Raw genomic sequence first — 139,620 nt, forward strand, 5'->3', positions numbered from 1 at the left:
GGAATTAATTTATTGACCACTAAAGTCATAAAATAATTTAACAGGTTTGACCAAGAACTACAAAAACGCTCGATATAAATAAATCTGTATTAATAAGACAACGCACGTTTTAATTAATGACATAAGTATTTTTTAAATGTCTCAGAAGTGCCCGCCTTAATTTTGTTATTGCAAATATAGCTTAGATAACTGTTATTGTTCGGTAAATGTCGAGTGCGCAATAAAGTATATTATATTTAGTATGGTTTAATTGCACATAGAATAAGTTAAACAAGTCAGACGTTGTTGGAAGTGTGCGAGATTTGGTGTGAAGTGGTATTTACAACGAAAAAATGACACAATCACAGATACGTGAAAACAAATCTCCGATCAGCAGGACGAGAGTTGTCGGCTCACAGGTGTGTATATTAATTTTAAATGATTTATTTTATTAATAATTCCTTTATTTAATTGCGTAGGTTAACGTAACACGATCTCGTGTATACAACGCTTTGCTTTTTAGGGTTCCGTAGCCAAATGGCAAAAAACGGAACCCTTATAGATTCGTCATGTCCGTCTGTCTGTCCGTTTATGTCACAGCCACTTTTTTTTTGTACATGTACCTAATATGAATGGATGGAAAATTAAATAATAATCTACCAAGTACGTATCACACAATGTATTATGGTTCCGTATCTGTCTTCTTCCTAGCGTTTTGTCCCGGCATATTGTCACGGCTCATGGGAGCCTGGGGTCCGCTCGACAACTAATCCCAAGATTTGGCATAGGCAGTGGTTTTTACAAAAGCGACTGCCATCTGACCTTCCAACCCAGAGGGTAAAATTTGGCCTTGTTGAGATTAGTCCGGTTTCCTCACAATTTTTTCCTTCACCGAAAAGCGACTGGCAAACATATCATGTTGATATTAGTGTTTTGTAAACATTCCTTACAATTGTTGCTATGGAAAAATATGTATTTAATTTATCGACCAAGTTATGTTAAATTATTTACACAGACTTTAAATATATATGTATGTATAATGTTTCTTTCTTAGTTTATATATATATATTAGTTAAGTTTTATTAAAACCAAAAACACACTTAAAAATTAACAAACTTAAAATAAAATGTAACCTAAAATTAAAACTACCTACAAAACTAAAATTAAAACCTACAATAAACAAAAACATAATAAATAAACTAGTACATTATGATACAAGTGTGCTAAGTTGGTCATTACACACGAGGCGATATTGTGCGCGCGAGCTGTAGGTAAGCGAGCGCGCAATAAGAAAGCCGAAGTGGGAACACACTTACGAGGAAAAAACAAAACTTATAAATTAGATTTACTTTTGTCAAAACAGTAAAAGTACAATTCTCAACATGGTGGCTTACACTTTTAACATCGAATAATTGCACCAAAGCGTGCTGGGCTTTGTAGGCACTTATTCGCCAGTTCATTGAAGTAAGCCACCAACACGTTTTCCAAGAAAGACTGGAAGTTTTTGCTGATTTTCCATTGAATAAAAGTTTCATATGCCGCCAATTATTTTTCACTCGATTTTGATGGTAAAAGGCTATCGTTCTCGGCTCTTGCTTCTATTAGTATTACTGGCAGCGTCAATTTTCTGTTCTTCATTTTCAATGCTTGAAAATGTCATTTTATTCAATATATAAATTATAAACATGCAAAACTATTCCAATTTTATGACAAATATGGATACCCTGACCTATAATTGTTGAACTTATTTTTGTGTTTTTACTAATATTGATGTAAAGAACAAGATTCCTCAGCTTTATAGCTCTGAGTTTATTTATAACTTGATTTATGCTGTAAATTTTTGATGGTTATTGAATATTTAAACATTATAAACTTATCAATAGGCCCTTACTACAAGAAATATAAATATTATTGTTAGTTCCAAACTAGTTTTATTCCAATACGCAGCAGGTAAAATTCCAAATCCAATTTAGCTTCTGTAAGAATCATTTAGATAAAGATGGTTTGCTACGTTACCATAAACTGAAATATATATATTTATTTATTACTTAATTCGTTAATTAGATTCTGAAACGTGATTTTACTATAATTTATTTCTATAAACGTAAATCAGGCATTTTTTTTCCATTTATACACGACTATTTAATTTATTAAAAACGTTTAAGTCAAATTAGGTAGCCCTTCCTCTTCCTCGCGTTGTCCCGGCATTTTGCCACGGCTCATGGAGGCCTGGGGTTCGCTTGACAACTAATCCAAAGATTTGGCGCAGGCACTAGTTTTTACGGAAGCGACTGCCATCTGACCTTCCAACCTAGAGGGTAAACTAGGCCTTGATGGGATTAGTCCGATTTCCTCACGATGTTTTCCTTCACCGAAAAGCGACTGGTAAATATCAAATGATATTTCGTACATAAGTTCCGAAAAACTCATTGGTACGAGCCGGGGTTTGAACCCGCGACCTCCGGATTGCAAGTCACGCGCTCTTTTACCGCTAGGTCAAATTAGGTAGCCAAAGAACATCATTTTGGAAAGGTATACCTTAAGACACAATAAAACCTGGAGTACTGGATAATCAAGATAATAATTATTATTAGATAACAAGACAATTATGGTAAATTGTATCCATCCGAAAGCTGTTCTATGTGTGTATTTACGGCGTTTCCTCCACTTACCTTTATTTGTCTGATGGGCATAAATAGGTTAATAGTACAATCTACAATGGCCATTTATAGATGTGAAATGGTAGAAGGTCCAGAGGTCAATGCTCCATCAATTCCGTTCAATTTAGCAGCGTATTGACAGATGATGCCTACCACTCTTGCCTAATGTTTAAAATGTTAGTTTTACCTTCAAATCGTCTTAAATTGCGTGCTGTAGCATATTTAAAACAAACCAGACTTCTACTATCAGGAACAAAAACCATGGATCCTGCGTCTCCCTATAGGTAAGTAATCTAATTTCGATATCGGATATAAAAATATTACAAGAAAGTTAAACTATGGCATAAATATTAAAGTTAATTTATAAAAAGTAAACGTCATTTTTAAAAAGTTGTAAATGTTGTCAACCTAACTAGTTTCAAAACCGGTAATTGAATAATAAAAACTTGCATACTTAACGTTAGTCATTAAATCTGTGTTGTACATTGAAAACATCAATTACAAAAGAGTCCATCAAATCAACCGCTTCCCCGTAACTTTCATTTACAAGGGCTATCAGTAAATATCATGCAATGCACAATGTACATCACTTATATCACAACTACCTTCGCAGCGCTTTGCACGTGTTTTCACTAAGAAGGAAAGATTTTTTGCAATAGCTCAAAAACGGTTTAACTGGTCATATTCACTATAGTTTTCATTGGAGGGTGGGAATGGACACATTTTTCTTTTCACAGCTATTATTTACATAAATATTAACTTGATAGAAAATCAGTATTTGAAGACGTTTATTTTGTATCCAACGAAAACCCACACTAGAGAATTGAAGTAAAAAAAATCTTCGCTTTACATGTACCTTAACCTAACCTAAAAAAAGTTTGTCACAGAGCAAAGCCTCAGATGGACAGACAGACGGACATGCCGAGACTATAAGGGTTCCTAATTGACTACAGAACTCTAAACAGTGGAGTTAAATGCAGTACACTTATCTAAATTTAAAATTCTGTGCTTAATGTATACATTTTATTGCTGTTCACCCTTCAAGTTATTTCATTACTTAGGTATCTATGTATTAAATTTATTCATAGTAGTATCTAGTCAAAAAAGGTACCTACACATTATTCCTTAGAAAAATAATATAAAGCGATGCGTGTAAAATACGCAAAACTACAAGAATAATTATTTTTAGATTGCCACCCGTGCTTCCGTAAACAAATAAAAAAATAAGTAATTAAAAATAAATAATTCATTTATTTAAGTAAGTTTTCCTTTACCTATTAAATTGTTGGTTTATGTATTTGTAACTTCCCTAAGCAGGGCAAAGAAGCCCTTGATCTGACAACCAGTTGACGAACCGGTCGTGAGTCTGTCCTTTACCTTGGCTCTATCAATTGACCTCTAATAGATATTAATCGGTTTTCTGTTTGATGCATACCAATTGTTCAGTAATTTAATTACAATCGAACAACAGTCATTGTTAATAGGTTTATCAGAGCCGAAAAGAAAGTTTAATATTACCTTATTGAACTCATCGTCCTTATAACTCGTAGATGAAAACTTATATTAATAGGTTAATCACCGATCAATCGGTCATCGAACTTTAAACTCTTTTAATTACGCTTCAAAAAACTATGAACGCTGCATTTTGTAGGATTCCGTAGTCAACTAGGAACCCTTATAGTTTTGCCATGGCCGTTTCTGTCCGTCTCTCCGGTCGAGGTTTTGCTCCGTGGTTGTAAGTGCAAAGCTGCAATTTGGCATGGATATATAAATCAATGCCGATAAAGTGGTAAAGTTGAGACGCTTTTCATACAGATTTTCGTACATTGACCTGCCTGTTGCTATCTCAATTGCACGTGCATAATTATAGTGCTGTCCCGCCCATGATGGCGCTTGCTTGTCAATGTCACAGTGCGTGTGCGAGCTTCACAGCAATACAATTATACGCGTGAAAACGCGTCGTCACTAGATAGTACTAGATTTCGAAACGTCTTAGTGATCTCTAGTTTTAAGTCTTTAAGTGGATTTTTTTGTCAAAACTAGCTTTTGCAAAGTGTTTTGGTGAAAACTATTTTTCACTAATTATTATTACAATTTTAGTTACAATTACTTTCAACTAGGGAAAACGCGTTTATTTATTTATTTAATCTTTATTGCACAAAAGAAAAAATACAGGTAGAAAAAAGAAGTGGAGATAAGATACCACCTTGAGGCACGCCAGTCGCCAGATCACACCAGTCAGACAAAGGCCGGTCAACTCGGACTGCTGGCGGCCTCACAAGTAGGCAGCAAACCAGTTAAGGGCTATTTCAGACATACTCATATGTATGAGCAAAGCAAGTAGAATGCCATGGTCAACGGTATTAAACGCGTTAGAAAAGTCAATAAGAATAAGCACCGTGACCATTTGCCTCTCCATGCCTCGCCTGATGTCTTCCGTTACCTTGAGAAGCGCAGTACTGCTTCTTCTTACATATTTTCTTTACGGGTGGGATCAACCTGACCAGTACACGGCCCATTTTTCCTTCAAGGAATTTTTGAATGACAGTGGTTATGCATGGCGGTTGTGCAGTAGGTACATATAAGTTTGTTTTTTTTTTTTTGACGTTTTGAGATTAATACCGAAGGTCGTCTGCTGGTATAGGATTTCTTTGTTACTTTTTTTCATTGAGCACACAAGTGACACAAGTACGATTTTAATTTGTCGCTGTTGAAAGACATCATTCTCGTTTAGCACAATTGGAATAGGACAAACCTCGAAATCTCTGGAACAGTACAGAATTGTTGTATGTATGTAAATTAAATTTGGAATTCATATTTATACAAATTTCCTATTTAGAAAATAGCGCTTAATCGGGGTTCAGCAAGTATTTTTTATAACAAGATGTATTTTTTCCGCAAAGATATCTAGGACTTTTTTTATGTAGAACTGAATAAGCTTTAATGTTACCTTACACCCTATTTTCAAAGAGAACGTAGATTTAGAGGTTCTCGAGCTCCCCAAATGTCAAATGGTGTGAGCTTGAAAAAGGGACGTATAATTTATACCGGCTGTTTCCTCTAACACGAGCAAATAAGTAAAACATGTATTGTACTTCTCAAACGATGACACTTTTGTTCAATAACTATTTAAAAATTTATTAACTCTTTAGATTTCTTATTTTTCATACTAAATAAATATTGTCTTCAACATACAATTTTCAAATCTAAGTTAATAATTTTAAACATTAAACGTTTTCTTTCACTGCGTCATTTCTAAATGAACTTTCATTATTGCCCACTTATTAGGAGCATAGTTGTGAGGCACGGATGTATAGTAGTTTTTTATTGTCATTATATTCCAGGTGTTAGCATGTCTGGCGCTGGACCTGCTACTAGTGGGCCTCGGCATGTCCATAAGCTTCGTGACAATGGTCCTGCCAGAAGTACTGGACGCCAAGGAGGGTCTCTCTATCAACGAGAAACAAGCCTCATGGTTTGGTAAGACACTATTTTATTATGTCAATATATTTTCTTATTCGCCTCTCAGTTCTACTCCTATCTTTTCAAGTCGTTTTTAGCCAAGAGCAAATAATAATATTTAAAAGAGATTTTTGTTGAGATTTCATCTCAAAACTTTTTTGCCAGCTATAACTATAGGCCAACTAATTAAATCCCTTATACTATTTCTAACAAACTACATATTTTTTACGTATATAATTATTCTTTGTAGATTTTTAACTGATAATTTAAAGTGACAATTATGCAACTATAACTCTTGCATCAAAAAGGACCCATTATACCCCGCTGCACCTAAACTTTTTTATACGATTCTTCTTTCTTATCTTTTATGCCACACTGTATCACGAGGTTTTCAATCAATTTAGGTTATATTATGTCATAAAGGATGACTCTCGCTAGACCGGGCCGGGGCCGGGCCGAGGCATCCGAGATCGGTAATCATGACGGCTGATCTGTAATCACGTGGTGCTTTCCATAGAAAACGAAGCGCCGGAACCTCCGACTCGGCCCCGGCCCGGTCTAGCGTGAGTGCTTTACTAGAGATTACCGCAGCAAAATTATAGATAGCATTAGACGACTAGGGAACAAATTAAATTATAGTATTAAATACTCTGATTTGTTTTATTTCTGGAACTAAAGGCAGAAAAATCTGGTTCTAGACGGAAAGCTAGCTCTGGAAAATGGTACTCACATAATAATTAGAGCAGCGAAACTTGACAGTTAGTTTGCTATACTAACCTTATTAATAGATCAGTTCACCTGGCAGCTGTTCATTAGTAGATGTCAAAGAATGAAAGCCACTTGAAGGAAGCAAGTTATAAGAGCTTTGGGTGTGGTGGTCTGGGTATATTGAAGGAAATTATGTATTTAATTCAAATAAAACATTACCAGAGGTTTCTGTTGGGAAATACAAAAGCCGGATCACATCTAATGTTATACATTTTCTTCACCTGCGGTTTTCCTTTCCGCAATAATGCGTAATGTTATTTCTCCAAGTAAGTGTAAGTGTCTCATCATCCTGTAATGTTATTTAGTCTAACGATAAAATAAAAGACTAGCCCTTTAGAAATGAGACAACTTCGGAACCTTCCTCATTCTTTGGCATTCCTATTTTCCAACTAAAAAGTTTTGCTGGCCTATCATTGTGACCGTCACCGGTAAATGGGCTGCCAGGAGCCTGAATCCAATAATAAGAATAACTAGTACCTATAGATACGAACTATCAAATTTCGATGCTCTCATTATCATGTACCATTTTTCGGGGCTAGCTCTTAGTCTATTTGATCCCAGCGTTGGGCATTGGAGGCCTTGGTCACTTCTTTTTGTATATGACGGCTATTTCAGTTTATAGTAACAACTTTTCTATTAGAATTTAAAGTTAGCGATTAAATATATCTCCTAAAGTATTATATATGTGTATACTATGCAAGGGGTCGCAACAGAAATACTATACCAAGTACAATTTAAGCGTAGTAAAAGACGGAACCAATAGCAAAATAATGTAATGTAAATTTTTACATATCCTTGAAACACCAGTGACCGGTTGTTAGATTAAAACTAGTCTTAGGCATATATTTAGCTAATTTATTTTGTAGGTGTTAAGTTGGCATTTATTCAGTTCAGTCCAGTTCAGTTCAGTTCAAATATACTTTATTCCTGTAGGCCTAACAACAAGCACTTATGAATAGTAAGAGAGTATTACATATAATTATCTTAAGCTAATTGTCAGAGCAATTTATTAATATAAATATTATTCCATAATACTATTATTCTTCAGAACATTATACCTACGCACAACACCTATAAATCGATTTCAATAATTCATTTTCATTACTACATATCCAGAAGAAATCTCTCATAAGTATTTTAACAGGTTATACACATACGATTTATACGTATAACCAGGAAGGAAGGCCAGTATTGTTGCGCCTAGATTTTCCATCATGACAAGGCAAAAGTAGAATGCAGTATAACTTTATTGATTGAAGCTGTCAGAATAATTGCAACAATCAACAAAATTATTACCGAACGCAAACGAAAACTGAACCGCAAACTAATCCAGATTATCCATTGATTAGGTAACTTGAGTCCAATATTATGTTTGAGTGCGCAAAGTATTCTTGGGTGTCAGATTGCTTCCGGTGGAGAAGCCATGTCAGTGTCTTCTACGCATGGCCTGGTTCGGACTCAGACCTCGAATATGTAATGAAACCAAACGCCACTGTATACAGAGATGATATGATTTCAAACCATGATAAATATATTTACTTCAAATTACATAATACAATTAGGTATATTTATTTAAAATGATTGGTAATTACTTACTTAGTTGGGTAAGATAGGTAAGTAGATAATTAGGTAATACGAGTATCTTTTCTTACATGTTCCTACAAATTCCCACACTTCCAATAATCAAACAGTATTTAGGGCCAGTCTCACCAAACCGTTACCGTTGAAGCGTTCACATTTTGTTTTCAATAGGAGGTTTCATGATCAGTCTGTCAAGTGCGATTAGTGCAACCAAAGAGAATCTTAAATAGAGGTGCATTGTCAAAGAAAATTTTGTAACGACGTAAATTTACTGCCATCTTTCGACACATAATTAAAACTTTTAGAACACAATATGACTTTGATCCTTATTTTTTCACTGATATGTATTCAATTTTTTAAATATCAAAAAATGACCCCCTCTTACCGGGCACTTCCTAAAGGTTATGGCGCTATCGCTCGAAACGATTCTGCTATACCTTTGGCCTTTGATCTATTATATGGGGCCACATTTTGATATTTAACAAATTCAACACATATCAGTGAAAGAATAAGGATCAAAGTCAAATGGCGTTGTAAAAGTTTTAATTATGTGTCGAAAGATGGCAGTAAATTTACGGCGATACAAAGTATTCTTTGACAATACGCCTGTATTTCAAATTATCTTTGGTGCAACTGGCTGAAATAAATAGCTAAGTTGGAAACATGTATTACGTAGGTATTGTTTTTCTACTTGTTTACATACCTTTTAAGACTCAATGGTGCTCATATTGTGTTTTCTAATAAATTAATTAATTTCTGTATAAACCAGTTTATTAATATTGTTGTCTTACTGATCCAACTTTTGGTCATTGTCACGTAGTTTTTTTTTTTTGCTTTATCAACTCCGTTTTCCATTTAGGTGATAAAGTAAAAAGTATGTAGTATTAAATTAATTAGCGACAGAGTATAACAGTTAAGAAAAAGATAAAGCTACTTTCTGGAGCACTGACTGCCCGTATCCATGACCTACAGGTCAATACTCTTTTAATTGATAACTGAGAGATATTCTTGCTAAATTAGATTTGCACTCTTGGAGTGTGAGTAAAACCTAGTGTATTTTTGGTATTGATGGTACATAATATTAATACTTAATGTAGCTGACTATAATGATAGTGAAAATGGTAAATTTTCTTTTGTGTTCCATTCCGATTCCGACGCATGAACAAAAATGTTAAGTATGAAACCTTAGGAGACAGTAACACCGTATCATAATATGTCTATTTACTTTGGTGCTCCACGTGACGACGGATTATTTTATTACTTGCTAGAGTATTTTTAGATGCCTTATGTAATCTACTCTGGCCTTTCAGTAAAAAAAATATCTTTTTTTTTTTTTTTTTTTATTTATTAAAGTTCTAAACATTAAATTAATCGCAGAGTTTCTTATTTCTTAACTGCTAAGCCAAAGATGGCTTGTTTACAGCCAGAGTTCGGACTAATGCACTAAGAATTTAGTTATGTTATAATATTGTACGCATGTTACATTAATATTATTCTAATGTTATCCTTTATAAAATATGTTCATGGTTATTAGATGATAACAAGTATTTTTTTATATCTTTAGTTGATTCAGGATTGGTTAGGTATAAATCTTGTAAATGTTTCGGAAGTGCTGGGCACAGTGCTGAAGCGAATATCTTAAATATAATTAGTATTCTAAATTTTTCAGGTGGAATGGCGTTCCTCTGCCAGCCGCTCGGAAGTATATTCTCCGGACCGCTCCTGGACCACTTCGGACGAAAAAAGGCCCTGTTCCTGGTTAACATACCTCACCTCATCGCGTGGCTGCTCATGTATTACGCCTGGGATGTGCCCTCGCTGTTTATTGCGAATGCATTGTTGGGCATCGGTACGGGCATCATGGAAGCTCCCTCTATTACGTACGTTGGTGAAGTTAGGTGAGAGACAAATACGCCTTTTTTTATAAAATTTATGTCCCCTTTACTTTTTTCTAAGACGCAATTGTTGTAAATGTTTCTCAACCCGTGTATCAATCGCGTTCGACGTTCGACACGCTCTATAGGTATTGATTAGTTCCTACACCTGTAGACTTGTATTTATAAGCTTTTTTGTCATACAGAATAATATTCCAACAAACATTTCAACATAGACATTTTACATTTACAGCGACTCGTCAGTAAGAGGGATCCTGACAACGCTAACCAACAGTTTCACGTCGACCGGCATGTTCCTGTCGTACCTGCTGGGCACAGTGCTGCCGTGGCGGCAGGCGGCGCTCGTGTCACTCGCTGTACCACTGACTACCATGCTGGTCGTGCTGTTTGTAAGTATACTGTAGAATATGACTCGCCAGTAAAAGGGATCCTGACAACGCCGACTGGCATGTTTCTGTCCTACCCCGCACGATGCTGCCATGGTGGCATGGTAGCACGCTGGTCGTACTTTTAGTAAGTATACTGTAGACGTGACATATCATTAAAGGGATCCTATCAACGATGCCCATTCCATGTTTCTGTATTACCTGCTGTGCACGATGCTGCCGGACTCTGCAGGCGTAAACATGAGGTTGTACGTGAGGCACGTGAATGTAGATGCGGCAAAAAGAAGTGAGTAATAAGTCATGCTACTTGACATTATTTCGATAAATATCCTAATTGGTACTTATTGCTGCAAAGAATTTTCAAATCCTAAAAAACTAAGTATAACTATTAGTATTCATAATATTCATATACAACTTCGTAACATTATACCTACAGTCATAAAACAAAAATACTCTTATTATTATTTTTCCCTATTACTCAAAAACGTAGTTTTATATATTGATGATGCGCGTGATACTAGTGATTAAGAGCAATACGGAATTAAGATTATGAGAATCACCTGACCTCGTCCGATTACCTTGATTTATTAATCAATCACGTAAATAACTCAGTGTCACATTGCATTACGCGATCAGGAATTTAGTAAGTATGATAGTAAAGAAAGTAGTACGGTGCATTGGGGTAACTTCAAAAGCGGGGTCATTTTGAAATCGCTAATTAAACCTAACCAAAAGCACTTCATACCTTGGCAAAACTTACGCAATTGTAACGCTTACCCACGCATCTTGCTTCCTGTTGCTACAGTCGACATTGCATTTAAGCTAAAGCTCGGATAAAACAAAAACCCATTCTTTTTGTAACTTCGTCATTTACCATCTAGCATCTACTTACATTCTATATCTCAAACGTTGTTTATTATTAAAATCGCACTGAAAGCTACTCTCACCTATTAGGTAAGTATTAAGGTTCGGGCCTTTCTTGTTGACATTGCCAAAATGAATGGCATCATTCAGTACTAATATACTTAGTTGTAAGTTCGTGTAATACTAATTCTATTTATGGTATGCCTTACCACATCTCGGGACCATGTGGTCCCGTACCCTTAAGAAGCGTGCAGGGGGCTAAAGCCAATAGTTATAGCATATGTATATCCTTTATTATTAATAGCCAAGCTTTTGGTTTTCTACTTATAATCAGCCTAATTGGCGCCTGCTTTTATACAAATTGGTAAGATAAAACATAAATTGCAAATGGAAAGACATTTTTTTTTGTGTGCTCGTAACTAGGTATAAACAGTAAATACAAAACATAAATAGTTATTAAAATTCGGTTATTGTTGATTTTTAGGTACCCGAGACTCCGATATGGCTGCTTTCTAAAGGGAGGCAGAAAGAGGCCCTGCGGTCGCTCTGCCGGCTCCGAGGATGGTGCGAACCAGAAGACGTCAAGAAAGAATTCGACCAGCTCCTCAAATATAACGACGCTATCCACCAATGTGTTATATGCCTTAAAGAAGACAAAACTGCCCTTCCGTGTGAACACATGACGGCGCCCCTCATTAAGAGGATTGTACTTAAATACAAGCACGTTTTTCTAGTGAAAGAGACTATGAGACCGTTCGCCCTAGTGATGGCATATTTCCTATTCTACCTGTTTAGCGGACTCATGCCAATCAGGCCGAATATGATTAATTTCTGCAAGGCGCTAGGGATGAAGTACGAGACGAAAACTATAGTGGTGAGTCTTACGATATTATTTTCAACTGGGTGCGTAGACAAGAGGCCAATCGTTCAAGCTCCGTAGCGTAGCGTATAGTTATCTCTCTCTATCACTCTTCCATATTAGTGAGTCACAGACAGTCAGCCAGAGTCTGTCTTTCAGCGCTGTACAGCTCCATACATTATGCGGTAACTCTAATTGTCAGAAGTTGACGTTTGACAATTCAGTGACCGCAAAACATGTGGCGCACTACAGCGCCATCTGTCTTTGATGTGAAACTAAAGGGCGCGTGTTTTTCTTAGGCTTTACCTCTCTATTACAATCAACTCTCTGGGGTATTATTGAATGACATTTACTAACATTTTACCATTTTTTATTTACCATTTATTTTCAGGTTCTAGTCGGCGCAGTATTCATTGTCATGAACTTGCTATCAGCAGTAATAGTTAAATTAATTGGCAAACGCAAGTTGGTCATAGGCTCCCTGTCGGCAACAGCTCTTTGCAGTCTCTTCATCAGCATATACGCGGGGACGAACCTGCCGCGAGACCTCTTCTCTTACGAACCTCACACGTTCCCCGAGGCCACGGACACTCTCCCAGTAGTGCTGTTCATGATGCTAGTGTGTTTCACAAGTCTGGGAATACCTTGGGTTGTACTGTCTGAAGTGTTTCCTTTTAGGTATGTATTTCGTACTATTTAGCGCTACGATTTGATCATATTTAAGTATTGTTATTAGATTGTAAGTATGTAGTAGTTGGGATTAAAATCGTATACCATAGTGGTGTTTGGTGTTTGGATCCGGAAAAAAAAATTCTACTTTTATAACTAATAAGAATATCCAACCGACAAAACTTAACACACTTGAGTCGCAAAAATTGGTTTGAAACTAACCCAGAGGGGCTAGCCGAGATGCCAATCGTTTGCGCCGTAGCGAACGAAACGCTAATATCTCCCTGTCACACTTATATGGAAGAGTGATAGAGATACATTATTTAACGTTTCGTTCGCTACGGCGCAAACTATTGGCATCTTGGCTATGCCCTCTGATCATTATAAACACGATTATGAACGATTTTGAAATGAACGTAAATTACAAAATTTACCCTCTACTACGTATATTCGAAGAACATGGTAATAATAAAGGAAATGTAGAAATAATTGTTTATTTATAAGCTTTATTAATTAATTTGTATTTGGTTTCCAGGAGTCGCGGAATGGCGACAGGCATAGCTGCAGCGTTGAGTTATGTCATGCTCTTTGTTGCAACTAAGACCAACTACAACATAGAGTCAACATTTCATCTCAGTGGTGCATTTACAATTTATGCCATATTTGGCTTCCTTGGTAGTTTGTATCTATATTTCTACCTACCTGAAACAGAAAACAAGACATTGGTAGAAATAGAAGCCTTTTACAAGGGAAATCGAAAGATTTTCGCTGATGACTTTTTGATCAATGCTTTCAAAAAGAAGTCGGGTAATGATGCTAATGCTCCTATGCTAGTCAATTGAAAATGTACAAAATATTAGATTAATAATTGAAATTTTAGGATAATTATATATTATGTAACCATATTTTTTAGTTGAAGAAATTGTACGAGGCATAATGTGTAAAATGTCGATATGATAAAATGAAATGTTTTGATTGAGTTATTATATTGTGTGTTGTAAAGTTAATAGGGTTTACCGTGACTAGAGGGAGTGGAGTCTTTTATTTGCACCTTTTTTGTAGTACACGAAACACACTTTTTATCAAACCACTCAATACGCTGTCCCTTATCATCCCGATTAGCCTTACACTATTATGAATGAGGTTATTATTAAGTGTGTATTTTTATACTGGCTATGAGGCCCGTCTTTATGTAATCAAATCTTAGCTAGGTAATTAGATTCCTGAGTTATGAAACGTTGTTTTATTGGCAAAGAGATTAGACTGATCCACTACCAGGCCAAACTCGACATATTTCGATTAACTAAATCTATGACGGCCTAGAGCTGCCGGGGTACCAGCTAATTGAATTAGCTTAAAGTTTTTTAGTACTTTACTCATAAGTTTATTATAAAAATAAGTATATATTTGTTTTTTTAATTTTCGAATAAAAAACCTGCATACTTTTAATTTAATTTATTTATAAAAGAGAAATTACATCGGCTATGATCGCTTATCTGCCAAACTGCATAGCAGACAAAACACACCAACACACACACACACACTAACAAACACACACACACTAACAGACTTACAAATATTAGTTAAATTTATTTACACCGACGAAACATCACTACTCACCTTGTGATGTTTTTTTATAGCTGGTTTTTCTAGGCACATAGCCATAAAAAGCATTTCAAACATAGGTGCGTGTGAATACAATGTGTTGGTTTATTGTTATATCTTAGCCGAAAACCGTTGTATTTTATGGTAACCGTCACAATTATAAGCATATATGATTGAGTGGGCATAAAAATATAATGCAACCGGCAGCCGCAGCATTTTTATTGTATTAAGTTAGATAAAAAAGGCTTAATGAAAAGTACAAAGGATTTGAATGGTTATTATGATACACAGGATAACTCTTAGTAAGTATAGATATTTTAACACATTCATGTTGGTTTGAGCGCAATTACGTATTATAATATATTTTACAGTACATATGGTGCTACTTTACCGCACTAGTGCGAAAATTAGCGTATTACGTAACTATGTGGAACAATTAAAGGGCCATATGTACTGTAAATCGTTGTACGATACATGTGCGAATAGGTAATTCGCAACTCGTATCGATTTAAAACACTCCCTTTCGGTCGTGATTTAATTTATCGCCACTCGTTTCGAATTTCCTATTTTTCGCACTTGTATCGTAATGTACTAATATTATTCAAAACAAACATTATTAAATTTTCAGCTTTAATGATATTTCGCTGGGCTTCGACGCACTTAAAAGTAAATATCATATATTATTAACTCGTACAAAATACATTGAAAAGTAACCCATTTGGCTTTTTAGATAAATAGTAGGTAGATACCTATCTCAGCACAAGAAGTCAACAAATCTAAAATAAATATTTATATAAGAAGTGAGAAGAATATATACGCACCTAATCCAATGAAACACAAAATTCAAAAGGCTTGTGCACACCGGATACTTGTGCGTATACGTGCATGTGCGCGTTGTAATATACAGATCTCTTTGGGAGATGGCACACCGCTTGCGTGATATGCGCGTACACGGCTCCAGCGTTTTTGCGCACGCGCACATGCATATCAATGCACACGAATCCGGGTACTCTGGCCTTAAAAACATTTCTGCTAATAGAATAAACTCACTGACTAACTTGCTTTCTGATAATTGATTGGCTCATTAAACTCATTAAACTTTTGAGTTGCCAAGGACGAACAAGACCACTGCGCACTGGCGGTGTCATGCGCGCACGACGGTGCGCCGGTGTACGGCATCGCGCCGGACAACCGCACCGCACGCCTCTTTCTTGACACTTGCGACGTTCACGAGTATAATTGTGACCACAAAACGAGTAAGAAATGTCTACTTTATGATATGTACCTTATATTGTCAAGATGGTGGTATATGACAAACTCTGGTAAAGTCACAGTACGGCACATCTGTTATATTTAAAATCTTCATTAGTACGAGTACAACATACCACGAGTAAAAAAACGGGTCTCATTGTTCCCCATAAAGTTTTAAGTCATAATGTATTGTTTGTCCGCATTTTCGTTAGCGATAATTTAGTTTTTCTCAGAAACGCGTAACTTTTCAGGATTGCCATAAAACAAACTTAATCTAACCTAACCTATCTAAAGGAAAACCTAAGGAAATACCTGAAAAGTTAACGGTTTCAGAGTACTAATGATAATATGACTATCATTACATTATGACTTTCAATAAATATGCTTAACAAAGGGATCCGGTAAAAAACGTTTTCTTCTCAGACACTGGCCTGATTTTTATTGGTTAAGCTATGTTTTACTTTTATTAAATATTATAAACGGTTAACCACAGTCTGAAGTACACATTTTTTATAACTCAGTGATAAGTATTACTTTTTAACACAGATTATAGGCCATGCATTGAACACCCAGTCACAGAAATAGAAATCTCAACTCGTGCAGTCAGAGATACGGACTTTACGGACACAGAAGAATTGTTGAGCATGAAGTTATCTAAATTCCTCATTGGAATACGGACATCGTCAAAAAGTCCACCCAAAATAGCAAAAAAAAATGCCAAGCATGGACGAAATAAAATAAGACGAAAAAAATTTAAAAAATTAACCACAAAACTTAATAAGAAGATGAAAAGTGGATAAAAGAAGAAACTTCCAGGAAGAACACTATTTTTGGTAAAGCCGAAAGTACGATTGAGGTCTAGTCATGAACAAAACTTATTTAATTACATTTACTCAATTAAATACAATTTTATTTTAGTATGTAATTCATAGGTAATTAGACTAACCTAGGAGAAGATATATAGTTACGAAAGTTTACTTAGATCTTATAGGTATTACGATGAATTTTAATAGTAATCTGTTAATTCAGCAATAAAAATTTGTAATGATTTAATGAACTTGAAGATATTATACTTATTTCAAACTATGTACCTACATACAGTTTAGCGTTTTTACCTACCCATTGTTTAACAGGGATTTTAAATAGTTACCTTCCTGTACTCTTCCTTTATGTTTTCGGATTGCATCCTAACTAATACGAGTTGGTGCCGTACCAAGAAAGCGACTGCCAAGTAAAGTACACTTCACTTCTTGGTTTTGCAGGCGTCCATAGGCTACGGTGACTGCTTACCATCAGGCGGACCATATGTTTGTTTGCCACTGACGTAAAAAAAAAAACTTATAACCCGCAGAGAAAACGAGACATCAGGATTAGTCTGATTTTATCACGATATTTTCCTTAATAAAAAAAATAATAATATGAAAATATTCTCGCATGTGATAAAATAATCCCAACAAAAACATTTTCATGTAAAATGTTGCCAAGACAAAACCATAAGGCTCGCACTGTAAAAATAGTTATCAGATCTCTTGTAGAGCCAAGCTTCTAACTCTACAAGTCCTAACTTCACAAACTCTAAGCCTTAGGTAAAATATATGGCTTGGCCGTTTCGTAAGGTGAAAATTGTATTCACTATTAATTTTTCATGGGCGTAAGGTGAAAATTGTATTCACTATTAATTTTTCATGGGCGTAAGGTGAAAATTGTATTCACTATTAATTTTTCTTATCATACAATAGTTCTTATAGTAACGAAACGGCCAAGCCACATATTTTGACTAAGGTGTAGAGTTTGTTAAGTTAGTTGTAGAGTTAGAAATTTGGCTCTACAAGAGATCTGATAACTTATTTACGAAACCATAAGACTCGCTATGGCAACATTTTAACCTTTAGAAGAATTTCATTGAATAGAGTAATCATTTTCAAGAGTAGTCATTAAGCAGAAAATTAATACACAAATTTACTTTTTGCAGAATGATAGTTTGGTACCCATCACAATTACCCACGAAACCATTTGCCGAGAGACGGTAGATATACAGTGATCATTTGGTATTTGTTAAGTAGAAGTTCTCTCTTATTGATATCAGCTGACCACTGAACCTTAATTATTATTAGTGATACAAGAAAAAATATTTATTATCAACACGAGCACTTGTTTATCCTTATGGATTAGGTATTAGAAAAATTTAACAGTCAATACTTTTTATACGCTTTCTAAAAATAATGCCGGCTTTTAATTGACTGCCGTAGTACTTTTATTTTTGAGCGTAGGTATCTTGGTACCTTTAGATATTTACATGTATAAAAAGGGCCATACCGGATCCGGAGATACGAAAGCATTTCCGCCCTAGCTCAAACGGAGACCTTCTAACGTTCGGTAATGCTGCGAAACGATACGATATTCGGTGACATGTTATCTGCGAATCAATAATCTGCTAAAAATCGGTAAGGGAATCATTAGTTACCCATTTTAAAGACAGGGTTCGAACCCCTGAACTTGGAAGTTGGGCACCACGCTGCTCGCCCACCGAACTCGCTATAGGGACCGTGCGCGTTGGAGGGTCTGCCATCTTGTGGCCTGAATCGGAACCATAAATATGTACATTTACACGTCACGTGTTTTCTTGTGCATAGTAGGTTCTGCCATCTTTTGGGCTACATCGGAATAATAAAAATCACATATACGCCTCGCGCCAAAAATCTGACGGCTCCTGTGCTGCCTCCTATAGTTCATGCACGCTCCCTATAGAATGTCGCCACTCTGAACTTCTGAAGCCACAGCTACACATACACCAAAAGCAAGAAATGCGTGAAGATAGGTTAATATCAAAACATTAATGGAGATAAACAATACGAGTATAAGAGAGAAACCTACCACAAAAAAAACTGTGGTATTGTTCTAAATTTAAATCTATGTTACCTACATACTTTAATTATTTAAAATCTGCTGAAATCGATTCCTGTAGGTATGTATTACACCCACTGCAATAGGAAATAATAATGATAACATTTCCTTTGGCCTAATCTAACCTAAGTTAACCAGAAAAAAAATCTGTGAAAATTTTGATAAGTAGTAAAAAATAATTTTCCTAAAATCAGACATCATGCGTAGAATAATTTTAATTCACACCATGTCATTGTAAAATAGGTAGCAGGCGTATAGGCTGTACCATAAATATTTACGACTTTTTCAAATATTTATTTAAGATTGTATTTTTATTTTATTTCATTTTTATTACCCACTCTGTTGAGAAAATAATTTCACAATGCAAACCAACAATTTTTAGCCCAAAGTAGTGTCGTTTATCAATGAAAACTAATTAGAAATGCTTAATTTATCATTATCTTGTGTTCTTTTACCCATTCCATTTTATTCCGAGATGTATTAGAGAAATGAACGTAATAAGAAAAACATTTGTGGGGCAGAAAATGATACAGACTGTTATTACCAGTAAGTACAGGAAATGAAAATTCTACTATATAAAGTTAGGAATAAAAAAACATTGTTTATTTCAAATAGGTCGTAACTTACAAAATTGCTTCGGATAATCTTGAATTTACGAAATCGTTTACTAACGTATTGTGAAACGTATACTCGTATTTACATACCTACTTTACTTACTCGTATTTTGCAGCTCAACCAACACTACGAGTATAAACTGAATTAAATTCCTTAGGTGTATTAAATTTTCTGATAAAAAATTAGTAATTATCCTGCGTAGAGATGAGTAGACTGAGTATTTACTTTTACTCATTTAGGTGGGTAAAAACGATTGCTATGAAAAAATAAAAAAATGACAGTTAAGAACTAAATTGTTTTTTATTGAAGAGTGTTAACCTATATTAACAATATTTACATTCCATCAAAAACATGACGAAACCACAAGGGTCGCACTGCCAAAAAGGTATCAGATCTCTTGTAGAGCCAAGCCCTAACTTCACAACTCTACCTACATACCTCCTTAACGTCTTGGCATTCAACCATCAAATAATAGTAGGTAGTTTCGTAATTTGTTTTTAGCTACGTAAACCTATGAATAAAACAAATTGATTACAATTTTTGTTATTTGTTTTTTTTTCATTGCAAGTTTGAGAGAAGCTCTATACAAATCTCGGCGAGAAACGTAAACGGGGTTGCCAGCCGCGTACCTCTATCTATATCTACTTAGCCTGCAACTCTTCTTTTCCCAGCCTCTGTGTGTAGTAATATACTCATAATAAGGCTAAGTCAAAGAAACATATAAACATAACATTGAAAGTTGAATCGATTATTTTTTACCACATACGACATTTGGTTCAATACCTACACCAAACTTAATCGTCGTTTTTTTCAGCCCTGACCATTTGGAGTTGGACTCAGGCGCATGTGTTAAACGTAAATATAAATACTTTCGTACATTCAAATATAATGGATGTTACCATCATCGCTATCTAATTCTCATCAAACGTTAATCTCATCTCACTTGACTTAAAAAAAAAATTAGTAAACAATATTGTAATTGCAGCTGTAATTAAAGTAAGGGTGAATGACAAACTGTCTATTCAGAAAAGATAAGGGAATGCTATGTAGCCGCAAATTCGACAGATTAAAGTAGATGCTGTACGAGTATAGCTACATTATACTAAGTTGTCGCTGGTATCAGTAGGTAAACAGGTAATTCACGAGACGTGAGCAGGGTATGCTGGTATGGTATCCCTATACTCGGTAAATGTGATCGTCCAGCATCGTATTTAAGTGAAACAATGACACATTTTTCCTGTTTTTATTTAAGTCCTTTGAAGAAAAGATTTAATGTAACTAATAATGAGATACTGAAAATAAAACATCTTTAAGGTTATAATTTATAACCTTTGGCGGACACTTATTGGTACGGTCACGTCTGAAAATATTGATACGAATAAAGTGCCAAAAATATGTATACACGACTTTATTGTCCATATTATATTAAGGTAGTGTATACATATTTTTGGCACTTTTTTCGTATCGATATTTTCAGACGTGACTGTACATGGAGAATGTATTCCTTACCTCTACCTTCCATAATATCGGTATTTGGTGGAAGTATACTAATTGTAGCGTGCATATATGGTGCATGTGCATGTCAATTTTCTTTGTATTACGAGTAGATATTACTCATCAAAACACAATTTAATTGAATAACATATGCCACACCAGATATTCGTTATTTGTATATTACGAATACATAATTTGACCCATTAAAAAAAAATACAGTTTTGTCCCGTCGACCGCGATCACCGCATTTATTTCTCCCAGGCACTTCTCACATAGCTAATGTAATAATATCGTGTCTTCTAAAGGAAGGGGACCACTGCTCACTGGCACAGTCGTGTCTGCATGACGGCGCCGAGGCTCGCGGCGTCGACGGCGACGGCCGGACCATCCGCCTCTTCCTCGACGCCTGCGATCTGTACGAGTACAACTGCGACCATGGCACTAGTAGGATTCACCACATTATGACATAAATTAACTAATTGTATTGTTCTGTCAAGGTCGAGGACCGCTGTTCGCTAACGCACGACTGTGTGCATGATAGCATCACTGGGCCACAGTGCAATCCAGTCAACTTAACCAAACGAGCGTTTTTGTCTAATTTCCACGAATATTTTCATATACTGTGATTTTATACAACGACGTACTGTGATATTTTATACAGAAATTATGATAAAGCCAATATTCTTATCAGGGTACACATATTTATTGCGATTATGGCGCAACGAGCAATTTGTCACCTATGTATACCAACTTACAGATAAGGTTGCCCTATATTTATTAACCGAGTTTGAGTTGGGAAAGGTTATAAATCTTGGTTTTTTTGGTTATAAAAAGTCTTTTTAGTTAAAAGTTATTTGTTATATTAATAAGAGATTTTTTCACAGATTTCCAATTAATAACCATAACAAGCCCGTGTACAGAAGATGAAATTACGGAGAATACAGAAACTGTTACGGAAAATGCAGAAACGATACATAAACTGGACTCGGATCAGTGGACTCCTGACGCGGATGATTACAACCCTGTGCAACTCGATGATAACAATGTTGATGAAGAGGATCCAGACGATGTTCAAAAATTAGACTTAAAAGCAGGGTATTACAAAGGACTTAAAAATAAGAACGCAATTCAAAACTGATTAAGTGAGCGTTAATCGCAGTCTTTACCTGATAACAGCAAAGCTATAGAGAAGTTTTATGAATGTACAGTCAGCTGCAGAGAGAAGTGACCCCCCCCCCTCTCCCTACAGAGAATGGAAAATATTTAGAAGTGGAAAAACGTTTTCTCTTTTTGTATGGACGATCACGTGGTATACTTCCCTCTTAAGAGGAAAGGGGACAGCCGATTCTCCATACAAACGTGGTCCCCAGTTTCCTCTGTGGATATTACTACGTAATTTGGTCGGGTTATTTGTTGCCCCTCCCCCATTTCATCTCTATATTATTATACCTCTATGGTTCATGTAATCCCTTAGCCTACCAAGCACAACCGGGGAGATTAGGAACTATTATTTAAAGCTGAAAGCTGGTCACTTTTGCAATAGTTCTGCCATAAGAGATTTTCCTCCTTTTGATTCCACACTCCATACTTGCCATCACACTTAAAACAAAAACGCATCTCTAATACAGTGTGTAAATCTAATACGATACATTAAACCAGACATAGAACTCATTAGTGTAATCATTAATTAAGATGTTTTTTAAGTTACACTTAACTGTGACCGCATAATTAATTTTTTAAAAATTTATCAGCAGCAATGTACTGGAAACGTGGTTGCGGTACCAGAATATCTATTCGAAACAATTACTACGCATTTACAAACTTACCTAATATCTGCAGGAACAATCACATGTTAGTATTGCACTACGTTTAATGTTTTATGGTTATTTTGGTAGACAGACTGCTACTAGGCATGTTAAAGCTATTAAATGTTATTAATTTATCATTTTTATCAACAAAGAACTGACTTCATCTACTCCAGACTATTACCATTAAAAAAAATCATACATGATGTGATAAAAAAAATCTATTAACATTTCCTTTAACAGTTTCTTAAATATATCTATAAATGTAGGCCGTGGAAAATAAACAATAACTTCTCGCCATGTTTCATATGCAATATGCATGCCAAGTTTCGTGCTTTCTGCCGGATGGGACCATACCTCCATACTAAATCGAGCTAAGGAGCCGCACTACTAGTTGCTACAGCACCATCTCTCGGTTATATGTTTAATTAATTGTCCAGTTACCTAAACGAATAAGAGGTCGGTATTTGCAGTATCGCTTTACCGCTGAGATAGCGTACCACGTGGCTTGAGAGTTCCAGCAAATGACATCAGATGCCACTATTACGGCTGCGGTTTATTGGCTACGTGCGAAGTGTATCGGCCCGATTCGAAGAATGATTAATACGCGTTCAAGATCTTGGAAAGATCTTTAAAATATCGATAACTAAACGATATGTCAAAATTGACGTTTATTTCGATTCCGCTGTGATCCCAATAAGATCTATCTACAATATTTCTAACGTCAAAGTGACATTGGTTGCCCGAATCGAGCTGCTTCTGTCAATTATACGACATACAAACGATATCTAAATGAGAACTTATCTAAACCAGAACTTATCGTATCTCATTCTTTGAATCGGGCCGTATAGCGTAAAGCTGTCGCAGCGCATGCCGTGGCAAAATTTGGCACTAACAAAGCACTAATTTCGTACAATTTTTTAATTTACGAAAACTCCTAAGATATTAATTTCTATTTATATGGTGTAAGGTACCGTTGTAATTTGTATGAAATGCTTAATATACTGTATTCATGTAAATAGCTTTGCAAATACTTACCACATATTATGTGATCTTATTCTAGTTGTTAAGAATGGGTATAGTAAGTTTCCCTTAAAAGATAGACATATACCATTCGAGGACTTTTTTGTAGACCAAAGAAAGAAAGAAAGAGAGATAACCTTACCGTACATTGTGTTGTTATAGCTTTAACGGATTAGGCAGCGTTTTCGATTAAACCTCCTAGACAGCGTGATTTTATTTTTATGGATTGTCAATGAAAATTTTGTAGCCCCAGTTTTATCCATCTTACCGGGCATCGACTAAAGGATGTGGCGTCATCGCGAAAACGATGCCGCCATACCTTTGCTTTTGATCTTTTAGATGGCGCCACTTTTTGATATTTAACAAATTTTAGACATACGTGTATCAGTGAAAGAATAAGGATCAAAGTCAAATAGCTTAAAGTTTTAATCATGTGTCGAAAGATTGCAGTAAGTTTATTGTGGCTACAAAATTTTCTTTGACAATCCACCTCAGTTTCAAATTCTCTTTATCCATACGTATACAGTTGGCAGTAAAACGTTTTTTTTTTATGTAAAGATAGGCAGGCGTTTGACCACGATCTCACCTGATGGTAAGTGATGATGCAGTCTACGGTGGAGCACGCTTACCTATGAGATACCTATTTACCCTAGCCTTGAAGAGACCAAGATTGTACTCATGCGGAAACACAGACTCGGGCAGGGCATTCCACTCCTTGGCAGTTCGCATAAGGAATGTTGAAGCAAAACGCTTCGTGCGTATTTGTGGAATACCTACCATGAAGCGATGCCGGAGTGCCGATTGTCTGGTAGTCCGATGGTGAAATGGGGACGGAGGAATAAGGTTGTGCAGTTCCTCGGCACACTCACCGAAATGTATCCTGTAAAAGATCGTTAGGCTGGCAACCTTGCGACGATGCTCCAGGCTTTGGAGTCGAGCATTCGTCAGATCGTCATCATTAATGATTCTCTTGGCTTTCCTCTCGACTGACTTGAGCATAAAGCATAAAATAACATTTTACATATGAACTTCTATTCCAACTCTAAATGAGATATGTTCAATTGTTATTTACACCCAAAAAGAGCGCTTGCTTGCATGAAGAAAATCATCACGCACCTAGAATGATTTTAAACTTATTTATTAATTAGTCGGTCAGAAAACAGATCTGAGACTTTTGGTAGAGGGGAAAGAATATGGAAGGCTACTGGCCTACTGTCCTGTTAATTAAGCACATCGCAATCTTGTGATCACAAAGTCTAAGCAAACTTTTAGTCACTTATTAATCACTGTTAAGAATAGTGTGCACATTAAAAAAGGTACAAAAGGAGGTGATAAGGTAGTAAATTAGCCAATCAAACGGTCTTTCGTATCAATAATATAATAACTCAGTTTATAGCTTACGTAGAATATCTAAGGCAATGAGGACCGAGGACGAAGGCGATGCTATAACCACGACAATGACCCTAATTGGCGACCTTTACATAAACTATATCCTTAATATCTAATCTAAGTTGAGTAGGTAGTAATATCTCGTAGATATATGTAGGTATGTAGCGGCAATTGTGGCAACATCATTTACGTAAAATGAGACAAATCGTTGACAAACGAATTCGTGACTAATTTTTGACGATGTCATAAACCACGTACCTATGTAGTAATTACTTTCTTAGTTACATGGTATAATGTAAAACTGTTATTTTTTCAGTACACGTAGGTAAATTGTGTATTGAAAAACATTCTTACAATTCGTCTAATATATAAATATGAAGCGGATACTGTATCCTATAGAAGCGCTGGTGGCCTAGGAGTAAAAGCGTGCGACTTTCAATCCGTAGGTCGTGGGTTCAAACCCCGGCTCGTACCAATGAGTTTTTCGGAATCTATGTACGAAATATCATTTGATATTTACCGATCGCTTTTCGGTGAAGGAAAACATCGTAAGGAAACCGGACTAATCCCAATAAGGCCTAGTTTACCCTCTGGGTTGAAAGGTCAAATGGCACTCGGTTTCGTAAAAACTAGTGCCGACGCCAATTCTGGGGATTAGTTGTCAAGCGGACCTCAGGCTCCCGTGAGCCGTGGCAAAATGCCGGGACAACGCGAGGAAGAAGAAGATACTGTATCCTATGACCATTTGATACACTTCAGAGGTCACGACTGCCGCAGTGAATCATCAGGTGGTCTAGCAACCTTAGGTACTAGCCACGAATATCACAATATTACACGCAATATTTTTACTTTTAATTTGCACTTTTCATAATAGGGCCATGGCTTTAGCGGGTATTAATAGCAGGCTGCATTAAATAGGCTTCACTTAGATTGTATATTTGTCGTTAAATACAGATGACATGAGTAAACTCTAAAATAAGTTTTTGGCAAAAAAAAATACTTTTAGTACAAGCTTTTATTGCTGACTTTACTTTTCTTTCCACAGGCACCTAATACTTATCGACATAATTCTAACAACCCCAAACACAATTAGTTTGTGTTGTTTTATCACAGAGTTCCCATGGCCACCTTCTGTCTCCATCATGTGATCAGCTGTCATCGTAATATTACATTGTGTATGCAAACTTTCTGCTCAATTGGAAATCAGGGAGTGGGTCTCTAGCTTCCATGATTTGACCCACTCTAACTAACAGGGCACGTTAAATAAAAGCTTGTAAAAAAATAACACAAACAACAACGATCTATGCCTTTTTATCCGCAGGAAGCTTCTTCCTTTTTACATTTTTTGCACATACTTGAAACCTTAATTAATCCTTAATTGGATCACAATATATTTGGTCCCTTTTCCTTGAAGGCAGTGTTTAAATTCCTTTAAATTATCAATTCTACTTAATTTATTGTTCTTTACTGAGCTCTACGACTAATACAGTCTGATTGCCCGTCATTCTGTTTATAATCTTAATCACGCAGTGAGTAAGTAACATTTCAAGACATTGTTAACACATTTATTGTTTTAATTGTTTAGTTGTTACTCATCCCACAGCAAATTTACAAAGGAATTTGCTCTCTGTAAATCTGACTAGGTAATCATTCGTTTTGCATCCTCTCATCAAATACCCGCAAAAATTTAAGTAGAGTAGCAAGAGTTTGAAATAATCGCAGGTACCCACTTTCAATATTAATCTGAAGAATGCAGTTTAGTATTATTTTTGCTTGGTTGATCGAACTGTCAAACCGAGAGTTTTGACGTCATCAGAATCTTCAACTTTTCGACGACGTTTCGACTTGGGTCACGTGACGTGTGTTAAAAGATATTTTAAATTCAATATTTACAAAAATATGCTTATTAGAGGTCCACTAAAGGTAGTTTAACGTGGTTTTATAATCCATAAGAATTTATTGGGATACAAATCTGCTCTAAGATTTGTAGATGGAAACAGCCCTATTGGCATATAATGATCTACTGAGCGCTGACAACCTGCATATTACAACAATGTGTGATAATGAAAAGAACAAGCATCCGTGGGTGAAACATCTCGTACATGTGTGATATATTATACCATAACAATTGGGGGAACCCGTTGTACCGACGACAGTTGTTTAATTTGGATGTACCTACCTTAGACATATCCCAGCGTCGTCGCCAAGGAACCAAGGACACCCCATTAAGCCTCTAACATACATTTTATAAAATTAAACATTTATCACTATATAGGCGACAGAACAGCGCACGGCGTGGCTCCTTTAAATTCTCTGTCTGATTCAGCAGTTTACCCCGGAACCTCCGAAACACGGCACGGGGTTCGCCCCCTTCAGTCAGGTGTCGGTGCACTCTATGGTCTCCTGCAGCGGCCGTGGCATGTGCACCAAAATATTTAATAGTAGCATGAGAGGAGGCCTGTGCTCATCAGTGGAACGTGTACAGGCAAAAAAAAAACAAGAACACGATCTTGTTTAGTCCCTTACAATTTTATTGCAAATCCAGTGGCGCGGAAGCGTCTGGGTATTTTCTGAAAAATGTGTAGCTATAACAACGCAGACATGTAAGTGTACAATCTATAAATACATTAAATTAGCTCTTGTGAAAATAAACTCCAACCATTTCTTGTAAAAATTACAATATTACATATTTATCATCCGACATGCTATTGTATAAACAACGCTTTCAGATGAATGGGTAAATTTCCCATCTATAGGTATTTTTCACTAGTTAGGTATAATATCTTGATTGTATACATTTAACACTGACTAACAGTAGTGAAACAACAACATCAACATATTTAATCGTATGGTTCAGCGTAAACCTTCATTCGAACGTCGCCGGGCTACGGTGAACGCTTGTCTTGCTCGCGTTCAATCTAAAATCAATCTTTTCTACCTTCAAATTTTAACAACAATGACAGAGTGTTTCATATTTATTAACACATTTGGGGTGATTCTACTTTGACTCTAATGAATCATTGGATATTAAAAGTATTATTTATCATTTTAAACAGTCAAATATATTGTTAATTGATTGTGAATTACAATGGTGCACAAGTTTAAAATTGAATCTGCGGAAGGACCGGCCATAAGTCGATTGAGATCAGTCACATCGCAGGTATTAGTTGGCTTATTGTTTATTTATGTTGAGTGATACTTATCAAATTTTCTTGTCAAAAACCTAAACAATCGTGTTTTGATTTATGAGTGGTCATGAAGTTATCCATTGTATGAGATAAACTTTAGGAATCATGCCCAATTCACATCTATTCCAATAGCATTCCAGTCCGGTCATAATAGTTTTATTATGAAAGAGAGTATGTTCAGTAGCTCCCTGTGTTAGAGAGAACGGCCTTATCGAGAAAGCAATAAAACTACTATTAAAAATCGTGCAGTCCGTTGTTACGGTTGATTGCGTAACTTTACTGTACTCGTATATTACATTCCATAGGGTTTGCATGCCTAAAACTTAATATGACCTAATGACTCTATAGTACATTGGAAACGAGGGTGTTAATTCCCGACAGTCGCAGCCTGGAGGGAATGAAAGACCCGAGCTTGCAATATTCTTACCGCCGGAGTGAAAAACACAATGTTTACACTTGCGAAAAAAAAAAAACTAAATATTCATCGAAATAATTCTTTAATACGATGACATTTCAAACATTCGTCCGCCACATTGTCATTTTTTGACGGGTTAGGCATCGAGAGCACAGACCCATCTGGCATTCAGCCATGATTGAAAAATGTGTAATAATAATATTTCAAACCGCTTTTAAATTAAATATTTATAAACATACACAAAAAATATAAACGTCAGCATTTTAAAAGTTAAACTCTATATCTACTTGGTTCGTAGGAATTAGTGACATAATTAAAAAAAAGCTGTAGGTCACGAGTGACCTGTAGCTTTTTTTCACATTCCATAACTCCTTTGGGCATAGATACAGGCATAATATAGTTTACTAGTGCGAAAATTAGCATATTACGTTAGCTGGTATCTATATACCGAATGACCGAGTATAGTATACCTATTTAAGGTTGTTTGTTTAAACGACAATACTTTATGGATTTCCCTAGTAATAATTACCTAATATAGTTAATAATAGGCGGGAGATCTAACTCAAAATTTAAGTAATAGATAAACTAAATATATCCTATACTTATAATAACGGGAATCAACTTGAAAACAAAAAAAAATGTTTCACTCGGCCGCAAATTTGTTTATCCCTCGTTGAGACCCTCGCAAGTCTCGAAACTCAACGCCCAAGATTACTCGGTTATCAATATTAGCACTAGGGGTGAAACAAAAATCTTGTGCCCAAAGAGTGAATCTGTATGCGCCATGAATTTTACGGCACTTACGACGTTTTGGTAGCGTGATACAGGTTACGATTCCGACAATTTCATTGTTTGGTATGGCTTCTCCAGAGTAATAATAAGTCAATGATGAACAGTAATAAAATTTATAAAATTGTAATGAGCACATTTCATACGACATACCACTCATTAGATTCAGATAAACTTGCTGGCACACAAGCTGCGGTGGTATTTATTATACTTAGGTACCTATGCTTTTATTTAGTAATTAAGCAATTGTTAAACGTCTTTATACTTAGCTACGCGGTTTCTAGGTTCACGGCGTGACCTACCGTCTTCAGTAAAAGTTGTTTAAAGTACCTAATCCGTTTCTATTCACAATTGAGCAATATACTCGTATGTCACAGTAAAACCCTCTTTTTAGTGAAAAAGCGTTTTTCTTAGTTAAAACCTGTTTTCCGTATCGCCTCAGTGAAAACGCATTTTAACTAGTTAACACAAGTTTTCCGTAAGGCCTCGGTCAAAACTACTTTTAACTGGGAGTTTTAGTCATAACAAATTCTCATGAACTCCCTTGGTAAAACTAGTTTTCACTAATTATTCAAAATTTAGTTAAAACGTAATAACAACATTGTAATGAATTTCCAGGTCGTAGCATGCATGTCTCCAAATCTGCTGCTGCTGGACCTGGGTATGGCTATCAGCTTCTCAACTATCGCAGTGCCTGATCTTCTGAACGCTTCTGAAGGCCTTTCTTTAGATGAACGACAGGCTTCATGGTTCGGTAAGTTTTCGAGGGCACGTTGTTATGCTTCTTATAACAAATTACGGGACTTAGCTGTACCTGTACCCACTTAATTAAATATTGATGGTAACTTTTGGCCTTGCCTTCAAAGTTAAGCTAAATGCTAAGTGCCGGTCAATCATTGAACCATTCCAATAGTGAATTTCAATCAACAACAACAAGGCACCTACCATTTATAACTAGCAATTCTCCCCAAACTGAGATCTCGCATTAAATAACGATTAACTATATTCGTCATAACCAGGTTTATTGATTATTTTTACCGATATCAATAAAACAAAATTTGGTCAAGTACCACATTATCTAATAATTACCCGACAGCCCAACGCAAAGAAGGGTAATATGAAATTATATTATCGAAACTATAGGTCCATGGTGTCCCAGCGCACACAAGTTTTTTTCAGAAATCGCGAGGCGTCTGGTTGTCCTAACTGGTGACCGAAGTGCTGGCGGCTTCCTCGCACAGCGTATTAGTATTGCAATACAACGAGAAAATGCCGCCAGCATTCTTGGTACAATGCCTCAAGGGCCTATTTTAGATTTAAGCTAGTTATAGTTGGTTATAGTAATCCTCTGTATATATCCATTATGAAATTATTAGAGTGAAGTTTTTATGATTTTAATTTTATCAATGCGCTCTTATTCTAGTTAACAAGACTTCCTCAAACGGCAAACAAGCAGATCTTGATCTTTGTTTGAAGAATTATTTAGTGAACTTGGCTAGAACTGGTTTTGCCTCGATCATGGAATCATTAGCCGGAAAGCAAACAGGAACTATTTAGAATTAGAGAAATGTCGACCATGAACTTTACTCGCATGTTATCGGTCAGATAAATAGCTTTCTCCGACACGGTTTATTTCAATAATCTTTAATACCTCAGCGACACTTTATCACCTTCAAGGTTTGTGCAGATTGTTTTCAGCATTGTTTTCCGCGTTTCTAATACAACTTACATTTAACTACGAACAATGTACCTATATTGTATGTACATATTTACTTAGGTTCAGTACTACATACGTATTCGTGATTCTGCAGCTGAATAATTGAGATGAGACAGTCATATATATAAATAATTACATTGTCAGCCCACGTCCTTTGCACAATAAATATAGGTATCTAGTTACTTTTTCTCACGCAATTAGTCATTTATAAATTATGAATAGATAGATAAATTTGATAGAATACTCTTTATTGGCAACACCTCAGTAAAAATTGCAGCTTAAAAAAAACAATTGATAAGACGTAGACAACAGGCGCTTTTATCGCTAAAGAGCGATCTCTTCCAGACAACCTTTGATTATTTTTTTATAACATTTAACTTTTTAATTCTAATTTAATATTAATCCACTGCTGAGGTAAGTTGTATATGCTACACCTCGTGCCTTCTAAGTCTTTTGCTGCGTGCTATATGAATATATCCTTTCTCTTATTCAGGACTTAAAATAATTTTCTCTCTTGTTAACCAAATGACTATTATTCATCAAGTCGGCCTTAAGGGCACTTTCCTTGTCACGAGTTCCAGCAATTAGTATGTACCTAAATGAGACCATAAAGAAACTAAATTGTCAGTAATGTTCGTTCATTAAACATGTAAAACCTAACAAAACAGTTTGGCACCAGTCGTACCTAGTCGTAGTTAGAATGTTTGTAATTTTCGAATTCACCGATAAAGGAACTATCCTACTAAAATTAAGTAATACTCGCAAGTATAGTCGGTATACTGATAGTAATTTACAATAAAAAATAACAAAAATTATTCACCTATAAAGCAATAACGCCGTAATAAATTATATAAATATACCTACTTTATATTTTATCTGTTATTCATGAAGATGGGACGGTGCTGCAGTAAAAAAAGAACATTATTGACAAAAAGATCTTGGTAATGACCTTTAATGTAGGCGGAAACTACAATTATTTGATGATGGCCATTTTAAAGCTAAAGAAACAGTAGGTAATGTTGATATTGCCAGTTTTAATGTAATAGTATGTATACATATATATTTATTGGGTAAATATGGTGATATTCGTAAGTACTCGTACTTGATCATATAGTTTCCAACAGTGTATTCCCTACGGGATCGCTTTAGCTAAATTGCACTAGTAGCACAATCGGAATAGAACAAACATCGAAATTTCTTGGTCAGTCCTGAAATTTGACATGTCTGTAAATTAAAGGCCCCTCATTGATGTCCATACCATTTGACATTTGGGGACCTCGAGGAATCGCAGCCATCTTGGAAAATGTGTAAGATCCTGGAGAAATTCATTTTACTCAAAATCTACGTTATCTAGGAAAATATGGTGTAAGACAACATTAAAGCTTTTTGACACATACAATCTCTGGGATCCATGTTAACGTTACCTACCTATTTTTTGGTGAAGTCGCGGTCAAGCAAAATGTTGATATTGGGGTAGGTCATATACAAATGTATACACAAAAGTGGAATTCGTATCTCTCCGAGTTTCCTATTAAAGAATGTCCTCTGGAAGAGTATAAGGCTTAACCTGGATTCAGCAAGTATTTTCTATAACAAGAGGTATTTTTTTCGCAAAGATATCTAGGACTTTTTGTGTAGAATTTAATAAGCTTTAATGTTGTCTTACGCCATATTTTCCTAGATAACGTAGATTTTGAGTAAATCGCGAATATCTCCAGGATGGTACACATATTCCAAGATGGCTGCGATTCCTCGAGGGCCCCAAAGCTCATATGGTATAGACATGAATAAGAGGCCTTTAATTTACATACATACCCCATATCAGGACTGTCCAAGAAATTTCGAGGTTTGTTCTATTCCGATTGTGCTGTAGTGCTAGTAGGTACACTAGGTACTACCTACTTTTAGATATATAGTTTGGCAAGAGTCATTTGTCAGTAGAACATTCTTATACTAGTATTATAATCCCAAAAAGATAGTTTTTAGGGTTCCATAGGGTACGTCTGTCCGTCCGCGACTTTGCACCATGATCGTTAGTGCTAGAAAGCTGTAATTTGGCATGGATACATAAATCATGCATGCATGCATGGCGACAGAATGGTACAAGACTATTTTTTTTGTAAAATAATGTAAAAAAATATTAAGGTACCTCCATACAGGTTTTTTTCGCGTTATCTCAATGGTGTGGGGATAATTGGATAGGTATTTCAAAACTAATGAAGATCTACAATAACCATTTTTGATAAAATGAATATATTCGGAAATTATGAAAAAAATCGTAAAATTTTAATAAATATTTTCAACGAAAACTATAGCGAACATGATCGATCCAACTGTTTTTGAGTTATTGCAATAAGTCATCTCTTCTTAGTTAAAAGACGTACAAAGCGCTGCGGTACATACAAGTTACTGTACTACCTTATGCTTGTAATGTACATGATGATACTTACCCATAGCCCCCGTTTCGCCTATTCTGACAGAATGGTCGATTTTTTATTGCATGTCACTGAATTTACAGGAAGCGTAGCATTCCTAGCGCAGCCTATCGGAGCACTTCTCTCCGGGCCCATGGTGGACTACTGCGGTCGGAAGAAGGCCAACTTCATCGCCAACCTGCCTCATGTGTGCGCATGGCTCCTCATGTTCTTCTGCTGGAACCTGCCCACGCTTTTCCTGGCTAATATCCTACTTGGATTCGGCACTGGAGTCATGGAAGCGCCAATCAATTCCTATGTCGGTGAAGTAAGGTAAGTCACGTTTAAGGAAATGTGAGTGATTCAACGCTATTTTCAACTTCAACATTTATTCAGAAAATAGGCCAGATGAGTAAAGTACTACGTACACGTCACATGGAATTTATATACAAGCCAAAACAAGCACATCAAAAATTATAAAATACAGTTAACTGGAAATATTAATGCAAACTAAAGTGATAACAAATAATTTATAGTTAGAGATGTATAGGGTCTCCAAGAGTCAAAACTCTGTATAATTAAAACATTCATTAAGATAAATAAACATACGAGGACCGATTTACCTACGTAGGGTATGAAACCCTAAAAAGAACAAAACCTTCTTTACATAAGTGGTACAGTCAGCATCAAAAGTAGCGGATCAAATAACGCTTCATAAGTATCTACCATTCTGTAGCAGCTTAACAAAAAGTGATGTCTTTAATATAGAACAACTAAGACTGTAAAAGATATACTTTTGAATGCGAATTTTAGAAATTTATCTATATTTGTAAAAAATATCCGAAATATCAGATACTTTTGGCGCGTTGTTTCATCCGCTACTTTTGATGCTGACTGTACTTGCACTTGGCCTTATCCTCGACTTTATTATTTTGTACCACACAAAAACCCCCAGTAGTGAGATTTTTCGTACTCGTATGCTAAGTGACATTTTTGACAAATTGTTACTTTAAATTGTAAAACATGTGCCGTCTAATGAATGAAATGACTATTGATATTTGTTAAATATTAGCTATCGTCATCGAGTAGGTAATAAGTAGTTGGTGTGATATTAGTGTATTACCTTAATTGCGTGTCAAATATCCATGATATCTCTATTGTTTTAGGTCAATGTTACTTGATCCATTTGCCTACTATTTCGTAACGTCAAACAAACCATATCTATAGATATCAACAATCATAGACAAACACATGCAATTAAAGATATGAATTTACAAATTTTTATTTAAAAAAAAACTTTTTAAATATGTAGGTACCTAAAAATGTCTTATATCTTTTAGGGTTCCGTAGCCAAATGGCAAAAAACGGAACCCTTATAGATTCGTCATGTCCGTCTGTCTGTCCGATTCTGTCACAGCCACTTTTTTCCGAAACTATAAGAGCTATACTGTTCAAACTTAGTAAATGGATGTATTCTATGAACCGCATTAAGATGTTCACACAAAAATAGAAAAAAAACAATAAATTTTGGGGGTTCCCCATACTTAGAACTGAAACTCAAAAAATCTTTTTTCATCAAACCCATACGTGTGGGGTATCTATGGATAGGTCTTCAAAAATGATATTGAGGTTTCTAATATCATTTTTTTCTAAAGTGAATAGTTTGCGCGAGAGACACTTCCAAAGTGGTAAAATGTGCGCCCCCCCCCCCCCCCCCCCCGTAACTTCTAAAATTACAGAATGAAAAAACTAAAAAAAATATATGATATACATTGTCATGCAAACTTCCACCGAAAATTGGTTTGAACGAGATCTAGTAAGTAGTTTTTTTTTAATACGTCATAAAATTTAAAAAAATTTTTTTTTTCATCAAACCCATACGTGTGGGGTATCTATGGATAGGTCTTCAAAAATGATATTTAGGTTTCTAATATCATTTTTTTCTAAACTGAATAGTTTGCGCGAGAGACACTTCTAAAGTGAAAAAATGTGTGTCCCCCCCACTGTAACTTCTAAAATAACAGAATGAAAAATCTAAAAAAAATATATGATATACATTACCATGCAAACTTCCACCGAAAATTGGTTTGAACGAAAAGTGCTAAAATGTTGAACAAGATCTAGCAAGTAGATTTTTTTTAATACGTCTCAAATGGTACGGAACCCTTCATGCGCGAGTCCAACTCGCACTTGGCCGCTTTTTTTTTCCCTAAGCCAATTAAATTATTGCTGCGAATTTCCGATTGAAATTTTATATTATGAGACGTCAAAATATGTTAATATGAATATTGTAAGTTGTTATTGTTAACTAGTAATGTTCCTAGTTACCTACGTATATACCTCAATTTTGCAATTTTATTATAACAATGCGTCATGCATTTGGGTAATTGGCTGAATTGCAAAAAAAATGTACATAATTAAGGACCTTTATTAGTCTGAAGTTAATTGATTCCATTGTGTTAGGATAATTAAGCCGTTTCTATTTAAGTTATATCTATGAAAGTGTAAAGCGTATATGCTATTAGTATTTTATACAATTGTGATATAATAAATATAAAGAGAGCTTTTCAGTCGAGTGTTTAGGCCTAAGTAAGGTACTATTGCATACAATATTTTTTCTACGAGTCATCTAATTCTTTTTTTATACAATAAAACCTAAATAATTAATGAAAATTTGTAAGTATCTCAGTAAACTAAAGACATAAACGCGCGACTATTTAGTCCCGCCCCGCGCCCGTTTAGTCTTTTCTTTGGGACCGTGGCGGAACATTGTGTGTAACTCCGGGGGTAAGAATATTGCAAACTCAGGTCGTTAATTCCCTCCAGTCTGCGGCTGTCGGGTATTACCACCCTCGTATCCAAAATTTCACTTACTCCCCTCGTTGCACAAAGTACGCCATAAACCCATAAACTCAAGGAAGGAGGTATTTGCTCTTTTAGCTCCCCCAGATTCGAAGATATAAGAAAATTTGCACTCACACAGAAGAAAGCCCCTGGTTCTCCAGAAACTTATGCGCGTTCTCATAAAAGCTGTCATAAGCCGGGTCCACCCCGACCTCCAGGTGGCTCTCGTTATACATGAAAGGTCATGCATAAAAAGTACGCAATTATAAGTAGTTTGGTATACAGAATCTTAATTCAATTGACGAGTAGAAAAACTTTCATAATTTAATTTTGATAGATGAAACTCTCCTATTGTCTACAGCGAGCCAACCATCCGCGGAGCCCTATGCACTCTCTCGCAGCTGTTCACGTCCATCGGTGTCTTCGTGATGTACTTCCTGGGCACCGTCGTGAACTGGCGCAGGGCTGCACTCATCTGCCTCGTCGCACCCGTTCTCTCCATGCTTTTAATTCTATTGGTATGTAGCCAGCTGCTCAAAATAGTGGCCACGCCAGTACATAGAATAAATAATACTAATAACTCAGCCTATATACGTCCCACTGCTAGGCACAGGCCTCCTCTCGTGCGCGAGAAGGCTCGGGTTATAGTCCCCACGCTAGCCCAATGCGGATCGGAAACTTCACATACACCTTTAAACTTCTTCGCAGATGTATGCAGGTTTCCTCACGATGTTTTCCTTCACCGCAAAGCTAGTGGTAAATATCAAATAACATTTCGTACATAAGTTCCGAAAAACTCATTGGTACGAGACATGATTTGAACTCGCGTCCGCCGGATTGAAAGTCGGACGTCATATCCACTCTGCCACCACCGCTTATACATATGTACAATACATAGAATAGAAGTAATTCAGTTATCATTCGGGTGGTTATTGCACTCGTTTGCGGCAATTAAGAAGTTGATTTGATTGATATACCTATACATTACGCATTCATTACCATCCTGACCAATGAACTGAAGGTATGCAGGTATGGTGATTCTAAAGAAATTGAGTTAGTACCTAGTACTTAGATATTTCAATTACAGATGTCTTCTAGTATATAGGGTACCTACTATTTATTTAGTTACTACTATTTTATTTTATAAATTGAATAGTTACTGATGCTTTCTACAAAGCAATAAGGTATCTTCTATGCAGATCATCTTTGATGCAAAATAAAGGACACGATATAACGGCCCAGGTCCGGGCCAAGGCAACCGACACTTCATTTTCTATGACAGGTGATGCTTTCTATAGAAAACGAAGTGTCGGATGACTCGGCCCGGACCCAGGCCGTTCTAACGTGAAACATTCTTTAACTTTTTCAGGTACCCGACACACCAGTCTGGCTGCTGGTCCATAGACGTGAGAAAGAAGCCCTCGAGTCCCTGTGTTATCTCCGTGGATGGACTACACCCGAGAACGTTCGCGAGGAGTTTGATGACCTTGTCATCTACTCTAAGACTTTGCAGCAATGCGTTATCTGCCAACAAACTAACGATAAAATTCCAACTGACTGTGAACATGACAAAATGAATATCATTAAGAGGTCAGTGAAAAAAAAAATTACGAATATTTCGTCTGATTGGTAGATTAACGATTCAGCGAAAGGTCATGCTGTACTCATATTTAAAGTAGCCCAATACGGCTTATCTTCCAGAATAATATGCAAAATATAGCACAGCAAAATAACATATCCTTACTGCTATGTAGTTTTGTATGGCTGTTGACGGTTAACGTCGACAGAGTCAGTTATTCAGTTGTGTTGATTAGCCTTCATTCGACCTTTTACCTATGCATTCAACATATAAATCCTAAAAAGTAGTCATCCTCAACATAAACTTTCGCATCCGCCTCTTTGTCAACATCGTATGATGGCATAAAACATGATGAAAATAATTGCCTCTTTGTTCACAGGTTGATACTGAAATTTAGATACGTAATGTTGTGCAAGGAGACTCTCCGACCACTACTACTCGTCTTGTTATACTTCACATTCCTGGTGATGAGCGGGCTGGTCCCCACGAGACCAAACATGGTCAATGTGTGTGGAGCCCTTGGAATGGCAGACAATGGAAAAAACATTGTGGTATGAATTATTTAAATGATTTACCTCCACCTCTCCGTACTAATATGTCATTACCAACCTTCAAAACTTATTTGAAAAGAAGGCTTTTAATAGAACAAAAACGTGAACGATGATAAATTGATAAATTGCTAAACTAAAACTAAAACGCCAAGGGTCCCATTGCTAGACAAAGATACGTGAACAAGTATTTATACCTATATAAAACTTTAATTTTAATTTAAATGAGCACCTACTTTAATGTGAACGCAGGCTATAAAGGCATGTATTCTCCCTATAGCTAGCAAGTAATTTTAGTTTTTATATAAGCAAAGAGATAGGTACGGGCTGAAAAACAGCGCTGTGCAGTCACCAGACTCGCGGCAAAAGCTGAGTCCCGAGCCCATTGTCGCACTTAAGAGTTTGAATGTAAACAATAGTTCTATATGGTATATTATCATAGTTCTCAAAAGCTGTATACTTATTGCTACTATGCTGTAATTAATGCTTATAGGGTGGTTGATTGTTTAGTCGAATCAAGTTGCTCAGTCAAAACGATTAGTCAATCATGTTTGCTGCTGCTTGCTGTATGTACTATTTATTTATTTTTTTGCGACAATAAATGACTTTTTTTTTTATTTACTCTATGAAATACAATAAGCGTCGAAATTGACATACGAATCTTTTACAAAGGCAATATAAGACTTGAAATATGAAAAAATAGCACGAAGTACATTTTCCACGCTCGCGCCTCATAAAAATGTGTTAAAGCTGTTACGGTAATTTAACCATTATCATAACAATAGCCCATCTTTGAAGGTCGACTAAAATAATGAGAAGGATTCGGGTTAACAACATTCGATACTTTTTGCAACAGTAGCAGTGTAATGGTAATTATAAAGATAGTGTCTAATTTGTTTAACTATTTTTCCTCAGCTTATGGTTGGCATACTCACCCTGGCCACTAGCATCGTGACGATTGGGTTCATCAAAATCTTCGGCAAACGCAAACTGGCACTTTTCGCCATGCTCGGCGCCGCCATCTCCTGCGCAGCACTCAGCGCCTATGCTAGGAACAACATACAAGATTCCGTCTTCTCCTATGACACTGATACGTTTCCTGACACAAAGAGCTATGTGCCACTCGTGTTGTTTTATATGATCACTATCTTTAACGGATTTGGAGTCCCATGGGTGCTGCTTGGAGAAGTCTTTCCATTTAGGTAAGATTACTTTTCGGTAACTTAATAATTAATTTGGATAGTAATATTTAAAATTAAAAAAAGGCTCATGGCCGAGTATTTTATATGGATGCAGACTTGCGGAAGGCATAGCGTGTGGAAGGTATAAATAGGGTAGGTCTGTGGGAGTTATAGCGTGTGACAACAAATCACCAGAACACGTCGATAGGTAACATGTGTTGTTTGTAAATATGAATAAAAATATGTTTATGTCGTTGTTACAGGAGTCGTGCTACCGCTCAAGGCATAGCGGCGGCGTTAAACTACGTAGTAACCTTCATTGCCACTAAAACATTCATCGACTTGGAGACAAGCACACATCTATGGGGGACCTATGCCGTATATGCTGCCTTCAGTTTTCTAGGAACTATATACTTATACTTCTTTTTACCAGAAACAGAGGGAAAGAGTTTGCAGGAGATTGAATCATATTACAATGGCAAACTGAAAACCTTCGCTGATGATCCCGTCATCAACCTGTTTAAGAGATTTAAGAGATAGTCTTTTTGGTGTCAAGTTATTTATTCCATTGCAGAGATCAAGACTTATTATGATCGTTGAACGTAAGAGGCTTTAAGGATTTGTTGGTCATCTCTCTCGAGCTCATGTTGAAGCTTGTGCCAAAATATATTTTTATTATCGAGCAATCTTAATTTTTAAGCACAATATAATGACGTTTCCAGAACTAATTCACTAAAGAAACGAATTAAAATGAATTATTATGAAATATTAATGTTGTATATTACAGATTTTATTTATATGTTTAACTAGTATGGAGTTTAATTTTCTCATAATGTCTGAACTCGATTTCCATGTTATACGCATGTTGACATATAATACCTATTTATAAATATAAATATTTGTAAACTGTTTGTTGTAGTTTGTTTATAAATTTAAACCTATAATATTTGTAATAATTAACGAGTATTTCAGACCGTAAGTAACATTACTACGAGCCAATCTAAGTTAACACATTGTAGACAACTTCAAATTATTCCTTTTTCAGACCTAGAGCACCATCCTAAGAACGAAAATGTAGATTTGTGGATTACCAAGATGTGACTCGTAAAGTAAATTACCTACAACTCAAATTTGTTTAGCCTAATCTTATTAATTACGTTAGAAAAATCGGCAAGATGTAAATTTACAGTGAAGGGTCTTCAATCTTGGTCATGAACAAAGGCACGTTTAGCTGATTATCCCACAGCACAGCTAAAAACGGCCGGTCTGCTCTGAACACAACGGACGGGTTGTCGAATGACAATGCTACAACTGCAACCACTGTAGATGCGGCGGCTGTGGCACCCCGTTCATCTATTGACATCATGGCGGAGTGAACCGCTGAGGAGACTTGGGGCGAATTGGCACGGTACAGGCCGATGTGACTGAGTTCCGATGTTGGAGAAAACATCTTTGTGATTCCCATCTGAAAATAAAATGCCTTTTAAATATTTAAAAATCGCAGTACAGTGGGGTGACACAAGACCTTTCGGTCGCTCTCGGCTCCGTTCGGCTCAGCGCCCACAACGATGTTACGAGCAATGATTAGGGTGGGTAAAACTTGACGTTACTTTGCGTGCGCAACCACAGATAAGAAATTACTTGAAGTTTGACAATCCTAAATAGCCGAAAGGTATAGTGCCATACATTAGAAAGAGACAACATGATTCGTCCCTGAATCGCTGTCAAACTTCGGTTTAGTAGGAAGTGATATTTCTGTACGGCAGTAGTATTATTTATTCTGTGGTAGGAATCTACTTATTGATAAATAGTAATAGATATTGCTAAAGTGGAGTTCAAATAATAAGATCATGATTTTCCTAAAAGGTTACGAAGCCAGTCATCATATTCCTCAGTGTATTAGAGTCCGCGTCTGATGACTGCACAGACTTTACAGTGACAAAATATGAGAGTGCCATTATATCTAATCGTCATATTTTCATAGGAATTTGACGTTTACGGTGGCACGGCCAACAAGTTGGTGCAAAGTTAGCTTGGACCACAAACCGGTACAGTCAAGGTATTAAATATCGACACAGACAACGTGCCAATAAGGTCGTGTATACATAGTTTTGGCGCTTTGTCCGTGTCGATATTTACCTAATACCTCAACGTATGGGTGTAGTAAATTTAATGTTTTCTTCTGACATACAAAGAGTACTCAAGGTTAAATACTTATTTAGCAATTTTAAGCCATTTTACTCAGCAATTTTTAACAGACTTCAAGATTTCAAAAGAAGGAGGTTATCAATTCGGTTGGTATGTTTTTTTTAATGTTTGTTACTTCATAACTCCGTCATTTCTGAACCGATTTTGAAAATTATTTTTTTGATTGTATGTATATATATATATATATATATATATATATATATATATATTATATACAGATTGGTCCCGTTTTTGTCAAAACTTAGTTTTGATGATGGGATCCATGAGGAATCGAGGGAACTCCTCAAATGTTAAAAGCATATATATAGTGATCTTAATATTTTCATCATCAAATCAAGCATTTTGTAGAAATGACATTTGATAAAGCGGAACTGCTGATGATGAACAGAATGGAACTCTTCAACGCCGTATAGTTCACGTTTGGCAATTTGTTCTCTTCGCATGTTTGTGAAGCAGTTAGGTTTTAAAGGCACATTTTTGTCAAGCTTGAGTTCTGATGATGGATTCCATGAGGAATTGAGGGTACTTCTCAACTCTTTTAAGCAAACTTATAGCCATTTTTATTATTATTTCATGCATGTTGTGAAATAATTTATTTTAAATACAGTCGAATACCCTGTTGCGGGTTTTTACCAGTCGACCAGCAAATCTGAAATGTGTCAAGGTGTAGACATAATTAGGCGTAGGACGCTGTATTTTTAATTTCATTGTATGAAATCCAAAATCAATAATAATCTTTCTTTCACCGGTCTCCCTCATTGAAGTCGGTTTTTTTTTTTCTTAAAAATTATAACATAACAAGGCATTACTAGTAGCAACGTAGGTGTTTCAGAAGAACACATTATTGAGAACAAAAGATTGAGTGTCATTTCAATGTTGGCATTACCGTGAAGCAAGATTTTATTGTGTGATTAATACTGAATTTAGTTGTTTCCGCGGGTAGATAGACTTTATACGTTTTCCGTGATATTTAACGAAAACATATCTTAAAACTGAACCGGTTAGTTTTAAGAATAAAATGACTATATGGGATCCATTGCATTGAAGCAATACAAAAGTTAGAAATTACAGTCATTCCATTAGTGCTCTGTGAACAAAGTTTAAAAAAAAACAATGTTCACGTCCTAACGACAAGTGACTGACCTACCTGCCGCGGGTGTCGCACCTGGCCAACATGCCAATTTTTTACGGTCCGTAACGAACAAAACGCAACTGTCACTGTCGCTCGAGCGATAGAGAGACACATTTCGTTGTCGTAGCGCAAGCGATTGTCACCTTCGCTAGGCACCCTGGTTTACTTGATCGACCCACTTTGCAACTTCATACGCTTACAACCAAAAACAGAAATTGTGGCATTCAGTCGTCCGTCGTGGACGGCGTGTGGTGAGCCATACAGGTGTCTTAGTAAAACCAAACAACTCTAAATTAGGTTCAATTAGGCTGACTTACCTTCGCGAAAATCGGTTGCAGATTAGCATTACTACGGACAGTGAATTTCGGTATTTCGAGAAGAACATCCTGGCGCCGTAAATTCTGGTAGTTTGCTAGCGTTTCACCGTCGAGCGACGTCAACACAGCTGATACGTCGGCGCCAGGAACTGGCAGCAACATGACTAGGGAATATTCATTGTTCTGAAAGTACATTAATTATTATTTTATTATTTGCATTCAACAGTTTTACAAAGACCTCCGCGCTGTCCTTAAGCGCTTTGCCGGCTTTTTGGAAGGAATGTCTTAGGAAACCTGGTGTCCGCGAGATAACCTACTCCCAAAAATTTGCGCAAATACTACTAAGTATTACAAAGGCGATTGAGCTCTCACCTTCCAACCCCGATGGGAAATTTGGCTCAGTCCAGTTTCATCGAGCTACTTGTACAGTCTTTAGATTTAATTTGTGATCCATTTGGTACCTTGTCACAGTGACAAACAACATGAAAGTCACCAGAGACCTCATACTATTGTCACTGAGACAATAAGGTACGAAATGGGTCACAAATTAAATCTAAAGAATGTACATATCAAATATATTTTTTCTATTTTCAGATTTAAGAAGTCCAAAGATTTGTCGATGTACAAAGAACTTACACAAATTTAAGTGACTTATTAAGACTTCTTTTTAACATCAGTAACTTAGCAAGCAATCTCAAAGAATGTCCTTACCTCAAAAGGTAAAACGATAACAAGGGCTTTATTAGCCTTGTCTACACCTGCCCTGAAGCCACTCCGCAGCGTCATGAATGGAACAGATTTTTTGCTACCATTGCTTAGATTGAAGTCCTGCAGTGACGTTTCTGACGGTTTGAACATGGTCTCCCATATACCCTTGAAGTATATCGCATTGGCAAGCACGAGTTGAGTATTGACACCGATGGAATCTGAAACATTGAAAGATTATAAATTGAAAGAGACGTCATATACGTAGGAAAAAGTGACCAGTGACCGAAGGCTCCAATGCCCGGGGCTGGGATCGAACCAGACGTTTGCATTTACAGCAGATGCCATAAACACTAGACCACCTGAATCACGGTGGCACTAAGTCGACATTTAAGGATTAAAAAGTTTATGAGGCAATATGTGATGAAAAATAAGCAATAAGCGGCCGAGTAGATATAACGTCCGACTTTCAATCCGGAGGTCGCGGGTTCAAATCCTGGCTCGTACTAATGAGTTTTTCGGAACTTATGTACGAAATATCATTTGATATTTACCACTAGCTTTTCGGTGAAGGAAAACATCGTGAGGAAACCTGCATGCATCTGCGAAGAAATTCAAAGGTGTATGTGAAGTCCCCAATCCGCATTGGGCTAGCGTGGGGACTATAGCCCGAGCCCTCTCGCGCATGAGAGGAGGCCTGTGCCCAGCAGTGGCACGTATATAGGCTGAATTATTATTAATTATTATGTGATGAAAAATATTGAGTTGCCAACTTTATCCCGAAGGGAAACATACCTCCCAATCAACCCTAAAAAGCAAAATGAGGCTATCTACTTTCCAGGCATAAATGGACGGTTTAAAGGTACAGAAGGTGGCTATGATTGCGGCGGATGTTCGGTAAATAGAAAAATAATCACAAAAGTACAAGAACAACATTTAAATCAAACTTAGTGATATAGGTTAACAAATTATACACCTTCCTTAAGAATCACTCTATTGATAGGTCATTGAGTTTGTTACGAACATCATACATACATAGATACAAACAGCGGCGGGAGACTTTGTTTTATAAGGTGTAGTTTTACACTTAATTGCACAAAATACAAAAAAAATACAAATGGTGGATTTAATGCCTAAAGGGACTTATGTTCCTATTTTATTTCTAAATTATAACACTTCCGTTTGCACTTTAGTATACATTTTTCAAAACGGAATTTGCATTAAATATTTCTAAATAAAATATTAATAAATATAATTCCACATTTCGTATGCTTATCGTAGTTTGTCTAATTACGTAGCATGTAGATAAATATATTTTCAACTTATTATTGTAGCTGTAATTAAACTAGCAGTTTATGGAACAGCTACATAATGAAAGGCATTAAAATACGAGTGTGGGTTTATGACACGAATGAAATGAGTTTCATAAAAGGATCACACGAGTAGTTTAATGCCTAATTCAGTACAATTACATACACTGCTTTATCTATATCAATATCATACTCGTAAGCTTCAACAAAACAAAGCAAATTAATGCTTACAATCTAATTAATTGTTATATAGGCCGTTAGCTTACCGTTTCTAAATATATTATAGGGAAGTTATGATATGGATGTAGATAAAAGGATTTATTTGACTGTTTATAGTATTGTTAGGGTACCGTTCCAATAATTAGTCATGAGCCCATGAGACAAAGAGTATACGAGTGTTGTTTTCATGCTAACGTTACTAATGAAAGCAAGCCGCCAAAACCAAACCGCATAATATTTCATACCTGGTGATACCAGCCTGTCGATCTGGTCATTAGTCTTACTAGCAATCCAAGAATTTATCTTCTGGGCAGCAGCATTTGGGTTATCAAAGCTGATTCTTGATACTTCGCTGCCAAAGTTTTGAATGGCAATATTCTTGAAATCACGACTAAGTTCGAATGAATCTGCTGCGAAAATACTGCTCGCCGATCGCAATATGTTTCGTTCGGTACTTCGCTTCTGTAAAAGTAAAATTAGTGTTTGAAACAACACCATACGGCACCATACTTGTAAGGAAGAGGTAAACAATAGGCGGCCTTAACGCTAATGAGCGATCACTTCTAGTTAACCTTAAGGTACTGGAGTAAAGAAAATGTTAAATTAAAAACAAAATTGGAAACAAAACACCCCGTAGTAAAAACGCTACATCAATAAGAACTAATTCCTTAACTAAAAAAACCGGCCAAGAGCATATCGGGCCACGCTCAGTGTAGGGTTCCGTAGTTACTCTTCCGTCACAATAAGCTAAACTGGAGCTTAAAGTATAGTAAATTGTTAACCAAGGGATGAAACGGTACCTTTCACGCGAGTTAAACAAATAGGCGAATTTGCATAATCAGTACCTAATTAAAGTCTTTTTACTATGAAGGGGAAACTTTTTGCGATAACTCAAAAACAGCTAAACTGATCATGTCCGCTATAGTTCTCATTTAATGTCTTTCTTAAGTTCTACTTCCACGATTTTTTTCATATTATTGGGACCTGTGGTTCAAAAGTTAGAGGGGGGGGGACACATTTTTTTTTTCCGGAGCGATTATCTCCGAATATATTCACTTTATCAAAAAATGTTTGTTGAAGACCCCTATTAGTTTTGAAAGACCTTTCCAACGATATGCCACACTGTAGGGTTAAAGCAAAAAAAAATCACCCCCACTTTACGTGTAGGGGAGGTACACTCAAAAAAAAAATTTTAGATTTTATTGTACGACTTTGTCGGCTTTATTGATTTATATATCCATGCCGAATTTCAGCTTTCTAGCACTAACGACCACGGAGTAAAGCCTCAGACAGACAGACAGACGGACATGGCGAAACTATACCCTCAAAAAGTAATATAAAAGTTTACGCCTACTTAGACATGTTTTTTTTTAATTATACAAGGTGTAACAAAAGTAGTCTGGATCCGTTTAAGGGCTTTTTCGGTATCAGAAAAAAAATTTGACGCGAAAAATTGTTGGCCTTTGTTCAAACCCTCCATGTTGGCCGACTTGGACGAATAGGACTTTTCGCGTCAAATTTTTTTAACTATACCGAATATGCCCTTTGTCAGTTTGTTGTTACAGCCTGTAACTATCTGTATTTTACTTTTGTCGTATTCGAAATGAAAATAAATCATCCCTTGGTTAATAAACTACTAATTCCTTACCCGCAACTCGGTATTCATAAGTCGAAATGCTTCTGCTGACTTCTCTGGCGACAATCTCAATGCATTCGAGACCTGTTCTTGAGTCACGCCCGTTGCGCCAGCTTGCAGGAGCGCCAGCATATTCACCACAGACGTTGGGGAAACCACAACGTTTGAATGATTTTCTCTTGCACTCTGAAACAGTGAAATCGAGATATAAACATAATTATCTTTATAAAAAGGCGCTTGATCCCTTTATTACACAATTATTTGTGATTTCTCCAATATGTGTTTTTGTTACGTTCGTTGCTAAAAATTTAATTTTTTAATTGAATTTTTAACTCTCATGCATTATATGAGTATCCGTTGGTTTAACGTTTTTTTTATTGATATTAATGACTACAACTAGTCATTATGGTTGTATCAAACGTCTTAATTATAAATTCATTAACATTGAGTCATGCAATTATTCTCAGGAAAAAATCCAACAAAGCTTACCTTCATCATGAAAATACCAACATGTGAGATAACCGCAGACGCAAGTTTTATATCATTGGTCATATTCAACAGCTGGGAACTCTGAGGCACAGGAACGACGTTGGCTCGAGTTGTATAGCTGTTGTCAATACCACCGATATTTGATTGCTTTAAATTTTGCTTGGAATAATAATCTTGACTTGATTGCAAAGGCGGTGCAAGTTCTATGCTTTGTTGAAACTGGTAGTTTGAATTTTGGTCCAAATTCGGATTAAATTGATTTTGGTTTTGACTCTGTGTATTATCGTTTTGATTAATTGTTTGATACTGATTCTGTAAGTTACCATTTTGAATTACTGCTTTATTTACGATCTTAAATCTTTCATCCTGTTTGTTACCATTTCTTGTGTTTCGTTGTCCTTGGTGATCAGCTCGCAAGTGACTGTCATTAAGGGACTGCGTCTGCGCCTGTTGTAAGCTGGCTTTTGCGTTGTCACTACTCAGATTCACGTTATTTCTATTATAATTCCTGGGCAAGTTATCTTCGAAAAATAACTGTTCAGATCCAGGTTCATATCTATTAGAAGTCCGTGTCGGCTTCAGACTTTGGGAATCTATTCTTAAAGTCAGGCAGACTATTGTCAATAAAACTGAAATAATACAAGTTATAGAAATTGTATATCGGGTATATGAATAAACGCATATTAGAAGAATTCCGTTAGGTACGCTATTTCGTGTAAAAAGTATATTTCTGCACTTTAAATTGATGACCGTGTCGTGAAATGCACCAATGCATTATTGGTCTTGTGTACGCACCCTACCCTACGATCTACTCACAGAGGTAAACAAACGTCGACCTACACCTTACAGTATACTTAAACATAACCTAAACTAGTTTTTAGTAGTTTTTACTTACTCTGAAACCTCATGTTGTTTTACACTGTTTTCCTTATGGTTTCACAGTCTTACTAAACAGGTATTTATATGTTATTTATTACCAATAATTACATTGAGTTTTAATTTGGTGGAATATTTTGTTGGCTTTGTCACTGTGCGCTACATGACCAGTCTCTATGAGATCTCGGGATGGACTATAAACAAGACAATTAATTCTGACGAGTGCGTCATAGTGGTGTAGTTTTTAAAATGGAATTTACTGTAATGTCTGCAAGGTGCTTGTTTCTATGACACAGTAATGCTAATATCGCATTATCAACTTAGCTTCCACTACCAATCAGGTTTCCTTTATGGATTTTCCTCTTAGCCGGTTTTTTGTTTCCTTGTTGTTGCATCCAATTATTTATTATTTTTCGAAATACCAAAAGTCAGTAGGGATTCGAAGTAAAACCGTTTCTCGAGAATAACATCTATAAACTTATTTCTGTATTCTGTATTTTTCGCTGGAGTAAATATGTTTTTTTTACGAGCGCAATAGGTCAATTATGTATAGTATTTTAGAAATACGGTACATGATGTATATATAGGCTATGGTAACCGCTTACCGTACTTAATAAGGCGGGTTATATGCTATTTTCCCATTGTCGTGGTATCTTACCAATATTATAAATGTGAAAGTTTGTATAAGTTTATTCCTCCTTCACGCCTTGGCCAGGCGTGATCCTCAAATATTTCAAAAGTAAAGATAAGCCCGTTTATATAATTCTGACTGAACACTCGTTTGTTGTGCCTGGGTGGAATGCCACAATGCGATTAATTGATGAGTTTGCATCACGCGCGCTATCGGTCGCCACTAGTTGCGTTGGACTGCACGCGTGGCTCGCATTCGTGCACAGCGGTGTCACTGGCACCATTCTTGGTGCCCGTAAGGCCCGGCCCGTCTTTACGAAGTAATATATTTAAGTCAATGGTGGGCCTTCACTTTTATTCCGGAATTCATCCCCCAAGGGTATGCAATGGGGGTTTCATTTTAGTAAGAGAATATTAAGGAGGAGGGGATGGGATCGACGGGGTCAGTGTACCGACTTTTACTCGGATGAAATCTACGGAGTCGCATTCGCACACTAGAGATAGGTACCGTTTTGGCTGTATTGTCAGATTGTCTATGTGTTTGGATAAATACCTATTAATTACCCAGTTAATAAAAGTATACGTTGTCTCCTTAAAGTATTTAATCTCATTAAAATTTTTAAACATACTAGTATTTATTTAAAAAAAATGATTTTATTAATTCACCTTACCCTTTACATATGTTCCTAATTGCAGATTAAAAAGATTTAACTTAGATTGATCAATGACAATACTTCTGGTGTTCTGTTGTAAAAAGGTCAACTATTAACATGATAAGTAAAAAACTTGAAACACCTAAATTAAATTGGGGTTATAGTTGATAAGTCAGATTAAGCGAGTACATATAATTAATATTATTTACAGATAAGCACATTATTTATAATTCGGTGAAACAAACAATGTCTTTCTTGCTCGCCAAGTGTCTTCGCTCTGTAATAAAATTGTATTTAAATTCATAAGCATAACAATAACTAGTGACGTCATATAATTTAATTATTTCTTAAATTTATAATTTCATAAGTCATTAATTAGATGCTAATCAATCAAAGTCAAATTGTACATACTTATACTTAATTACGTCACATTTAAACACCTTATAATAAACATACAATTAAACTAATAATACTACGTGACTGTGCGATACAAACGAGTTTAAGATTTTAAAATGATATTTCTTTAAGTACACAAACTAAAAAAACAAGCCCCACCTGCATATTTTAAAACTTAACCAAACAAGAAATTTACATTATAACATATTTTTACAAAAAGAAAAATGCAATCCCTCTTTTCCAACACAATCTTCTCTCAATGAGGGCTACCGTTTTTGTGCTCACCAGTTGGCGCCACTGTAGATGTGCTGTTTTATGTACGTATTAATTTATTACTAATAGAAGTATACTTTCATTGAGCATAATTTACTGTCCTAAATAATTATGGTTCAGGTGCAGTTTGTTTTCTTCCTACATATTTCAGTTCAAAATATGGCAGCGGTAATCCTAGTGTCCATGACCGCGAGCTCGTTGGCCGCATCCACGAGGGTTTGCGCGATGTACTTCGGCGGCATCCCGTACTGCTCGAGTATAAACTTGTAGCTGTAGTTCTTCGCAGCCACCACGCGCACCGCGTTGCGAAGAATGGCGCACGTGTGCGATATATTTCCGGCCTTTTTTTCAACAGCTACGAATCTAAAATAAAAAGAAGAATAAAACTATAAGGCTGATAGTTAAGACCTATTCCTTCCTATACATGTAAATTAAATACCTAGCTTCAGTTTAATGTTCTATCTAAGTACCCACAACACAAGTCTTATTGCGCTGTCTGTGGGACTTATTCAATTTGTGTAATAATATCGTATTAAATAAATGAATACATATTATAGGGACATACACAAATTGACTGAGTCCCACGGTAAGCCAACAAGTCTTGTGTTGTGGGTACTCAGACAACGATATATATAATATACAAATACTTAAGAAGATACGGGAGCTGAGATTTAAATATTTTAGGTGAATATATCCGTCTCGCTAACGGAAGCGGCTTCTAAAACTAGTGCGATAAGGACAACGCCAGGTTAGGCGAAAGATCCTGCGTAAAAATCTCAAAACCCGATGTTTCGTATTCGACTGTTTCCTCCTCCAAAACTTAACCAAATGTAACGAAAATTTTGAGATCTAAATGGTAATGAAATTATCTGTGTCGAACTGTTTTGTTTTTTAGGCTAATTGATGTCAGTTTTGAATACTATGCTTCTCTTGGGGCCAAGTAAATAGGGCCGTTTTTGCGAATATTTGAAGTGAACTAGCTCCATAAGAAACAAAAAAAGCAAAACAGTCAAAGATATAAATAATAATAATCAGTGTTGAAAAAAACATTGCTCTAGCTTTAAAAACCACGGAGGAAACAGTCGAGTACGTTTGTATGGAATAATGACCACTCCTGTTGCCTCTTAAATAGTTATATAGAAAACATTCATGACTCAGGAACAAATATCTGTGCCCTTACCAGGATTCGAACCCAGGACCATCGGCTTCATAGGCAGGGTTCACTACCCACTAGGCCAGACCGGTTGTCAATATACTCGTATTTATTTACTTATTTATATTTAGACCTATAAATATTCACTTTTTGAATATTTATTTTCTGTTCTACCTGCCTTTAAGGTTAGCATGATAAAAAAATATTACTTGGGGCATTCCAGAAAAGTGTCGGGTATGTGACATATTTTTTTACTTATGATTAAGCTAAGATTATTATATTAAGATTTGATAATATAGCTTTAAATTCATCGCCATTTCATATAGATTTTCGCATGTTATTAGGGCTATACACAAAACTGTGTTCGCGTCTTTCCGCCTCGTTCCAGTAGATATACCCAAAAGTTAAAGATTATAAAGGTTCATTTTCTTATGTAACTCTTATCCACATGAAAAGTTAGTGCTTTTATGTGGATAAGCATGATAAAATCATTAACTACATGCCCACAAGCTGGTAACTATTGCCCACAGGAGAGAAAACTTGTGTGTTCGTCCGAACTATACAGTTTTCTCTCCTCTGGGCAATAGTTAACAGCTTGTGGGTATGCAGGTAATGATTTTATCAATTTTATCATATATACTTATCAAACAAAAAGGGTACCCTTTCATGTAAATAAGGGTTATGGTTATTTAACTTTATAGACCTTAACTTTAGGGAATGTCTATAGGAAAGATGTGAACACAGTTTTGTGTTTGACCCATTAAGGTAGCTGCCATTACGCGTCATGTCCCCGACAGAGTAGAACTTTCTGGGGAATGCCCCAGTTCCCACTTACGCCGGACACCTCTGCAATCGCGGCATCAGCTCCTTTTTCTTCAACAACAACAAAGCATTCCTTATAGACGCCGCGGCGACTACGGACGGGTACTCGGGACAGAGGCTCTTGTAAACCATCATCCCGCAGAGGCAGAGGAACGTAGAGGCTACTTCGATCTCGCCAGGCCGTTCTTTGTTGCACCACCAAGCGAAGTAACAGAGGTAGTCTTGAGGCACTACTGGTTGACGCGGGAATTTCTACAGTAATGATTTCATGTAGTGTTTAAAGAATAAATAACAATACAAACTGATTAAATTCAAGTAAGTTATGTTGGGGGGATAAACATTTTTTTTTCTAGCATATACGTCTGCGAGCAATACTACAAATATTTATATTCACCGCTTCCGGCAATACTCGACCTTGCGACCATTCGGAACACCGGTCCGATCGCTCGTAACCAATTGATTTAATTCCCACTAGTTACCACCAAGTTGTTACCAGAGGTAACTACTGGGAATATTTTCCCACCTTATACCAGTGGTTACTACTGAGATTTTTTCCCCCAGTAGTTACCACTAGTAAAAGGTGGGAATTTTTCCAGTAGTTACCATCAACATTTTGTTTATGTTCAAAACTAAATAAGGTAAGTAAATAAATAATACAAAATAATGAAATTTGATCAAAATTAGTCTGTTTTGGACGATTAATAAGATAAATTTCATCCAAACGTTAATTTATCCTTAAGACGAAAATGGAGGACCCGCGCGAAATCACCTTTTCACACAAACGTAGTCCTCATTTTCCTCTCTGAATATTTACATTATTGAAAATAGCTATGCCTCTACGTTTGATTTTTCGAATTTTTAATTATTATAGGACTTCGAAGCATTTAATTTTTTTGTATGAAATCTGTTTTTCGCTCCTATTCTGCTCCTATATTATAATAATACAAAAATCCAAAAAAGTAAAACGTAGCGACATAGCTATGTTTAATATATATCAAATGATGTAAAAATATTTTCTAAAATGTCAATATCCGGAGAGGAAAATGGGGACTACGTTTGTATTTGTATGGAGAATAGGCCGTCCTCTTTCCTCTTAACTAATTTAGTTTTTGCATTTGTACTGGTAAAACTGTTTTTGTTTTTAATCACTTTTAAGGCAGTTTACTAAAACACTACTGGACTTATAATTATTTATTAAAGTACTTACTCTTTATTTGATTTGGGAAAATCTTTTGTTTAGTTTTTATTAGTTTTAAGTTCTTTTGTTAGCATAAGATTAATTGACTTGCTTTTTATTGTAATAAAATTCTAGTACTTAATTATTCTTAATCAACGGCTACACACTCTACAACTATACAAACTTTAAGTGGTGACTACTAACTACTGGGTTTTTTCCTTTTACCAGTGGTAACTACTGGGAATTATTTTTCCCAACTTATAACAACTTGATTAATTGGCTTGCTTTTTATTGTAATAAAATTCTAGTACTTAATTATTCTTAATAAATGGCTACACACTCTATAACTATACAAACTTTAAGTGGGAACTACTGGTTTTTTTTTCCTTTTACCAGTGGTAACTACTGGGAATAATTTTTCCCAACTTATAACAACTTGGTTGTAACTTGTAGGAATAACCCGAATCTTTCCATTTATTTATTTTTGTTTTTACACGCTTTATACATACGAGTATATCATAGTTATGCATATTAAAGGATGACTCACATTAGAACGACCCGGGTCCGGGCCGATGCATCCGACACTTCGTGCCCTATAGAAAGCATCACGTGATCACCTGTCATCTGTCATAGAAAAAGAAGTGTCGGTTGCCTCGGCCCAGACCCGGGCCATTCTATCGTGAGTCATCCTTAACTTGGAGCCGTTAAAATAGAACATTCTAACGATATCGACTTTGGTCAAATCTAATGTTTGTAATGTCGTGTTTGAATATTAAACTTTCCTAGTTATTTTTATTAACTATATCAAAAAAGTATAAATAGTAGTCACATTCACATACCAATCTAACCAATATGGCTTTCTCCGCCTCCAGCAGCTTCTCCTGCGTGAAGGCGTGATTGGCGTATTTGACAAGCTTGGACGCAGGTATGGGCGGCCCGTGGTGCTTGGACGCGATCCAGTACGCGGCCGCACCCACTAGCTGCATGTTCTCCAGCGTCACGTTGCCTGTAGTCAGCACCGTGTCCAGGTACCACGCCGCGGTCTGAATGGTGGCTGGGTTGCCGTCTATGCCCTAAGTTTAATTCAATTCTCAATAACAAATATCACTATGAAACGTAATTCGTACTATTTTCTCTATAAAACAAATACGGAGATCTATTTTAGAAAACGAAACAGTTATGGTATTCATAGAAATCATAGAGCATCATTCGCTGTGAATAGGAATACAGGAGATTATAGTTAATTTTAATTAACGTAACACACATGATACATACGTTAATTTTCATCAACCAGTTGATAACGCACGCTCTCGTCTCGCTCTTCACCCGTGGAAGTGCCACTGCTTTCGTTTCGACTTGTAAGAGGTATAATAGAATTTCAGCCGTGTATTCTCTTTCCATACTAGCCATGTACGATTTTTGTACTGTAAATTAAATGACACAAAACTTAAATAGTAATCCAACCATTACCATTACTTAACATTTACAAAATACAGAAATAAGAAATAGGTATATAGAAGGCGAATATTCAATCATTTTGTTAGTTATATTCTTACGTACATAAATCAGGTGACTGCATCCTCTCACGAACCGTTTGATTGAAATTAAGTCTCCGTTTTGCTCGGCCATCTACCCTTGCCTGATTTTCCAGTGGTGTTAAACCTTGCAGCTCCCTGCTATGAGGTCTCTTCAAGCTTCGCTTTATATTCTTCACCCTGGCTGGAACCAATTTGTTAAGACCCGGGGTACTTGCTGATAACTGTTTCTTATTAGCAAGACCATCTTTATCCTTTTCGTTTGTGTCATTTTCCTCATCACTGCTAATAGTAATGACGCTCGGCTCTGAAATTCTTCTCTTATCATCTTGGTACGCAACAGAGTTGAAATCTTCACAACCCCGTCGCACTGTTACGAATTTAGTGTCAATTTGAAAAGGACTCTTTGGTCTATTGAGAACGCTTTTATTTTGTGAATTGCTTGGGCCAGCCACGCATAGCAAATTCAAAGAGGACACATGATCATTGAGTCCATTAGGGCCAGCTAATGTATTCAATGGGGGTCTCTCGCTTAATTTTTTCAGCAATCGGTTCGGCAAAGGTGGCAGAGGTGCCAGTGGTATAGGAATCCTTGTTTTCGCTTTTGCATTTTCTTTGTCCATATTCCACAAAAGTCTAAAGCTATAAACACTAATTATTTTACCTTATTCTTGTTCTATTGCACTTAGCTCCCAGGCACGACCAGCGCGACCGTTAATATGTTTAAGATAAATTATGCCAGGTAGGTGCATAAAAATCTCATAGCGGGGTTGGACTACCCACATTATTTTTCTTATGAATTTAACCGTATTATTTTTGGTCACTGACTGGATTGTATTGTAAGCTATTTTATGTCGCTTTATTATAACAAATTCAGTGTTGTTATTGAGTAAAGCATAAACATTAAGAGGGAAGCAAATAGTAGTATAATATACAGGACAAAGAGAGCCCTCTCGTGAAACTTTTTTGTATCCATTTTGAAGCGCCACCTGTAATTCCTAGCAACGCACGCATGTTATGAACTCTCACTTAACACTAATCAATAGGTTAACGAGCCACATCAAGAGTATTTTGCTTTCCACAATGTACTATTTCACTTCTACATATTTTCCATTCTCCATTATTTTTTTGTATGTTATTGACACAATGAAAAACTAAGTTTATAGGTTTTTCTTTTTACATTTGCAACGCTTTAAAAATCTTTTAAAACGAAACCTATGAACCTAGAATATATTATGCTGAAGCGATTGACACCAACATCAAAGCGATTTGTTTAGATTTAGTTAGTGAAAAACGTTTTCTCCCGAAAAGGATTTTCATAGAAAAAGTAGTGTTATTTCGCTAGGGTCGAAAAGCTATTCTTCCCTCTCAAATTTAGTATACCTGAACTATGGAATGACATTTCTATGAAATTGTAGGGAAAAAAGACAGATAATTATGATACCTACCTATCTAGAATATGTGTTCGATGCCATATAAACATTAGTGTTTAGAAGTTTGGTATTTATACAACGTGTTACACCAGCCAATGAAAGTGGGGTGGGTACACGTTGTATAAGTCATACTGAGCAACTTTTACTATGATACCAACCTCGAAATCGCGATAAAAAATTGACTCTCCCATAAAAGATATCAACACCAGTATGACCTATATACAACGTGTACCCACACTACTTTTAGTGGCTGGTGTAACACGTTGTATTAGCAATGAATAAGTTAAAAAAATTATATTTAGGTACAATCTTACACAGATCGATCTAGCCCTAAAGTAAGCAAAACTTGTAGTATGGGTCCTAGGCGACAATGTACATATGTACGTATATAGATAAATACATACTTATTTACATAGAAAACACCCATGACTCAGAAAAAAAATCTGTGTTCATCACACAAATAAATGCCCTTACAGGGACCATCGACTTCATAGGCAGGGTCTTTACCCACTAGGCCAGACCGATCATCAAACAATTGATTATATTCAAGGGGTAGTTAATTCAATAAGGCTTATGTGGAGGATTAAACTTTATTTCAATAAAAATAAATATAATCTTAATCACGATCACAACTGCCACTAAAATAAATAATACCTTAATCTAATTACTTAAACCTACGCTGTGTACTTTCAATTATCAAATGCTTCTGGTTTACTTTCTCATAGATTTAAGATTAAAAACAATTACAGTCAATTAAATTCACAGCAAAACATAATGCTCCAAATTGAAATAAAAAGATTCACAAAAACAAACAGTTGACTAACGGCTTATTGCTCCTGAATTGTACTCAAAAATAGTAATAGAAAATTAAGTCCTTTGTTTCTTAAAATAATTGATTAAATTTCGAACGGCGTCGGTGCTTCTGGGTCTATGACTTTTCCAGCAATAACCACCAAGTTGTCAAGGCGATCAATGATGAAGAACATGAAGGGTCGGTCGACGCTGAAGCGGCGTGGTTCTTTGATGCTGGACAATGGGATGTTCTTAAGAGACTCCTGGACTGCGTTAATTGCTGAAAAATTAAACGTAAGAAAAGGTTATGACGTTATGAGTTCATTAACTATACTTTGTGTGTAATAAAGACTTCAAAATAAGATTTTAAGTAGCTTGAAACTGATTGTATGAGACCAATATAAAGAAAGAAATAAACGAATGATCCGTATCCATGCGTTGATAAGAAAGAATTCGTGCAAGTGAGGAAATTTACGTGCGTTACGTGTCGAACAGACGCCAAAGCTTATAAGGCTTTCAAATATCTATCTATACCTGACAGTTGTGACGCAGAGGTGTCCGCGTTGTCGACGCGAACCGCTACGTGCTGGACCAGCTCCTGCACGAAGAGTCCCTCCGCTGAAGAAACACCCGACAGCTCGGCGTCGCGGCTGAAGATGCTGCTCACTCCGAACTGCAATATCAATTATATATAAAGATACATTTTAACGTTTGCTACAACATAAAAATGTTCGTTCCGGTCAGTAAGATGGAGCCTCACGTATGTTTGTAAATACTTTATTGTCCATAATACAGGTGAAAACACAAGATTAATAAAAACCGGCCAAGAGCATGTCGGGCCACGCTCAGTGTAGGGTTCCGTAGTTACTCTTCGGTCACAATAAGCTAAACTGGAGCTTAAAGTGTAGTTAGTAAATGGTACCTTTCACCCGAGTTAAACAAATAGGCAAATTTGCATAATCAGTACCTAATTAAAGTAAGTCTTTTTACTATGAAGGGAAAACTTTTTGCGATAACTCAAAAACAGCTAAACTGATCATGTCCGCTAGTTTTCATTTAATGTCTTTCTTAAGCTCTACTTCCACGATTTTTTACATATTTTTTGGACCTATGGTTCAAAAGTTAGAGGGGGGGGACACATTTTTTTTTTCTTTCGGAGCGATTATCTCCGAATATACTCACTTTATCAAAAAATGTTTCTTGAAAACCCCTATAGTTTTGAAAGACCTTTCCAACGATACCCCACACTCTAGGGTTGAAGCGAAAAAAAAAGTTCACCCTCACTTTACGTGTAGGGGAGGTACCCTAAACAAAATTAAATTTTTAGATTTTATTGTACGACTTTGTCGGCTTTATTGATTTATATATCCATGCCAAATTTCAGCTTTCTAGCACTAACGACCACGGAGCAAAGCCTCGGACAGACAGACAGACAGACAGACAGACAGACAGACAGACAGACAGACAGACAGACAGACGGACATGGCGAAACTATAAGGGTTCCGTTTTATGCCATTTGGCTACGGAACCCTAAAAATGGTATTTTATACTAGAAGGATATATCTATATATAGAGATATACACTATATACTAGAGAGCTTTTCAGTCGAGTACCGTGCTTACGCAACGAAGCTTGCTGAGTTGCCTAAGTAAGGTACGAGATTGAAAAGCTAGATTATATCACCATTGTTTACAATACTTTTTCCATGCGTCATCTAAAACAATACTTTTATTACTATAAAACCTTAATAATCAATGAGAATTGGTAAGTATCTCAGTAGACATAAATGCGCGACTCCCGCCCCGCACCCTGCGCCCCTTTAGTCTTTTCTATAGGACGTGGGTGGGTGGTGGGTGGACGCGGCGGCACGTGATTAGATAAAATTAATAGTTTTTTTACTACAGCGTATCGAAATGAATTTTATAATTAAGTTGCACATGAAAAGTACGCAATTATAGTTTAGTATACGAAATCTTATTCAACCATTACTGTCGACGAGTAGAAAAATATACTTTTTGAGTGAAATAGGTATGCCATTAAATGCGAAGTTCTTGTTTTAGTGTCTATCAAAGTCTAGAAAATCTGTCGCAAGGATGACATACTTATTAGCCCGCAAATCTCTAAGTATGATCTTGATAAAATATTATTAATTAATTGTTAATTCAATAAAATACCCTGGCGCGTGCTCAACCGTACCAGTATGTTGTAACCACCCTAAACGCTAGGTTAATAAATAATAAAATACCTTGGCTAAGGCTGCAACTGGTTTTGTAGTGGTCTCCACGTAGAATGTGGGCAGCGAAACCTGCAGCTCCTCCTCGCGCAAGCTGTCCTGGATGTCTTCGAGCGGCGCCGCGGGCAGATCAGCCGTCAGCCGCGTCAGACCGTCGCGGGTGCGAGGCAACACGATCAGCAAGGAGTAGCGACCGCCCTAGAAGGTGAATTAATAACTTAGTTTGTTGACTAGAGATCAAATGTAACGATTTCTATTTGTTATTATTTTATAAACACATACTCTGAATAATAGATTTACTGGTTTACACCTACTTTGTATTCTCTCTAATTAATTCTAAAGTAAATTGCAAAAAAAGAACATCAAATCACCATTAGATATTAAAGAATCTTAACTTAACACCACACTCACATCGTAAGGCAGTTCAATAGCTGAACTGTCAAGACCAGGAAGAGAGCCAGTCTTGAAGATGCCCTTCGTACACATCATCTGCACTTGCTTTTTCTCACTGTTGGACGTGTAGAACATAGCTGGCTCGACCTTTAGGAAAGGTTGTTTCCACGCGCCGCGGAAATACATCCCGTTGAAGATAAGCATCAGAGAGTTTGATGGCGAAGCTGGAATGAATAAAGGCACTATTTTATCTAAAAGTAATTTAACGTGTCAAAAATATTTTATTGAGATTATGCATGCTTTTATGTTTCTATATACAGTGTGTATTTTTGATATAACCGCAAACGTAAACTAGACCTAGGTTTTAGTTTTAATGCTTTAAAACGATTTTGGAAGATTTTTTTAATTTATTCTTAGCAGAGCATAATTTATTTTATTTTATTTTTTCAGCTAGCAATGTATTTCGTACATCATAGGCACTTGTGACAGTTGTGACGTCGCGTCATTAAATGCTACGTTTTGAGTAAAAACCTAATGTATTAATTCACATAAAATCGTGCATATATCAGTTTTGATAAGCGCAACGTCGGTTTGCGAACACATTGCTACTTTTTTTCCAAATTTGAAATTTTTCTACTTTTTACTTAATAGTACACTATGATGCTAAGATGGTCATTACACACGAGGCGATATTGTGCGCGCGAGCTGTAAGCGAACGCGCAATAAGAAAGCCGACGCGGGTAATGACCAATGCACACGAGTTTCATACGATGTTCTTCAACACACTTGCGAGGAAAAAACAAAACTTATAAATTGTTTTTTTTTTTTGTCAAAGCAGTAAAAGTACAATTTTCAAAATGTTGGCTTACAGTTTTAATATCGAATAATTGCACCAAAGCGTGCTGGGCTTGTAGGCATTTATTGGCCAGTTAATTGAAGTAAGCTACCAACACGTTTTCCGAATAAAACTGGGCGTTTTTACTGATTTTCCATTTAATAAAAGTTTCATATGCCGCCAATTATTTTTCACCCGATTTTTATGGTAATAGGCTATCGTTCTCGGCTCTTGCCTGTATTAGTATTACTAGCAGCGTCAATATTATGTGTTCTTCATTTTCAATACTTGAAAATGTCATTTTCGTCAATATATGTATAAATTAAAAACATGCAAAACTATTCCAATTTTATGAAAAATACCGAAAATGGCTGGCCCGTTATTTTTTTTTTACAGCACATATGGCGCTACTTTACCGCACTAGTGCGATAATTAACACATTACGTAACTATGTCGAAAATTTAAAAGGCCATATGTACTGTGAAACGTTGTACGATACATGTGCGAATAGGTAATTCGCAACTCGTGTCGATTTAAAACGCTCTTTTCGTTTTAGTTTATCGCCACTTGTTTCGAATTTCCTAATATTCGCACTTGTATCGTAATGTACTATTGCGCACGATTCCAATGCGCGCGCAAGGCAGAGGCACAAACGAAATCGATAAACAGCTAATTAAAAAATTTTAAATAAGCTTTCGTATTTCTATTAGACGGATGGAGATCACATCGATAAAATGTTGTGTTTATTCATTAATGTAATTTATGGGATAATTTAATCTATAAATTATGTTTGGTGTGATAAAACCTCTTTGAACGAACATTTGAAACTTAATAAGTAGTTGGTTAAAAAAAATGTAATACTCGACCAAATTAAGAAGGCTCCGTTTCCTTGCATATTATTAGCAATCAGTTACCTTCTTAACTCAGTCGGATAATATAATGAAAAAGAACGAGTGTTATAATATACTGAAAAAGCACGCGTGTTTAATATCTAGGATTATGAGCCAAAAAATTGGTGGAATGAAAACGTCGTTTTGAGCAAGTGTGTTGAAAAATATATTATGTACCTAATTAAAATCCTTAGACACCAATGTGCATCATTAATGGTGTATTCCCATTTGTGACCGTCTCGGTTTATATACAAATGTCGATTTTGATTTGATAGTTGCTATATTGAACAGTTAAAATTCCAATTTTTGAAATAAAAATCATATAATGTAATTAATGTACCTACTTGTCGCTTGACGCGGTTCGTAGGGAAATGAATCCTTTCCATCTATGCCCAGCGGGGACATAGATGGGAAGACACCAGCATTAGTGACTCGAAACTTTAATATTGTTTTCTTAAACAGAACCCCATATTTTGTATCGAGTTATTCGAGTAAAATTCGATTATCGATCTAAATTATGAAGACGGGTTTGTCAAATAAATAATATTAACAATGTCTGGGTAAAACTACTTACTTTTTTCCGATTTCTTTCCGACAGTATTAACCGATATACTTGACGCAATATCGGATTTTTCCTGCAAAACGTGGTGGTGGCTTCTCGCATGATTTCTAGCCTCGACAGCAACCATAGTCTCTTCTTCTTCTCCGGAATCGTCCTTTTTGGGGTAAGTTTTTACAAGCTTTATCTTTTCTTTAATATTCTTCGCGGGTTTGTACTCAATTTGAGATATGTCTACTTTTTCAGGTTTATCTTCTACAGCAAAGGAAATAAACTTCTCACCAGATTCTTTAGGTGGAACAAGGTCTACAATTTCTTCATTCTTGTTACTTTCTGCAGCTTTCTTGTCGGAAATTTCAATTGTTTCATCATCATCATTAGATTCACCGGGCTTAAAGTGGTCTACGTCATTATACCTTTCTACGGATCTAACATCTGTAAGGTAATAATCTTCTAAGATTTTCTTGTAGTCATCGTTGATTGTGTAATTTTTATAGATGTAGAAATAATTCTTTAATTCAGGTTGGTTGTATTTGTACTCGTGTGTATTCTTCAGTCTTTCCATGATGTATCGATATGTTTTTCTAATAAGGTTCGGATTCTCTGGGAGGTGGAGGGCAGATACGAGTTGTTCCCTCGTCTGACCCGTCGCGCCTTCGGCAAGTATGGCGAGGATAGCAGAGTAACCAAGTGGTGAGAATGCAATATTCTTATTATCGTCGATGTAACCCTGAAATTATAAGAGGTTATTATATGTACAAACAATTTAAAGAACAAGCGTATACCTGGTGTTTAGCTAGCCATACACTTAAAAGATCCAAAGCTAAAAGTTGCCAAAAAAATGTCTACAACTATGACAATAAACAAGTTGAATCTTAATACGCCTTTAACTCATAATATACCCGTACACAATCATAACGATTGATTATTAAATAACAAATTCAGGTTCACTATCAGTAACTATTGATTCGGGATAAGACCAGAGGGTCTACCGCTAACCGCTTCGTTCTTTCGTTCATCTATTGGCATCTCTATTGCTCGAATATGCAAGATTGATAGAGACGCAAATAGAAGGACGAATGAACGAAGTGGTTCGCGGTAGTCCCTCAGGTATATTTCTCTTTGCGACGAAGGAATTTATCGGAACAGCCGACGTTTTATAAACAATATATTGCTAAGGAGATTGAAAATATGCTTTACCTGAAAGATGGCAGTGGATAGTTGGTTGGTGGCTTCCCCGACGAAACCTGTGGTCTTGGGCGGGGCTCGGCCGCGCCGCACCCACCGCGCGCTGCTCAGACCCACCGCGAGGCATAGCACTGTAAATAACAACAAGTGTGACGTTTCAACTAGGGCTGGACATGACTGAAAAATTCTGATGCGTAAGTTAAAATATACTAAACTACCTACGTAAATGTGATCATAGAGCTAGATAAGATGCTCATAATATATGTAGTTTTTAAGATGCCAACCAATCAGTCCTTCATAACTCGCTTGTTCTTCTCGCACTTCACAACGCTTTCTACTAACCTATGTTATAAAATCATTGCTTATATTTTGCTTATATGCACACAAGACGTTTACTTTCGTCCTCAGAAGTGTTAACGTTTTTTAAATCTTTGTATGACCCAAATATGGTTTACCAGTTTGTTCTGGTTGTACTAAATATGCCAGCCCTAGCTGTAAATACCGCTCAAAAGTCGTGCGACGATCGCAGATAAATACGCTACGGTAATAGCGAACTGGAGCATGATATCTATAGTTAACTTAGAATCCCTCACAGTCAAACTAAATGAAAGTCTGCCATTCTTTGGACAGTTTAAACTAGAATTATAGAGATTATTATAAATGTACCTATAAATTAACAGATTTGAGCAACACTGGCTCCCGTGCAAAAGAAAAGAATCTCACAGACATGGTAACTTGTTTTTTGTTTGCCCATTTAAATCAAAACGACAACGAATTCCCCGTTTATTATTTTCATAAAATGGCGCGCTCGTAAATCGCAAAACTATAATACCAGTTGGCATTTACAAGTTCACTAATAGCTAGTTTGATATTTTAATAACACACTTTACATTATAACATAATCTACGGTTTGGGCTCTTAGTAGATTCGTAAAACACCGTTTGTGATTTATATTTGAGATTGAGCGGTTTATGTTATCTTTTCAAAGCAAATTTGCAACAAAATTTTATTAAAATAAACGCACAATACAGGTTCCTTTTTGAGCGCACCAAAAATTTTAAATTATTTTAACGGAGATATATTAAACCAGCTCTCTTCTGCAATTTGTTATGAAGAATTAAAAATTAATCTCCTATTCGCAGTATATTAACCCTACTAAATCCGCCTGATGTCAAAGTGTCTATAAATCTTTGTCTATATACACCTCCCAGAAAACAAGTTTATTAGAGAATTTAATCTCGGCAAATGCCGTTCTATATTCTCAGGTTAACCAATTAGCACATCGTCCGCTAAACCGACACAACACGGCAATAAAGAATTAACGACATCTCGATATAACTGTATCGATCGCGTTGTCGATAGGTACTGGGTCGAGCTAGCGGTACCGATGCGAATGGTGCGGTGCAGCTGCATCGCTTCTTTAACCTCAAAAATATAAAACAATAGGTCACCAAAACACTCAAATAACTAGCACAGCCTCTGTATGTTTTTCATTAAAACTTAGGTATTCAATTTCTAGCCAGGACTTTGTGATATGAATTTTCTCATACAATTTTGACATTTTTGACATTGAGACAGTTTCCCAAATATACTCCTACAACTGCTACATACCTATATTAAATGTAATAATAATGTATATAATTGTGGATATTCATAAAAAGTGCTCGTTACCTATTCAATAAAAAAATATGAGCACACAAATAGTACAAAAATATCTATACCAAAAGGTAGACGCAAATAGTATTTTATACAATCGTGATATAATAGAGAGCTTTTCAGTCGAGCACCGTGTTGCTGAGTTGCCTAAGTAAGGTACGAGATTTAAAAGCTTGATTATATCACTATTTATACATACTTTTTCTACGAGTCATCTAAAATATACTTTTTTTACTATAAAACCTACATACTTATGTAATTAATGAAAATTGATAAGTATCTCACTAGACTAGTACAAAAGACATAAACGCGCGTTGAATGAATATGCTCATGAAATAGTTTCCCATTTGTCTTTTCTATTAGTCTTTTCGAGTAAAAAGATTTAATTTTATTCGTACAGATCGGTTTGCAGGTACAATAAACCTTTTAAGGTGTGAATTTTGTATCACTTAAACGGCCCATTTCTCGGTGTCATCCAAGCCAATTCCATTTCATAGTAATATCGTGAATAAGAAGCATCTTTTAAAAAGCACTGACTGCAGGTAATCCTCTCCCGACCTACACCAACCCAGTACACTAACAATCGAACAAAGCATTAGAAAGCAATACGAAGTTTAATAGCCCACGAGATTGCAGCGGCAACCAGGCACGCACCAGTCACGCTTGCTCAGAGCAACGGTTCATGGATAAGGTATTATGCATGTACTTATCTTAAGCAAGGGAGAGAAAATAATAAGCCATTATCCTAGTAAACTTCGTCGCGAAAAACAGAAAAAATAAATATTGAAATTTCCACTTTGTCTTGTAAAATTAGTAAAAAAAAATGTTGCATAGCTATCTCGTTTCACCTTTAAAATACTAAGTACTAGAAGTAGGAAAGGCAGGGTTTAGTAAAGCACAAGCGCAGGCGGTGAACGCACTTTGCTGACCCTGCGCTATTGTACTCTCACAGATGCAACGGTACCGACAGACCAACAAGTACCGCTTTCTTCACTTAATAACTTGACTACTACAATATATGTACTCGTGGTTGGTGGTTATGTTATTATACGTATTTAATGTTTTGATCCATAAAATAAATATATAAAAAAAAGTATAAAAAGGTTCAACGTATTCCTTTAAGAAAAAGACTTAAAATTTTGTTACTAGCTAAAACTACGGTTTTACCAAATAACGGTTTTTTTCTATGAAATTTCATTTCGGCAGAAGACGGTTTCCACTAACTAAATCTCAACAAATCACTTTGATTTTGATGTCGGTCGCTTCAACATAAAATATCCTAGGTTTATAGGTTTCGCTTTTTTTTTAAATATAAATCTAGTTTTTCATTGTGTCCATTGCTAAGAAAATCTGTCGCGAGTTTAACATTTTTTCCCCATCACAATTAGTGCACAGCGCCGCTAAAGAACTTTTCACTTCAAAAATTCCCGTGTGTATTTTAAAATGTCCTGCAGACCGTACGCGCGATCGAGCGCATACCGCCTGAGAAAGCAATCTCGCGGTCTAGTACGAGTGCTTGCCACCCGCAAGAGCTATCACTCTACGGAACCGTGCCACCGGCCCGTACCGTACCGCGGGGAGGACAAAATAAACTCTGCTCTTAGTTACTATTTTTGCTGTAGTTATGTTTGTAAATGAGTGAGTTTAGTAATCGTTTTATCTCAATTTATTGATATAAATAATAATTTGTTTTCTTTAGTACTTGAACTTGCGTTTGCTACTATTTTTTTTAGGGGACTTTACAGCTGTGTTAAAAACACTTTTGAATGCTGTAGTACCCAAGTAGTGAGGATTTAATACAACCAGCTGTCATAAAATATGTAGATAACATAAGAAAGTGAAATAGATAGTGGATAGTAAAACGTGAGAAAGTAAGAAAACTTTGTGAGCATTTTCACTTAGGTATATTATATGTTTCTACACGAACATTAATACTGGTTATATTATAATGAAACCACGTATTACACTTTAACGATATCCTGTGCAATGCCACGAGGTGCATAAGGGATGTAAGAAACCACTTTCAAATTCAAATCAAGTACAACTTAGTATCGTCTGACGTACATAGGTAGGTAGGCAAGGTAGGTACTTACTTACCGTACAATCTAATACATAAATGTATAGTTATGATATAACTGAAAGTTACGTCTAATTATAACAAATGTGTCATAACTTTAATAATAATAGTACATTATTATAGAAGAGGGGAAAGTAAGGGTTACAGGCCAAGTAGATATAGATGGCCGAGCGTAGCGAAGTCGCGGTCGGCAACCCCATTTCTCGCCGAGATTTGTATAGTTCTTTTCTCAAACTTGCAATGAAATAATAATAATAAAAAATTGGATGATGATGATGATGATTGTTTCATGTCCTAATGTGATAGGTTATTCAGTGCGTTGGTTATTGAAGGGGAACAAAAATGTGATTATTTACGACGCACGCCATGACGCAATTTTTTTTCTTTATTATTATTTCTTTAGAGTTCCTATAAAGATTTCTGCATGACTGATAAAAACCTTTGTAGGGCTGTATCTCCTAAACCGTGCGTCGTAGCGCAAAAATAATCAAATTTTTGTTCCCCTTTAGGAGACCCTAGATATTTAACAGACAAAAAAATACACAAAAAGACAAAAAAAAAAGAAAAAAAAGCATAATGGCAGATGTTTGCTTATAGGTCTTTTATGGTTGAATGCCAAGACGTGCCATAATTTGATGTTTAAAAACAAAAGAAGGTTGCCTTACAGGCATAGTTGTGTAAGGCTGTATAAAATTCCTTTATATATCATCTTCACTCATCGCACCTGATATGTAGTATTTCCGGACCTAATTTGAAGTAAGTCATGTCAACATTTCATTACAAGTTTGAGAAAAAGTATTTAATCAACACAGTGCCGGATTAAGACATTTTGATGCCCTAAGCATTTCTAGACCATGGTGCCCCCTCATCAAGATTACATTGAATTTTCTTGGTAAATTGAGTGACGTTTATTGCCGCATTACTGCTGAGAATAGAATTTTAAATCCAACACATCATTTTATCACGGAAATTGACAGTACTGCAGCAGTAATTTCCAACAGTATGTAAGGTCAAGTGTTCGCAAATTGAAGATCGTGCTTCGCATAAGGCCGGCTGCGAGCCAACCTGCGGTCGCAGGAGGCCAGGCCGACACATCTGGCGTGCAAGAGAGCAAAATTCGCTACAAAATCGGTAATCTACGTCGAGAAAATCGGTTGGCCACAAGCCCGACGGTAAGATATTTTGGCTATGAGCTTATGGCCTCCGCGAAGGGTTGGAGATTTGCTTACGTGTCCTCACTCTATTACGACCCTTCGTTATTAGATGGGTACTTGCACACGTCAAAGTCGACAAAAAGTTTCGTGTACATAAGTACTACGACTGCGATGCAGCCTGCGCGTTTTTTTCCTACGATTTTGGTGCCCGCCTAGACGTGGTGCCCTAAGCAAGTGCTTATTTTGCTTAATGGTTAATCCGGCACTGAATCAACAAAACCTAGTTTAGCCACTTGGCTTCAAAGATATTTACACTTTTGAACCTTCCTCCTTTGTAATAAGGCGAAAAATGTAAGTATATTTTTTACGTAGACTGTACTAGAGGTATGAGGTTTACAAACACTTTTGCTTTCTTTCTCGTGGATAAGACTTAGTATCCTGTTTGTTAGAAGCACGCGTCAGATCGTCTTTTAAATGTTGTGATTTGATAAAATTCTTAACAATCTGACCATGCTTCTCAATATGAGCTCACACGACCTTAGCTTAGGTAACTGCCATAAATAGACTCGTATCGTATTAAGTGCTTCACTACCAGCGAATCAATATGCCTAAGTCCAATAATATAAATAAGGTATTTCATACATATGCGACTAAATACCTTCTCAAAAAGGAGTCAAGCGATAAGTGACTAAAATAGGGTCAATATCAACGACCTCATGTACATATAAATATATGACCTATACTTAATCATATACCTTTAGAAGGTACAGATCAACCGCAATAAAAACATGTATTCTAACATGCAGATCTTATAAGCATTTAAATTCTTGTTTCGAGGTATTTATCCCGTTTAGACGGTTCGACAAGCATTAAATTATAAGTAAATATCATAGTTGGTACTAGATGATATGATGACTTTGTTATGAATATGCGATAATAACGAGCAGCAGTTAGCCAAGTTTGATTAATAATTCTGTACATTCTGTATTCGAACTACAATACTGTGGCTAACCTGTAGTGCCGTTGCGTTGTCGTTACCTAGCCAATCAATCAATTTTTCGTGTTATGGCTCCATCAAGGTGTTCATGATACTACCCGTAACCATCGTAACAATCTTTTAACGTTGACATAAATACTTTGTTCGCTAGGTACTACCTAAATAGTATTCCATTATGATCGTTAAGCAAGTAGATATATTGTGATGATACGTTTTAAGATCTTGAGTAGGAGCACACTTGTATTTTATTTTATCTGCAGTTCACTATACAAATACACGTTACAAAAAATAAAATACAAATATCAAGTTAATGTTATTACCTATACTATACGTAGATATACAGTTTGTTTGATCGATTTGCATTAGTTACTATAAATGATTACAGATTTTTTTTAAAGAAAATTACAGTCAGCGATATAACCTCATAATATAAAAAATAATTTAGACAAAAAAAATCTGCTGTGCGATCACAGAAATATTAAAACTGCATAATTATGGGTGTAATTTGCATACATCGGGGTTTCTGGTGCGGGAATGATTTCGTGTATTTATAGCATTACGCTACTTACTTATTTTATTTAGTATGTGTATCATACTTACTTTAATAAAGTGGGTTGTTTTGTGTCTTTTACTTGGTCTGTATCGGTCGATATGCGTAAAATGGGTGTTTAATATGTGAAAACTCACCAAATAGTATTCGCATTATGAAGAACTGTGATGCGTCCTAGCCCTGAAAAGAAATTAATTTACTGTTATATCATACAAAACACAAAATACAGCTGTAGGTACCTACAGAATTAATTCTTAATTGTAAAACTAAAATATGACACTCTTATTAAGTCAGTGTTTGACATTCGATGCATCACAGATACCTACTTGCTATTGGTACTGGTCAACATAGTACCCACCTATTATCTTTTTTACCGCAAAAACCTGGAGTAGCTTTTTTTATTTAGAAAAAAATAAAGAAGCATCGATTAAGATTCAGACAGGATCCGGTTTGAGAAGGACAAATATTTGAAAACAAGTTCGCTATATAATTTAGCTTTTTTGGTTTTTGTGTTCTTTAACGAATTATCGATAACGATACGTAAATATCTAGTATATCTACTAGGCAGATAATTACTATATCTCTTTTTTTATTAGCTAACACACATGCTATTGTTTTCTGGGAACTGGTTGTTCAACTGTTTTCTACTAACATAAAATGAACCCGTTAATTCGAACAAACCTGACCTACATAATTTAACTCGACGTGATTGGCCATTGGACATTCAAAATACTTACACGACTGACCACTTGGAACACTAACGCACCACTTTATCAGTCCAACAAAAACACAATTTTTTATTTTACTTTTCAAACGTCAAAATGCGCGGGAATCGTGCAGCCGCACCCGGAGCGTGCTCAATCGAGAATGACGTGCACGGAAGCTGCTACACACCGTTTTATATATATAGACATTTAACAGTTATGTTTGTGTTGCCTTTGAAGCCTTTAGAGCCGGCACAGCTATGGAATAGTAAAAAGCTATAATAAAATATTTACCTACCTAATATCATAAAATTTTACTTGAACTTTTGTATTATGTCACTCCTCGCCAGGTGCTCCATCAAAATGGAATGACTCACTACCGACACTAACAATAATACAAATTTAATTAGAAACTTATACAGTAAACTACAAGGTATTGAATTACCGCCTTATCCGCCAGTGTTTTAAATAAACACCTGGCCAGATTATATTTCGCATCATATGGTTACCTCATGGTAGGTAATCATTCCTGTTTAACTGACTATAATTATAAGTTGGATTATTTGGAAAGCGTATTAATCGACGTGTCTAAACTTTTTATGTATATTATATTGCATGCAAAATCGGATAAAATGCAAAACAACGGAGGACTGGCGCCGACAGCCAAAAAAACTGTCCTTGTTGGCACGCAACTAAGTAAAAATGGGTTAAATCTTAATTAAATTAAACAACTAAGCAATCCGTTAGTGATTGTCTTGTCAGTTATCTGTGTTACTGGGAATTAAGTTCAATGGATAAAACAACTACCACTTGACTAAATTTCGGGGACAAAGCAAAATCAAGAAAACAAGTAAAGAAGTATTTGAAAATACTACCTACTTATGTACATTGCATTGATATTAATTAAGAATAAGCAGTTTTTCTTGTGACGAAAAATACAATTAATACCATTATTTACGAGTACTTACCTATATTTTTATAACACCATGTAATGACATATTAAATGAGAAATTTTACTAGCGTTTAGCGTTACTTGTACTGGCAAATTTAACAATGGCTTTCTCTGGATCATGTACGGTATCTCTCCTCAAATGTGGACACGTAATTTGGTTAAGTGACTGTAATTAACGGTTTCAGTTAAGGGAATATAACATTGCCTATTTATGTTCTTAGGGGGCCTTTTCACATCAGTTTTTGGTATGAATAGGGCTCATATATTCCCTTAACTGAAACCGTTAATTACAGTCACTTAACCAAATTACGTGTCCACATTTGCGGAGAGATACCGTACATGATCCAGAGAAAGCCATTTAAAAATGAAATAAAGCATTTCGTGCGACCTCCTTTCTTAACCATAAAAATCGCAAAACAGATACTGCTTTTTTAATTAATCGCAGAAATCCTACGATCAATTTTAAGTGCAGATTTGTAAGTCAAATCTGATAAATAATTATTTATAGAAAGTATTTTGGACATATAGAAAATAAATATTTTTAACCGTTACTTGGACTAAAATAAACCATACGTATGTTGAACTCGTTAGACGGATATACAAGGGTGCACTACATTTTTATAATTAATTTTCATATATTATAATTTGAAATATCGTCATTTTGAATAACATTACGTAGGCATACTACTATATTACCTAATCAACAACATGAACAATAATATTCTGGGTATAATGGTTATAGGGTATACTTACACTTCGTCTAATATACACTGCCATAATTATTACATTCTCAAATATTCATATTTATTAATAATGTACACATACATTACATGTCAAAATTACAATTAGCGAAATGATTATCAAGCGGATTATAATTAATACCAACATCTAAATAATAATATAAAAATTATTCACATAATGTGTTCAATAAAATTACAAATTAAAAATTATAATATTTTACTATGTTCTACATTTCCAATATTTCATCAATATCATAAAAGGCATTGTCAATTAGCCATTTTATTAATTTATTATAAAATGAATTATCATTTGATAGTGGCTATTTGTTCCGGAATAGCATTATAGATTTTTGGGCCCATAGCATAGGTCGTTTTGGTAGATTTGGTTAGTCTGAATGATGTGATGTTTCGAGTATACCTCTGTTCCTATTCCTTAAACATCTTAGGTTACCCGCCCTGTGGGGAAATGTGTCAATATTGGATCGTACGAACTTTACGATGTTGAAAATGTACTGCGATGGTAATGTCATTATTCGTAATGATTTAAATAACTGTCGAGCTGTTGAGCCGGGAGCGGCGTTGGTTATTATTCTTACAGCTCGTTTCTTCAGTACAAAGACGCGACGCCAGTCAGCAGCGACTCCCCAAAATTCGAGACTGTAGTTTAGCACAGAATGGAAATAAGCAAAATAATATAATATACATTTGTTCTTACTAGTAACAATTTAGAATTATATATGTCTCAATAGAAATAAAAGGCTGCAAGAAAAGTGGGAGTCAAGTCCGAGTCCGGACGGCCGCTGGCGAGGATGCGGAAGAGTACTTCGGCGTTCCTGGGACTTCGCCCTATAGCACTGAGGCGGCAACAGAGGGGTTTTAGTGGGTAAACCATGGGTCCCATCAGCCTATATGGGAGTCCCACATAACCATCCCAGACCCGTCCCCGCGCCTAAAAAAATATAATATAACAATATAATATACCAGTTAAAACATTATACAAAAATAGGCATTATATCAACGGCAAAATATTACGGTTTAGATTAAATCATAATATAACAAAATCAACGTATATAATAATTACATGATAACAAGTAATAATATATGAAATGGCATTATAGCAAGTGTCTGATAGTTTGTTTATAATTATGTTAAACATTTCACACCCAAAGCAGGGTGACCCGCTCTCTCCTAAATTGTTCACCAGCTACCTGGAGAACAGACAAGAAGATTGATAGAAGGATTGAAAACGCCTGGAAAATCTTCTGGTCCATGAAGGAACTCATGAAATGTAAACTCCCAATTGCACTGAAAACGCTAGCTCGTCGACATGTGCAGCCCATACATGTCATTAACTGAGGCACAGAAATCACGGCTCAAAGTTTGCCAAAGGGCAATGGAGCGGAGTATCCTGGGTATCCAAAGGTCTGTCAGGGTGAAGAACACAGACAGAACTTCGCTCCAAAACCCGAGTCGTTGATGTTGGGATGACAATCGCCCGGCTAAAGTGGGACTGTTCTGGGCGTGTCTGCCGGATAAATGATGACAGATGGGCCAAATAACCACTAGCTGCCATCCCCAGAGTAGTCGTGGCAGAGGCAGACAGAGAAAGAGATGGCGGGACAACTTGGATGCGTTTAAGCGGAATTGGCGGGAACTTGCTCAGCACAGGGAGGATTGAAAATGGAGAGGGGAGACCTTTGCCAGCAGTAGGACACACAAATAAGCTAATAAAAAAAACTAGGACTAAAAGTCAATACCTATCCGTTCCGTACAAACTTTGAATTATCTAGTGTAACTATAAAGGCGAAAGACTTTTGATCAATCTTGACGAATAAAGAAGGAGGACTCTCCTTGAAAATTTTGAAGTCAATTAAAATTTTAAATTATTAGAAATAAAAAAAATAAAGTCTTAAAAAAATACGGTTATTAATAAGGTTACAGTCTCGACGGAATAACCTGTCCGACGGCTAGTTTTCACTGTGCTCCCATAAATTGCACGCTTCCTGTTTTCTCTATCTGCTGTTAATAAATTTACCTAATGTTATCTAGAGTTATAGTGGCGTATTTATTTTGTAGGACCCAATACCAATATTTTTTCACAATACTAAATCGTAAATGCACTCTTTATTCTTTAAAAACCTAATGAAAAAGTTGCATTTTATCTACAAGAGTGGTAAAGTAATTAGATACAAATTTTGATTTGTATCCTCTTAATGGCTCGGGGAATTATTAACATTTAATGGCGTTCATTTGGATTTGATTTGTTATGTTTGACAGTAAGGGGCATGGCATACTGCGTCCAATTCGCACGTCGCTCCGAAGTATGAGAAAGACAACGACATCCCGCACGCACGTCTAATAACTAGACAAATTTTTCCTGGAAAAAACAGCTCGGTTTATTATAATTTCATTGATTCATAGTTTCCTCTTTTCAAATTCTAAATATCCAATAATTATAAGGGTAGTTAGAGCTAAACCTATTCCATGTTATACTACTTGTACTACTAAACCTATATATTATAGTTTATATCGCTAAGTATATTTTGTGTCAGATATTACCTACATCTAGCCATTGCGAGGTCAACACAGGGTCATGTTATTTCATAGCTTGAACTGAAAAATAACTGGAAACTGAAACCTCGGCCCAATTTAAGCAGAGTACATATACCTACCTATCATTGCGCTAAATGACCTGTCTGGAAACCTATTAATACGTCAAAAACAAAATACAGTGTAAAACTCCATATAACGTCAGGGAGCGTGCATGAACTGTAGGAGGCAGCACAGGAGCTGTCAGATTTTTGGCGCGAAGCGTAAATGTGAGGCGTATTGGTCCAATGTAGCCCACAAGATGACAGAACCTACTATGCACAAGAAAACACTTGACGTGTAAATGTGCATGTTTATGGTTCCGATTCAGACCACAAGATGGCAGACCCTCCAACGCGCACAGTCCCTCGTCAAAAAGCGACCGGTCCCTTGAGATAAGAGTGGCTATTTAGAGTTAAGTTTACACGTACATTGTATTGTATTACCAGCAAACTGTTGTGTCTACATTGGTTAAGCTTTACATTGTCTTCGCTTCGTCGGACTTAAATAGTTTAGAAAAAATAACCAACTGTTAAAACAATGGCCTACATAGCCACGCGGTCAAAGGAAAAGAAAGCAGTCCATTAGAAATACATTGAATACTTTCTGTCTATCGCAGAGCTCACACTCATAGTGACAAAAAGTAAAAATAGTGTGGGGTCTGTAATCTGTCCTATCTGTCAATGACAAATCTAATAAATATAATAATCGCATTATTCCGCTAACAAAATTGAATCACAGTAAATAAATAAATCTTTATTGTTCAAAACATAGATGTTATAACATACATATGTAGTTGGAGCCCTGGAGACTGCGTTAGTTTACACTGTGTTGCAGCCCCAGTGGTTGCCCCTATTAGATTAGTTAGAAGTTGAAAAGTATGTATTTGTTATCCACTACAACCAGGCAATACTCTTCAATGCAGAGCAGCTTACTGCTGATCGTTAGGAGTAGCGACTCCACGTACAGCGAGCTGCAAAAGTACATACCAGCTTTATGAATTCCGTCCATAAAATGGGTATGTACTTTTGGAGCTGTATGTACATAAACGCTTCTAGAGGAGCCCCGTCGTCTATGATGGAACAGGGCCCCTGACTCTGGCTTGTCTTCGCCAGTCATTTGGGTGCTTAGCCAAGTGCCAATCGTTAACGCTCCGTAGCCTAGCGTAGTCATCACTCTCTATCACTCTTCCGTATTAGTGCGATAGTGACAGTTGCGTTTCATTCGCTACGAAGCATTAACGATTGGCACGTTGGCTATGTACCCTGGAGTAGTCGTGAGGCGTCAGTGCCCCGAGTAAGGGGAAGACAAATCCACAACTTTTTACAATTTTATTTAAGGTCTCTCTTTCATTTACTTCTATATGTCAGGTAGTTATTACAGTCGTTCTACGAAAAAAAGGATACAAGTTTGTAGGGACCATAAGCGGATTTCTTTTTTATAAACAAATCACAGCATACAAACTAAAAAAATATTATTTCAGAAGCGAGTCCCAAAACTATTCCGACTGCTTTTAACAAAATTGTTCTCTGAACCCTTTTTCGGTGCCACATATTCATGTGGCTCTTCAATCTTTCCTTCAAAAAGAACCAAACCCAAAGTATTGTCCTTTATAAAGAACGCAAAGGGTTTGTCCACCACAAGTTGCACATTCCCTTCTATTAAAGGCACGACAAGGGCAGCAGAAGCTGCAGCGGCCACTGTTCCGTCTTCGTCAACGGATACGTACACCCTGTGGTATAAGTGGTTGATTTGGGCGGGGCCACCTTCGATGATTCCAGACAGGTTGGATTTTGACGAGAAGAGGGTTGTGATTCGCATCTGTAATTAAAAATAATATCTTAGCAGGCCCCGTGTTATTAAATATCCACAAATATATTTTTGGACTCAAACAGCACTCATTATTATAGAATTATTTTCCGATAAACTTGGGAGTTATTTATCTGATAATTATTAATTTCTGATAATTATTAATTTCTCATAATTAATACATTTTCCATAGACAAGTTCTAACTTTAAACGGAAATATTTCGTTGTCTTGGCGGGCAACAGGGTGCCCCAGATTTATTGCGGCAAAGGTAAAGGCCATGAAGTATAGTATAACTTGATCGGCACGGTGACATTTGATACTGACATTGACGTTTCAGGCAGATCCTTTATACAAAAATACGGCATGAATCCCATAGGGACAGAAAAATACATATTTTCGCAACTTAAAATATTTCATAATAATAGATAAAAATCACCAAAAACTATATTACTATGTTATACAAATAAAATGATTTATTTGAATCTCGTTGAGCTTCATTATGTAAAACGGAACTTAATTGCAATATTTGCACTAGAGTTTGTCTCTAGTTATCGACCGAATCGATTCCGCTCGTGTCGTGTCAAATCATTTCAGTCGCGTCCAATTCTATAAATAACTGTAAATTTATTCGACAGCGAAACGTGACGTACGCGTTTGCGTTAAGTCTCATTTTTATGGGATTTAGAAACAGCGCGCCAAGCGGGACGTTTCGGAAACTCAAAATCCCATACAAAATGAGACTTAACGCAAACGCGTACGTCACGTTTCACTGTCGAATAAATTCACACTAGGGGTACTAAAGTGAAGGTATATATAGATAAAAATATTAATAATCTCCAATAACGTCGATTATATTCCCTTTGCACATTTAATCAAGAATCGTAAAAAATCATTCAAATGTGCACTGTTACAACTACAACCGTATATTTAATTGCCTAACTAATGACATGTGTCAGCGTACCCATCGAGCTTAAAAATACATAAATAATCGAGTGTTCACAATCGTCACTGTTCTGATCGTCGTAAAAGACAAAATTTACTGCTTTACTTGTAAAGAAAATTTTCTAAAATGCCTATTACTATTGCCAGCTAAACCTAACCCCATGCAGATTTACTATCAGTAGCGACAATATTATTTTAGACAATCCGCTACAGCCTTCTTGAAATAGTCGTGACCCAACTTGTACGTATCTCTAAGCTCTTACTTAAGTGCCCAATCTAGTATTTTCAGTTTCATAAGCTTCGGAGCAACCAAACTTAAAAAATTAAAATGAAATATTTTACATGCACAACGCGCCCCCGACCTAAGTTTCGAATGAAGAAGTTCGATCTACTCGTATTATAATTTACTCAATTGACTTACACCCCTAAGTGGTCCGACCATATCCTCGCTATAGTCCACGGTAAACCTCGGCAACGAGAGCTGCACGTGAGACGGTTCCATCATCTTGCATATCTGCGGCAGGCTCATGTACGGCAAGTCCCTTATCAGTCCTGCCAAGCCGTCGTGGTCTTGCGGTACTAATAATACCATAGAATAACGGCCACCCTGGAAATTAAAAATTATATTTACTCTTTGGATGTATATTAAAGTGGTATTTGTATTATACTTAATTATTATAGAATATACCACTAAATCGTTTACTAATTTACATTACTTTTTTGTAGGTACTGACAACAGACAAATAAAACACCGGGTGGGGTGGATCAGTTAATTTACCGGTTAGAGGTTACGGGAAATATCGATTAGGACAAAGAGGTCAACGGAGAGAATAAAATCACATAATTTCTTACAAATCTATTAAGATAATCACTTTACCTCACCTTAAACACCTTACCTATGTATGCCTCATTCCTAGTAATCATCATATTAATTATAGTATTATCCTTTATTATAATCATTTATTGATCACGTCATTAGTTTTTGGTTCCTATAACAATATAGACCAACAAGGAAAACTTGTCGCCTTACGGTCTCACTCAGGACTTTCCCGTGCTAAATAAATGGCATACGTCTTATGACGTATTCGATGGATAAAATAAGTATACAACTATATACATCATTAAAGAAACCAAAATCGATTAAGTATATTATCATCTCAGGGTCTCTTTACACGTCGCTCTATTAAAATTTGGAACTCGCTAGCTACAGCAGACTTAGATCCAAATCATCGAACATTGAGGTATTCTCATTAATTTATATATAGTATATTACCAAAATTGAGATGTCTGATAAAGATTATCACATCATAAGATAATAAATAGCATGAGCCCTGAAGTTGGCAAAGAACGCATTAAGTTCAGCACTGATATCCATCATGCGACTTCTTGCAGGTGGCTTAGACTCGGAAGCAGGCAGCAGAGACGAGCGCCCTTGAAATGTATACAAGCTATCGCGATCTATGCTGGTATTTTCTAGATAACATACCTCATAAGGTAATTCAACGGCATGAGCCCTCAAGTTGTCAACGAACGCGTAGTTGAGCTCAGTACTGATCTCCATCATAGCGACTTGCTTCTTACAAGCGCCCTGGACGCGAAAACAGGCAGACCTTGTTAGGCTGCGATCGAAGGCGTGCTGCCAGGCGCTTTTGAAGTACAGAGCGTTGATGACGAGAACGTCTGATGATGGGGGGATGTGGGCTGGAAACGAGAATTAATAAATTAAAATAACGGTCACGGAATGCTGTACAAATAAGTCGTATTTATTCATACGCGATCGCATTCACGCATGTAAGCGGCCAGTGTATTGATTGTCACGATAATATCCTTAAAACAAGAGCACTTAAGTTCAATTTATTTCACGCCAATTTAAAAATACTTATTGTATTATAATCCAAATAAATAGAGATTTACTTATGATGATAATGACTGCCTCTTTTCCCAAAGGTAACTAAAATAATCTTAAGTTTTTGTTATATTTATTTACAGGCAGGTTCTTGTAATCAAAACAAATAACTATTAACTTTTATTAATTACGTAACTTAAGGTATCTCCTTGGACATACCAGGTTCTATTAGGGATCGTATTAGCCCCCTGGTCTGGTTGCCAACCCAATCGTTTACGATGGCAGCAGACCCTACCGGATCCAGAAAATTCAGACTGACGACTTTTGTAAGGTATACTTTTTCTATGACTCTATCGTACTCTTTCTTCAGTATCAATTTGTTCGACACGAAGACGCCATTAGCATTTTGAAGTTTGGCTGCAGTATTATTGCACTGTAACGTAACACATAGCTGGTTAAATGTTGTTCAAATAAAAATAAAATTAACTAAATTATTTGTAGTTTGATAAAGAACCAAGAATTCCGACGTAGGCTAAGGATCGTTATTTATAGATTGGGTCAGTATTATTAGCTGAAGTTTGTTTCCGTTTAAATATCAATAAGAAACATTTTTTACTTGTAACGCTGATAGATAGATATTCAGTTGTTCTCTGAACTCATTTTTATTCGGTGACAATCGTAAGGAACTTCTTATTTCAACTTCAGTGTTGCCACTTGCTCCTTCAAGGAGCATGGCCAGAGTCGATTTGATGCTCGCCGGGGAGACCACCACATTGCCACTTCGGTCTTCAGTCGTATATTTAAGGAGATCTGTGTCGAAATAGTTTAGACGAGCATTTTCTGGCCTCTTATTATCAATGCACTCTAAACTTTGAAGGTAGGCTAAGAAAACACCTGTAACAGAAATGTTAATCATAAGTTTCTGTAAAATTACACGACGACACAACCAACGGCAACCGTAACAGGTACAAACACTGATATAATAATAAATAAATAAATATTGGACATTCTTACACAAATTGACAAAGCCCCACAATAAGCTCAAGAAGGCTTGTGTTTTGGGTCCTCAGACAAGGATAAATATAATACATATAAATACATAGAAAACACCCATGACTCAGAAACAAATAGCCGTGCTCATCACACGAACAAACTGAACACCTGCACTTAAAATGATCATTACTTGGGTACCAAAATAAATACCTATGTAGTTCAAGATCTGAGCAAAATCTTGCATGGTGAAAGAAGGCAAATTTTGTTTTGATTAGACAGTAGTGATTAGAAAAAGGGGACGGCCGCTTCTCCATACAAACGTAGTCCCCACTGTCCTCTCTGGATATTGACATTATGGAAAACATTTTTACATAATTCGATGTATATTAAATTAACCATAGCTTTGCCCCCTGCGTTTGTAATATTTTTAATAATGTTAATATCCAGTGAGGAAAATGAAAGTGTAAGAAAAGGCGATTTCGCACGGGTTCTCCGCTTTGGAGCCAAAATTGTTGTATAACTCCTTGCGAAAGATTCTAAAAATGAACCCCGAGCGTGCGGTTTAAAAAGTGGAATCTTGAGCGTTGCGAGGCATCAGAGTTAACTACACATTGCTACCTAGTGAAACAATTTTTTTTTTACCACACCATTGAATGCTATAAAATGTTTATCTTACAAAATTTAAACAGCTCAAAATTGGCATCAAATGACTAAGCTACTTGTGTGGATAAAATGCAACATTCTCATCAGTTTTTGAAGGATAATAAGCCGGAGTGGTGAAAAAAAGATTTATACTTCGAAACAAAAGCTCTTAATGCCTTGTAATAGGTAACCGCACAGACTTTATTTTATAGAAACGAGTTATAAATGAGGAAGGTCAGAATGAAAACTAAGTAAGATTATTATCTGCCGGTTGTAGGTACCTACTATAAAATGTTCTTAACATAAAGTTAAAATAAAACTTACCGCACAAAATAACACGATTCATGGTGTATCGGTTCTTCTACTTGCGGAACTAATATTTAACTAAACTGAAAAACCTAATTTTAGCATAAGCTAGACAAGTTAGACTAAATTGAGTCCGTCATCGTTCGTAAAAAAAAAGATGTACCTACACACCCATACACTAACACAAACAGTACTAGACTAGTGTGACAAACAAAACAAATCTGACAATCACATTAAGCTTCGTGATTCATTCGTAACCTGTCGGCGGTTGCTTGAAACCGGTAATATATTTCGTTCTCTTTCAAGCAAGTGATTGATAGGTCAGTAAATTGGCCCCGGGATTGGAAAACCTTTAGGAAGTTTTCACGCAGGCTGCGTCCGGAAAACGCATCAGTGTGATAATGATAATCTCCTTATTTATTCGAAGCGTAGCATACCGGTTCGGCAGATTAAAATAAAATAAAAATAAAATAAAAATCTTTTATTTCGTGTAACAAGAGACACATATCTTCTTAAACTAACTAAAACTAACTAAAAATCTAAATTTCTAAATTTTAAAAATCTTAATTTATTAAAGGGCTTCACCATTTGACACTACTAGTGGGAGAGTGTAATCTTCCACAGTGTGATAAATATACACAATCCACCCTCTCGGCTATCATCTTCAGAATGATGTTGGGACTGCTCCGCACCCGACGCATCAGGGATGCGGTGCGCCCGCGCATTACCGTGTGAAAGCAATTTACGCGCGCCGCAGCGAACATACCTGACGCGCTACAGAAACGGGGCAGTCCCATCAACACCCTGAATGCGTTATTGTATTGTACACGGAGGGCCCCATAAGCCCGTTGCGTATACTGCGCCCACAGGCAGCAGGTATAGAGGGAAGTGCAGAAAGCTCTGAATAATGTTGCTTTCACCTCTATAGAGCATCCTGCAAACCTTCGAGCGATCATATTCGCCCGGACCGACAGGGCCCTTCGCTCTCTCTCCAAGTCCATATCGTCTCTGAGATCGACCGCAACTATATGCCCCAAGTACTTAAAGGAATCAACTCTTTCCAAAAGAGCGTCATTAAGGTATATAGATGGAAGCTCGATTGTATTTTTGCGGTCAGTCTCAAAAACCATATACTGACTCTTGCTCCCATTATATTTGAGGCCGTGGTCAGTTGCATACGCTTCACAAATTTTCAGCATTCGCCTGATCCCACACACTGACGCGCTCAACAACACCATATCGTCTGCATAACTCAAGTTGTTGACACATACCCCATCTATATGACATCCGACATGCGTATTGCTGAGCGTCTCAATTAACCCGTTAATATATAGGTTGAACAGTGTCGGTGAGCTCAAACCCCCCTGTCTCACTCCACACTCCAACCTATATTCGTCAGACATTGCGTTTGCCCATCGAACACTGTTGACCTGGTTCCCATACCAATACTTAAGGATATTTACAGTTTCTGGTGGAAGACCTGTGTCCTCAAGTTTTTTCCACAGTATTTTGTAGGAAACCAGGTCAAAAGCCTTGGACAAGTCCAAAAAACAAGCAATAACAGGTGTCCTCCTGGTAGTATAGTACTTCACAGTGTCCTGGTAGTATAGTGCTTCATTAAAGCCTGACCAGTAATATTATGATCACGCGCCATATTGCGGAATTTCATTGGAACTAAAAGTTTCGTACTAAACTGAACTGTCACTCTATACATTAAAAATAACAGCGCCCTCCTCTTGACAATTATCATATATTTCTAGTCGGGCATTTGGTACCTGCCAGGACCCACAGGTAAGTGTTATGTTTCGATGTAACCACTATATGTAATTCCAAAAAAAACGGCCAAGAGCATGTCGGGTCATGCTCCGTGTAGGGTTTCGTAGTTACCATTCTGTCAAAACAGGCCAAACAATGACTATTAATTAGTAAGTATAATGTACATTATAAGCATAAGGGAGTACCTTCGCAGCGCTTTGTACGTCTTTTTACTTAGAAGAGAAGATTTTGAGACCGATCATGTTCGCTATATTTCATTGAAAGTATTTACTAAGCTTTTGTTTCACGATTTTTTTTTATTTTTTTGGACCCATGGTTCAAAAGTTAGAGGGGGGGGGGGGGGGGTGTTGTGGGGGACACATATTTTTTTCGTTCGGAGAGATTATTTCTTAAAGTAATTAACTTTATCAAAAATAGTTGTTGGAGACCCGTATTCGTTTTAACGCTATCCAACGATACCCCACACTATTGGGAAAAAACATTTTTTTTTTTTACTTTTTTATCGCCATGCGTGATTTATGTATCCATGCCAAATTGCAGCTTTCTAGCACTAATGATCACGAAGCAAAGCAGAGCACGGACGGACAGAACGGACATGGCGAAACTATAAGGGTTTCTAGGTACCTATTCAGTCATCTCACGACGCCTCCAAAGAATTTTCTTCAATGGGTAAAACCGACCAATTTTTAAATGTTATTACTAGCTTTTTTTTCATTAGATACCGGTTACATACAAACCAACCCGCTGTCTGCTGACAGGAACATTCCTGGTGAGTAAATTGATGATCATTTATATTTTTTTAACCTTTTACCCGGTTGAATTGCAACCAATTGAAGTCACTGAAAATAGCTTACTCAATGTTAGCTAAGCTAACGATACGCTTTGCAGTGATTTTGTGAATGGATCACATTATTCCAAAAGGTAATTCAGAATTGGCCTTGGTCCTATAAAATAGACCTTTGTCCTGTATCCAACCAGAGGCCCGTAATATATTAATCCCATAAACAGGAGTCCGTGTATAACAAGTTAGGAAGATTGATGGGGAAATTAGATCCAATCGTATATAATATTTTAGCTTTGTTTTATTTTCCAAAATCATAATAGGTAAAAGTTTTATTTTATCTGAAGTTGAGTAATATAGATGGCACTTATAATCTGTGATAAACCTTAACTTATTCTATACTTCATTTATAATTTAAAAAAAATCTTAATCACTATAACATATTCTGTTATTGTTAAGTAGTTTCTATTGCTTCTATTAAGTAAATGCGTGAATTAAGTTATGGAAACTGCTGTGTCATATCTCATCACATCAACTTTCCTTACAGTCAGTATAACAAAATGATGCATTCTAAGAAGGGACTTAATAAAATCCCCTACCAACATAAGAAGGGACATTTTAAGAAGGAAAAACACCAGATTTATTCTCTTTCTGAACAACGTTAAAATGTTTCCTATAAGTTACGCACTGGGCGTGTGCGCTTTGAACTCCGCGGTGGTCACAAGAGGGTCCGACACCCGCCCGGTGAACAGCAGTTGTCTCGTGGCCTCATCTTCTATGAAGAACAAGAATGGTCGGTTGGCGATCACCTCTCCGGCGCTGTATTCGTCCTCGCCAAACTTATTTACTAGCGACACCTCTGCAATTAAAACATATGTAAGGTAAGTTAAAATAAAATATAAACATAACGTAATTGTACAGTCAAATAAGGCACATACTCTATGATTATTAGACGATTAATGGAAAACCTGATCTAATATACCTAAAATATAATGCTAAACTAACTGAAAACATCAACATAATCGTTATCTAGCCAATGATTAGACAACCCTCCTAAACAAAACAAGGGTAAGCAAAAATGGTTTTAAATTAAAACAAAAAACGAGGCCAGCTAATAGCCAACAAAAGTAGCGAAAGAAAAGACCGAGAAATGTTGTTCAGCTATTTTCTACTGCCAAAATCAGCTGGCAAAGTTTTTGTAGTAGTAATAAAGCACCTATCGATAATTTCGAACCTGTGACAGAGTACGCAACGCTTCCCAGCTCGTTGACTTCGATGCCGGAGCGCTGTAGAACCTTGGAAATCTTCAGTCGGTTCTGTGGAGACTGCCCTCTAGCCAGGCCGGGGAAGGATGCCGTGTCTTCAAACGCTTGCCGAATGCCCAACTGAAACAATGGTAGTCTTTATTGATAAATGTTGTTGAAATAAAAGTGCTCATGATAAATATTTGCAAACGATTTGAAAAGGAGATCGTCGATTTTCTTAAGCGTCCTCCCATCTCCAAGAAACGTCGTCCAGTTTTTTTTTATACCACGACGGTGGCAAACAAGCATACGGCCCGCCTGATGGTAAGCAGTCACCATAGCCTAAGGACGCCTGCAACACTAGAGGTATTAAGTTGAACGTATACATGTAATATATATAGGAAATTAATCGTTATAATTGCTAGATTATGATGGTGAAAACAGAATCACGAAATAAAACGTGAATTTTGAGAAATACTGCAAAAAAAACTTGAACCTGACAAAAAACTTTTATACACAAACGCGTATACTACTCACACTATTATGTTAAGTATTATGGCTTTTTTTAAAGAAAATAGACTAATTCCGACAAGTAAATGAAACTGAACTCGTATCCTCATACAATAAAAAGATATAATTTGATCATGTTTTGACAACTTATTTTAGGCAATTTTATATTCGATTTGTAATTTGAAAGTAGGGATATATGTATAAATAAATAATGAATTACACTACTGATATTTTGAATACTACCGAAACTCACTTATGTCAGCTGTGACCATACAGTTTAGTGTAAAGATAAATTCCTTAGTAAAAAACCTCACGGTTCAGGTGAAGTTAAACCTTATGTCAATGTTATAAAGATGTTGACAACGGCAACGCTGTTGTTGCGGTATCTGTACGAAAATGTATCTTAACCTATATACCCTCCTTACGCATTCAATGAAACGTATTGAATGATGATTGAATGACGGAAAATAACAATCAAATATTTTATTATTATTAGAATATTTCTAATTCCCGTTTCAATTACCCCCAGTATTATGACTATTAAAATGCGTATTGATTAATAGAATAGTATGAACTTTTATACACGCTGGTACCCAGTGGGCCGAAAATCGATGATCCCCTTTTCCAGATACATTTATATGTATTATAAATTATAAACGAACGTATGGATACTATCCATATCTCTACCCTTCCTGCTTTGTCTTGGGAATATCTTTGACAATCCCACCGTCCTAGGTCTAGGTCTAGGAGCGAGTCTTATCTGGCAGTTCCATCGCCAAGCTCGTGTCTAGAAGGTGCGAGTTCTGGCGGCGCGTGCCCGGGTGCTGATATATTTGCTGACAAGTTGAGCAAGTTTATCAAAGCCACCATGTCTGTTTTGAACTTTATCCAGAGTAGTAGGTACTTATAATAGCAATGTTGTTTCAGTATTTTTACTATATTTTTTTATATGTTAGATTTTCATAGTGTGATTTGTATTTGAATTATAGATTTAATGTCTAAATTTACCTATTTTATATTTATCGTGTAAGTGACTTGGTTTTGTATTGTAAACTAATATGCTTGAAATGAATTATATTTAAATTGAAATGTGCTAAAAGCCACATCGACCTACGGCCCGCTTGATATTGCATGGTTTTTGAGGTTACACAAACGCGTAGCCAATCCTTTAAAGTTTTATGGTTACAAATAAAAATAACTTCGGCTACATGGTTTTAACCGGTTTAGAAGTGTAAAAGGTTGCCTTCCAGGCTAATCAGAGCATTGCTTGCCTACAGACGCAAAACCAACATTATGAAAACCAGTCCTTCCATGTTGACGCTGACTATCATAGAGGAAAGGATTTTGAATAATGATAAATAAATGCAATGAATTGTTCTTACGTCTTTCAAGACTCCATCCAATATGGAGGTGAAGTCGAACTTAAATTTCGGCAGCGTGACATCAACCGTGCGCTCGGCGAGGTATAGCATTTCCGTGCGCAGGTCGCTCAGCGAGTCCATTACTCGGGGAAGGCCCTTCAAGGAGTTCGGCACTACTATGTACATGGAGAACTTTTTACCCTGAAACAAATATTTTACTCAAAAAACGAAGCTTAGGGGGCAATACACAGTCATCCGGCAGTTATACAAATTGCAGCTAGAATTTAGTTACAGACAGTAGAAACGCAGCTCAACGGGAGAGACTAACTTAAAAAACAAGAAAAAAATATAGTCTCATTCCAAAATTTCGTAAATAACAATCAATCGTAGATTGTTAAATACTTTTGAAGCGAATGTTTTTATGGTATATTTGAAGTAATAGAAATCATAAATAGGTATTCTAAAGCCTTTTTCAAATGCGAAGGGTAGGGTGACGTTAGATTTTTTTTTATTCCATGGCAGTGACGTTTCAGACCCTTCAGACGAACCCTTTTTAACAATAGTATTTTATACAATCGTGACATAATAGAGAGCTTTTCAGTCGACTACAGTGTTTAGGCAATAAAGCCTGCTGAGCTGCCTAAGTAAGGTACGAGATTGAAAAGCTTGATTATATCACTCTTGTATACAATACTTTTTCTACAAGTCATCTAAAAGAATACTTTCCTTTTCGTCGACTCTAACGGTTGAATTAAGATTTCGTATACCAAACTATAAAAATTGGTAAGTATCTCATAAGACAAAAATGTAGTACAAAAGACATAAACGCGAGAAGGACTTTACTTTAATATCGCTGAGTTTTATAATGTAAAACGGAACTCAATTACAATAGAGTTTGACCGAATTCACCGAATCGATTCCGCTCGTTTCAAATCGTTTCAGTCGCGTCCAATTGTGAAGGTATGTTTAGGTACTAAAAAATATAAATCATCACAATTGAAATCGATTATATGGCCTTTGCAGATTTCACAGCCCTATATTGTTTTTTGACATGTACCCTTCAAGTTAAAAAAAAACTATAACACTTACCAAATATGGCATCCTCAAAATCTTTGCGTCATATTTCGCTGACTCTGCATAATAAAACTTGTCCTTTACATTCATGAAGGGCACTTGTTTTTGTACAGTCGGTGTCACGTAGAAGGCCCTGGTTTTGGTAGTGTTCGGGTTGAACTGGTGCTTCCAGGTGCCCTTGAAGAACAGGGTCGTTAGGACCAGGACTATACTGCCTTTCACCTCGTCTAAAATTAAACATTCGAAACAATAAATGACAAGTCCAAAATACCGCAGTGTATCGTCTTGAAGATTTTCAACCAGTATGTGTTGCCAGTGATAACTTACGGAACAGAGACATGGTCTCATAAAAAACTCAAAGTCATTCATTGATTGAATGATAAATGAGTCCACAATCCGGATAAAACCTAGGTTGTTGACATAGCTCAGAGAGTTGCCAGACTTACGGGGCATATGACAACGTGGACAGCAGGAAAATACCCACGCCCACAGGAAGCCGATATGGAGATCTCTGAGGGAGATCTATGTCCAGCAGAGGACGTCTTTCGGCTGATATGATGAAAAAGTCCGAGCATTTTGGAGCAGATGCAGCGGTATAATCGTAGTAATCATACCCATCATAACATAGTGCACACTGCTCATCGGCAGGCATGGCATGCCCATGCACCCTGCGTACCAACAATTACTCGGAATACCTACAGGTGCACTCTTTGACAAGGACCAAGAACTTCTTAAATTTAGAATATTCAGATTCCATTATATAATGTTTTCGTCATCTTTAGCCTAAAATAAAACATACCTGACTGAACATACCTACTTAAAACTAAATAACGCTCTCAATCTCTCTACGTCCATTCATCTAGCATGGGGTAGGCCACTAAGGTTAAAAGCATTCCAGCGTTCTTCTACAACCCTCAAGCAATATATTTTTTCTCACTTTTTTCGGCTCACTTTATAAAAAAAAAAAACTTTATTCATAGTAATACAATCGAAAATATATAAAAATAATAAAATTCAAGTTACTAGGCAGAAGCCACTTACCTTCATCGATTAGATTAGGTATATTCCCGTGAGTCAAATTGGAGACCCATCCGTTGATTTGGGCCGCAGTTTCCGCGGGGAGGCGGAAGTCCACCTTCTTCAGCTCAGTTTTGTAGAATTCTTCAGCAATCGAAGAGAACCGCTGTCTCTCAGACACTGTGCTATCTACGTAGATTCTACTGCCAACGTTCAGGGTGTAGTTTGGATTTGCTAGCTGGAAAAATATAATGTAATTTTAAACCAATATTTTTTCACTACTGGACATATTTTATTTGAGTAAATATTTTGCTTGAGTACCATAGTTCAAGAATTGTGGCTACAAATTAAACTAGCTACATGGCGCTGTAAACCCACTAACATTATGCGGTAGACTGTTTTTCAAAATCTAGTGTTTGATAATTACGTTAAGTTTTACTTTAGTACGGACGCCATATGACGCCATCTACTATGGCAGTGTCTTACCTGAGCGAATAACTCGTGAACGCGAAGCGAAGCGAGGCGAAGCGGCGCGGCGCGGCGCGTCGCGGGTGAATTCAATCCTTTGATACCTATGGAAGTGTCCTACGTGGGCGATCTCCGAATGCCGTTAGGCCGCCGCGCCGCGCCGCGCCGCGTCGGATTCGCGAGTCATGGCCCACGTAAGCCGCGCTGTTAGGCTTTTAAATTTGCAGCCACAATGGTTTGCACATCTACGCCTCTAAGTATACTTATATGTATCTTACATTACTTTGTTCTTAAGATTTCTCAATAATGAATAGTGATAACACATTGCTTCGCTTCCATACACATAAATAGTTCCAGTAAATAAGAAATAAAATGATTCCACGAACCTGGAGAGAAGATATGATGGACGAGAACTTAGTCCGAACAACGGTTCTATTGACGTCAAAGCCTAGGACCGAGGCCAACTGGGCTTGAGTGGGGCCAGTCGCTGCTTCAGTTAAGATGGCCAGCGCTAGTTTCAAGCCTAAAGGCGAAAGTAGGAAGTTTTCCTCTGAGTATGCCGCTATGCGCTGAAAAAAGAAGGCAGAACGTATAACAAAGGATAACGAATTTAACCATATATTAATGTAAATAATATATATACTTAGGTTTATGTTTAAGTTTAAGTCAACCACTGGGCCAAAAAGAAACAAAAAGGCATTCTCATATCTTATAGTTATGGCATTAACTCCGCCATTTGTACTTGTATGTGCAATAAAGTTTAAATAAATAAAATAAAATAAAAATATTTTTCTGTGTATGACTAAAGTTTCCTTTCCAAAAGAGTATAAGTATATTATTAATAAATGGGCATGATTCAGGACACGTCGGGTAAGTACTATTATCTTTCTGTCATATATACTTATGTTATTATAATATACAGTCAATTAGCCACCACGACAGTACTGCACTGCATCCATAATATTATGTTAGGTATTATATAAATATACATATACGTACAGGGTAACTAGCATGTTTAGGAATATCTGATGCCTAATTTTAGTAAAAAAAGTTAAGTTACCTAGGCAAAAATCGCTTAGGTTTCGAGATTTTATTTATTTTCAAAGGAATCTCTAAGCCTAAGTCCTTGTTCTAATTAACGAATTTCATAAACATGCCAGCCTCTGTCAATCGTTAATTGTTTTGAATATAGCACGATCTAAGGCATTACTTAAACAAAGTTACTGGTCCTTTTTTTTCGTTCCGGGAAATAACCATATAAAATGGCAAAATTACCTATGTTGATATTACAAGACATGTACCGAAATGGAACACTTACATAGTTAAATTGGTTCGGGTTATTCGGATCCACGCTGTATGGGTTTTTGCATTGGATTAAATATTCATAAATGTCTTAAATTGACCTCCTCGTCTTTTCCTGTCCAGTCTGTCTGATTAATGACTGGTCTAAATACCAAGGACTAATGGGTTTTACTTCTAGAAATTAGTCAGACTTGTAACTCAATAATTAAAGGAGTACACGATTATGAGACGACTCGTGGTGAATGGCTTATCGACTAATCCATATAATACCTAGTGGCCGCGCGCCCATAGAACTCGATTCTTACTGGCTTGCCTAATTTTCAGACATTTGAGCACTTTTCCTACAGCCCATGGAGAAAAGGAAGGCCAAATTAACTACAACTTGCCCATACAACTTTATGACACGGTGCTTCTGCCAAATAGTTGCTAAATTTAAATAAGTAGGTAAGTACATGTTCTTAAAACATTATTTATTGGACTCTACGCGGAGTAAGAGGCTGAAAAATATTATGGAACAGCGTTCTTTATCAGAGTTTCAGTTCCAAGATGTTAAGCGTCGTAACAACTCTATTATTTACCTCGGACATTTCGCTTACAACGTTATCGTACCTGTTATCATTATCAGATGTACAAAACTAACCTTAGTAACCGTCCAATCAAACGAGTCGTAGTCGGCCGGCGACTGCACATAATAATCGTCGGAGTCCCAATAATCATGGTCCACCAGGGTCTCATTTGTTCCAAGTGTTGGCTTGCCCGGTTGGGCTGCGGGGAGAGGGCCAGCGTAGCCCGCTGGGGTTCCGAATACACTTTGAAGGATTTGTTGGTCGGGAACCACGTCGCATTGTGACAGTGGAGCTGGAAAAGGAATATATTCAATAACTCACAACGTTCATCAAGCACATTTTCTTAGATATTTAGGTACCCATATGTTTATGAATGTGATCGATAAGTTGTTACTTAGGGCAGCACGTCTAGTTGGGGCACCAAAACCTAATAAAAAATAATATTTATGAAACTGATAAACCTTATGTTTAATTTGTGCAATGAAATAACTTACAATTGTTTTTAGGTAGGTACGCGCCCCATTTCCCAATGACGGCAGGATTGATTATAAAAAATAGTTCTTTTTTTTAAGGAATAAAGGAACTGATGATGGGATCCTGGAGAAATTGAAGGAACTAATATTATGGTACCATCGAGCTGATCTGATGATAGACAGGTGGCCATTAGAAGGAACTCTGTGATAAAACTACGCAACCTACTTGTGTTTGGTTTGTTAGAATTGTCTTGATTGATGAGTAGGACTGTTGAAAGAAAATGACAGTCGGAGATAAAAACTTGTATGGAAAACCAAATTTTTGACAAAAAAAACTTATTTACAGGTTGTACATTTCTCTCAAAAAACTCCATTTGGTGAAGTTAACATATGTACTGATGAAGACCATAACGTAAAAGGATGGCATTTTAATTTTTTTGTTATCGGAGTGTACAATTGTGTTTTACAGTACATATGGTGCTACTTTACCGCCCTAGTGCGGTAACTAGCACTATACGTGCGTATGTAGAAAATTGAAAGGGCCATATGTACTGTAAAACGTTGTACAATACACGTGCGAAAAGGTATTTCGCAACGAGCGGCGATAAATTAAAACACGACCGAAGGGAGTGTTTTAAATCGACACTTACTGTACATATGGTGCTACTTAACCGAAAATGTCGGATATTTTAAGGGTCATATATACTGTAGAACGTTGTACGATACACGCGCGAATAGGTAATTCGCAAGTCGTGTGGATTTAAAACACTCACTTCGGTCGTGTTTTAACTACCTAATATACTATTATTTAAATAAAATCATTTGTAGTGGACATATTTATTATTACGTCTCGCTCGATTAACAAAACGTAAATCGAAGTTCGACCTCTTGGGAGTAATATTATTTTGAAGAAGAAAAATTACGATGACTGCCCTTAAATATATATTATTATTCCTAGGAAGATGACCTCTAAAGTCGGATATTATTTGCAATGGACATGAATAAAACCAGTTTCACGCTAATTACGTCTATAGCTAGCAAAGCGCGGTTTATATCATAGCGTCCAAACGTAACATACAATATATATAATAATTACCTACTGTAAGGAATAGCTCGTATCGTACTTATTTGTGTCAAGCTCTTCAACCTTTCGACCTGATGATGATACTGTTAATCGTGTATTCACTACAAACATTAGTCATATAGGTACATATCTATATTTAAAGATTTAAGCAAATGTAATTATATGGACCCAGTTATTTGCATACAGCGTCTTGCAAGCGTCAAGCAAGAGAACAGCTTATCGCGTTGTTAAACTAGAATTCGTATTTGAACATGTCATGAGGAAAAAAACAACTCAACCAAAACTGAAGATGTGTTTCTACTACTAATTGGAATTATAGTGACTAATGATTCAGTCCATTTGAGCGACATAACTTTGTGTTTGTGTGTACATACCTCTATAGTTTATAATGTAGGTATATATACAACATATATACTCAAGACAACTCAAAAGCAATGAAAACCAGTCAGCGGCTATGAAGGAAAGTTAGCACACAAATTAGCCCATTTTTATCGCAATTAAGTGTATAGGTGTATACAAGTTGGCAGCGATTTTGATAGCCCAGACTGTGCAAGTGTTATTTTATACGTCAAACTTGATGAGACTTGTGTGTTAGGTAGAGAACTTACTTTAATACCGACCCTAGACTGCTTAGAAACAGAAAGGAGATGTTTTGGTGGAAATTTGTAATCATATATCAAGTGACAATCAAGAAACAAGCCTAGTATGTGAGCATATAGGTACAATCATTACGAGAGTACGATAAACAAACTTACCGACAAAAAGTATTAAACACAGCATTAAAGTCATCTCGTCAAACAAGGAAAAACACAAGACAAATAGTTAAGTTCAAGGTAGAGATTTTATATTCAGAAAAATTAAAATTTTATATTCAGAAACACTTCTTCTAAACTTAATAAAAACACTATATCGTCGATTGTTAGGTATAAATGAGCATTTTGTTTTGTTTTATTTTATACGGAACGTGTGGACATGATGAAGTGCAGACCGCGACTGAACTTGATGACCAGGAGGAGCGTGTAATAACGACCGGTTCGTTGGGTTGTTGACGCGAGTTTAACGGACGTTTTCAAGACCCTTTCATAATATCCTTTTAGACCATGTTCACCACCTATTACGGATTTTATAACTAGTACCTCAGGTGTAAAACATTTTCTATTTTATTACAAAGTTTATCTAAGTTATCTCAGTTTTATATTCAAAGATAAGCAGTCTAACGACAATAATAAACTAATTTATCCGATGTGGGTATTTTCTTGTATATATATTTAAATATAAATATGTATGTATGTATATGTAAATATTCAAACCTGCTTGGATTCCAGCCGAGTTCATGCACCTTGACATTCACAGTGCTCTTATATAAAACCACCAAACCAAACGTGATGATTTGATTTAATAACCAGCTCAAACGCATCATAATTATCAGTACTAATTAGAGAGGTTAGTAGACGGTTCTTCGTACCATGGTTCCATGTACCTAAACACAGTCCTCTGTTTCCCCCAATATTTTTATATCAACTCTCTAGTTGACGTGCCCCACCCTCCCGTGTGACTTTTAGATAACTTAATTGTTATAAGAATTAGGTATTTACAAGTTAAGTGCGCCCAAAACACTACGAAAGCATGTACCTACGCAATAAAAGCAATAAGGATCACTCTTACATAAATTAATCAACGAAATAGGAGATCATTACGTGGCATTTGTACTTATGTTAACGGCACCAATCATGAGACATTTAAAAGAAAAATTGGAGTATTTTTGATATTTCGCCGACATCTGTAAAATTTCTACCGCTTTATGCTTTAAAAGTTGAATGTCCAATTCGTCTTCTATGTTTTCTATGTATTTCATGAAAGCTACTGCAATTGGTTTCAATATTATTAACCAATTAAAACTATGTTTTTTTGCTCCAGTCATGGGATGTATGGCGTCGTTAAGTTTCAAACTTACAAATATCAATGAAAAATTAAACTTGAGCAGCTCTTTTGCTCTTGTTTATGGTAAAATGTTGTCAGCGTTTAAAAACCGATGGTAAATACTTGCTTTACAGGATTTGTCTATACCATCCCATTACTGGCCGCGTAGCCAACCTGCATATCGTTCACGCTCCGTGAGGAACGAAACGCAACTGTCAAAGTCGCACTAATATGGAAGAGTGATAGAGAGAGATGACTACGCTACGCTACGGAGCGTCGTAGACAACGCGGCCTGGTACCTGAGGGTCTACCGGGAACCACGTTTAACGTGTTGCCTCCCTGTCACACTTACGTACGAATTTACAAGTGCGATAGAGAGGCAACACGTCGAACGTGGTTCGCGGTAGGCCCTCTGTTCCATTATAGGGGTGTTTACTATAATTGTTGGTTTAAAGTTTAAACCGTTTTCTAAATATCCGACGAGTAAGTATCTATATTATAATGTCCCTATAATCTATCAATAATCAAAAATACTATACATACCTAATATAATAACAAAAACTACCTAGGTACAAAAATCCACCACTATCAATAGGTACTATCATCCACATATCAACCTACTACGCTACTTGGCCTTAAAAAGATGAGGTAAAACCGAGTAGGTACGCTAACTATACGGAACGGTTATAGCTTATAGCCTAAAAGAAGTACCATAAGTACTTCAGGATATAACTAGCGGTTTTTGGTTATTTCTTTCCTCTCGAAATTTACCTATATAATATTCCTAGAAAAATTATAAAATGTTAGTACTTAGATGTAGCCTTAGAATGTTCTTCGAACTCATGAATGCTTGAAACTGTGTGTAGGTACTATGGTACTGTGTAGTACTTACTTAGGTGCCTACATACTTTAACGATAGAGACTTGTGCATGAGCACGTTTGCGGCTTTTAACTTTAATAAGAGTTTGTCTAGTGTAACGGCATAAAGGGGGAAGGGAATCCGAAGGGATCCTAAACACATACCGAGGCAAGCCCTAGACTGGAATCCCCAAGGAAAAAGGAAACGTTGCCGTCCAAAGCAGACCTGGCGCCGGACTATAATTACAGAGGCGAAGGCTATTGGGAAGACTTGGAGCGAACTCAAGCACGAAGCTCAAGACCGATCCAGATGGCGGCGCACTGTGGACGCCCTCTGCCCCATCTAGGGGACATAGGACAATAAGTCAAAGTAAGTCAACGGCATAAACAACGAAGACTGTTCACCGAGGTCTATAGTCGCTCATTTTAATGTCCGCACACTCAAAAACAATGGTAACACTAACTGTTGCCCACGACTTCGTCCGCGTGGATTTAGTTCCCGAAGCACACTTTCAACCCCTTTTTAGCCTTATTAGGGGCTGAATTTTCAAAAGCACTAAAATTATATTTTGTGCTTTCTAATATATTTTAACACCTTTTTAACCCTTTAAGAGTATTAATTTCCAAACACGCTGAAATACTTTTCTCTTATTTTAATATAATACCTCTTCATGATGTTTCATGTTCCTAGCTTAAAAGTTGTTCCCCATTCAAACGTTCATCCCCCTTTTAACCTCATTAGGGGATGAATTTCCAAAATCGCTGAAATACTTTTCTCTTATTTTAATATAATACCTTTTATTTGAAGTTTCAAGTTCCTACCTTAAAAAAAACTTATTCCATATACAAACGTTCATCCCCTTTTTAACCCCTCTAGGGGATGAATTTCCGAAAACGCTGAAATGACTTATCTTCTATTTTAATATACGTACATAATACCTTTTCATGAAGTTTCAAGTTCCTAACTTAAAATAAAACTTGATTTGACATACTTTCAACCCCTCTAGGGAATGAATTTCCAAAAACACGGAAATTATTTTTCCACTATTTTAATAATTTACCTTTTACGAAATTTCAAGTTCCTAGCTCAAAAAAAGCTTGAACCCCATACAAACTTTCATCCCCTTTTAACCCAAGTAATTTTGAAAAAAATCAACCTGGTCTTTCTTTTGCCATTTTTTGTGATCTTTTTTGCCACTTTTGTGTTATTTATAGTCAGGATCGCGAGCTCTTTTCATCCTTATCGGAGAAAAAAAGTGTCCCAATATTTCCATGAACACATTCTTCAAACAAAAAAATCTTTTTTGTTTTCGCCATACAAAGTATCCAGGGAAATGGTAACACAATAGGAAAAAACTCTGGGACATTTTTTTATCCCATTAGGATCGAAAGAGCTCATGATTCTGAGTAGACATAACACAAAATTTATGAAAATATAGATAATGAATGAAAGTGGCATTAAGAAACGCTCAGAAATGAGAAATATTTTACTTCATAAATAATTAGCTCAAAAATATTTGTAAGCACCTTGGTCGCTCCGATATATTAGATGACGACTGTACAAGATATCCCGTACAAATAATCAAAAGAAGAACGTCTAATTCCAAGTATTGTAAATATACTTACGAGTTCCAAGAGAAAAGCGACACGAACGCGGTAACTTCATTATCCTTGTCATGTTTTTGAACTTCAATGTCGCTGGACGGTCACGCTTATATATTAAGCTTGTGGTTTTATAAGCCGCAAACACCATGGTGGCTTAGCCTCCGTAACATAGTGGTAAGAACCACTATAACGAATGGTTTTGTAGACTTATCGAGTAAGTCCTGCATTATAAGATTAGTAATTACTAGTTAGGTAAGTAGGTTAAAGTTGATTTCTTTTGACGAAAATTGAAGGGGGCAAATAGGACAATATTCGGTATTTAGGCAATCTTGCAACCAGGATGTAATTTTAAAATTACACGAAAAATTGATAGCGTTAGAAGTTTTGAGATACCGGCCCAATTGCTTAATTTTACCAGTTTTACGACGTGAGCTATCTATCGAGACCTCAAACCTGTCGATTTTTTTACCAGCGCTGTTTTGATGGGACAACATGTTGACTGGGTTAGGGTCGGCAACGCGCATGTAACACCTCTGCAGTTGCAAGCGTCCAAAGGCTATGGTAACTGCTTACCATCAGGCGGGCTGTATGCTTGTTTGCCACCGCCGTAGTATATAAAAAAAATGTTTTCATATATTTGAATTTCTACGTTATCATAACAGTTAAATAAATTTAAGGCGCGGTGTATAGTAAAATGCGCTATTTTTAAATCGATATTTACAGGCTTGTACAAGGATTTCATCGATTATTTTCTAATATGTATAACTTCAGTCTTTGAACTAGCCGTATGCTTGTCAGAAACACGATGGCTCATCTTTTTCTCGATAGATTTTTGCTTTGAAAATATGCTTAAAACTGTATTTATTTCGATATTTTAGAAGTACTATGATGAATATCAATATGAAATTTACTTCATTCAATAGCTTTTAAGTAACTCTAACATTTTGCTTGTCAGTTTATCGATGCGTTAAATTTTTCATTCATAATTATGAATTCAACATTTTGTCTACTAAACTTTACCCCGCGCGGCAATACCGTCAGTACGCCAGTACGCCCGTGACCACTGTCAGCGTCGGACCTGTGCTAGTTTAGCGGACGTTACATAAAATGGATAATCACACTATAAATACACAAATATGTTATACACACAATGTTTTCATCACTCTTACGAAGAAAAAACTAATTTTTAAGCTAATTGATTCTTAAATACGGTGACATTTCAGACATCCATCCGTCATATTATCTTTTTAGGGTTCCGTAGCCAAATGGCAAAAAACGGAACCCTTATAGATTCGTCATGTCCGTCTGTCTGTCCGATTCTGTCACAGCCACTTTTTTCCGAAACTATAAAAGCTATACTGTTCAAACTTGGTAAGTAGATATATTCTATAAACCGCATTATGATGTTCACACAAAAATAGAAAAAAAACAATAAATTTTGGGGGTTCCCCATACTTAGAACTGAAACTCAAAATATCTTTTTTCATCAAACTCATACGTGTGGGGTATCTATGGATAGGTCTTTAAAAATGATATTGAGGTTTCTAATATCATTTTTTTCTAAACTGAAAAGTTTGCGCGAGAGACACTTCCAAAGTGGTAAAAAGTTCCTCCCCCCCCCGTAACTTCTAAAATAACAGAATGAAAAATCTAAAAAAAATATATGATATACATTGCCATGGAAACTTCCACCGAAAATTGGTTCGAACGAGATCTAGTAAGTAGTTTTTTTTTAATACGTCATAAAAATTTAAAAAAAAATTTTTTTTCATCAAACCCATACGTGTGGGGTATCTAGGGATAGGTCTTCAAAAATGATATTTAGGTTTCTAATATCATTTTTTTCTAAACTGAATAGTTTGCGCGAGAGACTCTTCCAAAGTGAAAAAATGTGTGTCCCCCCCCCTGTAACTTCTAAAATAACAGAACGAAAAATCTAAAAAAAATATATGATATACATTACCATGCAAACTTCCACCGAAAATTGGTTTGAACGAGATCTAGTGAATAGTTTTTTTTTAATACGTCAATAAATTTAAAAAAAAAGTTTTTCATCAAACCCATACGTGTGGGGTATCTATGGATAGGTCTTCAAAAATGATATTTAGGTTCCTAACATCATTTTTTTCTAAACTGAATAGTTTGCGCGAGAGACAGTTCCAAAGTGGTAAAATGTGTGTCCAAAGTGGTAAAATGTTGAACAAGATCTAGCAAGTAGATTTTTTTTTAATACGTCTTAAATGGTACGGAACCCTTCATGCGCGAGTCCGACTCGCACTTGGCCGCTTTTTTGACAAGTTTTACACACGCACCTGTCCGGCATACAGCCACGATTAACCAAATGATGAAATGGTGCCTTGCACCCGAGTTAAACACTCTACTTTTAATTTTTAATACGAGGAAGGTAAAATACATGTACATTTTAAAAAACATTGCTAAGTATAAAATTCAGTAGTATTTATTTCGTGAGGGGTACCTACTTTTAATTATCAATTTAGGTAAAATAATATTTTAAATGGCTATTACAGTAATAATCAAATTGAATACCTATTTTTAAACGTAAACAAATAAAATTAATCCGCTTGTTTAATTTATATAAGTCATTATATTGGAACAGCTTCATTTTTAACACATACAGGATGCAGGAGATATACTGGATTTAAATATGTGGGATTTAAATAGTGCTTAGTGAAAGGTACCATTTCACGTTTTTGTGGAAGTGCTCAAATGGCTAATAGTTTATGTTATAAGTGTTGAATTTGTTTGGTATTTCTGGTTTATTAACTTTCATATGGTATACACTTAAGACTTTATTTACAACATTTATCAACTATTTTATTTTGTAAGGTGAGCAGGAGTGATATTTACCCTTCAAATTCCATTCAAAATTTTGCAAGTACTCGGTTCGGAAGTTCGTATATATTTGTACCTCTCGCCAATATTTTTATTTCACTGGTTAATTATTCTGTAAATTCAAGAATGTCACTAAATTCCATTTTTGATAATGTTAAACATAAAGTCCTTTGTAAAAGTTTGGTATAATACTTTTATACCATGCTATTTCTGTTTTGTATGAAATGAAAACTGGTGACATTTTATTTCTTTTTTCAAGTATAAATTTCGATGACACTCTGCGGTCAATTTCAGGTCTCGGCCAATGTTACCTTCTTCTTTAAAACCTTGGACCTTGTTATGTCTTTGTGACTACTTTACTATTTTTCCTGCCAATACAAAATATAAGTGGAAAAATCGATCGAAAGTTTCGCAAAATATATTTTCTTCATTTTTGCATTAGGGTGCTTATGTGTAATATGTATATATTAAAATAGTTTATTTTGAAATGAATCACTAGTCAAGGCCTATAGTATATCCCTTCAAGTGGCAGAAGCCAAAACGTAATAACTGGCCAAGAGCATGTCGGGCCACGCTCAGTGTAGGGTTCCGTAGTTACTCTTCCGTCACAATAAGCTAAACTGGAGCTTCAAGTATAGTAAATTGTTAACCAAGGGATGAAACGGTACCTTTCACCCGAGTTAAACAAATAGGCAAATTTGCATAATCAGTACCTAATTAAAGTAAGTCTTTTTACTATGAAGGGAAAACTTTTTGCGATAACTCAAAAACAGCTAAACTGATCATGTCCGCTATAGTTTTCATTTAATGTCTTTCTTAAGCTCTACTTCCACGATTTTTTTTCATATTTTTTGGACCTATGGTTCAAAAGTTAGAGGGGGGGGGACACATTTTTTTTTTCTTCCGGAGCGATTATCTCCGAATATATTCACTTTATCAAAAAATGTTTCTTGAAAACCCCTGTTAGTTTTGAAAGACCTTTTCAACGATACCCCACACTCAAGGGTTGAAGCGAAAAAAAAAATTCACCCCCACTTTACGTGTAGGGGAGGTACCCTAAAAAAAATTAAATTTTTAGATTTTATTGTACGACTTTGTCGGCTTTATTGATTTATATATCCATGCCAAATTTCAGCTTTCTAGCACTAACGACCACGGAGCAAAGCCTCGGACAGACAGACAGACAGACAGACAGACAGACAGACAGACAGACAGACAGACAGACAGACAGACGGACATGGCGAAACTATAAGGGTTCCGTTTTATGCCATTTGGCTACGGAACCCTAAAAAGTAGTCACGTGGCGGGGCCCCGTCGGGTGTTCAGCGCGGCTTTATAGAATATTACAAATTCAACTATTTAAGCTTATCTATGTATAAAAGTATATATTGAAGCATATATCGTTAAAATAAGCACTAAATACGCTATTCGAATAGAACAATTAAATTATTGTCTTCTTCTTCTTGGTCCCTCAATGCTGAGGATCGTGACATCATGTCCTTCTGTTGAAGTTGTCCTTGTTGTTGTTAAATTATTGTAATGTTTATGCATTTCGCCACATGCACCTAACTAATCAAACCTAGCAACAGTGACAGTTTTCCAGTTTCCTTATTAAAAATGACTACCACCACAAAACAAAGTTATGATTGGAGGTAATTGTTAATTAATTTTCTACGTAGGGCTTAAAATTCAAAGGTTAAGTCATAAAAAGTGTCCGTGAGGAAACGGATTTTTTTTTACCACGTATTCCTGAGGTCATAAGAATAATTTCATGTACAAGTTTAAGTCAATTCCGCAAAAAAAATTGTTTTTTTTTTTTTTACTTTTTGTATGTCTTTAAACATATTAAGTTCATGTTCTTGGAAAATTTATGGATTAATATAAATTGGTACATTTTTTTTCGTAAAAATTAGTCTATTCAAATGGTACCTTGTGACTTTGATATCTGTCAAGAAGGTAGTCTAGACTAGGTCCCAAAGTGGTGACTGGCGACATAGCCATCAAAAAGGCGTTATGCACTAAAACACAACGAAAAATATGTTTTTTAATTGGTATTAACTCTGAAACTAGGCGAATTAAAAAAGTTTATATGACATTTTTGCCTCTAAATACGATCCGGAATATACTGTTAAAATCTTTCCGTTTCCTCGAGGGTACCGTGTATTTACAAAATAACCTCTTTAAAAATCAAGGCAGAACTCGACCTAGACGTTCGATCCCGGATGAACGGTCCTTAGCAACCAAGCGTTAACAAGCGTGTGTATGTATGTTTTCCTTGTCTAACTTGCTAGCTACTTTTGGGCGGTAGAAGAGCGTAAATATTAGGGATTGCAAACCGGATTGATTTTCAATCCAGCCGGATCCGGCCCGATTTTGGCAATAACCCGGCCGGATCCGGCCGGACTGGATCCGGTTTGGTATATGAATATTAAAGTTAATTAAATGACATATTTTTCTAGTTTTTTGCGTAATACGTATTCCTCAATCTATAATTTGAAGTTAATAAATAACTTCTTAACAATAAAATAGAACTTAGTAGCAAAAAAGTGTGACACTGTCAATATCACTTTAAAAACAAAATATGAAATCGGTCATTTATTATATTTAACCATTCACAAGTGCTCAAATTTTCGTTTACAATTATAAATTAGATTAGTTTCTAAAGCCCGGTAATGGGATGTGGGGTGGGAATTGGAACTCCTTGAAAGGACAAGTTTTCGTAACTGTTCTTTGATTGAATTCTTTGTAACGTTGACATCCATTCTAGTAAGAAAATAAGCCAAAATGATATTTAATTGGCCCTCATTTTATGCCCGAGAAAGTAGTTGACTGTATGATTAAAAAAATTGAACTTTTTCTTAATTTACAGAAAATTATATTGGTCAAATTATAGGGAATGGAACACGACACGACGATCTCATGCAAAAAATAATAGAGTGTAGGATTGAAATCCATCGCGGAAAGGGACTCCCTCAGAAAAGTTACATGGATCAAATAAAGAATTGGCTAGACGTAGAGTAGCATGTACCAGGAGATGAAAGAAATTGCATAAGATTGGTTGAAATTGTAAAGACAAAAGATTCTCTCTTAAATTTGAATAGAAAATAAACAATATTTTATCATATATATGTATATTATAATATACATAAAATCGGAGTAAAGTAAAGATCATCAATGTTATCATATATTCATTCACACATGTAACACATATTGATTAGCCTAACTCTAGTCGATTGAGTACCGCTGACTTAATCCTGCTCATTTGTTTACTTTTAATCTCCTATCATATCATTATGACACAATATTAACCTTCTCTTTAGCATAAATTACAAATGCCTTCCATGGCATCTCCATCCTTTAATGTTTCCTTCTATTACAGTATTTATGTAATCGTCATATCGTGCCACCAACATGAAAGGCATCTTCTGTTCCCAGTCATCGTCATAATAAATATATTTTTATTTATCTAAATTTAAACTTTTTCATTCGTTTTATGCTCTGTTCAACTTCATACCTCTCATCCGTCGCCTTTTCCTCATCTAAAACGCACAGTGCGTGCTGTATTTAGGCGTTTTTTTTATTTTGCCGGATCCGGTCCGGATCCGGTGATTTTTACTGGATCCGGTACCTCCTGAAAAGTGCCGAATCCGGCCGGATTACCGGATCCGCCGGACCGGATTGCAATCCCTAGTAAATATACTTCAAAGCCTTTAACTTTGCCACTAAATATGGCAACACCTCACTAACCACCCTCTGTTGGCCGACAGCTTTCTGGCTATCGCATCGACCCGTGAGTGGTGTGCCACCACTTGAATGGATAAATAACATAGTTGACGATAAAATAATTTTGTTCATCGGAAAGTTTTGTATGTTAATTAACTTTACGGAACAGGTCTTAACTGTACTTCTTTCCAAAGGAAAATAATACTCATTGAGACAATTCTAACAACCTCAAACGCAATTTGGTTGCGATATTTTGACACAGAGTTCCTATGGCCACCTCCTCTCTCATGCATCAGATCAGCTCGATGGTACCATAATATTTCATTGTCACCCTACTTACATACGTATGCAGATTTTCAACTTCATCTGAAACCTCAGTGGGTCAAATATACTTGAAATATTTGATTACAGACAGAGTAGACAGACAACAGACTGATTCTTTATTAGACATTAATTAAAGTCAGTCAATTATACTCATTACTATATAACTTCGAAGTAGTAGTGCATTTTTGCCATTAAAAACTTTAAATAATAAATAATAATAGCAGTTTTCTCGACTTTTGCATTTAAAATTTATAATCGTCTTCATTGTCGTCAATTCAAAAAATAATATAGAAATAGTCGTTACAGTTAGAGTCATGGTTCTTTTTTGAGAAGATAGCATAATTTATCTACTTTTTGGAGCTACATATGCTTGTGCATACCTTATGCTTATGTTTTCAGTTATCTCAATACCATCAAAAACATGCTACCTTTTTACGTTCACTTCCACAAATTACTTAGCTTTGCTAGTATTCTTCCTTTTTTCACTACTTGCCCGAAATTGACTTCTATTGCATTTTTAAGGTCAACTAAGTTTTGAATAGGTATCTATATATGATTTAAAGCAGACAGTTGTAACTTTTGTCTGAATTAGTAAGTAATATTATTTCGACACAAAACGATTTGGTATCATTTTACTAGATTCTCAATTTGCCGCGGTATACTCTAGTATTATATATATGTTGCGACTGCAACTTAATATTATATAAAAATCAATGCAGTAGCTAAACGCAGCCGTCGGGCTCGGCTAGCATTCGGAGGCTTTTTAAAAGCACCAATAGGAGCGCTCCACATAATCTGTTTCGCGGCCAATTGGAAGCATTTAAATCTGAACCTTTGTACTGATCAAGTAAAATATTGCAAATCACTCTTGCATCATCCTCCATACTTTCAACACCTATCTTCTACATTGAACCGTTTTGACAAGAACCCTTGTAAACCAGTACCCCTTTGGAAGATTATACTTCACTTCATTATAAATCGAAGTTTTATTTAAGTCGTCGAGATCCTGACCTGCACGGCGGCTACATATGGTCCTTCGAGCCGGATTATTGATAAGTTTAGTTATAAGATTGTCATTTTCGTTTATGTTTGCCTGTGCGTTTGTATGTAATGACACTTCTGGCAGATTATCTGCGTTTGTATTAGGTGTCAGAGGAAATTGAATAATGGAATGATGCAAAAAATCTGGACCTGTCCACCATAGTGTGGAGATGCTGAGGTCATCAGCCTTCATTCCTTGTGACACTAGATCTGCCGGGTTTAGCTTTGAGGGTACATAGCTCCATGTTTGTCCACGAGTGCTCTCTCGAATCTCACGGTTGCGGACGAACGGTTTCAGTCGACTAGACGGCCCTGCGAACCAGCCCAGCACGATCATAGAGTCAGACCAAAAGTAACTATGATCAACCTTCACGGTCAGTGACGAAATGACCTTTGCCCAGAGTCTTGCACTAAGCAACGCGCCACAAAATATTTTTTCTGGTGGCTCAAATGATGACGATGATGATGATTGATGTTCGCTCATGTGGCCTAAGTCGATGTATTCGCGAATAAAATCAGAATATAAGTTTTTTAAGACAGGATCGCGTGCGAGCCGTTTCTCCAATGCCAAGAAACGGCGCTTGGCCATTTGATATGAGTCGCCAAGTACATCCGGTGACTCTTTTAAAGGTAACGTCACAACAAAGCGGCCATCTTGATCGCGAATGGTATTATCTAAGAAACTTTTTTCGCACGCTTGCTCTTCATGAGACATGCAATGTTTAGAAGACACCGAGTCTAATTCCCAAAACCGGGTAAGATTAGTTTCCTCATTATGTGTGAGGAACGAACAAAAATAAGATTCGTTTATGTTTGTATTGTAGGCAGGTATGGAACCGCACACGATCCAACCTAACGATGTTTCACGTAATTGAGGTTTATTTTTACCTAATTTTATATTCGCGGAACCTAAGACGTCCCAAAATACTTCCGCCCCGACCAAAATATCAATAGCGGAAGGCTCATAAAATGATGGGTCTGCCAATGTGATGCCGGCAGGAATAGGTATATTGGTAAGATCTATGCGACATGGCGGCAGAGATTTATTTATTACTTCGGCAACATAACAGTTTACGGTCGTCGTATAGTTACTATTGAGTGACTGAATTGTAATATTGCAAGACTCCGGACAATGTGAAAGCTGCTCATTGATACCTGTGATCGTAGCTCCCGCGCTGCTTGTCGCTAACCCAAGCTGTCCGCACAGATCTCGCGTCACGAAGTTGGAGGAAGCACCGTTGTCCAGAAGCAGACGCGCCTCACGAAGCACTCCGTTCGCGTCACTCACGTGCACCAACGCTGTGGACAGTAGTCCGGAAGTCTCAGTAGGGGTAAACACTTTTGTTTGTATATTGCCGTTAAAGTGAACATCTGGCACCGGAACGTCACTGCTAGAAGATGCTTTGTCAACATGTTTATGCAAAAGAGTGTTATGCTTAAGTTTGCAATATTTACAATGAGATAACACACATTGTTTTTCTAAGTGTCCCGGGCGAAGACAGTTCTTACATACTGAGTAACCGTTTACATTTTTTATTCGATTATCAACATCTAATTTACGAAAGGATTCGCATGTAAATAAGAAATGGTCATGCTTACAATAAGGGCAAACAATAGGTTTGCGATAAGAATTATTATTAGTAGTTGTAAGATAATTATGCGTCTTTTGTGGCTCGCTTTGTGAATGCAATTGAAATTTATGTTTAGATGTTTTTTGACCAATATTATTGACGTAATTATCGCCAAGAGATTCAAGTAAGTCGGCCCTGTTGTTTAAAAATGTAATATATTGCTGCAACGTCGGCGAACCTGTTAAAAGGTTTCTGTGCTCCTCCCACTCACGCTTAGTTACTAGATCTAACTTCTTAGACATTATGTAGATAACTAAGGTGTCCCAATGGTCGGTAGGCTCCCCTAAGGTGCCAAGCGCACGCAAATTTTTATTAGTTACGTCCACCATGTTACGTAACAAAGAGCTCGATTCATGTTGCATAGGTTCAAGGTTAAACAAGGCCTGGATGTGATTATTAATTAAAAGGCGCGGGTTATCATACCGCTCCGAAACTAATTGCCACGCTTTATGATAGTTATCACTGCTAAAATCAAGACTTTGAATCACAAGGGCGGCACTGCTTTTTAAAGATGCACGAAGATAGTGAAATTTGCTTATGTCGTTGATAGCGGGATTATTATGAATAAGGGAAATATACGTATCTCTAAAGCCGAGCCAATGCTGATAGTTCCCATCGAAGTGAGGCAGATCAATCTTGGGCAGACGAACGAAGTCATGCCGGCCGCCGCCGCATGACGTGGAAGCCGCGGACCCGGATCCGGCCCGACCGCCGCTCGACTGCACCGTAGGGCTCAAAAGAAGTCGAGCAGTCGAGACCAACATAAAGAACTGGCTTTCAAACTGCTCCCGCTCCGCATATGCCTCGTCGGGTTTCTCAGTTAACGCTTCAATCTCCATCTGTAAAGCGTCAAACTCTGGATAAACCGATTCTATTTTATCCAAACGACACTGCAACTCCGTTATTTGTAACTCACTTAATTTTTCACACGTTTTAGCCACATTAATGTAAGTGTTAAACAAAGTTAATTTAGCCTTTAAACTGCCACGTTTCTTTACTAACTCCTTTAACGTGTCCGCCATTTTGAATTATACGTAAATTTAAAAATGCAATTACCTATGCGTAAGAGAAGTGTGAACACTAACGAGTTAAAATGCAACTGACGAGAACAAAGAAGCGGAGTAGATAAGCAGCTGCGCGCGAAATGTGATGATTTAGCAAAAAAATTATGTTACTGAGGCGAAGATAATAAGCGATGGAGACGGCTTTTTAATATTTAGTAGGATTTTTATAACAAAGTTGATATGAAGTTAAGCTATTTTATTGCGATGAATTATGATTTTGTATGAAAATGAATTATTTGTGCCTGACACGTATAGAGCTATTCTTAATTCCAAGAAAAATAGGTATAGAAGGGAAATTGAAGGAAATTGGAACGAACTCACTCTGTTTAGTCCTACGTATTCAGGTGATGCAATGTACTGGAACTGAAGTCCTTGATGTCTTGATGTGGTGGAAGTCCAACGAACGCTTTCCTTATGCCGGTAAACGCTGGGACCCCTCGTTTTCAACGTCTGTTGCGTGTTCTTCCTAAGCCGAAGAAACTGAAGACAACGAAGACGGTTGCGAAGATTGGTCAAAGTCCACTTCCACGATGAACCCGTTGTTGGTCAAGTCTGCCCTTGTCTTGAAGGCTGCGAAGGACCATATGTAGCCGCCGTGCAGGTCAGGATGTCGACGACTTAAATAAAACTTCGATTTATAATGAAGTGAAGTATAATTTTCCCAAAGGTACTGGTTTACAAGGGTTCTTGCCAAAACGGTTCAATGTAGAAAGTAGGTGTTGAAAGTATGGAGGATGATGCAAGAGTGATTTGCAATATTTTACTTGATCAGTACAAAAGGTTTAGATTTAAAAGCTTCCAATTGGCCGCGATACAGATTATGTGGAGCGCTCCTATTGGTGCTTTTAAAAAGCCTCCGAATAATAGCCGAGCCCGACGGCTGCGTTTAGCTACTGCATTGATATTTATATAATATTAAGTTGCAGTCGCAACAATATAATTATCTAATTTTTAATTTCATTAAGTTTAAATCATAATCAATATAAATTTCCGGAAAAGATCCCAGAACTAACAAACCAGAATACGGATGGCGTCAGAATAAGGACGTAGGCTTGCTGCGAGCGCGGCGCGCGGGGCGCCCGCCTGCCTGCTTTACCACTTCGTCTGCTTCACCCCCTCAAAAACCTAAAATCTGTCTATAAGAGCGCCTTAAGCACATTTGCCATTTGGTCGGCAACTTTCAACATCGACTTTATTCCATATATGTTAAGGTATAAAATCAAATATACTTATGCCTTATGTCAATTACAAACTAGAAACAATTTACTTGTAACTAGTAACTACATCTTAGAGTATTTATCGTAGAGGTAAATATATAATCCAGATACTTTATATCTCTTCCTCTTCTTTTCTTCATCACAAGACCAATTTTACGGTTCAACTTACCATTCCGTGTATCCTTCTATTTTGTTTACCGCAACACATCACCGAGCTCCACCCCTGACACGATCACGTTGGGTAAATAAAGTGGAATGAACAAGGAAAAATGCAATTTACGGGGACACATATATTGTGCACTTTAATATTGATGTAAAATAGTTATTTACGATACAAGTGCAGAAAATAGGAAATTCGCAACGAGCGGTGATAATTCAATCGACACGAGTTGCGAATTACCTACTCGTCCTAAACTTTAAAGAGCCATATGTACTGTAAAAAATTATACAATACACGTGCGAATAGGTAATTCGCAACTCGTGTCCATTTAAAACACTCCTTTTGGTTGCGTTTTAATTTAACAGCACTCGTTGCGAATTTCCTATTTTCTGGACTTGTATCGTAAATAACTATTTACATGTAATTTGAGCTTTTAACCAACGGGACACTAAAGTATTCCACAATGATCCAAACAAAATAATAAACAGTCAACCAGATTTGAATACGAACTGAAGGAGATGCAATAAATGTTACTGGCGTCGTAGAATTAAAAACAATATGTGCATATTTTGGACATGTATGAAACATCACTCATCAGTATACAACTGAAGAAATAACTTAAAAATATGTCACAAAGAAATGGCAAAAGATAAGGATTATCACAGTAATGGAACGATGTAATGTAGATACCGCCACAAACGACCATCATAAGAATTACAAATGGTGGCAAGATTCCTTTAATAAAAACATAATAACACCAAACTGAAAACAAGTCAAATAACAAACTTTTCAACAGAGTTATTTACAATTTATTTATACACTTCACTAATTTAAAGTTAGCACCAAAATAAATATGTAATAATATCATATTAACTTCTTAATTCGTCTACGCCCGTCGTAAACCTTACCATAATACGATGTATCCGTAAACACGGTTCGCGGTAATCGCGTTTGATATAATTAATGTCTAAGGCCCGGTTGCACTAACCACAATGGACAGACTAATCAACGACAAGCAGTGAACTTTGAAACTTCCCATACAATACAGTTTTGCGAAAGTTTTACCGATGACAGGCGGTTTTTTACAACCGGCCTTTAGTCTAAAATAGTTTTGACGTAGAATCCAAAAGGTAACCTTAAGTTTGGAATGGATGAGTCCTATCTAAGCTTTCCTTCCTTAATCCTGATTTGTTGAAGACGTCTGGAGTACTTGTAAGGAGCACGGTGATCACCCAAAAGTGAAGACCCAGCTGAAACAAAAGTCTAATTACAAAATTTGTTTATGGATAGTTTTAATATAATGGTAAATGATTTATATTTACAAAGAAAAAAAAAATATAAATTTTTCTCGTAAGTGTACTATTTAGTTATCTCAGAGCGTTCACAGAATGAAGTTGAGGTAAATATCAACAAAAACTTTTACACTCTGTCTCTAATAAGAATTACCTACAGTAATGTTTTAGTAACAGTCTTTTCAAAACTTATTTTAACTTATTATGGAACAACCTGAATGAATGTGGAGGCCGGGAGTGCGTCGTATTATAGTTATACTATACAATGTATTGTATTGTATTGCATTTATTTCAAGCAACATGGCTCGTCAAAGCTTTGAAACATAAAGAATGTAGGGCTAGGGCTAGTAAAAGGCAGATTAGTATACTAACCATATAGAAGAGCACGAACATCCTGAACACGGGGTATCGGAACATGTACCCGATCTTCACTGAGAGCCCTCCAAAGAAGCCTGTTTGCCGCGCGCGGCGGGAGCGTTCTTCGTGTTGTAGTTGGACCACACTGTGTGTGTTTCTTGCGCGGAGGGCCGATAACTCCGACTTGTATTTACACTGAAATTGTGTAATTTCATTAGTTAGGTATAAATTTATATCCTTTAAATATTTGATACTTAGATTCATGACTTTCTTACATGATGAAAAAATATTAAATTCGCACCTTCAAGACATTCATAAAACTTAACAAACCTTTGTTAAATTTTGTCCCTTTCTAACAAACACAAATGTCAACATGACGGATAAGAACAACCGATTGTCAAGGACTTACTAGACTTAACAGGCGTTTATGACGCGCAGATTTGTCAAATTTAACCTTTACGTCACGCGTCTTCGTGAATGACAAGATCTAAAAATGCCTTTCCAAATTGAATATAATTACGAAAAATATGTGCAATGATATTTGGCATTAAAATGTGCCTATCAAAATAATATTTCCTGACCTAAATTTGCTATTTACCTATGGGAACATCAATATTGCGGTCATTTTATCAAGCGTTATCAACGCAACCATTCTCACGGTTTCGATAAGGAAAACTGACCAAATTAATATCAATGTATTGGGACTGGAATACCCGCCTAAAACAATATAAAGTCAAACATCATCTCACCTCCAACTTTTCCATCTGTATCCTCAGCATATTATTATCCGCCAGCAACGAGTCAATCTTCCCCTGCCTCTGTACCAAAGTCTGCGTCAGATAATGTATCTTCTCGTTGTCTATGCTCGCCTGGTCATCGTAGTCAGCGACGTTGAGGGCGCTAGTGTCAGCGCTATGCGCAGCTATCTCTTTCAGGCGGGATATCTCGTTGTCCTTTTCTCGCAGCGCTGTGTGGAGGGAGACGAGCGTTTGATTGGTTTCGGAGTGGATGGTTTTTAGCTCCTGAAAGAGAGTAGTTGATTTTAAAAGAATAAGCAGCTGGGAGTTGTATGTCCAAATAAACATGGGACAGACAGACACATGGGGTATTACAATGAATATTAACATTAGAGGAACCATATTTTAACTTGGTTACTTTACCTAAAATTGGGTCGATTACGGTAAATATCTATATACATCGTGGGCTGAGGGCTGATTGACCGCATTTCGGGACTAAAATGGAATGCGTTGTTCATGGGACTAAAATGTCATAGAAAGTTTTCTGAAATCGGTTTTATGACATAATGTCAATTCTTTTGAAGATTTGTTTCTGTAATAACTTAGTGAAAAACAACTTTTTGGTTGCGACGCTGCCAATATGTGACTTGGTTTAAACATACCTAATTACCTTCTGTCAGACATTCAAATTTTAAAGTAAACTCGCAATTTTTATCTGTAATTAAATAAATAAAAACCTTTACTTATTTATTGTAATACTTTTTTGCCAAGATGTTAATAAGAAATAACGTGTAGTGCAGAAAATGCAAAAAAAATATTTTTGTTGCTAAAGTTGACCAAAACACATATACTTAACATATTTTGCTCCTTATGACCTCAGGACTGCAAGTTTTCCTATTAGCATTTTTTTTCTACCTTTAATACGTGATTTTGTACTATACTTGCCGCAAAACTAAGTGGCGAGTCAGGTCATAATGCCATATCTTTCACTCTTGGTTGGTATTATCAAGGGTAAAGGAGATAACATTATGGTCTCGGTCGCCAGTCAGTTTTGCGGCAAGTATACGCTACTTTATTATAAAGTACACTCAGTCAAACCATTAGGTTACGCGGTAATCAAATTATCACATTTATTCGAATCCGTACGCCACTTTGGATGATGAGATGCACGTACGTACCTGTCCTGTTCGCACACCGGAGCAATGTGAAGACCGACATAAATATTTATATGCAGGGCTAAAGGTCACGTTAACTATTTTAAGTTTTGCTGATAATACATTGAACTATGGATTGAATAGACTTCTGGGGGTCTACCGCGAAAACCGAAATTCGCAAATTGCGGGGATCTTTCTCTTTTATTTACTCTCACTAATACGTAATTAGAGTGACAAAGAAAAATTCCCGCAATTGACGAAATTCGATTTTCGCGGTTATAGTCTATACCCTAGCGGCTGTACCTTAGTAAGCGCCGCCACCTGCGCGTCCGCGCGCGTCTTGAGGCTCCGTTCGTCTCTGAGCGCGTCCCGCAGCGCGGCGACGACGCGCTCCGCGGCCTCACAGCGCGATTCCAGCGCCTCGACGTGTTGCTTTGTCTCGTTGCTCTCGCTTCGTATATTTGCCACTAACTCGGTTAGTTCGTCTCGCTGCTCTCTGACGATTAGTATAGAATAATTATAAAGTATAGTAGTATAGAAATAATTTATTCGTAAGCACAAACACAAAAGAGAAAATTATACAAATAATAAAAACATAGGAAGGAAAAAGTGCCAACTTAAAGTTACTGTGCTACAAAATTTTCTTTGACAATCTACCTGTATTTCAAATTCTCTTTGGTGTTTGTATAGCACATGGTTATTTTTACTCTGTGGCTGACATGCTGCTATCATATCGGTTTATTTTATATAAGTTTATGTGTGTCTATTTGTATTTCTTATATGTGTATGTTTATTCACTATAATTGTGTGTGTAAATGTAGGCTTCATAACGTTCAACTTGTACTTTTTCAATTAATCTCTCTTTTTCTGCTACCCACAGGTTGTCTGGAAGAGATCGCTCTTTAGCGATAAGACCGCCTGTTGTCTGCCTCTAATTTTAATCAATTGTTTCTTTTCTTTTGTATCTTTTTACTGAGGTGTGCCAATAAATAGTATTATTTCTATCTATGATTTATAATTGTTACATATTTGCTGTGACTTATTTTTCAAAAGTGTATATCAAAATGATATTCCCACCAACAGAACATTCGACTACTACAGTGAAATTCAGAATTTAAAAAAAAGTAAAATGACGTGCCCTCCTGGTCTGAGAGTCAAGAATGACAAAAGCCTATATTATGTCATACTTACAAGTGTTTCGTTTTGACTTCACCCAACTTATGTTCAGAATATTGAATAACAATAAAACTCACTTTAACACTTCCAACTGCTCAATCAGTATCTTCGTATCCTCAGTCAAATTTAGTCCCTGTTGCAACTGCTTTATTTCCTTATCTTTCGCAGCCAGCGTACCCTTGACCCTGGACTTGTACGACTCCCAGTCCGCCTCGAGCCTTCTACACTCCGCTGTACTCTTCTCTAGGTTAGACTGGAGTTCGTCGATGGTTGTTTGTGCGTGTTTCAGATCTTTCTCGGCTTTGATTTGGTGGGATTCGTGTTCGGACGCTTCTTTGTTGAGCTGTCTTACGCTGGAAAGAAAGGTGGTAGATTTTTTAAAACCTTGATGGCCGTCTGCACGCAGCATATATTAGTTAGACAATAGACATTTTAAGCCCTTTTGGTTTTTTTGCGGCATTTTAGAATAGATCAATTGACAATGTTCGAAGAAAAATATACGATTGGTAATTGTTGCCTTGGTGTCCCTACACACACACACACACACACACACACACGCATTTATCTTATTTAGGACCAAAAATTACCAGGGCAACAAGCTGCGAGAAGCAGCACAAGGCAAGTCAGGCGTGTTAGTTAGTTTTGGGCTGGTGTGACAATCTTCAAATACGCCACTACCTACGTGTGCTAACAAATGCACCCCAAATGATAATTTGAAAAGAGAGCAATAATTATCTTTACCTAAGGCTTAACAAAAGTCAGTTAAGTCCTACTTTAACCTGTACATATGTTGTAAAGAAAATAGAAAACTGCCTTATAATGCCACTAACAGTTCTTCTAACTCCTTATTTCTATTCTTCATGAGCTCAATCTCCAATTCTAACTGTTTACATTGCTGCTTCTGCCTTTCCACCTCTGTGACGGTTAGCTCATGTATTTTCATTTTCAACTCCTCAAACTGTGCGGACAAGGACAACTTGTCCACTTGGTTTTGCTGGCTCACTTGCTCTGCTGTTTTAAGCTTCACTGTAGCTTTTGATAATTCTGAAACGTAAACAACGCATTGTTATTCCATTTTTTAAGTATCAGTAAGTTTAAAGTATAATAATACTAATACTATGTAGTTACATAGGTACTTAGGTTTCGTAGGTCAATTTAGATTTTCGTTAAGTTTTGTACAGTCAGTAGTGGAAGTGCATGGCTACTTTATGAATGAATTCCATTCGTTATGTGTCCATGCTGTTGCAGCTTGCTATACACACTAACCTTGGCTTATGCTGTAGGTAGGCACTTGTGTGTGTAACTGAATTATAATTATATTTGATCTTTGTTATATTTAATTTTTTATAAGTAAGAACCTGTAATCAGCTCTGTATTTCTATTGTATCTTATAGAAATGTTTAAAGCTGTTGGTTTTCCATGTATGTAATAAAAATAAAATAAAATAATAATAGTGACATGAGACATGGACAGCTGAACACTGCCGGAGTATAACAAGAGTAGTGACAAGTATGCCCATTTTTCAATCAAAGATGTCGCCAATAACATACGATTCTCATGTTTAACAATTTACTTTTAATAAAAAAATTGGATGGGAGAAGAAGTTCTTAAATACTAAAAATCAATAAATTAAAGATATGTCATATTAAGTACCGTAAAACCCAAATATAGTTCAGTACCTACTACTATGGTCCACAACTTCAAGACAATTAACTATAAGTACCGTCAGCATCACCAGTAGCAGTAGCAGATGAAACAAGACTCCAAAAGAACCTGCCGTGGAATTCTTTTCCATTGTAGAGACATACAACTACCTGCCATCTAAAGTATTTGGCACAGTCTGATCATTCTACATACATGGACTATCTTTTTGTTAAGCTATTAGAAAATGGAGATACTTTTGACGTGTAGTCTGATCCGTTGCTTTTGACGCTGAGCAGTGTTCTATTAGGTTTTGTCTGCTTTCTTTCTTTTATTAAATATTTAGCCATAGACCATAACATCCCTATCATAAGACTATTAAATTTAAATAGGATATATATTATGTGGCAATTATTATAAACAGCCATACCCAAGCTTTAAGCTTTGGAAGGCTTAGTTTAAGGATAGTTTGACGAATGGTCTTTAGATCATAGACTAATATGAACAAATGCAAAGCACTCTTGCTGATTACTTAATTTGTGTTATATTTCTTTCCTTCAAGCTTATTATTATTATTAAATCGTTTATTTCAGGCAAAGCCCAAAAAGTGTTAGTATTACACAACATAACTTACAAGACTATTGTTAGTACATACAGAAATCACAAACACAGACATAACCGGACGAACATAGAAATAATAAAATGTCAATAATTTATCTTTGGTGTAGTTTAAATTACCAACCAACCAACCCAACCATACCACCCACTACCCAATTATACCATACCAACTATGAAGTACCTAACCACATTAATAACCATACCAAACTAAACAGATACTACTATACCTTGCTCACTAACTACATCATTACCATCCTCCGTCTGCCCCAGCCTAAGAAGCAATTGTGATACCTCTTTGTGCAATACATTGAGTTCATTTTTCAATACAGTATTTTCAACAATTATATCATTCATTTCATATGCATAGTTTTGTTGATTAATTAGTTCTCTATTTGTTGGTAAGCTTGATCCTGTAATAAAATAATAGTGATAGAATCATAATGAATATGAAAGTTCAAAACAGAGTGTAATAACTTGCCTTATATTATTATAGAATCCGAATATTGTGGGTACTTATTTATATAAGTATTCCTATGTGATGTATTATTTAGGTTTACCATTTGCTCAAAAATGATTAATTTTCTGTATTAAGTAATTGAGAATAAAATTAATTGATAGGGTTTAGTTAACTTAAATTAAATGTACTTACTACTTAATAGTAGTATCTATACAAGTATAGGGACTACTTAGTGCCTATACTTGAAATATTAAAGAAATTAATAGGTACTGTAGTAGTACTAGACAATACAAACTGAATAATATTGTACAATTTTAAATAAAAATAATTAAGATCAATTTAATATTCCTCACTTCTGTGTCTGACTCCATAATATTCACTGGGCATAGTCCCACTAACTAAAGTTACAGGGCCATTGTCATAAGTTGCTTTAGGCAGAGCCTTCATAGTCATAGTCCTCCTTGGAGGATTTTTTTTATAGTCATTTTCTAACGGTTTTGATGTTAGTGTTGCTTTTCTAGGACCATAACTTGGTATTGTTTCAGTCACTAATGGTGTCCTTGATGTTAGAAATCGTGGCTTTGGACTTGCTGATCGATTTCCAATTGGTACGGGAAACTCCCCTTCATTTCTCCTCCTAGGGCCATTGCTTCGTAGAGCGGCACCAGTTTGCTCGTCTAAGTTGTTGAGTAGCGTCTCCGCTTTACCGGCAAGGTCAGCGAGCCAAGCCATTTTAAATACCTACACATGTCTGAAATAAAATAATTATTCTTGAGAAAACAGTAAAGTATAAAAACAAGACTAAGTTTGGGAAGACAAGTAAACAAATAGTAGGAAACATGTTTCAAACAAATTAATAGTAAAATCAACAAAGAAACTTTGACATTATATTGTGGTGAAAATAAAACAGATTATTATTACTCACACGTATATACTACTCTTAAAATGCATGTCAATTTTATTGAATTTCGTTTCTAATACAATTTCTAATCCAAACTCAAAATACGAATGACGTTTGACTTTGACATTTTACACGTAAACACGATCCTTTGCGAAATTACTGACAGACAGGTCCGAATTGTGCATAAAAATTTTAAACATAATCATTGATTAGATTAATATTCTTTGAAGTACATTTCTGAAACTACAAAATGCTCTGAAAAATCTTTATTCACAATTATGTACACGATAAACAAGTAAGGTGTCACGATTGACAAAATAATGTTATATTTAGAATGGTCAGAAGCAAGTAAGGTGTAGAATTTACGATTCGGAACTTGAAAAACAAATTTATATTACAGCGTCATCTAGTGTCGAGTAGCAGTCGACTAAATTTGTTACTGGCAACACTGATGCTATAAAAATTTGAGTAATAAAAAACTCCTCATAACTGTCAAAAATGTGGTTACTACAGTAACGTAGTGATTATATGCTCTTTGACTACAGTAAACTACATTAACTACAATCGTAATAATAATTTTACTAATTAATTCAGTATTTCAGTGCATTTACAATGGATTTCGAAAGTCCAGATGTAGAGAAAGATTTTCCAGGACTGTATGCCTCAGAAACTGGGCGTAAGAGCAACGAAAGTGATTGTAAGTTTTTGATACAAACTGCGTAGCACATCTTCAATGTTTATTACTTTAGATTTCGATTTAACGTAACGTAAGTTTAGATTTAACGTAATCTGAAGCTTAACCCAGCATAAACTGTGTTTAAAATATCGCTTCTGCGTCTTCTATTAATTATGATAAACTTCTTTAACGATAATTAATAGTGTATAACATCGATTTAGACATGTGAATGTGGCTGATGGTATACATTTCATATAACGGTTGGATAAACACTTCATGTAGAAGAATATATTCCTTATAATTTTTTTTTCTTCCATCTGTATATTGCTGAAAATGTGATCCTTACAGTTGCTTTAATTTAAGTGATGAACTTTATTACATCGTTAAAACTTGTTTAATATTTTAGTCAGTGATGACCACGAAAAACCCAGCAAGAAGGACCTGTTGGGCCGCAGGAAAGACAAAAAAGAGAAGAAAGATAGAGGCTATGCTGCATTAGAGGGTGATAGTTCACCTGAGGAAGACACTGACACCAAGTTTGTTTATTTTAAATTTGAATGTGGTTATACTCAGACTATTATAACCATACATGGGGGTTTTTGGTGCGGGAATGTTTTACACTTGCCAAAAAAATTGATTAAAACTTTAAAAACTGATACTATTCTAATATTTCTAAGCACATTTGGAGCTTACTACCTATTTTCAATTCATAGTTTGGTAATTATTTTATAATAAACATTGTTTAAATACACTAAATCATTCCTGCAATAACCCCTTCTGTCTTTACTTGTATCCATTTGTTACAGTGGAATCTGTTTATTATGACTCTGCTTATACCTACCAACAGCTTACTATGACATAATTACTCTGCGAAGTTTAGTTTTTGGTATGATGTATTTGTCACTTCCCTTTGATGCCATTATATGCAGATTCTACTATAGCTTATTAGCACTATATATTATTTACACCAGATATTATAGTTATAATATCTGGTTTTGATTGTATTAACCACTTTGAACAAGTTTTAGAACTCTGTTCAAACAGACACAAGTAAAAGTTTACAGCTATACCAAGTCACTCATATGTACTGTTAATAGATATAACTCTGTACGAGTGCCACAGAATAGTTACAAGTACCAACTTAACATTGAATTAAAGTATTTTCAACAGGAGCCCTTCAAAAAACAAGAAGACAAAGTCTTTTAAGTTCCCTACTAGCACTAAAAGCAAGGAGAAACGAGAGAAATCCAGAGACAAAGAGAAAGTTCTTGATGATGCTACCAAGCAGAAAGAATTGACTGAAAAAGAAAAGAAGAAAGAAAAGGAAAGGGAGAAAGAGAGGGAAAGAGAGAAGAAAGAAAAAGAAAAACGCGAGAAATTGAGGGGAAAGGACAAGGTACTTTTTTATTCAATGCTAGTGGCAAACATGTATACACAGTCTACATGCTACACTTGTACAGAAAGGACTTTATAAATCTAACTCATTTATAAAGTGGGTATGCACCTTTGCAACTGGGTGTACATAGTAGTATTGACTCAATTGTGATAATTATTGGTCCTTCTATTGCTATTATTAGCAAAGACTAGACTGGTAAAGAAGAAAACTAACAAATATCACTTCTTATTTATGAAATTGTCAACAATATCAAACTTTTATAACTTAGGTGGACCACATAAATAAAAATTGCAGGCCCAATTTAAAACTGCTTGCAAAAACGAAAAATGTTTGACATTATTTTATTTTATTTATTTTATTGTTTTTAAGGGATAACAAACAACTATACAAATACAATCTACAAATGGTGTTACATTATAAGTGTTGTTTTTATGTACAGCCAACAACGTTATCCACAAGTTACTTATACACATAAAGTTGAAGAAGGTAGGACAGATATACAATTTTACTATGCTAATAATAGTTTAAATGTATCTCTGGCTAAACACGGCAATTATAAATTAAATTAGTATACATTAATCTATATTAAACAATCTGATAAGGCTTTTCTATATTTAGCGGTGGGCAGGTGGAATATATCTATCGCAGTAAAGTTTTGGTTATCAATTAAAATTTACGAAAATACACTTAAATTAAGCTAGCATGTTTAAGTAATAGGTGAATTTATTGTATATTCACTGGTTAACTTTTGTTGTATAAAGTGTACCAGCAGTGGCAGCGTGGTTCCATTTTTAGGGTTCCGTAGCCAAATGGCAAAAAACGGAACCCTTTTAGATTCGTCATGTCCGTCTGTCTGTCCGATTATGTCACAGCCACTTTTTTCCGAAACTATAAGAGCTATACTGTTTAAACTTGGTAAGTAGATGTATTCTATGAACCGCATTAAGATTTTCACACAAAAATAGAAAAAAAAAAAAACAATAAATGTTGGGGGTTCACCATGCTTAGAACTGAAACTCAAAAAATATTTTTTCATCAAAACCATACGTGTGGGGTATCTATGGATAGGTCTTCAAAAATGATATTGAGGTTTCTAATTTCATTTTTTTCTAAACTGAATAGTTTGCGCGAGAGACACTTCCAAAGTGGTAAAATGTGTGCCCCCCCCCCCCCTGTAACTTCTAAAATAAGAGAATGATAAATAAAATATATGATATACATTGCAATGCAAACTTCCACCGAAAATTGGTTTGAACGAGATCTAGTAAGTAGTTTTTTTTTAATACGTCATAAATGGTACGGAACCCTTCATGGGCGAGTCCGACTCGCACTTGGCCGCTTTTTATCATCTGTCATTATGCCTGTCACTTTTGCACTTACTTGTTAGAATGTGACAGGCATGGTGACAAATGATAAAGAGCCAACCATCTTGGGCCCACTGTAAGATAAAGATAAAGATATTTTATTATTCAAGTATTCATATTACAATGCGCTTATGAACGTCAAATAAAGCTACACCGGCTCTAACCCTACACCTCTGACCCGAGAAGATTTAAATGCCCCCTTACAATTTAGATTACTATAGAAATCATGCAATTACATACAGTACCTACTTTTCTTTATAGAAATTTGATAAAATAATATATATGTCATATCAAATCATATAAATACGTAGCTCTTTCAGAAAACATATCGAATTCTTACAAAAGGAAAAGAAATAAAAATAAAACTGTTCTAACTAGGAAGTACTTATTTATTTATTTATTTTTATTTAAGGATAATACATCTACACAATTACATAGGAAGTAGACACATACTTAACTTTAGATTAACAGATGCTTAACCGCGTATAGGTGACCACTGCTCACGCATACTACAGACAATCTACTGCTTTCTCACTGCATGTTAGAACATTGCAACCCTTTTCAAATACTCAACTCTACGTAGGCATTTACATTATGACTTTATTAAGCAAAAGGAATATGTTTCTTATAATGATTGTGACCTTTATTGGAAAGTGATATGGTTCACTTTTGCGTAATTTCTGACACCCTTAAATTAGTGATACCAATTGGTCCCTTTCAAATTATAGGCGACAAGTGCGTGGGCTTAATAACTCGGGTCAAGGTGTCGCTTAATAAAGGGTATATTACACTGTATTATATTACTATTAATAAAATCTTTGATGGGTACCTACTTACGGCCCAGATGTAGGAAAAGCGTGGCTAACGCGCCATTCGTGAACCGCTCGCGAACTGCATGCGCGTTGCACATCGTACATTAGAATTGTAGGCAAGCAGTTAGCTCTAGGGCTCATTTACCAGATCTGCACGCAGTGTAACGACCTGTCACGGTCACAGGCTAGGGTCTTGAAAACATTTTTTTTGTGTTTTCTCTTATTTTAGTCAAAATCCATAAACTACTGCAAAAATTACGCCTTAATTTAAAAAAAATGCAAAAATTTGTGACACAAAGGGTTAATGGAGTAAAGTATGATCACCTTAATAATTACAAAACATAAACCAACAAATATCAAGCATACCTATTTCGTTCCTTTAACATTACATTACCTCTGGCTAACATACCTACATAATATGCAAAAATACTGGTTTCTTCATTTTGTCGCATAAATAGGTGCCTACGGAGTATTATGCGACCTCTTATTATAAATCAATTGTTGTTTTCGGAATTGTAATATCACATTGGTTATACAATAGGGAGTGTTACTGCAATGTTCTGCCGCCTTTCGTAAACCATAGAGTAACTTATACATACTGTGCCTTAAACTTTTTGACAAATTTTCACAGATTTACAAAGGGCCGTTATCTGCCTAGATAACGAAATTCGATTTTCTTGTTTCGCGGTAGTCCCTCACATTGTGATATATTGTGATAGTGGCGCCCTCTACACAGTTTCGCGTAATATTCCCTATACGGCAAACTGCGGTCTAAAAGACTGCGAAACATTTTCAAAAACTGCAAAATATGTAATTTTTTCTTAGGAACATCATGCTTTTTGGAGCTGGTTTAAAAATTGGCCCAAAGTTATAATAACATGTGAATGATTTGAAAAATTTCAGGATAAAAAAAACCCGACCTACTTTTGCGACATCACTGGATTACTCTTTTTATGGCTTATAGTTTATGAATTGAACGCGAAAACTAACTTTTTATTGATATTTAATGCTTAATTATCGTTACAAAGCAATTAACTTTTCTTAACAACTCACACTAATTGGTTACACTATTTTCTGAAAACGCCCAGGTACGACATTTGGACTTCATGATAAAGAGAAAAATAGTACAGACAAGATTCTTTGGTCGTGTCATTATAAATTATTATTTATTGCATTTGTTAGCTCACGTTTTGCTCCATTGTCGAAGATAAGTAACCAAGCCAAGCCATGAACGCCTATTATGTATATTGTTCGCTCTAAATTATTTACTAGCGATGTAAATCAGGACATGGTGGTGGTAGGTTCGTTACTTCCTTTGATTGTTGCATGGTTAGGGGCTTGACAGTTAAATGCGGAGTGTGAAAAATATCCACAATCTACAATACCCACTAAGATCACCTAGGTCTAGGTGAATATTAATATCAGAGTATTTCGACCGCTTAATTCCTTTTAGACACATATTGTACCTATCTCAATATTATGACAATATTTGGAGTTATTTGGCAGATAGGTTTCTGACTGTGACCAAACAACCGGAAATCTCATCAATCGTCATAATTATTACAGTCCAAAGAAATTGGCGGTTAACCGCATAGGATTAAAATGAAAACAGCACACAACTTCATACAAACTGGGTCATTAAAATTTGAATACATTACAAGTATTCGGTCACTATAACTGCATAAAAAAAAAAACACTTTACCGACAATGTCCCTTAAGCATAATTACATAAAGTTGAAGTTGCAACAATTCCACGGTTGAGAAGGTTTCATTATTCATAATTTGTTAGTAGGTAGTTCGGCCTTGGCGGGACAATACCAGAAGGTTTGTTCAGTTGCGCTTCAAAACTGCGTCATGCACCACCTACGGACCGTTTTTTCGAAGGTGCTTGATTTTCTATCGATTATAGATAATTTTTGTGACTGTTTGTGTTTGTGACTACCCTACGTGCGTATTAGTTAGAAATGGGTTAAACTCGAGTTCAGATACGGGTACATTACGCGCGTACTAGTGCTATTTATTGTAGATGCTTATGGTTTTTTGCGAATGTTTACAAAGTTTATGTAATTTAGTAAGACGATTTAAAAGTAAGAGTGTATCTGGTTAGATTGTTTTTTTTAGAACCTAAGATATTATGAAGTAAAACCGTTAAAATGATATATATCTAAACAGTTCAACGGTTTAGATTTGAGCGTATTTAAGTATGAAAATAAACAGTGTTATTAACACAATTAAAATCACTTTCGTACCTTACAAATTTCGTTTCGTGTTTTACACCTGTTTGTCAACATTTAGACATCAAAATAAAAATAAAACATACCAACGTGTGTTATACTCGTAGATTAGAAACATCAAAGAGTCGTTTCGTTCTGTACTCGTTGAAAATGTAACTTACCTAGAGCCCCTAGAGGTATATCACTGTAATAAATATATTTGTGTTATTATCACATGAGTTCTGCTCATGTCACAAGTACTCCTATGGACATCTAGTTTACCGGAGATGGTACATAAGCAATACATTGTACTTACCTATGCTTATTTTTAGGAAAAAGAAGAAAAAGCTAAGTTCAAGTTGGAATCGAAAGAGAAACTCAAAGATGAAAAGAAAGAAAAAGTAAAAGACAAAGACAAGGAGAAAGTGAAAGAGAAGGAAAAGGACAAAGTGAAGGAGAAGGATAAGGATAAAAAAGATAAGAAACTCACAAAGGTTCCCTCCACTGTGACTTCGGGAGTGCCGTTCGAGGAAATATTTACTTTAGGAGGTGAGTCATATTTTTTTTATTAAACAATGCAACCAAAACTTACTACTTCTTAAAAATCTCGTATCTCAATACTGAATCAACAACCGGTTGAGTGTTGATGTGTGCACCCCTACATGTCGTGTAGGTATATGCACTACAAGTATTCAGGTACGTAGCTAATAATTTTGTCGATAGGTAGTGTCAGTCGAGTTCACAAACAGCTATATTGCTCAATAAAATCTGCACGCGCACTCTGGCGCTGGCGCCTTGACAATAGAGGCGTGTACAGATATTTGTGTGCTCCTTGGCTGCTCCGATATACCTGATGGCGACTGTACAGATTGCATTAAAATTTATTCATAAAAGTCAACTACGTGGATCCACGTACCGGCAACAACGGTATGTCTAGTTCCAGTGTTGAATCATTTTTGCATTCCTAACTCCAACAAATATATCAAAAATACCAATATCAGTTGATTATCACAATTACTCACAACTCGAAACTCCTTTTCACATCTACTTGCTAAATTTGACTAGTTACACATATGTGCAGTTTTTTTTTAACCTGGCTATAGATTATTTAGTTTTGGTGCGATGGCCACTTTCAGAGTAAATCATATTTGATAGGTGAAATCATACTTTAGTACTAAAGTAAAAATATGGGTACACACAAGTTGCTAAAAAATATGTCCCATAGCTCTTATGTCGGTGAATTAAGAGCTATGGGACATATTTTTGAGTAAGTTTCGTGGACCCACATTTTTACACTTGACTGTACCTACGAGTAATAGGTACTGGACGATACCGCTCCCGTAACATGAGTTTCCAATCAGTGCTGCCAAATCAAAACAATATGTCTGACGTAATTAAAATTTCCACTAACTTTTTACACCCAGTTTTTATTTTCACTGATAACACTGATAAGTCAGTGTCACTATCTAGTCACGACTGAAGATAACAGCACAGTGCCTAATTGAGTTGGTAGTTGAATCTCAGTAAAAGTTTCGTGATAATGATACATTAAGTTATGAATCCGTTCGCGAACGGCTATCACATCGATCGTAAGGACCATCTTGTTTGTTTGATAAGATGTATTGTTTTATTTAATTTTGCATTATTAACAAGTTGAATGACCGCTCTGTTGAGAATAGTACCTACGTATAACTTTAATGAAGATACGCATGCATTCTTAAAAAATAATGGGAGGGGAGGCTATAATTTATCTAAAGTTAGATGTACCTATGTGTTTCGAGATTAGGTCATAACTGCAATCAATCGAAATGACGACTTTATTGCGATGTTAATGTGTATTCTACGAGAGTTGAGCGTTAAAAGCCATGTGCTATTCTGAGGCCAAAATCTTACGTGGTTTTCAGACATATCTAGTAAAGTAAAGCACATTTCATAGATAACGTAGATGCTAATAATTTTTGATTTTTTAAGTTAATTTTGTACACGCGTGCTCTTTTAGGTTAATAATCTTAGGTATTTAAGTTTTTTTGAGTAGATAAAAATAATCTCAACTATTAGCGTGAAGGTGTTTAATATTTGATAATTTAGTCGAGTTTGTGGATGTCAAAGGTGAAGCGTTGACCACATAATAATGATGTGACAAATATCCCAATTAAACTGTTATTGTAATTAATCAATTTTGTGCTTGGTTGGCAATTAGAGTAGGATGCCAATTTTTAAGTAAATAGGACGTAAAAGAAGGTGCTGCTGTAATCTTTAAATTTGCTTTCTATACGATTATAATATGTTTCCTGATATATATGGATCTTCTTACTATATCCGAATGAAAATAAGAGCTCTTAAATTCGGTCATATTAAACAAATCTAACTATAGTATAGTACAGTACAGTTCGTGTAAATGATGTCTAAATGAATCGAAAAGTTAACTTACCTACCCGTTTCTTCTTTCCAGTTGCGTTACCGATATTCGGCGTTCCGCTGAGCCAGTCGGTGGAGCGATCACGATGCCACGATGACACCAGTCTTCCCTTAGTCGTTCGAGACAGTATCGACTACCTGCAGGTATGCAGATCTTAACGTTTGACATTGCTATGTACAAACGAAGGGCTATTTGTACAAAAAAAACTGACCTGTGTGTATCCTCTATAGGCCTTTAGCAATCTTTGTGCTTGTAGCAGTCAGGTGGGGTTCAGGTCGGCGTACAGCTGCCAGATTTCTGGTTTGTTCTGGTGTATTGATGTTATGCGCCCGAATAACACTAAACACCAATAAACGAACCAATATGAGCCAAATAACACTAGACCCTACTCATAGTGTTGTGTTCCTGCTGGAGAGTAAGGTTGCCAGAGCTCAACGAAGATGTGGAGTGTTAGGGTTGGCAACGCGCATGTAACCCGTCGGGAGTTGCAGGCGTCCATAGGCTACGGAGACTGCTTACCATCAGGCGGACCGTATGCTTGTTTGCCACCGATGTAGTATAAAAAAAAAGAATAGCTCTAGTATCCGTTTTCTCAACCTGAAATTCGCCCGGAGCCTCGCAGAGGCTATGGCCGCCCCTGCGTTTGACTTTCACACGTAAAATGATCATTACATGTACAGCAGACACCAGTCTCACGCCATTCGAGAGAAAATCGACTACCTACATGTATGAAGATTTTAAACATTTACCCTCTTATTCATAAACGTATACTAAAGTTACGATGCCGCTAATAATCGTTAGTCGCTTTCCATCATACCAATACGTCGGAAAGGGACAAACGATTATTAGCGGCATCTTAACTTTAGTACACGTTTATGAATAAGGGGGTTAACGATTGACAATTTAGGTGGAGCAGTCGCGATGCCACGAAAACACAAGTCTTCCCTCTATCGACTAGTGCTAATAATTTAGTCTCCTTTCTTGGGAGACGCAGGCGCATGTTAGATACATATACCTACACCTAATATAGAGGAATGGAGGTTGTCACTCACTCTCGTGTCACTTTGATGTCCGACATATAGATAGATTGAAAAATAAAAGTAGGCATAATCATAGTATGTATTTAACTTAGACAAAAAAAAATTAAGGTCTGAAGAAAAGAAGCATTGTCTTAAAATCTCTAGTCAATTTATAATGAAGTGTGAAGACATGATACAGATCGTTTAAAAATAGCCATAGCCAAGAAAAAATATATAATAATAATTGGCATCAAATTAAATCATAAATCATTTATTTTCGTGGGAAAACTTAAATTACATACAAAAGTTTAAAACATATTGACATTGTTTACCACGAACTGGGCTCGCCTCAGCATAATGCTGACCTGAATGAAGGTCAGCGCTGATCTTCCGGCGAGACCATTTATGGGCCACGATTGCAACTGCACGGCACGGCATCGTAAAACTGAACGCATCCACTTGCGACAGTGGATGCGTTCAATCCAATTATAGTATTGTAATATAATATAAGAAATTTAAACCCTTGGTTTAATAATTTGCACCTTTTTGTTGATTGTGTAATCAAAATACTTATTACATTTTCATCAAGCGTTTAATCTGTGTGCCATTTAAAATTATAATCAGCCCCTAACGCAATATATCTGCAAGATAATTTGACGCATTAATCGATGAATTAATATTGGCATGGTCACGATAAGGATCGACACCTATTTTATGAAAAAGATACTTACGCGTGCATTATCTGAAGGTCATAGTTACCTTGAATGTATTAGTTTTTGTAGACCAAATACCTATTGGTCGTTGGACATTTGGCAGAGGATGTACTTTCGACTTGCAAAATTAGATCTAAGCGAAATATATGCGAATTTATTCAACAGAAAAAAACATTAATTGTGATGATGCTGTGATATTATTTTCATATATACAATTGGAGTAAGTGTTTTTATCACACCAATTGCACCTAATCATATAACTACGCAAATCGATAAGACAAACTCAACGTCTATCCCCCATACAGATACAGGACTGATTGGCCCTGAAGGGGCTCTCTGGCGCCAATGACCTTCGATCTGAATCCCTTCGTTTTTATAATGTTTTTTGTAGCTTATTATATTAAGAGCAACGGCTTTAAGCAATAAAGTATCCCATATTTACTTCAAAGTTCATTGTCTTCGATATATTTGGCATCAAAGTTGAACAATTTTAGGCCAAAAAACTGGTTTTCTGGCCATAACTTATGTGTTAATTAGTTTAAAATTTAAATCTCACTAATTTTTAGAGACATCAAAGACGAACCCAAATATGTAGATTTCGTTTATGTAAGATCCTTTGCAGCAATCGAGTAACGAAATAAGTGTTTATATTATTATTAATTTCTTTCAAAATCTGGCAGATCAGACTGGAGATAAAAGATTGAAAACCCAATAGCCGTTTGTCTTATAATTCTATCTGTACTGCAAATGTAGTAGTAATAACTCAAAACTTGTCATAAATCGATGAGAACCGGGGGGAGCCCCTTAAAGTACTGTCATTGATCCCTATGTTAGTACGAAATCAACAGTGCTGCCTTTATGTTGAACAGGCCAATCATGGAGGGCCATTATCTGTATACTTCACCCTGTTACCGTCTAATTGTTGGCAGGCAAATGGGTTGAAGTCCAACCAGTTGTACCGCTCGGAAGCCGACAAGATCAAGCTCCAGCAGCTCCGCAAGCTGTACACCGACCGCGAGGTGGCCTTCTCCTACCACTGGGACGTGCCCGTCGCCTGCGCGATATTAAAGGCTTTTATAAGGTACTTCAACCAAAATGTACAGATATTTCCGCAATACCACGCACCAGTGTTGGCTTAACGTTGATTAGAATTGACCAATAACCGTCCGTTACAGTTTACGGTTCAATTTGTAATGGTTAAGGGTCAATTCTAATTAACGTTCGGCCAACACTGCCGCGGACAAAATCAACAAAAAAAAAATTCAAAATTCAAATGTTTTGTTATGGCTACAAGCTACAATAACGCCGGGTCACCGCCATAAAAACATATGCAAAATATATTGTTACATAATACATAAATATCTAAGTGACTTATTAATTTCCGACATGAAAGAGGGGGGGTGTTATGTTTGACGTCAATGTCTGTCTGTCTGTGTGTCTGTCTGTGGCATCGTAACTCTCCAACAGATGGACCGATTTCGATGCGGTTTTTTTACGTGAAAGCGAGATTCCTTGCGGTGATTCTTAGCTATGTTTGATAGAAATGGAACCAGAAGTTTGAAAATTATCAGCTCTTTTCCAAAATGATGTAAGGCATTTTAGCATATAATGGATTTATAGGCATGTAGCGTAGGGTTTTTTTTATTTCAATTTAATTGTTATATCTCTACAGCGAACTCCCTGAATCGATACTAACACAAGAACTCCATGGACAATTCGAGCAAGCGACGGCCATCGCCGAGCCGCAGCGGGAAGCGACCATGGTAGCGCTCATAGCGAAGCTGCCGCCGCCGAACCGAAGCATGTTGGGCTGGCTCGTGCGACACTTCGAAAGCGTCGTTGCTAATGAGCAGGTAGTACCTAATTAATATGACCATAATTATAGGTACCTTATTATCGATCGAACTCCCAGAATCGATATTAACGCAAGAAATCTGCGAACAATTCAAGCAAGCGACGGCCATAGCCGAACCGCAGCGGGAAGCGACCATGTTAATGATTATAGCGAAGCTGCCGCCGCCGAACCGAAGCATGTTGGGCTCGCTCGTGCGACACTTCGATAACGTCGTCGATAATGAGCAAGCAGGGATCAGTTTACCATAATAGGGTTGTTTCCATCTACAAATCTTAGGGCAGAATTGTATCCCAATAAATTCTTTTGAATTATAAGAACATGTTAAACTACTTTTCGGGGACCTGTAATGACCATATTTTTGTAAATATTGAATTTAAAATATCTTTTGGCACACGTCACGTGACCAAACTCGAAACGTCTTGGAAGATTCTGATGACGTCACAACTCTCTGATTGACACTGTTGACAGTTAGGCGATAAACAAATGACAAATGTCAGTTGACAGCTCGTATCTTCTACGTTTGTATGTAGTTATGTGTCAAACCGTAAACTGTGACGTCACACAATTTTCAAAGAGCGTTTTGGGCGCGAAGGCATCCGTCAAAATATATTTTGTTGATTTAACATATTTAAAGCCGTTTTTAGTATAAAAGTTGAATTTTAGGGCAACTTTTAGCTAATATAGAACGTAATACAAGCGTTTCAAAAAATTGGAAACAACCCTATTATAAGGTTCCTTTAGCATACTCTTGGAGTCGATAATAACACAAGCTTCGAGCTGCTAGAAAAATAGGTTATTTGAAATACTGATGAGTCCGGTCAGCTTCTTTATGAAATAGCAGATATTTTTTTACCGTGGAGTTAGTAAGCCATGTAGGTCGTATCCTTATGGATTATTCCCCTTTATGAAAGTTTTTACTTATAAAAGATAAATTGAACTGATTTTGTGACTGCTAAATCAGTGTTTTGTATTTGTGCAACAATTTGTAAGCAATTGAAAGAAAAATACACAATAAGCGTCGATATAGCTCAGTTGATTGGAATAGTCACAAGTTCGAATCTGGATCGAAGGTGACGTGGGATCATTTTCGCTAAACAGCGTCTATTTCTCGCTAACACTAATGATTATTCCTTGTTACAGAGTAACAATGTGAACATCCAGATCATAGCGACAGTCATGGGCCCGGCGCTCAACATGTCGCTCAATTTGATCACCTATTTTATCAACAAAGCGGAAAAACTCTTCTCTGACGTTACTTTACAAAAGTAAGTATAATGATGATGATCAAAATTAGACAAAACTTTCATGCATTTTTTAACTATTCGAATTTCTATCATTACCTATTTATTTGTCTAGTTTGATTTTATTTATATTTTTTTTTTATCCTTAGTTAACCAAATTTCTTGTGGTCGTCTAGTATCCACAACACAGGCTTTACTAAGCTTGCTGTGAGACTAGATTGGTTTTTGTCAGATTATCCAGTATTTATTTGTTGATTTATTTTAGTTATTTACTACACAATACGGCACAAGCATCTTTCTATCTGTCTGTCAAAGGGCTGTAGTTCATAAAACCTAACACATTCGCTACCAACGTTTTCGTAGCGCTACGCTCGTATCCGATCCCATCATTTCCCGTTTTGTAGAGGAAAGCGACTACGACCAGAGAACCTGCCGAGCAGGTTCCCAGTACTCAATGTGTAAATAGATTAACCATGAAAATGTCCATAGAATGTATATTTTCATTGTCGCTATAGCAACAAACAGTACAAAAATACTATCAAGGAATGAGTTTTTTTGAGAATTTTTCTGCGACATTACCTATTGTAGTCTTATTTTTCCAGATACATTCCCCCCCTCCTGTCCATCCCCGCGGACTTCCCCGACTCGGCGACGGAGATCAGCGCCGAGCTGCGCAAGCAGGAGTCCCTCCTCAACCAGATCCACGCCGAGATGCACGCCGGCTTCATCACCAACGCGAGGGACCAGAGATTATGGGAGGCGCAGCGGATAGTCACGCAGCTCAAAGTGCGTTCTAAATACGACTCTAGGCCATTCGTAATAAAATCGAATCACGATCAGCGCAAACAGGAATCCCTCAGCAAGATCTACGGCTTCGAGGGACCAACGGCTGTGGGGGGCGCAGTGGATAGTTACGCAGCTTAAAGTACATGTCAAATACAACTTTATGCTGCTTGTAATAAGATTCAGAATAGTTTCTACTTCTACAGATACATCTTTGTTCCACGTTGAAATGCACACTGTTTTCATTACCAACGCGTGAGATTAACGGCTATGGGAGACGTAGGGATTGGTCACGCAGCTACATTCCAAATCAGACTTTATGCTGTTTGAAATAGGATTGAATTGTTATACGTCAACGTGTTGTGTCAACTTTTGACATACAGAGTTACCGCATAATGGACAGCGCCATCTACTTTAACCATCAAATTCTAAACACGAATTTGTCTTAGTACTACAATCAATGAATTTCAGATTTCACAAAAAGACTGCTGTTTGTAAAAAGATCAGAATAAAGTTTCTAGAGCCAGACCCAGGCAGATATGTAGGTTGGTAATCAATGCATGCATACTTCTAAATGTAAGGATTATTCATATTTAGCAGCTCGATATTTGCTTACTCTTGTCAAATATTTACTCAAAATTGGATTAGTGACTGATATGGCTATCAACGACCTTGATATAATGGAGGTGCCCTTTAGTTACTTCACGTTGGGATTATGGTCTGTCAGGATGAGATAAGAATCATTTTACCCGATTATTTGTAGATTATTCGCTGGCGTCCATAAAATAGGGCGAAATAGATGAATAACATAAACATGCTGAAACTGAATATACATTGTTTAGGCTTCCACTGCCGATAGCACAGGTAAGTATAAAGCGATTCATTCTCTGATATCGTGATATGATTATGGTCTGATTACAAACTAAACCTTATTATTATTAATTTGTACTAAAATATTTGTACTTAGCAGCGTATTGGCTGTCTAATCTTATTGTTGTCCCTTTTCGCAGAGAAAACTCCGATCAAAGCAGAAATCCGTCGAACCGAACTCGCTGCAGCCGCAGCAGCCGTCCGCCGACGAGAAGACCGAGGACGAGCCGGCCGCCGGCGCCGCCGAGCCCGCCGCGCCCGCCGCGCCCGCCGCGCCGGCCGCCAACGAAGCCTTCCCCGACGCCACTGATTCCCCTAACGCTCCCGACCCCACATTCCCTGTTGAATTTGAAGATAACTTCGATATCAAATTCCAAGACACGAAGGAATCACATAGAATGATCCCAAACAAAAACGAATTCGAAGTGAAGTTCGAAGAGAAATTCGAAGAAAAAGATCCACCGATCCGGACAAACAAAACCGACTTCGATTTGAAATTCGAAGAAACAAAAGAACCGCCAAGATTAGCCGCCAATAAAAACGATTTCGATTTAAAATTCGAAGACGCAAAACAATCGCCGGCCGATGAACCTTTTCTCGAACCGGAGCAGGACAAACCGAAACTAACCGAAAAGGAACTAAAAGTACTACGTTTAGAATTAGAAAACGCAGAATATCTACAATTAAAGTCGTTGCTGCAAGCCAAAATCAATTCAGAGCAGTTTGAAATCGTTAAACTACGAAGCCATGTGGCATTGAAAAACAAGCAGGAAGGTAATTTGCAGTGCAATAAGGAAAACAAAGAAAATTATACGCCCGAAGAGCAAGAATTGAGACAGAGACTGATCAAAGAAAACGCCATGCTAGAACAGAAAAGACTGAGTTTGATTAATCAAATATTCCAAGAAAGAGTTGCTTGTATACAACTTAAAATTGAACTTGCTATGAAAGAAATATTATCCAAATCGTAAATTTTCCATATAATATGTTTCTTTATGTTTAAGCTTACAGTAGGTGTTCCTAGTGCAGAGATTTGATTGTGTACCTCTTTAAAAATGTATATCTCAAATAATAATGTGATGTTAGATTGTATGCGAAATGTATTTAAAATATAAATGACTAACATATTATAGCCTACTTCTGTTTGTTATTTATTTATCCCTTTAAAAGCATTATTATCCTTGTACGATTAAATGGTAGTATGTAATGGAAATAGTACAATAATTTGTACAAAGCTATACTGTTACATTCCATTTCCTAATATTTACGTAACACGTTCTAGAAGATTAATTTTAATTTTATCATCGTACTTGAAATCGTTAACTGTGTTATCGTGTTGCCTACCCTACTTATATTCCGATTATCAGCACTTGTAATGTGTAATGAACATTGATGCATGATTGCGGAATTTAGTCACAAGACCACCATTTATTTTGACGTGTTTTTATCGGAAGTCATATTGTTGTCAATGGTGACTTTGGATGGGTACATATTGCCTATTAATTGTACACATATTGGGATAACGTCGCCCAATCAAAGAAACCATTCTGTTATGCGTTACAATACCTAATTAACCTTTTGAACGTTTTATGTCATAAACACAAACATCACTCAAACGCCAAAGTCCCGGGCGCAAGGGAGCTAATGCAAACCCAGTGTGTAAACCTTATTCCAAAGTGTGAATGTTGCTTTGACAACGTCCGCCATAACACGTTGTCCTTGGCGTTTTGGCCACAAGTAACGACGACTTTCTGTTCTTGGCGTTCAAAAGGTTGAGGTCAAATTATAATTAATGATGGCTTAGATGGCTACGAACCTCGGAATAGTCACATAAACCAATCCAGATGCATTTAACTCAGGGGTTCCCAAAGTGTGCGCCGCGGCGCCCTGGTGCGCCGTTGAAAGTAAAGAGGGGCGCCGTGAGTTCTATCATTATCCGAAACCAGAAATATTCGCGGGTACCTTTTTGAGCGCTCGCATCGGTAAATAATATAGCGTCGTGTCACTCTTTTTCGACCGTGATTTTAAATTTACAAGGGCGCCGTTGCCAAATACTAAACTTGTAACTGCGCCGTATGGTGAAAAAGATTGGGAACCCCTGATTTAACTAATTATCGTAATGACATGGTGACGACTAGTATGCGAGTACGCTAGAAATGATTGTGCAACATTTTACATTTTGTTTATTTATAAGCCTATTGTTGTGATGTGTGGACTCCTGGGCAAACGCATCCCTCTCACGCATCTAGGTCCATAGCAATATTAGGCCAATCTTTTCGAACGACGTCAAGGTCGGGCCGCCATCTTTGAGGTCTGCCATGACGCCGCACATTGTTTGGTGTCCGTCGGTGGTTTGCTTGGCACACAAGCTGTTTATTACTGTCTTTTTTTTCATTCTATAATCGAACACATTATTTCCGCTGACGCCATACTACTACTAAATCTGAGTTGAACCTTATGTAGGTATATGCACTTAGGTTGCTATTGCAATGAATAGTTAAGTTAATTTGAATCGGAAACAAGGTTCGATAAAATATTTCTAAAAACGCTTCTAAGTTTTCGACGTTAGAGTCGTGATTAGATATTTTCAATCGGAAATATGATATATGCTGCGATACCAATGAACTCACGTGCACAATGACCGGATATATGTTTATGCCGCTGTTTCTGGCGCGAAGGCTGCTTTTCGTTGGGTCACGTCACGTCGAGTATTGACCTACTGGACCAAAGGATTATTATAAGAGGAAACACGTAATCAAGACACCAGGTAATAATATCTCTATATTATTAGTGAAGCAGATCGCGTTGTATGGAGACTGATACGTCTTGATTACGTGTTTCCTCTTATAATAATCCTTTGGTCCAGTAGGTCAATACTCGACGTGACGTGACCCAACGAAAAGCAGCCTTCGCGCCAGAAACAGCGGCATAAACATATATCCGGTTCGGGCGCCAATTATTTATTACCTATGTACAGTAAGCTGCAGAGTTAAATGAACCGTGCTGAGAAATTTGTTTTCCGGGGGGTCACTTAACACTGTCGTGGTAGAATGTTTGCGATCCCAGGACGCCTCCCAAAACTCAAGACTGAATATTGTGGCAAACGCCGGTATTGGTTTAGTGGGTAGACCCCTGCCCCTCTTTTTCAATGGAAAGAGCCGGGAGGTGAGAGATTACCCCAATTTGTCCAACCGATAAGTCATGAACCCCTGTGCAATACGGTGTTGGACAGAGGTCTAATGGGCTCACGAAATATTGAACTATACCTCATACTTTAGTAGGCAGGTAGATATTAGGTCCCATTCTAGAATCTATGACTTAACTGTTGGCATAATAAATGTAGTGGATGAAATACTCGTTAACACTTGCTCTACAACAGCGGCCTATTGAAGTAACCTATTTAACTTAACACTAGGCTGGGATTTTCTAAACGCAAAGTTAACAAAGTGTGTTAATTTTCCTAAGCCGAACTACTATATTCAATAGTCTAAGTTTTCCTTCGTAGCTAATTGGGTACATGACACATGTTGAATATTATAACAAGATTTAGCTAAATGGATAGAAAATGCGCCATCCATTATAAAAAAAGCAGAATTAAAAAAAAAACATCGAGATTATAAAAAATACAAGGCTCCATAATGAACTGTGGATAGTACGTTTTTTACTATGAAGGGGAAACTTTTTGCGATAACATTAAAACAGCTAAACTGATCATATCCGCTATAGTTTTCATTTAATGTCTTTCTTCCACGATTTTTTTCATATTTTTTTGACCTATGGTTCAAAAGTTGACGACCAGTTTGGCCTAGTGGGTAGTGACCCTGCCTACGAAGCTGATGGTCCCGGGTTCAAATCCTGGTAAGGGCATTTATTCGTGTGATGAGCATGGATATTTGTTCCTGAGTCATGGGTGTTTTCTATGTATTTAAGTATTTATAAATATTTATATATTATATATATCGTTGTCTAAGTACCCTCAACACAAGCCTTATTGAGCTTACGGTGGGACTTTGGTGGAATTTGTGTAATAATGTCCTATAATATTTATCTATAATATTTATTTATTTAAAAGTTAGAGGGACACATTTATTTTTCTTTCGGAGCGATTATCTCCGAATATATTCACTTTATCAAAAAATGAAAGACCTTTCAAACGATATCCCACACTATAGGGTTGAAGCAAAAAAAAAATTCACCCCCACTTTACGTGTACGGGAGACACCCTAACAAAATTTTTTTTTTGCTTTTATTCTACGACTTTGTCGGCTTTATTTATATATCCAAGCCAAATTTCAGCTATCTAGCACTAACGACCACGGAGCAAAGCCTCGGACAGACAGACAGACGGACATGGCGAAACTGGAATGCTCACATTATTCTCTCTTTTTTTATTATTATAGGACATTATTACACAAATTGACTAAGTCCCACAGTAAGCTCAACGATATATATAATATATAAATATTTATAAATGCTTAAATATATAGAAAACACCCATGACTCAGGAACAAATAACCATGCTCATCACACGAATAAATGCCGCGAAATTTAAAGATACCGCGAGAAAAACTATCAAAAATAAAAAATCTAAATGCACAGATGTGAGCCCAGCTGATTGTGCACCTAATTAACCTTTTCGACGCCGTGTCAAACACAAAAGATGCCACTCAGACGCCACGTCACCGAAGTGTCAAAACTGAAATTGAACTTTATGCTATACACGTAGGCCTATGTTGCTCTGTGGTCTGGGATGGATTATCCGTCATTGGCGTCGAAAAGATTAAATGAAAGATCCCCGCTGTGCTCTATCACTCATAAATATCATAATACATATAATGAAATTATTATTATATATTCGTATACCTATACATATAATAAAATTATTATATGTATAGGTATACGAATAGGCTGCAAACAATCAGTTCAATCAAAATAACGGTAAAATAATTAGTCAGCGAGCTAACCTGTGATCTGCATGAATTTTAATATGACAAAGTCCTAAAGCAGATTCTTAACATCTTCGTATTCCAGCCGTACCTTCCTACAAGACTGATTCAGTTGTTGTTAAGCAATTTAAAGCTTTAATTAGATAGTTTTACGGCTGCTTTTAAATTCATTGCCTAATCCTTAATGGGAAGATCTAAATATAACCGGAAATGCGCACGCTCATATAAATCTTTCACATGTGTCGATCTCACACCAAAAATATACGAAGAGAAGAATTCCATTCAAATCTGTAAGTAGACAAACATACCTACCATAGGTATGCTATTCGAAACGCTTACTTGAGAGCATACTTTTTAATAATTCAATGAGATGTTGAAGCCAAAAACGTATGTAAATAGAATGAGATCATTGTCTGTCCATTCGTATGGTAATATAGCCTTCACATTTTGGCGCTAAACCCAAGTCCCATTTTGGTTGTTCAAGTTTTAAATTTGTTTTTAACGAATAACAAGGTTTCACGTCGCTTTGTCTGACATTGATTTAGGATAGTAGGTGAACCGGTACATTACACTACCTTGTAAAGATATTTGAAATTATAGGAATTATAAACACTTATTGTAATAAAAAAAAACTTATTAACTGATGCAATTATGAGACCAAATATGTTATGCGATATAACTGTATTGTACAAGTACTAACTTCATTCATACTGAGACGAACGATATTGTTTCCAACCAGACATTACAAGTATTTGCTACTGAAAACAATATTGCGCCGAATGACGATTATGAAATGAGATTCATTGGAATCCTGAAGGAAAAGCTCGGTCTATCTATTCACTAAAGTTCATTAGACTTTTACGCGCAACGTAAACTCGTCAAACTATAATTTGATCTCGAGATTTATCACGACAAAGCGCAATCGGAGATCAATCCGGACTGGGTCTCCTGCAGCTATGAGCTTAGAGAGCGTTGTGAAATAGCTGTTTGTGAAATAGGCACCAGGTCAACCCAATTTTATAATGTCAACAACATCTTTTATTTTATTAGATAATTTAGTTATTAAAACTATCTAATGATGATGCGTTCATTAGATACCTATAACTTGATTATATAGGTACGAATGTCGTAGGTTTCCAGGTCCGAACCGTTTTGTCAAAACATATATGTAATGAATAGAAATCTAAACAATGTTGTTGTCGACTGTACCTACTCAATACACATTCCTGTAA

General features: G+C 36.4%; 9 protein-coding genes across 12 annotated transcripts; 3 read left to right on the plus strand and 6 right to left on the minus strand.

The window, feature by feature from the left end:
* Window positions 1–207: 207 nt before the first annotated feature.
* LOC133515651 (uncharacterized) lies at window positions 208–40,795 on the plus strand. Its single transcript, XM_061848221.1, has 18 exons — window positions 208–398; window positions 5,984–6,119; window positions 10,120–10,348; window positions 10,578–10,734; window positions 12,080–12,469; window positions 12,846–13,132; window positions 13,659–13,963; window positions 15,835–15,984; window positions 21,254–21,436; window positions 21,877–22,061; window positions 26,971–27,132; window positions 30,220–30,355; window positions 33,837–34,065; window positions 36,938–37,094; window positions 37,946–38,166; window positions 38,535–38,706; window positions 39,619–39,905; window positions 40,148–40,795. The coding sequence occupies exons 1-18, from the start codon at window positions 333–335 to the stop codon at window positions 40,422–40,424; spliced, it is 3,729 nt and encodes a 1,242-aa protein (XP_061704205.1). The 5' UTR covers window positions 208–332; the 3' UTR covers window positions 40,425–40,795.
* On the plus strand, window positions 17,670–22,663 carry LOC133533866 (uncharacterized). Its single transcript, XM_061872945.1, has 4 exons — window positions 17,670–19,429; window positions 20,313–20,353; window positions 21,298–21,436; window positions 21,877–22,663. Exons 1-4 carry the CDS (start codon window positions 19,372–19,374, stop codon window positions 22,128–22,130), a joined length of 492 nt encoding a protein of 163 aa, XP_061728929.1. The 5' UTR covers window positions 17,670–19,371; the 3' UTR covers window positions 22,131–22,663.
* On the minus strand, window positions 40,427–48,981 carry LOC133533847 (serine protease inhibitor 42Dd-like). The gene is made up of 7 exons (XM_061872909.1): window positions 48,796–48,981; window positions 47,901–48,529; window positions 47,424–47,597; window positions 46,021–46,237; window positions 44,253–44,467; window positions 43,542–43,724; window positions 40,427–41,349 (listed from the first exon to the last, which is right to left on the minus strand). The coding sequence occupies exons 1-7, from the start codon at window positions 48,806–48,808 to the stop codon at window positions 41,068–41,070; spliced, it is 1,713 nt and encodes a 570-aa protein (XP_061728893.1). The 5' UTR covers window positions 48,809–48,981; the 3' UTR covers window positions 40,427–41,067.
* Window positions 48,982–50,325: 1,344 nt separating this feature from the next.
* LOC133533858 (uncharacterized) lies at window positions 50,326–57,289 on the minus strand. Its single transcript, XM_061872933.1, has 5 exons — window positions 55,441–57,289; window positions 55,156–55,304; window positions 54,720–54,953; window positions 52,717–52,955; window positions 50,326–51,091 (listed from the first exon to the last, which is right to left on the minus strand). The coding sequence occupies exons 1-5, from the start codon at window positions 56,036–56,038 to the stop codon at window positions 50,881–50,883; spliced, it is 1,431 nt and encodes a 476-aa protein (XP_061728917.1). The 5' UTR covers window positions 56,039–57,289; the 3' UTR covers window positions 50,326–50,880.
* Window positions 57,290–57,419: 130 nt separating this feature from the next.
* LOC133533850 (antitrypsin-like) lies at window positions 57,420–71,056 on the minus strand. The gene is made up of 8 exons (XM_061872921.1): window positions 70,910–71,056; window positions 70,310–70,352; window positions 63,751–63,869; window positions 62,566–63,280; window positions 60,285–60,490; window positions 59,886–60,071; window positions 58,175–58,313; window positions 57,420–57,920 (listed from the first exon to the last, which is right to left on the minus strand). The coding sequence occupies exons 2-8, from the start codon at window positions 70,323–70,325 to the stop codon at window positions 57,745–57,747; spliced, it is 1,557 nt and encodes a 518-aa protein (XP_061728905.1). The 5' UTR covers window positions 70,326–70,352; window positions 70,910–71,056; the 3' UTR covers window positions 57,420–57,744.
* A 5,418-nt stretch (window positions 71,057–76,474) lies between these two features.
* Window positions 76,475–94,401, minus strand: LOC133515652 (uncharacterized). The gene is made up of 13 exons (XM_061848222.1): window positions 94,108–94,401; window positions 91,870–92,087; window positions 90,314–90,496; window positions 89,484–89,697; window positions 88,458–88,669; window positions 87,390–87,569; window positions 85,488–85,638; window positions 84,936–85,112; window positions 80,372–80,649; window positions 79,975–80,188; window positions 79,396–79,610; window positions 78,331–78,516; window positions 76,475–76,978 (listed from the first exon to the last, which is right to left on the minus strand). The coding sequence occupies exons 1-13, from the start codon at window positions 94,139–94,141 to the stop codon at window positions 76,637–76,639; spliced, it is 2,604 nt and encodes an 867-aa protein (XP_061704206.1). The 5' UTR covers window positions 94,142–94,401; the 3' UTR covers window positions 76,475–76,636.
* A 1,555-nt stretch (window positions 94,402–95,956) lies between these two features.
* On the minus strand, window positions 95,957–109,297 carry LOC133515653 (uncharacterized). Its single transcript, XM_061848223.1, has 3 exons — window positions 108,364–109,297; window positions 105,662–108,146; window positions 95,957–95,970 (listed from the first exon to the last, which is right to left on the minus strand). Exons 2-3 carry the CDS (start codon window positions 108,144–108,146, stop codon window positions 95,957–95,959), a joined length of 2,499 nt encoding a protein of 832 aa, XP_061704207.1. The 5' UTR covers window positions 108,364–109,297.
* A 566-nt stretch (window positions 109,298–109,863) lies between these two features.
* Window positions 109,864–118,230, minus strand: LOC133533948 (golgin subfamily A member 5). 2 transcript variants are annotated; one of them, XM_061873047.1, is made up of 9 exons: window positions 118,106–118,230; window positions 117,534–117,931; window positions 116,975–117,133; window positions 115,295–115,508; window positions 114,542–114,817; window positions 113,592–113,784; window positions 112,147–112,419; window positions 111,413–111,592; window positions 109,864–110,998 (listed from the first exon to the last, which is right to left on the minus strand). In XM_061873047.1, exons 2-9 carry the CDS (start codon window positions 117,910–117,912, stop codon window positions 110,885–110,887), a joined length of 1,788 nt encoding a protein of 595 aa, XP_061729031.1. In that variant the 5' UTR covers window positions 117,913–117,931; window positions 118,106–118,230; the 3' UTR covers window positions 109,864–110,884. The 2 variants fall into 2 exon arrangements, with proteins under 2 accessions (XP_061729031.1, XP_061729025.1); XM_061873041.1 differs by having other exon boundaries at window positions 116,951–117,133.
* A 389-nt stretch (window positions 118,231–118,619) lies between these two features.
* Window positions 118,620–134,579, plus strand: LOC133533918 (ralA-binding protein 1). Of its 3 annotated transcripts, none has more exons than XM_061873003.1 (10): window positions 118,620–118,778; window positions 119,164–119,293; window positions 119,916–120,153; window positions 124,875–125,091; window positions 126,995–127,104; window positions 129,623–129,774; window positions 130,366–130,546; window positions 131,689–131,813; window positions 132,392–132,575; window positions 133,583–134,579. In XM_061873003.1, the coding sequence occupies exons 1-10, from the start codon at window positions 118,694–118,696 to the stop codon at window positions 134,411–134,413; spliced, it is 2,253 nt and encodes a 750-aa protein (XP_061728987.1). In that variant the 5' UTR covers window positions 118,620–118,693; the 3' UTR covers window positions 134,414–134,579. The 3 variants fall into 3 exon arrangements, with proteins under 3 accessions (XP_061728987.1, XP_061728996.1, XP_061729002.1); XM_061873012.1 differs by having other exon boundaries at window positions 119,928–120,153; XM_061873018.1 differs by lacking the exons at window positions 118,620–118,778; window positions 119,164–119,293; window positions 119,916–120,153 and adding an exon at window positions 124,104–124,213.
* The last annotated feature ends 5,041 nt before the right edge of the window (window positions 134,580–139,620 follow it).

The sequence above is a fragment of the Cydia pomonella genome, chromosome 2 (assembly GCF_033807575.1).
Source record: "Cydia pomonella isolate Wapato2018A chromosome 2, ilCydPomo1, whole genome shotgun sequence".
NCBI lineage: Eukaryota > Metazoa > Arthropoda > Insecta > Lepidoptera > Tortricidae > Cydia > Cydia pomonella.

Excerpts from the sequence above, each read along its gene's own strand:
- LOC133515651 (XM_061848221.1), top strand. The coding sequence starts at position 333 with ATGACACAATCACAGATACGTGAAAACAAATCTCCGATCAGCAGGACG. Across the intron at positions 10,349-10,577 it reads ACGTACGTTGGTGAAGTTAG|CGACTCGTCAGTAAGAGGGA; the intron begins GTGAGAGACAAA and ends TTACATTTACAG. Across the intron at positions 13,964-15,834 it reads TGCTCCTATGCTAGTCAATT|TTGCCAAGGACGAACAAGAC; the intron begins GAAAATGTACAA and ends TAAACTTTTGAG.
- LOC133533866 (XM_061872945.1), top strand. The coding sequence starts at position 19,372 with ATGAACGTAATAAGAAAAACATTTGTGGGGCAGAAAATGATACAGACT. Across the intron at positions 19,430-20,312 it reads GATACAGACTGTTATTACCA|CCCTGACCATTTGGAGTTGG; the intron begins GTAAGTACAGGA and ends CGTTTTTTTCAG. Across the intron at positions 20,354-21,297 it reads CTCAGGCGCATGTGTTAAAC|GAAGGGGACCACTGCTCACT; the intron begins GTAAATATAAAT and ends TGTCTTCTAAAG.
- LOC133533847 (XM_061872909.1), bottom strand. Across the intron at positions 46,238-47,423 it reads TTATGAATACCGAGTTGCGG|AAGCGAAGTACCGAACGAAA; the intron begins GTAAGGAATTAG and ends TTACTTTTACAG. Across the intron at positions 41,350-43,541 it reads TGCAACCGATTTTCGCGAAG|ATGGGAATCACAAAGATGTT; the intron begins GTAAGTCAGCCT and ends TTTTATTTTCAG.
- LOC133533858 (XM_061872933.1), bottom strand. The coding sequence starts at position 56,038 with ATGGACAAAGAAAATGCAAAAGCGAAAACAAGGATTCCTATACCACTG. Across the intron at positions 55,305-55,440 it reads GATGCAGTCACCTGATTTAT|TACAAAAATCGTACATGGCT; the intron begins GTACGTAAGAAT and ends TTTAATTTACAG. Across the intron at positions 51,092-52,716 it reads CGATTGCAGAGGTGTCCGGC|ATTCGTAGCTGTTGAAAAAA; the intron begins GTAAGTGGGAAC and ends TTTTTATTTTAG.
- LOC133533850 (XM_061872921.1), bottom strand. Across the intron at positions 60,491-62,565 it reads CGGAAAGAAATCGGAAAAAA|CTTCGCCATCAAACTCTCTG; the intron begins GTAAGTAGTTTT and ends TATTCATTCCAG. Across the intron at positions 57,921-58,174 it reads CTCTGCGTCACAACTGTCAG|CAATTAACGCAGTCCAGGAG; the intron begins GTATAGATAGAT and ends TTAATTTTTCAG.
- LOC133515652 (XM_061848222.1), bottom strand. The coding sequence starts at position 94,141 with ATGACTTTAATGCTGTGTTTAATACTTTTTGTCG. Across the intron at positions 85,113-85,487 it reads CGTTGCGTACTCTGTCACAG|AGGTGTCGCTAGTAAATAAG; the intron begins GTTCGAAATTAT and ends TTTTAATTGCAG. Across the intron at positions 76,979-78,330 it reads TGGTCGGACCACTTAGGGGT|ATGCGAATCACAACCCTCTT; the intron begins GTAAGTCAATTG and ends TTTTAATTACAG.
- LOC133515653 (XM_061848223.1), bottom strand. The coding sequence starts at position 108,146 with ATGGAGATTGAAGCGTTAACTGAGAAACCCGACGAGGCATATGCGGAG.
- LOC133533948 (XM_061873041.1), bottom strand. The coding sequence starts at position 117,912 with ATGGCTTGGCTCGCTGACCTTGCCGGTAAAGCGGAGACGCTACTCAAC. Across the intron at positions 117,134-117,533 it reads TTATGGAGTCAGACACAGAA|GATCAAGCTTACCAACAAAT; the intron begins GTGAGGAATATT and ends ATTTTATTACAG. Across the intron at positions 115,509-116,950 it reads TGATGTAGTTAGTGAGCAAG|AATTATCAAAAGCTACAGTG; the intron begins GTATAGTAGTAT and ends TTTACGTTTCAG.
- LOC133533918 (XM_061873003.1), top strand. The coding sequence starts at position 118,694 with ATGGATTTCGAAAGTCCAGATGTAGAGAAAGATTTTCCAGGACTGTAT. Across the intron at positions 120,154-124,874 it reads AATTGAGGGGAAAGGACAAG|GAAAAAGAAGAAAAAGCTAA; the intron begins GTACTTTTTTAT and ends GCTTATTTTTAG. Across the intron at positions 129,775-130,365 it reads ATATTAAAGGCTTTTATAAG|CGAACTCCCTGAATCGATAC; the intron begins GTACTTCAACCA and ends ATATCTCTACAG.